This window comes from Orcinus orca, chromosome 6 (assembly GCF_937001465.1).
Source record: "Orcinus orca chromosome 6, mOrcOrc1.1, whole genome shotgun sequence".
In the NCBI taxonomy this organism is placed as follows: Eukaryota; Metazoa; Chordata; class Mammalia; order Artiodactyla; family Delphinidae; genus Orcinus; species Orcinus orca.
This window is the reverse complement of record NC_064564.1, coordinates 21134049-21278227: the sequence shown is the minus strand read 5'-3', so window position 1 is coordinate 21278227 and position 144179 is coordinate 21134049. Positions and strand designations below refer to the sequence as shown.

General features: G+C 51.3%; 1 protein-coding gene across 2 annotated transcripts; it reads right to left on the bottom strand.

Moving 5' to 3' along the window:
- Positions 1 to 40980: 40980 nt before the first annotated feature.
- GFRA2 (GDNF family receptor alpha 2) lies at positions 40981 to 139366 on the bottom strand. Of its 2 annotated transcripts, none has more exons than XM_004270619.3 (9): positions 138223 to 139366; positions 132845 to 133159; positions 126920 to 127003; positions 96801 to 97155; positions 56416 to 56525; positions 55570 to 55710; positions 53516 to 53688; positions 43268 to 43321; positions 40981 to 42360 (listed from the first exon to the last, which is right to left on the bottom strand). In XM_004270619.3, the coding sequence occupies exons 1-9, from the start codon at positions 138260 to 138262 to the stop codon at positions 42238 to 42240; spliced, it is 1395 nt and encodes a 464-aa protein (XP_004270667.1). In that variant the 5' UTR covers positions 138263 to 139366; the 3' UTR covers positions 40981 to 42237. The 2 variants fall into 2 exon arrangements, with proteins under 2 accessions (XP_004270667.1, XP_049567523.1); XM_049711566.1 differs by lacking the exon at positions 138223 to 139366 and adding an exon at positions 136867 to 137017.
- Positions 139367 to 144179: the final 4813 nt, after the last annotated feature.

Below are 144179 nucleotides of genomic sequence, written 5' to 3'. Positions count from 1 at the left end.
TCCATGGGGTCCTACAATCAAACCAACCATTCCAGAGCTCACACCCTCTCACCCTCTCACCCTGTTATGGGTTGAATAGCAGCCCCTCAAAATTCATATGTTGAAGTTCTAACCCCTAGTATCTCAGAATGTGACCTTATTGGGGAATAAGGTTTTCCCCTATATAGTTAAGATGAAGTCATACTGGAGTAGGGTGAACCCCTAATCCGATATTACTGGTGTCCTTTAAAAAGGCAAAATTTCGGACACAGGGTGACTGCCATGTGTAAGTCGGAGTTATGCTGCCACAAGCTGAGAAAAAACCTGCAGCTAGGAGAGAACAGAAGCCTGGAACGGATCCCTCCCCAGAGCCTTCAGAGGGAGCAACACCTCGCTCTCAGACTCCCAGCCTCCAAAACTGCAAAACTAATTTCTGTTGTGTAAGCCACTCAGTCTGTGATACTTGGTTATGGCAGCGTGAAGAAACTGATGCACAGGTCATGTCCACTGCCACCATTACCATCCTGTCCCAAGGGGCGCTAAACTCAAATCAGTGGGGAACATGAGGGAACCTACACTTTCTCTCTCGGCTCAGGGACTGAAAACTAAGCAAGCTCCCAGCCCCCTCTTCTCTTCCCATCTGCCAGGAGGAGTGGAGAAAACAGCCCGCATTTCAGCTTCAAGATTCCTGAAGACAGATGCAGAGGTGGCCATGGCATCAGGTAGACAGCACGGCTCAGGTAGACATCATGGCTCAGGTAGACAGCTTCCTCGAGGTCTCTAGCCCTGACTGGTTCTAAAAACCCACTACAGCCTCCCTGCCCATGGCTATCCAGCCTCTGCTTAAGGACAGATAGTTGTGGGAAGTTTAGTACCTCTTTAAGTCAAGGGTTCCATTAAAAGAACTTTGGTCAATGCACAGTTCTGCCTACTGTGAAATAAGTGAAATCCAACTCTTTCTGCCTATAACTTCCACCCCTTAGCCACATCTCTGGGGCCATGTGGAAAAGAAAAGGAAAAATCCAATCCCACATCGTCCTGGCAACTCTTCCAGTACTTGAGAACTTTGACCACGTGCCTCCTCATACTCTTAGCAAAACATCTCTCTCTGCTCATCTCCTTCCTGCAAGAGAGGTAGCTGTGCGTTCACACATCATGTGAGTTCATGTGTCTTGATCACTGCTTCTTCTAGTTTGGGGCTTAGAGTTGGGTTTGTCAGGTCACATGACCCTCCCCCATCTCTTTTTCCAGCCATGATGCACCTCTGATGAGAGGCTACTACAAGCTGGGTGCTGGGCCAGGGGCTGTGAGTACCAAGAGAATTAAGACATGGTGTCATTCAGACTGCAAGCTCTTGGCAAGCAGGGTGACCCCAACCATCAGTACAAAAAGAACACTTCACTCAAACAGGCAATAAATGAAAGTTAAAGAGAGAAGAAAATAAGGTACCCTCCAACTGATGTCAGACTCCAGAAAGCTCAGTTAAGCATAAGATTATTGTCCACAGAAGAGGAAGGAAAAGGAAATCTGAACTGGCCTGAAACCCCTGACCTCATCTGAAGACTCCTTTATTTTTAATCCAATACCCAGGATCCCTTCTTGGGGTGTAAATTCCCTGAAAAGCCAAATCTTTCCCGGACATGAAACTGTTGGCTGTCCTTTTGAGGGCTGAGAGCAAAGAGCTCCAAAATTTATGCACTACATTAAGCGAGATGTCTGGTATCCAACTAGGTTAAATTGCTTTCTACATTTAAATTGCCTGCTAGCTGGTTAGATGTGGGAGCCACAGCTGTGAAATGGATAGTTCCAGCCAGTAAATAGAAAGGCATAAATCCTAATGGATTAATCTGTTATAATTAGACAATTCTGTAATGACTTTGACATGGAGACCAACCCTTCGGAGAAAGAAGAGAGAGGGGAGGGGTGAACCTCAGGTGTGCAGGCCATAAGGCAAGAGAAGAGCAAGAAGAGGAAAGGTAAGAGCAGAGGAAGGTTGCAAAGCCACAAGCCAGGAACACCTGAGTAAGAGTTGAGATGGGCAGACAGAAGGTGTGAGTAAAGTATTCTTCTCCACAAAAGAAATTCACACTAAAACCAGAAGTTTAAATTATAATAAGAAAGGAAATATAGTTGACTCTTAACTTCACAGCTCCACTTACACGCCAATATTTTTTTCAATAAATATACAGTCAGCCCCCAGTCCCGCATCCATTGGTGGTTCCGGATTCAACCAACCGCAGATCAAATAGCAGTATGTTGACAATCCGATGTTGGTTGAATCTGCAGATACGGAGGGCCAACTATGGAGTATCCCTGGGGTTTGCTGTCCGTGGAGGGTCCCGCAACAAATCTTCCCTGGATACCTAGGGACGACTGTAAAGAGCAGTGAACTTCTCCTTCCTCCCTCCTACCTGCCCCTCCCCTTTACCTACAAAAGTTCTTTCCTTCTGCTTCTCAGAGGGGCAACCCCTTTCAAGAAACTTCCTTTTGTCCTGATAAGAATGATGAGAACTCTCGGGGCGCTGACCTGGAGCTCTTCTTTTGGTTCTTGCTGTCCTCCTCCAACTCTTCCTTCTTACCAAGACCAGGAAACCATAAAGAGAATAAACACCCAGCAGTGAGAGGCTCCTAACCACCATCTCCAAGTGACCTGGGGTAAGGATGACGAGTTGAGATCCACGGTGAGGCAGGCTGTAGGATGGAGCTGGAAGTGGAATAAGGGTGCATCTTTCAAGTCCTGGGAAATACCTCTTAGCCCTACAGCAGGATAATGAGGATGTCCAAAGCATAAAAGATTGGTTATTCAAACCTAATCTAAGTCAAAGTCTTATCAGTCTGGAGTTCCAGGACAGTTTTGAATGCCTGGAGGCTCCCTGAGACCACCCTCTGTCTCAGGACCATCTCCAGGACCAGAATGATCTTCCTACCCACCTTATTGTGCCTCCATTCCAATACAAGCCCTTGGCTCCAGCAAGACTGACCCCTTTACACAAAGAAAGAGAAAATAGGGAGCTGAAAGATGTTACTGATAAAGAATGGGAACCAGAGGCAATCTAGGCTCAAAGTTCCAGGCTGTCCAGATAGATTTGCTTAAGCAACACATACACTCTCACACACGTGCTGAGAGCTACAACTCTGGCTTTACCTGGAGCCTGAAAGACAGAGAAACTAAAATAGTCCAAAAGTTTAGATGACAGGCAGTTTTCTGGGAATAAGCTGGGCTCTTGATTTAGTGAATTACTAGGGGCACCAAAAGCCAGGGAATCATAATTGGACACCACATTGGGCAGTGAGACCCTGCATTTTGCCAGCTTCAAGGTATGTAGCCTCACACCCACGATAATGTCCTCCTACATCAAAGCAGATCAAGTATCACCTAACCACCCATCTTCCCAGAGCTATGCGAAACTATAAATCCAGACTTAGATAAATAATCAGAAGTGAAGAGTGGAAATAAGACAGGAACAGCAAGAAAAGATCTAGAAATAGAGGCGATGACAGCTATCAGTATCATGTGTGAGCAGCCCTGGGCCTCTGAGCAGTATACCTCACTAAAGGGACCCCATATGGGGCCCCCAGTAGGGTATTGTGTCAGAGGTGAGTGTGGACGGCACCAAGCTGCATCCAGCCTCTCTCTCCTCTCTTACACCTCTGTGCCCTGCTCCCATCTTCCCTGGGTGCCAGGAGGGCCACCCTAATTCTGTACAAGCAAAGCAATATTCTATTGAAAGAAAACTTGAATAGGGATGACAGATCAGTGAATGGGAAAGCTGAATGTTGTAAAGAATATTCAGTTCTTCACATATTAATTTATAAACTTAGTGCAACTCCAACCAAAATTCCAAGGGAATTTATTCCTTTAAGCTTAACTAAGCGATTCCAATGGTCATCTGGAAAAATAAACATGTGATAATTGCCCAAGAATATTAGAAAAAGAGGAACTTGCAGCGGCAGGGATTAAAACTGACCCAAACTACAGGGATCAAATGGCATGGAACTGATAAAAGGATCAACACATCATTCACAGAAAATTCAAGTGTGTAAATAAATACACACACATATATGAAGTTATTTTAAAAGCAGATGTCATCACTAATATGTTGGAAAACGTTAGCATTAACATTTGGTTAATTAATTAGTTAATTTTTGAAAAATAATTTTTGTCAAAATTAATTCTGGGGAACCTCCCTGGTGGTCCAGTGGTTAAAGACTCTGTGCTCCCAATGCAAGGGGCCTCGGTTCAATCCCTGGTCAGGGAACTAGATCCCAAATGGCCACAACTAAGACCTGGGGTAGCCAACTAAATAAATGAATATTAAAAAAAAAAAATTAATTCCGGATGGATGAATTTTATAACTCATAAATCATAATGAACTCACAAATAAATAGAAAATATAAGTGAAAATTTAATTTATCTTAGGGTAGAAAAGACTGTCTAATCATAAATAGAAGAACTGAGAAAATGTCCTATGTGCAAAATTAAAGCTTGTGCATGTCAAAATCCCTGTTATAAACAAACAGGCAAATGACACATTGGAATAAAATAAGGATATAATTAAGCAATCCTGTCTACGTTATCTAGAGTGCTCATATTTAAAAATAAAAACACATCAGTTAAAAATAGGCAAAGAGGACTTCCCTGGTGGCGCAGTGGTTGAGAGTCCGCCTGCCGATGCAGGGGTCACGGGTTCATGCCCCGGTCCGGGAAGATACCACATACCGCAGAGAGACTGGGCCCGTGAGCCATGGCCGCTGGGCCTGCGCTTCCGGAGCCTGTGCTCCCCAACGGGAGAGGCCACAACAGTGAGAGGCCCGCGTATCGCAAAAAAAAAAAAAGGCAAAGAATATAGACTTCTCCATAAAAATATAAATGGCCATTAAATGTTTTTAATAATAATATCTAGTACCATAATACGATCATTCTCAATCACTGCTGATAGTAGTATAAATTGATTAAAACAAAAAATAAAACAAAACACACACACAAATGTTCTGGAAAGTAATTTCACTGTATGTAACAGGAATCTTCTAGGAATGTGTCCTAAATAATCAGAGATACAGGCAAAGACTTATGAACAATGTTTTTATTGTAGTATTATTTATAAGAACCATAAATTGGAAATAACTCTCATGCCCACTAATTAGACACTGGTTAGAAAGGCTATAGTGTGTCCACAAAGTAGATTATTACAGCCATTTAAGATCAATGGCATAGGAAAAGTCTCAAAATATAATCTTAAATTTTTAAAAGTCAGAACACAGACTGGTTAAAGTAATAAGTAAGGAATTCTGTTCTTTTTAAATGTATTTATGCATAGAAAAAAAGACAAAGGAATTCTTTAAAATGTTAATAGTGATCATCTGAGTGGCAGGATTGGAGTTATTTTAATTTTTGTCTTTATATCATTCTATATTTTTCAAACGTTCTATATGGAACATATTTCATCTTTATAATTAGAAATTTAAAGCAATCAAGCTTATTTGTTAAAGATTAGTCCCCCAGGGTTCCAGAAAGAGCAAAAGGCGAGAGGTCAGAAAACGCTTCTGAAATCACCCTGATGCTTCCTTCCCCGGCACTAAACGGAGTAACCAGGCTTTACCTGGGGCTGACAGCAGGACTGGATAGGGAGGGTGGGAGGGAGGGAGACACAAGAGGGAAGAGATATGGGAACATACGTATATGTATAACTGATTCACTTTGTTATAAAGCAGAAACTAACACACCATTGTAAAGCAATTATACTCCAATAAAGATGAATAAAAAAAAAAAAAGAATGGCCAGGCTGTCGCTCACTCACCTAATGGGAGCCCCCTGCCGATCCCCTCTTGCCCTAAATAAGTCAGACCTGCATGCCAAGCCTCACTGGCTGCACTTATCCATGTAAATTAGCTGGATTTGATGTTCATAATTGCTCTCCTCGACTGCCACATGCATGTGTGCACACACGTACACATACACACACACACACATACACACACACACCTGCTCCCTCCTCTGATGTGGTCGGCACCCACTGAGCTGTCACCATCCCTAACTTGCCCAATTCAAGCCTTCAGCCAGGCCCCCTCTCAGGCTCCCACACACACCCGACACACACCCCATCACTGCATTACTGAGTTACTGCTCATCCCCATGCCTGTCTGCTTATCCATATCCTACCTTGAGTGTAAGGATCTTTGCAGTTCCCAGCCAAAACCATGTGAGGGCCTGCTCTGTGTCAGCATTGTGCACCAGGGACAGAAACGGATAGGGCAAGAGTCACTGCCCACAAGGAGCTTGGCATCCGGTGTAGCAGACACACCAATAACGAGATCATTTGAACACAATGAGGGGAGTGCTATGAAGAAGAGAGATGCTGGTTGTTAAATGATCATAGAGGACTTCCTGGAAGAGGTGGCACCTGAGCTGTGTCTAAAAGGCTGTGTAGGAATCAGTCAGACAGAGATAGTGGGAGAGAGTCTAGCAGAGTAAGTGAAAGCCCAGAGGTGTGAAGCCATTGAAGCAACAGGAAACCCCAAGCTGAAAGTTCAGCATTCAAGGAACAGGAAGAGGGAGGAAATGAAGGAAGGAGAGAAATGAGATGGGAATGTCAAGCAAAGACCGAGTCATAAAAATCATCGTGTGCTTTGCGCAAGAGCTCCATATGGCCCAGGACTACCACACAGCTGTCTCCCCCTTTCCCGCCCCCACTGGTCTGCCCAAGAGCAGTTCTTGGGCCTGCAAGCAGCTAAGCAGTAGGCACCCACCCAGCCCAGTTGGCTCAAGGAGAACAAGTCTGGGGTCTGGCAGGATTACCTGGTTGACCCCTCTGTCTGCAGCCCTGACTTGTGACTTCCAAGGACCTCCCTTGCTTCTGGATTACTGACACCTGTTCTGGGTTCCCCAGCAAACTCTGGGGGGACGCTAGTGGTGGCCCTCTACTTGATCCAGGCCATTCCTTTTCTGAACCCTCTCCAACCACGCTTTCGTCCCCACCCTCCTCCGAAACTGTTCTCGTCAATGTCACCAGTGAGCCAGGACTGGAAATCTTAACTCAGCTCTCATGTCCCAGGGAGCCCCACCCTGGCTACCCTACCTACTCCTGTCCACACCTCCAATCCCCCTTACCTCACTGTATTTCTTTTTTCTATACCACTTATCTTCTTATATACTACATTATTTACTTATTAAACATTTATTAATTAGGAGATTGGGATTAACATATACTCACTACTATATATAAAATAGACGATTAACAAGGACCTACTGTATAGCACGGGGATCTCTACTCAATACTCTGTAATAACCTATATGGGAAAAGAATCTAAAAAGAGGTTATATATATATATAACTGATTCACTTTGCTGTACACCTGAAAGTAACACAACATTGTAAATCAACTATACTCCAATAAATTTTTTAAAAAAACATGTATTGATGATTGGCATCTCCTCTCACCCCAACACACACACACACACACACACACACACACACACACAAAGCTGCATAAGGCATTGGTCTGCATTGTGCCTCAAGCACCTGGATCCACATGGAGTTGTCCTGGCTTATGGCAGAACTAATGTAGTATTTGTGGAAGGAATGAGCCACCCCTGCACACTGCTCTTGGAATGATGTGCAGAATCTGGCCCTCCCACGCTGCTGCTCTGGCAGGGATACTCTCTGTCCCCACATCCCTCCTTGTGGGACAGATGCCCCATGAGACAGCCCCTCGTGTCAGCCATTCAGTTTGACAGCTTCCCCATTCTGGAAGGTGCTCTCACACCATTGCTTTATGGACCATCCCTTACGTTCAAGGCTCTAGGTGAGCATAGAGCACGTTTCAGGGAGCTCTCCTCCTCCCCACAGGCCCTAATGGTGCTGGGCATGGAGTAGACACCCAATAAGTATTTCAAGAAGAAAGAGAAAATGTCATTTAAAGTGAATTTAGATGGCAGCTCCTGCAATAACTTTAAAAGGGCTAATGAAGTTATATCATGTTCACCTCCAAGGAGAACCCAGCGGGCTTCAACAAATTTCCTCTTCGACTAGCAAGCAGGTTATAGGTGGAAAGTAATGGTAATAAACTGCCTGCAGTTCATTTTGGGTTTTGGGTGCGGGGTTTTTGGGGGTTTTTTTTGAGGTATGCGGGCCTCTCACTGTTGTGGCCTCTCCCACTGCGGAGCACAGGCTCCGGACGCACAGGCTCAGCGGCCATGGCTCACAGGCCCAGCCGCTCCACGGCACGTGGAATCCCTCCGGACCGAGACACAAACCCGTGTCCCCTGCATCGGCAGGCGGACTCCCAACCACTGAGCCACCAGGGAAGCCCCCAGTTGACGTTTTTTAAGTGTCTTTCTCATAAGTCATCAATAACTAATTTCACAATCGCTGCATCATGTGACAGTCATAAAACATTGCCGGCGCTTTTCCCAGCAAATTTTAGTAGTGAGCCAATAATTGAATCCAAATCATCTATTAAGTTAATTCTTTAGTAGACAATATTTTACACTTGAAGTCATTTTTCACAAGTTCTCCAGAATGAAGTAATTATGAAATTAGCGATGACTTTTTCCCCCTCCTGAACAAGTAAAAATAAAATCACTGGATTCAGCCTGGAGGGCGTCAAGCTGTTATGAATTCTTTTCTTTCATGTGTTGCCTATTCCTAGTTAGAACTCGCTCTGTGTCCTCAGAACTCAGCAGGCAGATGACTGGACATGGCTTTTGGATAGCGAGCTTCTTAGGTGGAGCTATCCTAGGACCACCTCACATGTGTAATCACATGACACCCTCTTCAGCCAGACTCTGGCTTTTCAGAAGACTCTGTTCTTTCTGTCTTTTAAGACTGGTACAGAGTGTACTTGGGGAATCCAGCCAACTGACACCTCCCTCTTCTGAGGCCCAAGCTTCCACCCACAGGGATAGGCACCTGTAGCCAGTTTGTGGCAGTGACCCTGCCCTGCCCCTTTTCTCTGTCCCATCTCTGACCACACAGATGAGAGCACAGTGGACACCTGACCCAGGCTGAGGCCATCAAAGTCCTTCTCTCAAGAATTTGAACTTGGGTCAAAGAAGCACCAGCCAGACTCTGTTGGCCCCTTAAATTAAGGACATGAAATTTGCATGACTTTGCATGAACAGGATAGTTGTTTCACAACTCCCAAATGTTCATGGATCTGGAGGGACTGGAGGGGAAAAAAGAGCAAGAGGGAGAAACAGAGTGAAGAGAACACTCGGCATGAGGTCCCCGAGCAGGGGGACAAGAAGGGGAGCAGGATACCCACACCGCCAAGCCCCACCTCCAATCCTGGTTCAAGTTCTGGGCCCTCTGGGAACCAGGCCACAGCTTTGGCCCCTGGGTTCCACGAAAACACCAAAAGACCCAAAGGTTGAAAATAACTCTTGACTAGAGCTCTTCTTGAGGACTTAAGTGAAAGTGGGGCTGCACCCAACAGGACCAGCAAAAATTTCTAAAAATGCTTTCAACGAATTCTCTTCTCAAGGTCCCCAATCAGGACAGCCACTCCAATGTCTCTACCCCTTGCTTTTCTGTCCTCTACCAAATGCTTCCAGATGGCCACTGCAGACACCACACCACTTCTCCCCTCACCACCAAACACTCATGTGCAAATGAAGTGACTCATTCATTAACCCCTCATACATGGAGTGAGTGCCACTTGGAGCCAATGGCAATGGCAAGACAGGCTTCTACTCACAGACAAGACACGTTATTATGGTCTCAGAAGACTTACCATTTAACACTTTTTGCCCCTGTCAAATCTGTGACCAAGTCCCCACTTTTTGCAGAACTGAGTTTCTATTATAATCAACCAAAAGGACCTTGCCCCAGAGAAAATTCCTAACGCCTGCCCATGGCTCAGCCTTTGTTAGACATGCAGGAAACAGTGTGAAATTTGGGGCCAGGCAGACCTGGGTGTGCGTGTCAGCTTCTTCAAAAAAAAAAAACGAAGAGGCTTACACTTCTCCATTCAGTGTGTTGTTGCTGTAGCTTTGGGATAAGCAGGCTTTCCAGAGTCAGGGAAAGTCCCTTCCACTCTAGTTTTCTGCGAAATTTATTGTACTGATGATTATTGTTACAAATGCGTGCTGAACTTCATCTTTTTTATTAGTATTACCCTTGTAAAAAAGGTATTAAACTTTAACAAATGCTTTTCTGGGTCTCTCGAGCTAATCATATGATTTTTTTTTTCTCCTTTGGTCCATTAAGGTGGTGAATTGCTAGACCTTCTGCTGTTAAACCACCCCTGCACTTTTCACATAAACCCAACATGACTGCAGAGATTGTTTTTAATACACTACTGGATTCAGTTAGGTAATGTTTTTGTATTGTTTTCATCTATTTTTACAAGCGTTATATGCCTATTTTGTTTTTCTCCTTCCTTTGTCTAGCTTAAGAATAACAATTAAACTACCTTCATTAAATGAATCGGACGGCTTTCTTCTTCCTTTGTCTACCTCCTGGAACAGCTTCTATTAATACAAAACAGGGATTATTTTCTCCATAAATACTTTGCGGTGCTCAACTGTAAAGCTGTACGGGCCCAGGGCTTTAAGGGCAGGGGGCAGGGCAGGGGCGGGAGGTTGGCTATAATTTTAATTTCTTTACCCATGACTGGTCTGTTCGAGTTTTCTTTTTATTCTTGGCCAATTTTGGCATTTCTCATTTTCCCAGAAAGCTATCCAATTCATCCAATTTTTCAAATTTATTAGTGTGTTGGAATATTTGTTCAGAATATTATTTTATTATTTTTTTAAAATATGTAGTGTCTGTCATTTTACTCTCTCTTTCGGTTTCCTTTTATTACATCTCTTTTTTCTCCTCAGTCTTGCCAGAGGTTTGCCTATTTTATTAATCTGTTCAAAAGACCTACAGTCGGGCTTCCCTGGTGGCGCAGTGGTTGGGAGTCCGCCTGCCGATGCAGGGGACGCGGGTTCGTGCCCCGGTCCGGGAAGATCCCACATGCCACGGAGCGACTGGGCCCGTGAGCCATGGCTGCTGGGCCTGCGCGTCCGGATCCTGTGCTCCACAACGGGAGAGGCCACAACAGTGAGAGGCCCGCGTACCGCAAAAAAAAAAAAAAAAAAAAAAAGACCTACAGTCAGTTTTGCTAAACTTCTGTGATTTTTAATTGTAATTTGCTGTTCACTTATTTCTGCCTTTCTATCTATAATTTCCTTCTTTATCTTTAGGTTTACTTCGTCATTACTTTTGCAGCCTCTTGAGATAAGAGCTTAGCTCATTTGTTTCCTGACTTTTCTGTCTTCTAATAAATAGATTTATGGCTATACATTTTGTCCTAAGTGCTGCTTTATCTGTGTCCTACAAATTTTGCCATGTGGTTTATTCATTCATTTAGTTCTAAATATTTTTTTTAATTAATTTATTTATTTTTGGCTGCATTAGGTCTTCGTTGCTGCGCACGGGGCTCTCTCTAGTTGCAGCGAGCAGGGGCCACTCCTCACCGCGGCGCACGGGCTTCTCATCGTGGTGGCCCCTCCTGTTGCGGAGCATGGGCTCTGAGTGCACAGGCTTCAGTATTTGTGGCACGCGGACTTAGCTGCTCCGCGGCATGTGGGATCTTCCCGGACCAGGGATCGAACCCATGTCCCCTGCATTGGCAGGCGGATTCTTAACCACTGCGCCACCAGGGAAGTCCCAGTTCTAAATATTTTGCATTGCCTATATAATTCTTTCTTTAATCCAAAAACTTTTCATTAGTGCCATTCTTTTCGTTTCCAGACGTACAAGTTTTGGGGGTTTTGTTGTTGTTGTTCTTTACTGATTTCACATTCCATCGTATTACAGTCAGAGAACATTATCTGAATGACATCAATCCTTTGGAATTTATTGAGGCTGCTTTTGTTCCCTGATTTATGGTCATTTTTATGAATGCTCTACATACAATCAAAAGAGTTTATATTTTCTGTTTGTTAGGTATAAAGTTATATATGTGTATGTAACTATACACAGACATTTAAGCATATTTTAAAAGTTATTCAAGTCTTCTGTATACTTAATAAATCTTGTCTGCTTGCTCTATCAAGTTATAAAAGAAATACGTTTGATTTCTCTATTTCTCCCTGCATAGCTATAGCTATTTTTATATATGTGCGTGTATAAGTACACACGTGTATATTTGATGGTATACTGTTAGATGTGTATATATTTTTCATGATTGTTATAATTTTGTGATCTTTTATTCCTCATACTGGAATGTTCCTCTTCTTTTTTTCCTTATAAATTTTCTTTTGTTCCTATTTGCTTCCTATATCTTCTTCTACTGCTTTATTTCCACCCTCTTGTTGTATCTCCTGTGAAAAGCATATTCCTAATTCTTGTGTTTTTAATCCACTTCAAGGGTCTCTATATTTTGAATTATGAGTTTAATCCACTCATATCATTGTAAACTGACGTTATATTAAAAATTATGTTTGCTATTTTATTTCACATTTTCCATTTGCCATACTCTTTCTTCCTCCTTTCCTCCTTCCCACTGGATAGATAAATTTTCCTCTGCTGGTTTAAAAGCTTTACATTCTATTCTTCTGGTTCTGACACTAATTTCCTCTAGTTATTCAGGCCAAAAATGTCGACGTCATCCTTGAGTCCCCTCTTTCCTTCACCAACCATCAGAATAACCTTTTGGTTCTATCTTCAGAGTACACCCAGAACCTTACCACCTCCACTGTGACACCACCCTGTTCCAAGCCACCAGCATCTCTCAGCTGAATCAATGCCATCTCTTCCAACTGTTCTCCAGTCTTCCATCTTAGCTTCTAGAATCTATTCTCAATGCAGATTCAGACTGATCAGTTTTAAATGTAAGAGCACATCACTCCCCTCCTCAAACCTTCCAAAGTCTCCTCTATCACACAGAGTAAAAGCTAAGGCTTTGAAATGCCCTGCAGGCCCACCCCCCCCCTTCTACCAGTCTCCCCTTGGCTCACTTCCATCCAGATATACCAGTTACCTTGTTGTTCTTCATACACACCAGGCCTGCTTCTACCCCAGGGCCTTTGCACTGGCTGTTCCCTCCTCATAAAACACCCTTCTCTACCTACCCACATAGCTAACTCCCTCACCTCCTTCAGGGCTTGGCCTGGGTGTCTTCTCCGCAAGGAGACCTGCTCTGCCCATCTTATTTAAGTTGTAACCCTCCCTACCCTGGTGCTCCCAATCTCATTTACACTGCCCCATTTTTTGCATAGCACTTACAAACTTCTATCAGACCATTTTATTTGTTTGTTTACTATGTGCACTGAGTATTGTCTGTCTTCCCTCGCTCCATGAGAATAAGAATATTTGTTGCTGTGGCAACAAATAAGAAAATTTGCTGCTTAGATCTCTGCTGCCAGAAGTGTAACTGACCCATAGTAACAGCTCTGCCCTGTGGGATCCACCCCCACATTCGTGTTGAGGCCACACTTCCCAGGGCTGCTCCCAGCCAGTTGCCAAGCACAGCAGGTACTAAGGCAGGCCCCACCCACCAAAAGGCAAGACTCCTTGTGTGGCCGACTTGGGTTCGAGCGCTCCCCACTAGCCGGGCCAAACCATTCCCTGAACTGTGCTTCAGTCTGAAGCCCTTCCTCCCCTAAACCTCCTTCCTTCCCCCTCTCCCTCTGCAGGGGTCAGGTCTGCATCCCAGTGTAAAGGCTCCCCCAGCCTTTCCTTGCTTCTTTGCCAGTAAAACTAATCTCATTGTAGCATCTTCTCAGTGGACCTGGACTCATTTGTCTGTTTGTCTACTGATGTGTCCCAAGGTAGGACACATTGTTGTAGGTGTTCAGTCAGTATCTCTGGGATGAATGTCTAGTGTGGGCCAAGTGCAAGCCAGTGTGTTCATCTTACAGGCTGCCCAGGATCCCACTCCAACACTCCCTCAACTGGGGTTTGCAGTAGGGAGGGTGAAGCTCTGTCCTCCCAGCCTGGTTCCTCTGACCTGTCAACTAGCTAAACGCTGACCAGACTGATGTGTTCCCCGGGTCCCACTGAACAAGCATCACCATGACTTGTAGAGTGGCTTTGAATATTGCAAAGTCCCTTTGCAACAAACAGATTGTCCTATAATCCTTACCCCAACCCTGTGAAGTAAATCATTATCTGTTTTAAATTTAGTTAAAACAAACACAGAGGGGTTCATTGAGTTGCCCAAGATCACAGCACAGGGTCAGGCTTCAAATGAGACGCTGGTGTCCTGGGCCCATGCTCTTCCCACCGTATCACAGGTGACACTGAAGTAAGGCCCCACCCAGGGAAGAGGAAAAGTCAGTGACTTCTGGAGAAGTCTGATCGAGGACTAGATAGGCTTAGGCTGAGAGACAGGGCAGGCCTGGGGAAGCAGCCTCGGGGATGGGCCCAGGGCTGAGCAATTGTGGGGTGGGAGCTGCTGGTGTTCCCTGAGGTCATGTGACATGAAGGTTCCACATGGGAAACTGTTCCACGTGGAAAGCAGTTTCCACATGGGAAACTGCTTCCGTGGATTCAAGGGGTGTGGAGAAGATTTAGCAAAATTAGAGTATAAATCAAAAAGAGAAAGAGACGGAATGCAGATTTCCAATCAAGCCTGGGAAGATAAGACTGGACATTGGACAGAGGTTTCTAGAATCGAAAGTCTCCAGAAGCCCTCCCCTCACCCCCAAGTGGACGGAGGTGAGCTCTCTCCCGATCCCATAAACCCGGGAGTGACTTTGACGCCTACCATAACGTTTTTACACTTGAGAACAGCGAAGCAGAGCTGCTCAGCCAGCTCTGGGTGCTTTACTGCTGGGGGTGAGGAGCAGGGGAGACAGGAGGGAGGGGCAGCATGATGAGGTCCCCCTGAGGCATGCAGCACCTGTGCCCAGCCAGCCTGCTGCAGCACCATAGTGGGGCAAGAGTGGGTTACAGGTAGATAAGACATTGATCCCTGAAGCCCTCGGCCAGCGGCTGGCCTCTGGCTGCAAGTAGCCTCCCCCATTTATTCTAGAGTGTTCTCACCATCTGTGCCTGCCATAATGCTGGAAGGCAGGGCAGGAGGGAGGGGAAAATGTGAGGAAGCTGTGGGACTCTGGTCCTTCCTCACCTACCACCAGAGGCCACTGCACCCTCCATTCATTCATTCATCCATCCATCCATTCACTCATTCACCTAAAATGTATTAGGCACCTACCATGTACCAGGCACATTCCAGCATGTCAGCTACAAACTCTTCTGCCAGGGGAAGGGCACCCTCTGCCACTAAGAAGCTGTCTAATTGTGGGCCTCGGATCTCCATCCATAAACTAGGGGGACTGAACAGAAGCTGGTCAAGGGACCCGTTAACTCTGACGTGCTCAATTGCGATGGAGAGATGTTATGGAGTATCAGCCCTCTTCTCCATCCCATGGTCGCTCTCCTCTCCACCTTCCTTCAAGCCACTGGGCCTTTCCCTGATCATTGCCCCAGGGAAAGGACAAACAAATCGCCCTGGAGCCTCTTCCTGCCCCTCTAGAATCAGAAGCTTGCCTCCTTAAGGCACTGAGAGAACTCTGGGGTTTACCTAAATGACTGAGGGGTAAGGATATTCCCACATCCACCCTACCCCCGTGCCCCGGGCCGAGGGGGGAGAAGAAGGACACACCTGAAAGGGCCAGACGGTGGGAATAGGACTGCGCCGGCAGCAACCTCATGGATGGTGGCTAAGGACAGACAGGAGTGGTGACAGCCCAGTGTCACCCACATGGGCATTGGTGTCAAGGACCAGATGGGCTGCCCCTCTCTGACCCCATACCCATAATATTTCAGGAGCCTGGGACCCCTCACTTGAGCAAGGGCTACGAAAGTCCCACGCAAATGGGGGGCTAGGGGAGGGAGAGGTTGGCTGAGCACTTAAGTCCTTCCAGCCTCAGAATTTGGGGTCGTGGGTGGGATGGGGCCCTACAGGGTCTGCTAGAAAAAAGCTGGGGGAGTGGAACATGCCAGAGGATCTCCTGCGGTCAGGCTCACCAGCCAGCCAGCTCCCCAGAGAGTTCTCTCCCAGGCAAGAGCAGCCTGGCTGCATTTTCACCCAGGTTCTAGGCACAAGTCCCCCCACCCCCGCGACAGTATTCCTCATGTTAGATCCCTCCCCACTCCCACCAGGACTCATTCATCCCAACTGAGCCGTGTGTCTTGGCAGCCCCAGTGCCAACCTGCTGTCTCCACGAGCAAGAGCCACGCCTTGCCAATAGCCTGCCAAGCAGCCGGCGCAGGCTTCCCATGGGTGCCATGACCTTAGCCACCCACCTCGTCCCACTGATGAGAGTCTGAGCCTTGCTTTCTAGATCTGCCCCTCGGCCCTGCCCAGGCTGCTCCTCCCATCGTCACCTCTTCTGCCCCTCACCGCCCCGGCCCTAATTTCACCCAAAGCGCATCGGGCAACCCATGATCCTGTCCAGGAAGCCCAGCCAAGCCCCCCAGGGGCTGCCCCGCCTCTCTCCGGACCTTATTGTGTAGCTCTAACTATCTAACAAGGGCAGTGTAATTACATTCCCCCCCCCAACCCCTTCCAAGCTGCCTGCCTAGCAGCTACCAGGGAATTATGCGCTACTTAAGGGGAAAGCGTCGCTAATAGAAAACAGTAGATGAACAAGAGCTGTTGCGGGCACCTCACTTCCTTTCCTTAATTTACAACAAACCTCTGTTTATTGAGCCAGTAACATATTTGAACATTGACTCATAAGAGGCCCTTCTTGCAGACACTGTATACGTGGCAAATAATTCCCGGGGACACTTAAGCCGCAGGCCAGACTGCACGCAGCTGCGGGTGTGCCCGGCCCAGAGGATCCGCCCTGGAGCAGGGACTCCACTCCCCACCCACAGGCCACTCCGGAAGGCCCGCTGTTTTCCCGCTGGTGTAGGGAAGCAGGAGCAGAGGATGCACCTGCCGTTTCTGTGGGACCATCTCCTTGCTAATGTTTCTGTGCCTGCTCTCTCCTTCCTTCCTCTACCAACTCCATGAAGAAAGCCAGGCAGATGCTATCATGTCCATTTTACAGACGGGAAAACAGAGGCCCAGAAAGCAGAAAGTGAGAGTGGCTCCAGTTCACATAGGTTTCCGTTCATCATCTGTTCCACGCCCGCAGGAGGACAGCCTTAGCTCCCTTCTCCTGACAGGACAGGGAGAAAAGAAGGGGACAGCTGTGCCCCTCGCACTCCCTGCAGCTGGCAGGAGATGTAGCAGGGTGTCCGTGGCTGGTCTCGAGAGAGACAACTGGCCATTAACAGTGAAGATGCAGAGACAAAAGGCATCTGATTGGTGTTAGAGTGAGTTATGACAGATAGGATTAGAAACCAGCTTCTCTTCACTGCTTTTGGTCTTCAAAACCCTTGAAAAACAGATGGTAATTAAACCTCATTACAAGGGTAAAAGGACACCCTCCTCCCCAGCCCCACCCCCTCTACACACACACACACACACACGCGCGCGCGCGCGCACACACACACAGAGCTCTCCAGAGGAGAAACTAAAGGCTCCCAAGGTTGTCCCATGTTCAGGGATATGACTATGGGGCCCAGGCTAGCCCAAGGAGCGGCCTTGCTCACAGGTGCCTCCCAAAGTCAGCCCCAGTCACCCCCAAGCCACGGCATCCCAGGGAGGCAACAGGATGAAGCAGAAAGAGTGTGGAACCAGAGTTCAAAGTCACTTGCTAACTTCATGACCTGCGTGAATTGTTTAAACTCTCTGAGCTTCAGTTTCAACTCTAGAATGGAAAGCTTAGCAATCATACAGGTTTTTTTGAGGATTAGGTGACATATTAGACATTTGGCCCAGTGCTGGGCATACAGTAGGTGCTTAATAACTGTTCAACTGCGTCTCCTTCCTCATCACTCTCCCTTCCTTTGCTAGCTCGTTATCTCCAGATAGTTCCCCACCCCAAAGTCGAGCTCCCCAGAAACAGACCCTGATGTTTGCAGCCAGGATTCACATGGGAGTGACTTCCTAAGGAAGTGCTCCCCGGAAGAAGCTATAAAGGAGAGGGAGCATGGATGGGGCTTCAGGCCAAGTCCCAGGAAGGTAACCTCAGCAGATGCCTCCGGGCTCGGTTACACATCCGAGTTATCCTGATGGGGAGACCAGGAGCCAGAACGTACACTCCTGTATCCCAGGTCACAGATAGAACCAAGGCGGGGGGGACAGTTCCCAGGCAGCTTCCGGACCCCAGGGTATCCTCCTCAGGGGCAAGTGTTGAAAGTAAAGCTCACTGGAGCCAGGAAGAGATTCCCAGAAGGGTTCCCAGGAGGGGATCCGAAGGGATGTGGGCAGAGGGAGCCCCAGCTCCTATTCGGTTCCAACCTGCCGGATGGCTCGAGACCTGTGTCACAGAGCATATCAGGATGAGCAAGCCTGACCCTCAGCATTCAGAGAGCACCTTGTCAAGTGTTGGTAAAACGCCCACACAGACACTCTAATCCTCTCCCAGCAGCACTTCCGTGAAATAGGGCAGATAGCATTGTCTTCTTTTACAAAGCAAGTGGGGTCCAGAGATGCATGATGAATCAGCCCTGGTCACAAAGCTAATTAGTAGCAATCTAAATCCAGGCTTCTGCCCTCCCAGTGCGGGCCTCCTTCCAAAAATAGTATTCAAACACACGCACGCATACACACCATATGTTGATTGTCTATATGAGATTTTGGCCGCTTTTCAGAAGCAAGGTGCAGGTTGAAGATTTGGAGAAAAAAAGGACAGTAGTCGAGGGCCAGAGGGAAGGGTCCTTCCCTGCAGGACACACAATTCTTGAGTTAGGTTAACAAGCTCCTTTGTGTGGGGTGGAAGTAATCCTGGAGAGAATGAATCCATTGGTTTGCTCTCCTCCCAACTTCAGGACACTGTGGGAAGATGAGCTTGGTGAGAAAGGAGAGAATGGGTAGCCTTCCTGGACGCTATGGACTGTGTACAAAACCTGTGGCATTCATCGCTTTATTAATGGTCTTTTTTATTACTGAAGTATAGTCGATTTACAATGTTGTGGTAGTTTCTGGTGTACAGCAAAGTGATTCAGTTTTATACCATATATTCAGTTATATATATATATGTGTGTGTGTGTGTGTGTGTGTGTGTGTATTTATTTTTCCAGATTTTTTCCATTATAGGTTATTACAAAATATTGGCTATAGTTCCCTGTGCTATACATTAGGTCCATGTTTATCTATTTTATACATAGTAGTGTGTCTCTGTCAATCCCAAACTTCTAATTCATCCCTCCCCCGCTTTCCCCTTTGGTAGCCTTAAGTTTGTTTTCTATGTCTGTGAGTCTATGTCTGTTTTGTAAATCAGTTCATTTGTATCATTTTTTTAGACTCCACATATAAGTGATATCATATATTTGTCTTTCTCTGTCTGACTTACTCCACTTATAATAATCTCTAGGTCCATCCACGTTGCTGTAAATGGCATCACTTCATTCTTTTTTACGGTAACAATTTTTTCCTCCACTTGACCATCAGCTCCTCAAAGGTAGCGCGCCTGCTCCTTCCTGGCTGTGTCCCCCTGGCACATAGAGGCACTCAGTCACCATGCCTGGAAAGAATCAATGAACACGTGGCATTTGGGAGGAGGGCTCTGGCGGGGGTGGGGTGTGGTGCTCAGAAAACAGGGGGCTTATGTCAACAAGTGTGAGAGGTCAAGACGGTGTCAAAGAGAGAGAGGAGACCCTAAGAGGTTAGGAGAGGGACTCCAAGGAAAGTAGGAATGTTCCAAAGGCATCCTTCCTTGGCTGCCACGAGATCCTCCCTGTGAGCATTTCCCTCCAAACAGCTTTCACACGTGCCAGTCCATTTATGATCTCAGAACCCTCTGTGCCCCAGTAAATATGAGAACTTTCCCAACAGCTCCTACCTCTGTGGAGGCTCTCCAGACATCCCCCCCTGACCCACCAGAGCTCATAAAGCTGAAGGAAGGGAAGGGAAGAAGGGATGGACGTGGTGATCCCCCTCCAAGGCGGGGCCCCTGGAGAGCAACTGCCCAGCTCGTCAGCCTGGATCCCCTCCCTCTAGTGCTTTGGCTTCAGTATCTGGGAGAACAGGCCAAGAGAGAGTGACAGGGTGGCAGGAAATGGGGCCTGAACTCCTGCTCCAATTTAAAGAAAAGAGAGGAGGAAAGAAGTCTGCTTCCAGATGGGGTTGTTTATTCTCCCTCTGAGCTGGGGGAGCAGAGCCTCAGGGAGAACAGACCCGTGGAGGGGGTGCTGGGACGGGTCTCCCTGCAAGCATTCCGCTGTCAGCCTGGGATGCTGGACCTTCCTCTTAGCCTCGCGGGCACCCATCTTTGCTCCGGCGATGCAAACTAAACCGCCTGGCTCCACCATGGTAGCAAGTCCAGCAAAAGCTGCTCTGTCCTCTAGGGCAAGGGGCCGAGAGATGCTGCCTCTCAAACGGGGCTTCCCTTCACCCCAAATTCCCTGCAAAGAGGTGCCAGCGCAGGGCGGGTGCCGGGCAGGAATGTCAGTTCCAGCTGGGAAGCGCTCTGGAGATGACCCGGAGCAGCCCGCCTCCCCCGGCCCCATTTCACTGGGGAGGAAACAGAGGCCAGCAGAGGGGCACCCCCCTTCGCACAGTCACTTTCCCTCCTACGTGCAGCCAAGGGGGTGCGAGGGTCACAGGCGGATCCAGGCAGAGCGGGGTGTTGGGGACACGGGGGTGGGGATGCAGTGCTCCTGCCAGCACCTCTTACCCAGTACCTATCACAGGCCCCATCTAATCTCTGGCACACAAGTCTTTGTTGTTAACGTGGCAAAGACCTCAAGTTTTTCCAAGATGTGCTTTCCTTAGTGCTTGGGGACTACAGGGAGAAACGGTAAGGAGACAGACCTTTTCCTCCTGATGCCAAAAAATCCAAGCTGGAAAACAACGGCCAGGAGAGGGTGGGATAAAGGGCCAGGCTTCGGAGGGCCATGGCTGTCCTTGTGGATGGCTGGCCACTGCCACTCAAAGCCCAGCTCTCAACATCTTGCCCCCATGGCTGTGGGACCACAGAGAGCCCAGCTGGAAGGCTACTCAGCCTGAGCCCTCCTGGGTCCTCCCAGCAGCATCTTCAGCAGGCTGAGGGATTTAAGGAGCCCACGCTGCACACAGGTTCTCCACAAACATCTCCCTAACTTCCAGATAGCATCTCAGAGCCTCAGAACTGTCACCTGAGGACTAAGACCACGGTCCCGATTCCCCAGACTCTGTACCGCCTGCATGGTCATTATTTGGGTTCCTCCTTTCTGCTCCCCCATGAAGGTTAGCGGTAAACCCCTCAGAAGAAAAGGGCCTGTGTGCCTAGACCCAGAGTCAGCAAGGAGGTGAGGCAGTCAAGGTGGCCTGCCTATGAGACACACAGCCCATGGGACAGGGAGGAGAGCTCCAGGAGAGGAAAGGGAGATGGCCGGGGGCCAAGAAATATCCCCAAGGCCACCTCTCAGGACTACGGTCTCCCTCTGCATTATCTCCTCTACCAAAGTGGAGGGAGTGGTTCCTGGAGGGAGAGAAAGGACCAGAGGGATATTTTTTAAGCATCTTCTGTCCGTTTTTCTTGAACAAGGTTTAGGGGATGGGTGAGGGACATCTCTGGGTGAGTAGATAGGTATATCCATCAGAGCTCTCAGAATTCCCTGGGGCACTGGGAAGGGTGGGGTGTAGTTTGAAAATGTATATTCAAGGGCATAATAATTTCATATTTTAAAACAAAATTAAATGCCTGTCATTTTCATAATGCAAACTGTGGAAAAGAAAATCCAACAACATGCTTTTGATTGCTAGATCCGGGCATCAAATTGTGCCATGATTCTCCGCAGGATGGGAGGACCAGCCCTGTGGTGGAGCAGAGCAAGATCCCCAGGGGAAGGAGCGAGATTTTCATGCTCATCAGATTTGGACGTGGGTTTTCAAGTTTGAGAATGGTGGCACTGCATCAGGACCTTCACGGGGACAGTTTCGTCTGATTGGCTCCTTGTGGCCAAGGATGAGATTCAGCACTTTCCCAAACCTCCCGCTCGAAGGAAAACCCAGGGCTAATGGGGAACCACACATTCCCGGTGCCCACCACAGACAGGGGCCTGGGATCTGAATTAATTTTAACAAGTAATCCATAGGATTCTTAAATCAAGCTGGATTAAAGATGTTAACAAAAAAAAAAGAAAATTGAAATTGTATCAAGCATCTTTTCCGACCATAACGCTATGAGACTAGATATCAATTATGGGACAAAACTGTAAAAAATACAAACACATAGAGGCTAAACAATACACTACTAAACAACTAAGATATCAAAGAGGAAATCAAAAAATACCTAGAAACAAATGACAATGAAAACCCAACAACCCAAAACCAATGGAATGCAGCAAAAGGAGTTCTGAGAGGTAAGTTTCTAGCAATACAATCCTACCTCAGGAAACAAGAAAAATCTCAAATAAACAACCGAAACTTACTCCTAAACCAATTAGAGAAACAAGAACCAAAAACCCCGCAGTTAGCAGAAGGAAAGAAATCATAAAGATTAGATCAAAAATAAATGAAAAAGAAATGAAGGAAACAATAACAAAGATCAATAAAGCTAAAAGTTGGTTCTTTGAGAAGACAAACAAAATCGATAAACCATTAGCCAGACTCATCAGGATAAAAATGGAGAAGACTCAAATCAACAGAATTAGAAATGAAAAAGGAGATGTGACGACTGACATGGCAGAAATACAAAAGATCATGAGAGACTTCTACAAGCAACTATATGCCAATAAAATGGACAACCTGGAAGAAATGGACAAATTCTTAGAAAAGTACAACCTTCCAAGACTGAACCAGGAAGAAAAAGAAAACATGAACAGACCAATTACAAGCACTGAAATTGAAACTGTGATTAAAAATCTTCCAACAAAAAAAAAAAAAAAAAATCTTCCAACAAAAAAAAGTCCAGGACCAGATGGCTTTCACAGGACAATTCTATTAAACATTTAGAGAAATGCTAACACCTATCATTCTCAAACTCTTCCAAAATATAGGAGAGGGAGGAACACTCCCAAACTCATTCTATGAGGCCACCATCACCTTGATACCAAAACCAGACAAAGATGTCACAAAGAAAGAAAACTACAATCCAATATCACTGATGAACATAGATGCAAAAATCCTCAACAGAATTCTAGCAAACAGAATCCAACAACACATTAAAAGGATCATACACCATGGTCAAGTGGGGTTTATCCCAGGAATGCAAGGATTCTTCAATATACGCAAATCAATCTATGTGATACACCATATTAACAAATTGAAGGATAAAAACCATATGATCATCTCAATAGATGCAGAAAAAGCTTTTGACAAAATTCAACACCCATTTATGATAAAAACTCTCAAGAAAGTGGGCATAGAGGGAAACTACCTCAACATAATAAAAGCCATATATGACAAACCCACAGCCAACATCATTCTCAATGGTGAAAAACTGAAAGCATTTCCTCTAAAATCAGGAACAAGACAAGGGTGCCCACTCTCACCACTATTATTCAACCTAGTTTTGGAAGTTTTAGCCATGGCAATGAGAGAAGAAAAAGAAATAAAAGGAATTCAAATTGGAAAAGAAGAAGTAAAACTGTCACTGTTTGTAGATGACATGATATTATACATAGAGAACAATAAAGATGCCACCAGAAAACTACCAGAGCTAATCAATGAATTTGGTAAAGTAGCAGGATACAAAATTAATGCACAGAAATCTCTTACAATCCTATACACTAACAATGAAAACTCAGAAAGAGAAATTAAGGAAACACTCCCATTTACCACTGCAACAAAAAGAAAAAAATACCTAGGAATAAACCTACCTAAGGAGACAAAAGACCTGTATGCAAAAACTATGACACTGATGAAAGAAATCAAAGACGATACAAACAGATGGAAAGATATATCATGTTCTTGGTTTGGAAGAGTCAACACTGTGAAAATGACTATACTACCCAAAGCAATCTACAGATTCAGTGCAATCCCTAGCAAATTACCAATGGCATATTTCACAGAACTAGGACAAAAATTTTTACAATTTGTATGGAAACCATACAAAAGACCCCGAATAGCAAAAGCAATCTTGAGAAAGAAAAATGGAGCTAGAGGAATCAGTCTCCCTGACTTCAGACTATACTACAAAGTGACAGTAATCAACACAATATGGTACTGGCACAAAAACAGAAATATAGATCAATGGAACAGGATAGAAAGCCCAGAGATAAACCCACACACATAAGGTCACCTTATCTTTGACAAAGCAGGCAAAAATACACAATGGAGAAATACAGCCTCTTCAATAAGTGGTGCAGGGAAAACTGGACAGCTGTAAAAGAATGAAGTTAGAACACTTCCTAACACCCTACACAAAAATAAACTCAAAATGGATCAAAGACCTAAATGTAAGGCTAGACACTATAAAACTCTTAGAGGAAAACATAGGCAGAACACTCTATGACATAAATCACAGAAAGATCCTTTTCGACCCACCTCCTACAGTAATGGAAATAAAATCAAAAATGAACAAATGGGACCTAATGAAACTTAAAAGCTTTTGCACAGCAAAGGAAACCCTAAACAAGACGAAAAAGAACACTCAGAATGGGAGAAAATATTCGTAAACGAAGCAACTGGTAAAGGATTAATCTCCAAAATTTACAAGCAGCTCATGCAGCTCAATATCAAAAAAACAAACAACCCAATCCAAAAGTGGGCAGAAGACATACATAGACATTTCCCCAATGTAGACATACAGATTGCCAACAAACACGTGAAAAGATGCTCAACACCACTAATCATTAGAGAAATGCAAATCAAAACCACAGTAGGGTATCACCTCACACCGGTCAGAATGGCCATCATCAAAAAATCTACAAACAATAAATGCTGGAGAGGGTGTGGAGAAAAGGGAACCCTCCTGCACTGTTGGTGGGAATGTAAATTGACACAGCCACTATGGAGAACAGTATGGAGGTTCCTTAAAATACTAAAAATAGAACTACCATATGACCCAGCAATCCCACTACTGGGCATATACCCTGAGAAAACCATAATTCAAAAAGAGTCATGTACCAAGATGTTCATTGCAGTACTATTTACATTAGCCAGGACATGGAAGCAACCTAAATATCCATTGACTGATGAATGGATAAAGAAGATGTGGCACATATATACAATGGAATATTACTCAGCCATAAAAAGGGACGAAATTGAGTTATTTGTAATGAGGTGGATGGACCTAGAGTCTTTCATACAGAGTAAAGTAAGTCAGAAAGAGAAAAACAAATACCGTATGCTAATGCACAATTACAGAATCTAAAAAAAATGGTGCTGATGAACCTAGTGGCAGGGCAGGAATAAAGACGCAGACGTAGAGAACAGACTTGAGGACGCAGTGGGGGAAGGGGAAGCCAAGATGAAGTGAGAGCCTAGAATGGACATATATATATACACTATCAAATGTAAAATGGATGGCTAGTGGGAAGCTGCTGCATAGCACAGGGAGGTCAGCTCGATGCTTTATGACCACCTAGACGGATGGGATAGGGAAGGTTGGAGGGAGGCTCAAGAGGGAGGGGATATGGGAATATATGTATACATATAGCTGATTCACTTTGTTGTACAGCAGAAACTAACACAACATTGTCAAGTAATTATATTCCAATAAAGATATAAAAAAAAAAATCTCTGCTCCACTTGGAGATTTTTCCAATGCATGGAGTGAAGTACAGAGCCATATCTGTCTTTTCCCCAAAATGGCTATTCTGTTGTCCCAATATCCTTTAACTAAACTTCACCTCTACCATATTGATTTGAGATGTCACCTGTATCATTTACTAATTTCTTATGTATGTTCTGAGCTATCTTGGGACTGTCCTGTTTCATTGGTCTGTATATCTCTTCCAGTGCCACATGGTTTTCATTACTGAAGCTGTGGAGTATTTTCAAATTCTCTGGTAGGGCTAGTCTCTTATTGTTCTTTTTTTTTTTTTAAGTTATTTCTCAGGTTTTTTTGTTTATTTATTTTTCTATATAAACTTTAGAACACCTTGTCTAGTTTCAGGGGGAAAGAAAAATTTGCTGGTATATTATTGGGATTGTATTAAACATATAAATGAACCTAGGAACTATTGACCTTTTCATGATATCGAATGTTCACGTCCAAGAGCATGGCAGGGGCTGGGGTGAGGAGAGAGAATGAGTTCCAGCTGCAGGGTCTTGAGGCAGGTGTGTGACGGGTAATAAGTGTGGTGAGGGTCAAGTCTGAATTTACCGTGTTCCCCCAGCCATTCCTGCTGTGATAGTTTTGGAGCCAAAGTTCACCCCCATTGTTCCTAGTTCACTCCTATTACCTGAGATTTTATGAGAGGACATAAGAGGTACTGAAGAACTTTAGCAGGACACGATAAACATGTGATCTAATTTCAATCATCTCCTGAATATCCAATTTAGGATTTCTCAAGTGTCACTGTGGGGAGGAAAAACACAGGAAGACAAGTTACAAGATGAGTGGGTGCTTCCTACCTACTAAGACTGGGGAGTGGGCTTTACAAGGAGGGATAGGTTTCCAGACACCCCAGAGCATGCAGCTGTGTTCAACAGCTTGCAACTGCTTAATACAGGGGCTGGGGTCCTATGGCTCTGACACCAAAGGGCACGTGCAATATGGGTTTTAAGTTTTCAAGTTTAGAGAGAAGAGCCTTCATGGATAGTAGAGCAGGGCCTCAGCAAGACATTGAGATCCATGAAATTGCCCCTTGTCTTTCAGGTAGGCCCTTCCCTCCATCCATCTGAGCCTTCCTGCAGACATATGAACCTCCCGCTGGTGTTGGGCAGGTCATATTCCAGCCACACCAAACAACGCAAGGTGCTCAGAGGCAGCAATGGATCTCACCTCTCTGTGCCTCTGCACACGCTGTTTTTCCTCCTGGGTTACCCTTTTCCCCTTGGCTGCCTAGCATCTCTTGTCCATTCTTCCAGACTCAGCTCAAGCAACCCGCCACCTCCATGAGGCCACCCTGACCCTTTCCTGTACACCAACAGTCATTAATGCTCTGCCACCCTCCTGGGAGTGCTGTGTGCTCTATACATCCTCTACTTGCCACGTCCAGTGGTATGCTTCCAAGAAGTCCTCCCCATTAGACCCTGAGCTTCTCCAGGGTGAGGACTTCCTTCACATTTCAGCGCTGGACACATAGAAAACATACAATATCTGTTTGTGAAAATGGACAAGCTAACAAAGCAATCAGCAGGAGGCCCCGGGTTCAAATCCCAAGCCTCCACCACCACCACCTACCACAACTAAGTGACCTTGGGCAAGGTATTAAACCTCTGTTAACCTCAGTTTCCATGCCTGTAAAATGGAGCAAATAATAACACCTTCTCATAGGGTTGTTATTAGGATTAAGGAAGAAAACCCACGTAAAATGCCTGAAAGGAACATAACTAAAACTAGCCACTCTCATTGCCGTTAATGAGATTTTAGTAAACGAGGTTTGAAGCTTGAGTTTAGTATGAAACAAGAGGATCCAGGGCCGGGCTCGGGGTCGCATTTCCTGTAGGAGAGCTCTTTCCACCTCTTCCAATAAATGTTCCTGCTGCAGCTGAGGCCAGAGTCGGCGTGCCGGGCCCCGCCAACGCAGATGGACTCAGAGTTTCCCGGGTTGAGTGTCCCTTGGAGCGGCTGCCACAGTGACAGAGAGCTCCTGAGCTCACCACAAAGGCTGGGTTGGCGTCCCGGTGACACGCGGGACCCAGCAGGGCAGAAGCACAATTATAGCTCCATGGGCCTTCCGGAGCATTCAACAGAAATGCTTGCTGAACAGCAAATCCCAACTTTACATGCAGTCCCATTGGAAAACCGCTGACAAAGGCCTGGTTATGTAACTGAGATGGCAAATAATTAGCACAAATGCTCCCCAGCAGAAGCAGAAGAAACACCCTCTAAGGCCCGAGTCATTCTCCAGAAGGAGACTGCAGAGAAAGTGGCTTGCCTGGCCCAAGTATTCGGAAAGGACTTTCCTCCCGAAAACAGACTTAATTGAAAACCTTTGGAGGACACCCTGCCGAACCGAAGGCCTGGGGATCTACCCGGGGTGGGTGGGGGAGAAGGTGTGGGGAGAGGACAGGGGACACGAGTTTATGGGCACCAGGCACCCGCACACAGAAAGGGGATGCCCGTGCTGCTGGCCGGCCCATCGGGCAGGTCCTCCTTGGGCTCCCCGTGGTCAGCACACAGCTGGCTCTGGATAAATGGGGTAGAATGAATACATTTTTCCTGCATCTCAGGCTCCAGGCCCTCAGGGATTCCCAGAGGACTAGGGGAAGATGTGGGTCATCAGGGCGGAGGGGAGGGTGGCAGGCAGACCGCCTCCCCCTACAAGGTCCCACCTGCCTCCTTGACTTAGTCACCACCCCTGGCTTCCTTTGTCTGAATCCAGGAGATGTGTTTCTTCCAGCTAAGGGTTAACCCCCAGCTCTCAGCCATGTGGAGTGAGTTCCCGCACAGATTATAAATCGGTGAGGACTTCATAAAAAGCTGCTGAATAAATAGGCTATGCTTTAAAGGCCCTCAAATGTGAATTTAATTTTATACCGCAATTCGCATTTGGAAATTTGCTAAATGCCAATCCGTGCATGTGTACAGGTGGCTGCCCTGAGTGGATGCGTGTGTAGACATGATACAGCCTCAGGGCAAACTTCAGAGGCTTAACCGTGCACACGAGCCCCCATCCCCACCCTACCGCATTATTCATGCTGTCTTTGGCAATGCTTTCTGAGCGTTTGACTTTGAACCCAGCCCGGAGACGAATCAAGGCCTTCAGAGTTACCCCCGGTCTGCTCCTGATGCCATCAGCCCATGTAAGCCACGGGCAAAGGAGGCCTCACTAAAAGGCCAGGCCCCCTCAGCTTCCACAGGCTGGATTGGTTGGGATTCAGGCTCTGACCTTCTTCAGAGCAAACTTCAGGGACAGTGCCAACTGCTCGACACAGCCTCTGGCGCATTTCCACCAGGCACAGTGCAAAGAACAGTGACCCAGGCTCCCAGGCTACAGTTCCTATCCCAGCCCGGACGCTCATGGGCTGAGAGATCCCCACCCCATCATTTAACCTCTCTGGCCATCAAGCTTCTCTCAGAGAATCCAGATGAAAACAACTGCCAGCCTACTTCACAGTCCTGAGACGATGAAACAAGATCACGGCTGTGAAACAGCACTTTGGAAACACAAAGCTACATGCCTGCACCTCGGGTAACTACTGCAGCTTCAAGACAGCGCCCCGAAGCCCCGTGCTCAGAGGGCCCATAACCCCAGGCCAGGCTCAGTCTGTCCCCAACAAGGGTCTCTGCTTATGGTCAGGTGGAGCAACATGGTGACGGGGAAGGTGTCCTTGCCTGATGTCAGAAGCCCAGGGTGCCAGCCAGCCTGGCCACCCAGCACTTGCCTAGACCCCAATTTCTCGCACTGTACAATGAAAGTCAGACCATCTGACCTCAAAGGCCCCTCCCAGATCTCTGTGCTAAAGACACATGGAACCAGACCAGTATTTGCCTGGACACTTTTTCTAATGGTGTCAGAAGTTCATTTGGGGATGTGCAGAGCCAATGAGCCCAGTCCCGAGCCAGGTGGTCAAGATGACCCAAGAGGAGCATCAGGCAAGGCACCTGGCTCCAGGGGCTAAAAGTCAAGTTAGAACACAGGACACATGGGGCACATCATTCACAGTACCGGAGACTTCTCTGCACTCATAAAAATTTGCTGAGCGCTTCCATCGGGCCAAGTACTCTGTTACACACTTTACTTGTGTGGTTTTGTTGCATCTTCCACAACCCCACGATGGAAATTCTATGACCTCCATTTTTATGAATCAGACAACAGAAGGTTAGATGCAAAGCAACTTGCCCAAGTTCACACAGCTGTTAAGGGACAGAGCCAGAAAATGCACATCCTGCTTCTCTCCAAAGTCTATGGTCCTGAGCACAAGGCACTTGCCGGCTGGGCTTGGCAAAGAAGGCTTTGTGGAAGAGGAATGTCGTTGTTTATTTGTTCATTGATTTATACCCCTCACCCTATGTAACTCCAAAAAGCTTTAAAGTTGTGTTTGTAATAAAGGTGTGCAATAATTGTAAAAGATCAAACCCCAGAGAGTAGAAAGAGAAGATGATTGTATCTGACATTTGAACTAAAATGTTCTATTTAATCATGTGTTCATTCATTCATCTCTCCATTCTATGAGCATTTATTGAGTATCTTGTAAAGTCCAGATCCGGATCCTGTGCAGGGCGTACTGAGCTGAAGGACACACTCTCTGACCTCAAGGAACTTAAAGGTGATGAGTGTGTGTGTGTGTGTGTGTGTGTGTGTTGAGAGAAAGGAAATGAGACAGTCAGCCTGATAATGTTCTGTAGAAGGAAAGCACGAACACCAGGAACACTGAAGTCAGCCTCTTTCCCAGACTTGGGGAGTCAGAGAAGTTTTCCTAGAAGGATGTGTAAGAAAGGTTGGCTAGTCCAAGTATTTCAGATATTAGAGCTCCTAAGCACACAATTTAGTTGAGTTTTCTGGCAACCAAAGCAGAAAGGGGAACTACGATCCGTTCCACAGTAGTCTAACATCAAGGGAGCCTTTATTTCCCTGTACTCAAGTCTAAGGTCACATGTATCCATATTTCAGGGACATGGCCTATAATGGGCAGTGTCTTCCAGAATGGGTCTGCAGACAGTGCAAACCTTCATCAAGTGGCCGTGACTTACAGCAATCTCCCAAGAGAGCCTAGAGTAGGATGCTGGAATGTCACCCAGTGCACAGAGTTAAACAGGGAATCAAACTAATGCAGTGCCCCTATGTGGCTTTCCAGTTCCCAAACTTGGTGCTGCAATTGAGCAGAAGAATGTAGGAGTAGGCAGTGAGAAAACCAGGAAAGGAGAAGGGAACCTATTTTTTAAGAGCCTGCTACATACCAGCCCCTGCACTAGGCATTTCGTCCAACACCTCCAACTCTTCAAAGTGGCTTCCCAAGGTCACAACGCTGGAGCTTACTGTCAAAGACCTGGAAATTGAGCTGGCCCGGGTTGAGACAGCCCATCTTCTCAAGTTGGCCACCCACAGCTCTTACCCACTCTGCTCATTCTAGATTGCCTGACACCTGGTCCAAACCACTCACCTGATGGAAGAGGAAACTGGGGCTGACAGATGCAAGTGACCTAGACCAGGAGGAGGACCGCTTGCCTGACTCCCTTACACATTTTCCTCCCAGCCTGGCTCATCCTGGCAGATCAGCTAGGCTAGAGCCCCCACTAACTGCTACTTCTCAGTGGTGAGGAACTTTTTAGGACCCCTCTGCCCTTTGCCTGCCCTCCATCTCAAAGGCATGGCCACTTCTTACAGCTCTGAGGGCCAGACACAGAATTCTCCAAAGAAAGAACACATCCAGGACTCTATCCAAAGGAATGCAGTGTCCCAAAATCCCATCCATCTTTTATTAGGAGACAATATGGACCCAGCGCAAGGAAGCCAAGAAAAGTGAAAGGGGACATCCTTCCACCAGCCTGCTCTGTGGACGCTTCTCTCTTCCCATGCACACTTCCTCTGATTTCTCTCTGAGTTCATGTGCAAATAGCTAATGACATTTTTAAAAGGCAAATGAGGGACTTAGCTAAATTCCTCACTAGTTGCAAATTATCACGGGAAGAATACCTTCATGGGGCCCATGGAGGGAAATGGCCCTGGGCGGGAAGGCAGGCAGACAGACAGCAGGACCCACCGGCTGAGTGGGCTTCCTCCCAGCCACTGCTAGGACAAATCGTGGTCCCCGTGGTCACCTGAGACCACAGGAAGTTGCGTGGATGGAGGGCCAGGCCAAAGAGGCAGCGTTCATACAGTCGGGTCATTTCTCTGTCCACTTCCTGTGATTTGCTAGTCAGTCAGCTTCCCACGAAGGAACTCAGCGTTTGGTTCAGAGAACTGTGTAAGAGGAAAAAATTCCACCCACCCTCTGTGTTCTGCCAACAAGCAACTTCTACATGTGCGCATATACATATATACCCACTTGTGTACACATATCCCAGGGGCCCTCACTGCAGAACGAGAGCATCAGAAGGAGAAAACATGTGTGACCCCGCAGTCATGAAACCGACAGAGCTGATCCACTGAGCTCCACTAAGCATCCTTTTAAGTACAAGATCGTCAGCAAATTTAGAAAACTTAAGACCCAGGGCTGGCCATTCCTGGTCCCTCCCTTTTCCTTTGTCTTCAAAAGTCAGCATCTTAACACATATATATGGAATCTAAAAAAAAAAAAAAAAAAAAAAAAATTGTTCTGAAGAACCTAGGGGCAGGACAGGAATAAAGACACAGACATAGAGAATGGACTTGAGGACACGGGGAGGGGGAAGGGTTAGCTGGGACGAAGTGAGAGAGTGGCATGGACATATATACACTACCAAACATAAAACAGATAGCTAGTGGGAAGCAGCCGCATAGCACAGGGAGATCAGCTCAGTGCTTTGTGCCCACCTAGAGGGGTGGAATGGGGGGATGGGAGGGAGATGCAAGAGGGAAGAGATATGGGGATATATGTTTATGTATAGCTGATTCACTTTGTTATAAAGCAGAAACTAACACACCCTTATAAAGCAATTATACTCCAATAAAGATGTTAAAAAAAAGTTAGCATCTTTGTGACCCCTGACCAGAGGGACTTGGAGGAACTTTGGCCTGTGACCCCAGCCCTGGCCACTGACCAATGTTCCTCACTCTCTATCACCATTGGCCAGGAGGATGATTATCCCATAGAGGCCCTCACCCAAATGGACTTTTCATGAAGTTGTGTTTGTCCACCAGAGCACATTGGAATCTTCCCATTTTATGGTTCTCCTGAGATTGTATGTTTCCTCCCCATTTCGAGAGGCAGCTGTTGGTCTCAGCTATAATGGCTTGGTGATTTTCAACAAGCTCCCTGTCCCTTGGCTAATGGCCTTTCTCAATCACATACCTGAACAAGCAAGACTGGGTTTCCCCTTTCCTTATCAGTAGTTCCCACTTAGTAAATAAACCCCCACCCCCACCCCACTCCCCTTTCCTCCCTCTCTAACCAGCCTCCTCCTTAACGCTTCCACTCTCAGGCACATGCCCTGGGCTGATTTTTCCTTACTAACTTCCTAGTTTATTTACCAAGACACCGGCCGCAGTGCAGAGCAAGCATGCACTCTTGGTGCAAATTCAGAAAGAGTCTTGTAGAAGCCTGGCTTTTCTGCACTGGAATGTCATTTTTTTTTTTCCCCTAGGAGGTTGAGGCTGGGGAAACCAGGACATGAGGTTATTTAAAGGGACAGGATGCAGAAATCCAGATGACAGTCGGCTTCATTATGAGATAAGCTTCCCGCAGAGGAACTCAGCTGAACTTGTTTAAACAGATGTCCGAGTCTCTCTCCGCTACCAAGAAGCTCTCCCCACAGGGTTCCCTTCAACATCCTCCTCAATTCCGACCAGGCTGAGATCCACGGTGCTTTGATGGCTGAACCAAAATTCTCTTTATTCTACCCAACAGAACAGAGTTTGCCGAGCAAATTAATTCTTTTAAATGAGATTTCAGGGTATGTATGTAACCACCTAAGAGAAGAAACCAAAGGAGGATCGGACTAGGAAATAGAGTCTGGATTTCTAGCCTCAGCCTTGCTGCTGAGGACACACTGTGTGGCCTGGGATACTAGGTAGTCTCTGGACTTGCTTCAGCAAGGGAAAAGTTGTCCCAGGCTAGCACTCTCTGGGCTTCTGCTTCAATATACTAATTCCAGATTTCTGTTCCTCATTTTTTCTCGGTGTTCCACCTGCACACTCTCCTGGGACCCACTGAAATTCCATATCTACTTTCTTTCAGTCAATCAACAAACACTTGCTGAAGTTCCTCTCTGCCAGGCACTGTAGTAGGTGCTAAGGACATGGTGCTAAAAACACAAAAGATGAAGATCCTGCCCTCTTGGAGTTTACATTGTAGTAGGAGGAAGTAGATAATAAATACCCAACACACACTCTGCACACACATGAACATATATGTGTATGTATGGTATAGTGGATCTGAAGGTGATAAGTGTGATAAACTTTGGGAAAGTAAGTGTTCAAGATGAGAAGTCCTGAAGTAGGGGGCAAGGAAGCGTGCCTTGGACAAGGACGATCTCTTTAATTAGCTGACATCTGAGCAGGGAACCTGAAGGAAGGAAGGGAGGGAGGGAGGTGGAACAGCCACTACAAAGACGCTAAGGTGGGAGCCAGCCTGGTGTGTTCATAGAACAGCAGGAGGCCAAGGTGGCTGGAGCAGAGTAGGGGCAGGAGGCAACAGTTGGAGAGGATGTGGGAAAGGCAGCCAGACCAGATCCCGGGGACCTCCCAGGCCATTTCAAGGCCTACTTTAGATATTAGACTATATTTGTTAAGCAAGATTCTATAGTTTCGATTTTTTATTCATTTAGATGAGTCTACCTTAACTCCCCAGTTAATTCAAATGAGAGGAACTTGGCCCCCGGTTGTAGAGGGATGCAAGAAAATGCACAGTGAAATCTGAAGAGGCTGAAACTAGGGGGGAAATGGCAATACTTGAACAAACCACGGGAGCAGAGGAGGCTGCCTAACATACTGATGTCAACCTCATAGTTTCTGCTCTCAACTCCACTCCCTGTGGAAGGGAGAGTACCCTACAAAGGGGCTGGACCAGACAATGCGGAGATGCAGACGCAATGATGGCGACAGGGAGGCCAGTTCAGGGACTTTGGGTGGATGGTCCCCCGAGATGCTGCCCAGCTGGATTCAGCCTCTGAGAGGAAGAGCAGCCTGACCTGAAGCAGAAGACTTGGAGGGAGAAAGCCTCACTTCTCCAGGGCCTGCAAATGCTGAACAAAAATGCCTGCACCAGAAGGTGACGAGGGAGAAAGCCAGCCAGGCAGAAGAAGGCTCAAAAGGAAGAGGATGAAAGACAGATTTCCTGGAAGAGAATGATTCCAAGTGTGCGCCAAGCTGAATTCCTAACAGGACACAGCCATGGGGAGTCAGCGAACCTTGGGGCACAGCCAGGGCCATACCCGGAGCCCACACCTGTGGTCTCAGAGCCCACCTGCCAAAGGTGGAGGCTCTGGAGTCGCTTCAACAGCAAGGGAAGGTGTCTGAGGCCACAGCCCCGGCTTGACAAAGAGGATGAGTGGGTGGGGGTGGGGATGGCAAATTCTCTGGGAGAACAGCCCCCAGGGATAGAAGTCAGAGGTCCTGCAGTTGATGAACAGAACCTGAGAGGGTCCCCGGGAGCACCCATCTCCCACCGGAATCAGTCACATGATCAGTTTCAGTTACAGTTATTCAGATGGAGGTGGCAACCCCAGTTCTCCCACTGTCCTGAGCGTATCAAATTTTATGCTGAGGATGCGGATTCCTGAGGCCACATGGAGATGCCCAGGACGGGGCCAGGCTGAGCTGTCCCCCTGATGCGTGGGGAAGAAAGTCCCACCCTGCTCTCTGAGTGGGGTCCCTTTCCCCCGGCAGACTCGGGGCGGGTGATGGGGTGGAGTGGAGGAAGTCCCGCCAGCCGACGCCCAAAGAGGAATGCGGCCCCCAGCGCTAGCTCAGCCCCACCTCCACTCGCGGCAGGGAGGGACCCAGCAATCGTAGCTGTTCCCCAGATGGCCCAGGATTTTTCTAGGCCCGTCCTTCCACAGCTGCCCTGGGCTGGACAGAGAGATGCCTGGGTTTGGGTGAGTTTGAGGGGCTAGCGAGGGGTCATCGCCATCCCCTGGGATGACAGCATCTCTGGACCATTTCCAATCATCAATAAAGTCAAGTCTCCTCCATTTTGGAGAGAAGGTGATTTCAGCAGCCCCCCAGGTAGCAATGCTATAACTGTACTTCTGGGAGGCAGGCCTTTTCTTCCTTCATGTCACTGTGGCCTCACACTCACCCAGCTTTCTAACACAGTGAGAATTAAGAGTGATTTCATGTTACTGGGGCCCCTGAAAGAAAAGGCATTTCATCTTCCACTGAGGATAAAAGTGAAGGATGGACTGGGCCAGTGGTGTTATCCCACAAGGATTTGTTTGGCCAACCAGGCCGGCCTCTCGTTTTGAAATGGAGAAGAGTGAGAGCCGCGGCCTGTATTTTAAATCGTCGAGTTCCCGCGTGTGGGTGGGCGGGGGAGGGGAGGATTCCCGCGTGTGGGTGGGCGGGGGAGGGGAGGAGAGAGGTCAGTCCACCAGGCTCAGGAAAAATCAAGGGGGAGGTTTTCCTGGAAGCCTCTCTTCTGGCTGCAAGGGCTTCGGCACCCTGAATCATGCGCACAGTGGTAACTATGCAAACTCCTCCTACGGGGACGTTAGATGAGAATTAGTCACTTCTGCCTGCCTGGTCCCAGTGGAGGAGGCTCTGTGACCTCTGACTGCCCAGCAGGACCCAGGTCAAAGTGGTGACTAGAGAGCACCCTACCCAGGGAGGGAGGCCAGGGCCAGCTCACTGGGTGCTCCATGTGGCCGATGGGTATGAACTTTCCAGGAAACACTGTTGTCTGAAAAGAGGAAATGGGGCAAAGCATGAGGGGCACTACTGTCCGCCATAACCAGAATGAGACCCAAGGCAGCAGTCTGCAGTTCTGCATAAGATGATTGGTGAAAAATTGAAGCAGCCAAGCAGGGTGGTGGTGTTTATTGAAAGAGAGATGAATTCCGCCTCCTTCCAAGTTATTCTGTGCCAGGCTGGTGAGTTCAGAAATAGCCGGCAGTCATAGAATCACAGAGTCCTACTGTGGACGGGAACCTTGGAGAGCAGCGTCTCTGACCCTTCCCTTTGTAGACGAGGAAAGTGGGGGCCGGTCAGGTTAAGTGACTTGCCGACAGCCACGCGGGGGCTCTCAGAGCCCCACTGCCCTGCTGGACCTTCTCTGCATTCACGTGTGAACTTCTCCCCTCACACCCCTGGAGCGGCAGCTTCCCTTGCCCTGGACCACAGGTCCTTCTGATGCCTTCCTGCAGACCAGGGAATGGCACCCCCTCCTTAGGGCTCAGGTGGCTACACGGATGGATGAGTTGAGAGCAGCTGAATTGCAACCTCACATGCCCTCCCGGCCTGATGTCCCTGTACAGAGGACAACTTCAAAATCACCCGTGCAGCCTTCGTGCTCCAGACCACACCTATGTTTGTATGGCCCACAGGCTACCTGGATTCTCCCTCACAGCCCCTGCCCAATGTGGGGCTTCTCCTCCCAGCGTCCCCTTCCACCAGCTCATCTGCCTTTACCTCCCTGTCGCGATGGCAACCTGCCCTCTCTCTTCCTCCGACCTGTGGATGATTTCAGCCCCACCACCCATCATCACTTCCTGCCACAAAAGCCCTATGGTCAGAGAGCCTGGGATTGAGAGCTTGGTCTCAGAGATCATCTAGAACAGGGGGGTCAACTCCAGCCTGGGCCTGTTTTTGTAAATCCAGTTTTATTGGAACACAGCCAGGTCCCATCACTTACGTATTGCCTCTGTTTTCGAGCTACAGTGGCCGAGTTGGTAGTGGCAACCAAGACGCCATGGCCCACGAAGCCTATCGTATTTATTACCTGGCCCTTGAAAAACAATGTTTGCCAATCCCCAATCTAGAGCAACATTTCTGAAGCTCAGGGAAGTTCAGTGACTTAGCTAGAGTCACTAGCTGATGGGTGGCCAAGCCAGAGTTTGAGCCCAGGTCCCCTGACAGCCTCTCCAGGTACACCCCAGACTTCAGGAGGAGAGAATATGGACTTGAATATGTCCTCAGACTCCCGCCTCATTGCCAGCCCTTTTTTCTATAGGGAAGTCACAGGGGAGGCAGTTCTGCTCACAAAGCATCAAGATGACTCAGAACTCATTCCCAAAAGCTTGGGTTGCGGACCTGGGGCTCCCTCCCTGCAGGGAGTTCCTCAAAACCCCTGGGGGTGAAGCTGCTCTGGTCTTGCCTTGGGCCCCACCAGGGATGCCACGCCAGCCTGCCTGCCCCAGCTCCCACGGCCAGTCGATGCGTCCTGGGCTCAGTTTTGAGCTGGCGCACCCACAGCAAAGGCACACCTTCTGCCTCCCCGAGTGGAGAGGGCGTGGCCACTCAGACAGCGGACTCCAGGGAGCGTGACATTTGGATGTTCTGTAGCCACTGTCCTCAGTGACTTGCAGATCAAATCAACTCTGCTTTACATACGGGAGGAAGTTCCCTTTTTTCCCTCACCTCCCCCCGCCGCCCTCTCAACTCCACTTGGCCATGCTTCCAAGAGCAGAGTCCAGGGGCCTGATCATGTCTTGTTTCTGCCACAGGGAATCCGTGAAAACATCTCAGGACACAGAGAGGAGGAGGAAGGAGGGAGAAGCTCCAAGGGCAGACCCCAGCACCGCTCCTCCCGCTGCCAGGAGGAGGAACCCTGGCCGGCCAGGCAGGAGCTAAGAATCTACAGAGGCCCAGCATCATGTGGCCGCTGGGCGAAGGGAGGGGCGTAGCTGAGTGCCAGGCACTTGGCAGGATATCCCGTTTAATCCCAACACCGTTCTCATGAGGCAGGGCTGCCGGCCCCTTTTCACAGATGAGAAGCTGAGGCTCACATTGGACATGGTCACCTAGCTGGTGATCAGCAGATTTGGAATTCAACCCCAGGTCTGCCTCACCCCCAAATGTACCCTCTTTCCCGCCCTGGAGCTACCACAGCCGGGCCCAGCTGGGGCCTGGGGATGAAATCCTTGGAAGGACTCATGAGAGCAGCGTTGGGCAGTCCTGGGAAACCCGTGTTGCCAAACAGGGCCTGGGGTGCAGGGAACTGAGATAACAACTCTGTGTCTGATCTCAGAACAAGGCAGGGAACCAGCCGTGCGGCCCACACACCAGGGCCACCCAGGGCCAGGGAGCGGCCCGCTGGATGCCAAGTCCTCTGAGCCCCTGAACCAGCCTCTTTGGATCCCCCACTGCCGCTGTGGGTCTCTTCTAGGCCTTTAGCCCAGTCGAGTGGTCCCAGCTTCATTGAGAGGAGGGTGGCAGGGCAAGAGCCAGGCAGGAAGCTGATGTCTGGGTTCTGGGCAGAACCACAATTGCCCCAGGCTGGAAGCTTCCCCAGGGAGGGCAGAAGTATCCTCATAGGGTTTCAGTCTTGACAATATACTAGAGCTTAGAAAACAGGATAAGACAGCCTTGCAGACAGATGCATGTCCCAGATCAGCAGTCCCCATGGGGCTGGTGGCATAAAGAAAAAGCTCATTTTACAGACTGCTGACTCTGCATAAAGGCACAGTGGGCCTATACTCCATGTGGACGACTCTCCCCGAAAGAACGCGAAAGTAATTTCAGATCTCCGGTGGCCCCTACCAATCTTGTCTCAATTCCTTTCCTGCTTCTCTTCACTTATCTGTACCCCCAGCCTAACTTCAAAGTGTAGGCTCAAATGCCTTAATGTTACTAAGATTCATTCAAGCCATTAAACTAATTAGCATTAAGATAGTGAAACTTTATTCTTCCCAGTTTTATTTACATATTTTGAGAGGATCATGGAGAACAGGAATCATCTCAACCAAAGGAATGAATATTTAATGGTAAAATTTCAGCTATGTGATACCTGGGTGGGGAGAAGTTTTAAGGCAGAGTAAAGCTGCCCAGCCTCTATTCCTCCTTCATAATGGCACCTCCATTTCATTTGGGGAAATTCTCTCCCCCATGATGCAAGCCAAGGGCTTACCTCCCATTAGGGATGCCAGACGTGACATACAGCCTCCTCTCCCACCCAAGTGGGGCAGGAGGTAGGCACAAGGCCCCAGCTGAGCCAGCTGGATGACAATGGTTGGTTGTCGCTCATCACAGAGACAGTGGCACGTTGACCCTGTAGATTGTTCCTTCTGTCCCTTCAAATGTCCTTTGGTTCCTGCCCGAGCCTCCCTTGGTCCTCCCATCTCCCACTGACTCTATGAGCCAACTTCTCCCAAAGCCTTCTAAGTGAATCAGTCGTTGCTGTTTGCAAAGAACATGGATTGCCAGCTGAATGCCACAGCTGCTCTACCTTGCTCTACCCACGTAAGGCCAGCGGTGGCTGGGGAAGAGGGCAGGCTGGCTCACTGTCCCTCCATCAGAGGCTGGAACATAGCACACCAACCTGATCACCACCAGGGACCAATGTTCCTAGTGCGTGTGCAGCCAGGAACAAGAGCCCCTGGGGGGACCCAGGATTGGGAGAGAGAAGCATCTCGTCTCCCAGGGGTGACAGGATGGGATCACGTGCAGCCCTGAAGGTCATGCTGACACAAGGAACATCCCTTCTCCTGGCAGTCTTCCCTCCTCCCTGCTGCTGTGCGCATACTCACACATGCCCTGAACACACACGAGCCCACACCCACCAGCACGCATGCGCGCGCACACACACACACACACACACACACACACACACACACTCGGCCAGCAGGCATTCCCCTAGTATTCTCTGAAGGAGAGTCTCTCCAAGAGAATATGGCAGGCCCAATGTCTGGGCAGAGCCTGGGTGGCAAACGGAGAAAAAGAGAAAAAGGATGGACTACAACTGTCTTCCTTCTCTGCTGGGACCCAAGAGGCCAGGTCTCTGCCTTCACAATCACATACCTTAAAAAAAAAACAGGAGTCCCAGCAGGAAGATACCACCCACCCTACATAAGACGAACTGTGCCGCCTCACAGGGCCACCCAGGCAGCCTTCTAACAAAAACTTCTGCAAGATGTGATGTCAGGTTGTCTCCACCCCGCCATCCCCACGGCTACTTTCATTCTCTTCCAGTTTGGGACCAACGGGGATCGGTGCTGATTGGGAAGGGAGGGAGGCGATGACAGGTGAACAGCCCGCAGGCTCAGCACAGCTGGGACCTCAGCCCCACCGTCTCCTAACAGAGTTCTATCAGCCACACCGAGGACACACGACAGACACACGTGTGCACACGCGGACACACATGCTCTCCCAAGGCCCACCAGGAGCCCCCGGGGAAGCAGCCACGAGGTTGGCACTGGGCCAAGAACAAAATAGGGACAAAGGCACACCCAGAGTGAGGCAGAAGGGCAGACTGCTTCCTAGTACGTTTATTGGAGCCTCTGCTAAGCGTGATATAGATCAGAAACCCTCTTCCGCTGCCCAGTCAACCCGACTGGGGCGGGGACACAGGGAGCCAACCTCCTTCGTTTCCCATCATAGACAACATTATTAAAAAAAATAAACTTTACAGTAATACATTTTCGATCATCTGTTAGGGTATTATTTCATTAGTTTTGTTCCTTAAAAAAAAGGAAAGGAGGGGGAACCACACGATATATGTATACGGATGTGTATATACATATATGTCGAGAAAGGAGCCGTGTAATGTACATACAGTGTGCATACGTCTCGGAAATGAGGAAAGAGAAGAGCGAGGCAGAGAGAAAAGAGTTGGAGAGAGCCACAGAGACCAGAGTGTGGTGCAGGTAGACGGGCCCCGGTGGTCTTCTCTGCCCCTCTCAGCGCCAGCCCCTCCCTCCCAAGGGAGAACCACCAAATGGACCCAAGAGAAACCAAGGGAGTGGACAAAAAATCATTTCTCTTTGATTTCAAAACTCCTGCCACCAAGCAGGAAGAATCAGCCTTGAGGTGGTATCCAAGTTTTGCTCCCAACCCCCAACGGGATATCCCAGGCAGGCTGGGCTCCCAAGCCCCCTGGAACTGCCCCGCCTCCCACCCTGTGCTTCAGTGGAGGTCAAGGGGGCTCAGCACCGCAACCCTCCACAGGTCAGATCCAGCCCTCAGAGAAGGGAGGCGAGATAACCTCCATCCTTGAAGCCAGCTGGAGGTGCTGAAGGTACCCAGCTGGACCCCAAGGCGGGCAGCCTCGCTGCTCTGCTGCCTGACGTCCCCCGCCAGCCCCCGGCAGGTCCCCAGAATGGGGAGCTTGAGGAGAGCGGCAGCCATCCTGCCCCAGCCCATGTCCCTTAGGCGGTGGGGATGTCATCCTGGTCTCTCATGTCAGCAGGGTCCAGAGAGGAAAACACCAGAAGAAAGTGAAGGGCATCTCTAGACCCTTGTGCCCTCCTCAGCACTGGGCTTCCCCTGCCAGGGGACCTCTGGGCCAGCTCTTAGGCTGCCCGCCTGCTTGTCTGTTTGGTTTAGAAAAACTTCTCCAGAGAAGAAACCTGGGAGGAGACAGGTTCAGAGACAAGGTGGGAAAAGACTTTTTTTTTTTTTTTTTTTTTGCAAGGTGTGTGTGTGTCTGTGTGTGTTTCCATTTTGTCAGGCGGGTGTGCTCGTCCGTGTAGCTTTCGGAAACCTCCCAGAGTCTACAAGGCCAGCTTCAGCATCAGGAAGGAGACAGCGGTCAAGGCAGCCGATGGTCTGGCTCTGCGGGGGCCTGAGTTAGGTTTGACCACCCTTTTACTCCCTGGGATGATACTGGTCGTGAGCTGTGGCCAGGCAGAAGCGGGAACAGAAGCAGACAGAAGGACAAACGAGTCAGTAGGGCTGGGATCAGGCAAAAAAAAAAAAAAAAGAATAAAAGACTCTGGAAGTGGAGCACTAAGGCCCCTGCCCTCCTGGTCACCCAGGGGACCCTCTTCGCAGAGCCAGGCTTCCATGGAGCTGGGCTATGCCTCAGCTGACTACTCGGGGAACAAGCAGCAGCCCCCAGGGCAACGGGCTGCTCTCCCTGCCTGGCTAATGCAGACCAGCGAGGATGGGGATGGTATAAAGATCTAAAGGAAGAAAGTCCCAGGGTCCACAGGACCTGCTTCTGGAGAGGGGAAGGGAGGGGAGGGGAGGGGTGAAGAGAGAAGCTACGTTCTCCGGGTTCCTAAGTTTGCTGGAATCCCTCCTCCACAGAGCCTCCACTGCACACCCCTGTCTGAACTCTCCCTCCTTCTGCAGACTCTTTCACTAATTTTACTTCTCCTCTAAGTTATATATACGCTATACATATACATAGTCACAGATCTACTCCTGTGCTGGGGCTCCTTCACGGAAGGGCCCACGTCCTGTGCCATCATTCCACCTCCTCAATGTCACAGAACCAGCACAGAGCAGGCTGCTGGGAACACCTGTCTTAAAGAGTCAGGAAGGCTTGCCAGGACCTCTGCTCAGAGCGGCCTCCTGCGCCTCACCCAAGAGACAAGTAAGGGCCCTGGCTGCAACATCTATACCCACCCACCCTCACCCCCAACAGAGTGAGCACCTACCAAGGTCCAGGTGGGCCAGAAGCTCAGCCAGCCCAGTCCATGCAATGGAATCTGGGAGCTTCAAGTCCAAGGCACTCCTGGAAAACAACCCACTCTGGCCCAGCCCCCGGCACCCACCCCCACTCAGGCCCTCACTCACCTCTGTGAAGCACATGCTTAACTCTTTGGAGTTATTGGCCTTCAGTCCCTGCTCCTGTGGGAGAGAAGGCGCTAGTAAGGATGGATCACTGGGGCTGGGTCTCTGGCCGGGCTTTGTCCCATGACTCAGATGAGACGACACATTCCATGGCCCTGCTGCCCACCCCTGACATCACAGTGTACACGTAAAGAGCACTGGCAGCACAGAGACCTTTGCCCTTCTCTGACACTCTGAGTGATCAGGGCTCTTGAAGAAGGGAGTTCTAACTCTGCTCTCCCACTTACAGCCTAATAAAGTAATAAGCCACTCCCGGGTCTGTCTACCATACTCAGAGTTCCTCTGGATGAAGCAGGGACCATGTTTTCTTTCCTTGTATAACAGCAGCTCAATAAATGTTATACTCAGTTACTGTTTGTTAACCACCATTCATTAACATATCTGTGAATGAATGAATGAATGAATGAATGCCACAGATCAGAACTAGCATCCCAGTGCCAGCTCCAGAAAAATCATGAGTCCTCATTGGGCTCATGGGGAAGAGAGCTGTGATTGATTAGTGATGTCTGCCACTGGGGCAGGTTAGGCGGACACCTGGCCATGGTGCCAGGTGTTGGCTGTTCCATCCTAAACAGTTGTGTGGCACCTGGGAGCTCTGTGGTCCAGGTGAGGAATGAGGAAGGAAAGCTGGCTTGGTGATGACTCCAGGGCTTTCCACCCCTGGCACACCACCTGGATGAGGACCAGAGGGTAGGTGTGATAAGCAGCCCTTTGCTGTCTCCATCATAATAGTGATCCCTGGGAACCAGCTGGGAGATGTGATGCTTCTAAACTGGCCTCAAATGGCTCTGGCCACCAGAAGCAACTGGGAAGCCCAAGAAATTATGCCTAAACCACTGCTCTTGGCCAGAGATATGAAGGATGCCTTGAACATCACAGGCAATCTACCACACAGGGCATCTGGTCAGCTAAACAAGGCCCCAGCTGTCACACAAAGGCCCCAGCCAAGAGCAGAGTCACCACCGAAGGTAGAAATGTGATCATGGGGACAATGAGTGCAGTCGAGACAGAATCAGGGACTCAACCAAGGAGGATCCTGTATAAGACCTCAGCACCAGTGACTCTGGGTGCCAAGATCTAGCCCGGCCAAGCCACCAACCTGCATCCCTGCAGAAGGGCGTGTGCTCGGAGGCCCTTGCGGACCCAAGGACTGGATTCCACTGCCCAGGACCAAGTGCAGCTCCAGATAGGGCTGTGGGAGGTCACTGCCTGAGGGAGCCTGCCCACCCCACCTCAGAGGCTGTGCTGTCACCATTAGCTTACACCTGACTGCCCCCCACCATCCTCACTCGGTCACCTCCCTGAGCAACTTCCAGCCCCAGCTAGGTCCCCACCTATGACATCCTGTAGCCTGTCAGGGTCTGTGCCACGCAGCCCAGCACCTATATTTCCTGGCAGCCTTTCCAGCTCTAACTGTTGCAGGTACAGCAGCCGTGTCTCCGCCCCCTCCAGGGTCTTCTCCCTGGCGCCCCCTCCCACAGTGCTCACTAAACAGGAGCCTGTGTGGAATCACAGGCAGACAGCTGGGGATCCCGGTCCTCCCCCCTATCTCAACCAAGAAGCTCTATTTTGACTTGTTTTATATGTTGAAGTTATATACAGAATTATTTTTAAAAATAGTCTGTGGTGGGCTTCCCTGGTGGCACAGTGGTTGAGAGTCCACCTGCCAATGCACGGGACACGGGTTCGTGCCCCAGTCCGGGAGGATCCCACGTGCCGCGGAGCGGCTGGGCCCGTGAGCCACAACTATTGAGCCTGCGCGTCCGGAGCCTGTGGTCCGCAACGGGAGAGGCCACAGCAGTGAGAGGCCCGTGTACCGCGAAAGAAAAAAAAAAATAGTCTGTGGCTTAAAAATAAATAAGGTTTGAGAAAATAGCTAAACTAGATGACCTCTTGGCCTGACCTTCTGTGACAGGATGCCAGCTCTCAGGGAACCCCGGGTCCTGGACACAGACCTGGACACAGCTTAGCCTGGTCAACCACACAGAGAGGAGCCGTGGGGGGAGGAGGTGGGATCTGAACGCTTAGCTCTGGAGCTGCCTGGGACTTGATAGCCTCCTCTGAAGAGGGAAGACACAGGAGGGGGCGTTGGCAAATATTAGATAGGAAGCAAGAGGAAGAGGAGAAGGAGGAAAGGGATAGGAGTAAGAGGAAATGAGAGGAGGGATGAAGTAGAGAAAAAGGGAAAGACAGCACCCAAGGAGACAGGAGCACCAGGTAGGGAAGAGGGGGAAGGAGGGAGCATCGGGGGAGGAGAAGAAACAGGAGAGGACCCCTTCATCCCGTCCTCTGACCCATATTACTGCGAGAGAGGGATGCCACCTCCCAGGACCGGGGCCAAAGGAATCCGACCCACTGTGTGGTCTCTGACAGGCCACAGGGACCTGGTTTGGGTAAAAGGACTGGGCTCTATGAATATCAGGACAGGACCCCTCCCCATGCCCCTTCAGTGACCCACCTTGGATCCATCATCCACAGCACTTGCCCAAGCCCTTCTGAACCAATGGCATTTCCATCTGGCAGGCTCCAGGGCTGACCTGCCACACACTGAACACGTGCTGAGTGGCCAGTGACACACTGGGCTTCCTCTCACTGTCCTCAAGTACTTCCTTCAAGTGCTACAACACCCAGCTTCCAAATTTTTGTCCTCAGAGACCCATCCCAGCCTTTCCTTTTTAGACTGCGGGGTCCTAAGCCTTGGTGCCCATCCCCGTGGAACAGCCCCTTGATCCAAGGAAGGACCCCAGAGGCCAGAGGCCAGGGCTCCAGTCTTGGTTCAGCCACTGACCCCAGGCAAATCCCTTCATCTACCGGCACCTCGGTTTCCTCATCTATAAAATAGCGATAGTCAAGCGAACCTCACTGATGGCACCGTGAGATACATGAGACCGTGCGTATGGTGCAGTAAAGCTCTGGACAAGTATAAACGCCCCTTAATCCCCAAGCGTGATGCAGAGCGAAGCAGCGTTTGCATCCAGTAAACTCCCAGGACTGGGGCTGCAGGGTGAGACCCAGGTCAGCTGGTAGCCTGGGGCTATCCTAGCTCTACCCTGACAGCTCAGCAAGCAAAGCCAGGGAGAAGTCTGGGCCCCCGTGGACCCCTCCACCTGACTTCCAGAAAACACAGAACAGACAGCGAAGGGGTGAAGGCTGCAGTAATCTCCCCCGACAGCAAGCCCAAGACCTCTCCCCCAGTCCTGGGCACACAGAACAGTGTGGGTGTTTGCCAGTCAGCCAACCTTTTCTGAAAGTGGCAGATGGGGGAAGTGCAGAGAGAAAGAGGTTCCACTACCTAATGCCCAAGCCTCAGGCTCAAATTCACCGTCTCCTTCACCATTAACTCCCCCCCACTACCATTCCCCTGCAGGGGTTTCCAAAGATGAGTCACAGCCCTGCTCACACCCAGATGAGAGAAATAAACACCCACAAGGTCACCTCTGCCCCAGTTCAGCAAATGGGAGGGGAAAGAGGCTCTATCTTCCCCAAGCCCCCCACGGTGCAGCTGTCCTCTGAGGTCACACCCCTCCCCAAGACCACCCTTGATGCGTATCTCACCTGATTATCTTGGTGGCAGGAAGGGAGGATGGCAGCAAAGACAAGGTTCATCCTTCTAGAAATTTCTCTCAGAGGGGCCCTTTGCTCAGGAAGTTAGAAGGAAATTATCGTCTTCCTCCTCTTCCTTGCCACCTCTGTCCACACTCCCGAAACTGGGTCTGGCATGTCCAGGTGCCAGGGACCAAGTCCAGTGTTGTCTCTATGGGAAAACCCCTGGCCGGGGCTGGCAGGCCCTCTCCTGTGTCCCCTGCTTCTGTCCCCGGCCCCATCCCCAAATCTCAGTGCCCTTGGGGACCTCCGTCCTGCACACGCCCACCCCCAGTAACACACCTCGCCCTCCTCCACTCCCCACCATCCACTAGTACAACCCCTCTTTTCTTACCTCTGATGACCATTGACTATCACTGACTATTGCAAAAATCTCCTAACAGGTCCCCCAGTCACTCTCCCTCGACAACAAGTCTCCACCTGCTGTCAGATTAATTTCCCAAATCACACTTGTCATCAGACATCCCTGTTCAGAAGCCTTCAGCGGCCTCTCCACACTCACCAGTTCAACCTGAAAATTAGGTTTGACTCCCCACCCGCTCCTTCCCATATCAGAAACCTGCGTTCTCCCAAACGCATGGCCTGTGTTCCTCTAGGTCAGGGGGAGGCAAACATTTTCTGCAAAGGGCCAGAGAGTAACAATTTTAGGCTCTGCCAGCCATAGCGTCAGTCCCAACTTAACTCTGCCTGCAGCACATGGACAATACATAACAATAGGGTATGGCCCGTGTTCCAGTAACACTTAATTTATTCAGGTGTGGCCCGTGTTCCAATAAAACTTAATTTATTCAAACAGTCAGCAGGCCAGATTCAGCCGGCAGGACCCGCCCCCCTCCTCAGCTGCCCTGTACTGTCCTGACTCCCGTCTCTGCTCCCTCCTCGCCCACCCCTCCCGGTTCCACATCTCTGCATCTCTGTGTCCTCAATTCTCCCTGTTCCTCCAGGCCCAGCGGCAGGGTACACCTGGTCCATGAGTCCTGTGCTTCCACTGCCAACCCAAAGCCGCCTCCCCGCTCTGCGTCCATAACGCCTTAGCCAGCCCCCTGGCGCACCCATCACCTCCTGCCCCGTAATTCTCTGAGCGTGTACCCTGTCCCTCCTGCTGGTATGAGGACCAAGGTACCAGCCTCATATGCTGGTCAGCCTCAGTGCCTGGAACAGGGTGACGTGCGGTAAGAATTTACGTTGAATAAATGAGGGAATGCATTGACGGACAAATAAATGAATGAGTACAAGGGAGAGCCAGAGGGAGGGAAGAAAAGAAGGAACGCATCAGCCTCTCAAAGCTTTGAAACGAGCCGAATCTGTAAATCAGAAACGTATGCCTAATAGGCATACGGATACACTGAGCAGCCTCTGGGTCCCGTGCTCTGACAGCCACCGGCCTGCGTGCTGAGTAAGAGACCCGTCCAGGGAACAGGCAGGGGGCTGAGGAGACGGACGTGGCTGCTGGCTGCTGAGCCTGTGGCCGGCATGTGGTGAGGAGGGTTCATGGCAAGCCCTCCAAACTCATTTTTAATTCCCCCAGATGTGATGGGCACTAGCAAGGGTGAGAGCAGAAACTGGCTGGTGGAGACAAGGAAAGCAAAGGAGATTGCGTTAATAGGGCCCCGCAGCCCTGCAGAAGGTGATATGACAGGGTCCTGCAAACTGGCCCAGAGCCACCCGCCGGGAACACCAAGGACACTGGAAACAAACCAAGTCCAGGGAAAGTGGGAACCCACGGCCAGTCTGCCCTGCCCATGCTGCACTGCCCCGGTCCAGGTCCCATCTTATGACAAAAGAGCCTTCTATCCAATCCTCCTGCATCTTCACCTTCTTTACCTACTTCTTTACCTTCATACCTCACAGCACACAGAGGGCATCAATGAGAGAGGGGAAGCTAAATAGAGTTGCTTGCGAGCAACACAGCAGACGGTTTTCTAGAACAGAGAGCAGGAAGTTCCCATCAATCCAATGATCGGGAACTCTGGGCTCTTTCTCTTGACCCGTGTGGAGCGCCCACTCGATGCCAGGCACTAAGCACTCGGTTATAAGGGCTACCAAGGGGGTGATGCGGCCCCTGCCCTCCAGGGACGCTTGTCTGGTGCGGGGAGCAGAACACGTCGTGATGGGGGCTGAAGGGAGGCAAAGCGGGAGCCCTAAGCAAAGAGAAGGCAGAGTCGAGTCAGGAGACCACCCAAGAGGTGACATCCAAGTAGGACTCAAAGGCAGAGGGCTGGAAGAGAAGGGAAGGAGCCGCCCTTCGCTCAGAGGAACCGCCGAGCACAAGGGCCAGCATGTTGCTCAGCCTGGCCGTTGGGCCTACACCAGGGGTGCCTGATGGGCTTCAGAAACAAAGGACCCTGGAGGAGGGTGCAAGGTTGGTGGCCTCCTGTAGATTCCTCACTTTAAGGACCACTGGGCAGGAGGGAGGGAATCCACACAGGGCTGTGTGTGTGTGTGTGTAGCAGGGACAGAGGGAGCCACTGTTCTGCAGATTCTCCCACAGTTTCTCCAAGTTCCAGAGAGCCCCAGGCTGGCAGGGCCGCCCGGAGAGGGAACCACAGCCAGGAACGGAAGCATATGAGAGCCAGGCTCCAGAGAGCGTCAAGGACCACAGACACGGGGCCCACTCGGGGCCTGCCCAGCTGCCGGCTCCTCTCTGGTACCTAAGATACCCACAGTTCTGCTCAGCAGCCCCTCGGTGGAGACAACAGTCCCTCCAATGCCAGACCCCGCCCCACTGTGGGAAAGTCCTTTGGGGGAGCGGATTTGGAGGAAGAGTCAGCACAGCGCAGCCAAAAGAAAACTGTCCGGGAGCCGGGGGCCGGGGGTGCTGTGAACAAGCCACTGTCCACACTGGCCTCCCATCCTTTGGGATCTGGGAAGGAGCTCTCAGAGAGCCCACTGACGCTAACATCCAATCCCTCATGTGAGGTCCCCACCTGGCTACCATCTCTGGGTCAGTGAAGGAGGTTCCTAAGGCTTCCCCCAGGGTCCACCTGTGGATAAGAAGGAGGACAGAGGTAAGTGATCTTGCCGCTCTCTCCAGGGGTGTCTGGGGTGTGCGGGCTTCCTCTCCCTCCCTCCCTCCTTCCCTCGCTCAGCTCCCTGTCTCTGCCCTCACTCGGAGACTCCCTTCTGTGGCCATGGGTTGCTGTCATTCCCAAGGGCCCCACAAGGGCCACCACAGAGCCCTTCCAAGCTAGCAGAGCTGAGGGAGGGGGCACGGGCTGGGGAGGGACAGACCACCCACACCAGCCTCCAGCCAAGCTGAGGGCAGGGACGTGGGCTTATTCCCTCTGCACGCCCAGCACCTGGCACAGAGTAGTAGGTGCTCATTTAAAAGACCACAATTAGGGCTTCCCTGGTGGCGCAGTGGTTGAGAGTCTGCCTGCCGATGCAGGGGACACGGGTTTGTGCCCCAGTCTGGGAAGATCCCACATGCCGCGGAGCGGCTGAGCCCGTGAGCCATGGCCGCTGAGCATGCGCGTCCGGAGCCTGTGCTCCGCAGCGGGAGAGACCACAACAGTGAGAGGCGTGCGTATCACATAAAAAAGAAAAAAAAACACAAAATAAAAGACCGCAATTAGGACTTCTCTGGTGGCGCAGTGGTTAAGAATCCGCCTGCCAATACGGGGGACACGGGTTCGAGCCCTGGTCCGGGAAGACCCCGCATGCCACAGAACAACTAAGCCTGTGCGCCACAACTACGGAAGCCCACGCGTGCTCTGCAACAAGAGAAGCCACCGCAATGAGAAGCCCGCGCACCGCAAGGAAGAGTAGCCCCCGCTTGCCGCAACTAGAGAAAGCCCGCGCACAGCAACAAAGACCCAACGCTGCCAAAAATAAAATTAAAATAAAGAAATTTTAAAAAATGAAAGAATTTTAAATTTATAAAATGAAAGAATAAAAAAAATAAAAGATCGCAATTAAAACAGAATCAGAGGCCCTTTCCTTTCAGTTTCTGTGAGAAAGAACAGGGGTATGAGGGTGATTGTGGGTCGGTCCCTCTGAGGGTCTGCTTCTCTTCCATTCCTCCTGGGAGGTCCGCCCCTGCTGTCCCACCCAGAGTGACTTAGTCAACACATCCGAGTGGACGGACCCTGGGGCCAGGCCTGGGGGAGCCCCCTGCCAGACAGCCCTCCAGGATTCAAAACACCTATCATGTGTGTAAGGTTCCTCACATACGTCATCTCTCATACAGATCGTGTGTTAACCCCACTGGAATCAAACCAAGTGTAAGAGAAGCCCCCAGATGGTGAGTCTGCAGAAAACCAGGCTGGGGATGAAAGAAACCAGGCGATGGTTTAGCAAACCACTGGAGGGAAACAGCGGGGGGGGGGGAAGGGAGTCAGAGGCATCAGGCACTGAGGGGGCTGCGGTGGGCATGAGACCAGGGCTTTGAACTTCTCCACGCCCACAGTGACTCTGTGGGAGTATTAGGAAGGGTCCACAGCCCTTGATGAGTGGGCATCTCCCCGGTGAGCCAGCCCCAAGGGGCTGGGGAGGAAGGTTGGCAGTGCCCAGAGAGACCACGCCAGAGCCTGGTCACCTGACAGGTGGCACAGCCCTGACCTGCCGAGCTGCCCGCCACTCTAGCATGAAATTGAACTGGCAACCATCTGTGGAGTGGCCCCCGAGCCCTGCCAGCAGCCGCTGAAGCGTGTTGAGTGTAATTAGAAGCCACCCAGGGGTGACATGGGCACCTCAGCCCAAATCAGGAGGGGCGGCCTAATGGAGGGGAGCAGGGCATGGAGGAGCCCACGCTGGGCCTGACCTGAAGGCACTTGGAGGTCAGCTGTTACAGCCCACCGGGAAGGGAAGGGGGAGTGGGCTTCCCAACCAGGACGGGCACCAGTAAGGGGTGCCCGGGGCAACCTGGATACCTCTGCCAGGCCCCATCCCTGCTCGGGTCTCATGCCAGCACTCTGAAAGCCCACTGCTCTTCATCTCTGGCTGTATTGAGGTTATATTGACCATCAAAAATTGTATCTATATGCGAATTCTCTGGTGGTCCCGTGGTTAGGACTCTGCGCTTCCACTGCAGTTGCCCGGTTCGATCCCTAGTTGGGGAATTAAGATCCCTCAAGCCGAGCGGCATGGCCAGAAAAAAAGTATATTTTTAAGGTGTACAATCTAATATATATAAATATTGTAAAAAACTCACCACGAGTCAATCAACACATCCATCGCTTCACACTTCTACCATCTTCTTTTTTTTGCTTTTTTTTTTTTTTTTTGCACTGAGAACACTTAAGGTCTATACAAATTTCAAGTACACAGTACAACACTGTCAACTACAGTCACATCACTGTAACCAGTTCTCCAGGACTTACTCATCTTGCAAGACTGAAACTTCGTAGTGAGTGCTCACTGGTGATCCCACGAGCCCGCCCCACTCAGACTGGCATCTTCATTGCCACACGCAGCCGGGCCTGTTCCCCCAGTCCCCAAACCTATGCTCACGTTGTGCTCTCACTGGCTGGACTCCAGACCCCACCTCTCCTTAGCAATTCCAGCCCCAATTCCTGCCTGAAACATCCCCTTATCCCCACCACCACACCCTCACTGTTTCCTCCCTCCTCTGTTTTCCCTGATATTCTGCACAAGGTCTTCTTTTAAACTCTTTGTTCTATAGTATGAGTGTGTATATGAGTATATATGAGTGTGTGTGAGAGTGTGTGTGAGAGAGAGTGTGTATGAGTGTGTGGGGGGGGCACGTTCTGATTAGAACCAACATCCTAAGCAAAGAATCTACTGTAGCAAATGGTGTGACAGCATGAGGATAGCTCAGCAGAGAGAAAGGCTGAGTGGGGAGCCCTGTGGTGTGTCTCCACAATGCCACCCACGTGGTCTCCTCTTGTGGCACTGACTGCAGCCCACGTCTGGTGCTTGTTGAACTGTCTGACCCTCGACAAGACCACAAGGACCACAAAACACAGGACTGCATCAGCCTCATTCACCAGTGTCTCCCTAGCATCTCACATAAGACGTCGAACACAATGCAAGCATGACACACATTGGATGGATGCATGCATAGATGCATGCATGGACGGATGGACAAACAAATGAAAATCACAGGTTTTGGAATCAGACGTAGGTTTGAAATCTTATTCCACCACTAACCAGCTGTGTGACCTTGGGTGTGTCGCCTAACACCCCTGGGCTAGTTTCCTGCGTGTACAACAAGAATCCCAACAGGTCATGGTGTGAGAATCAATGAAATAGGTAGAGTCTACTAGCGCAGTACCCAGTAATTAGTACCCAGTAACTAGGTAGAGTCTACTAGCACAGTACCCAGTAATTAGTAGATGGTTAATAAATGGTAACCATTCCATTTCTCCGGCACCCCCGTGGTATCTATCCTGTGACAGAACAGGTGTCTGATACTTGCAAGGTGATAGTTAGTGAATTAATCATGGAGAACTAGCCCCCATCAGCTCTTCCTGCCTCTTGGGTCCTGATCCAAAGGGAGGAACTTGCGCGCCCCGTCCCTGGTCCCCAGGCTGTAATTTCCCACCTCGCCTCTGGAGTCAGGTGCTTCTCTAAGCCCTCAGACTGCCCTGGCTCCGTTTCCCCAGCGGCAGAGCTGCATCCCCTCACCTGGACAGATGTGCAGGTAGTGATGACGCTGGTCCCCAGGCTGGTGCTATCACTGAGGTCATCTGGCAAAGAAGGCGTTTTCTCTACCCGAGGGGCCTGCGTGGCCTGGAATGAGGGGTTTTTAGGGGACAGGTTCACATCTGTGCCATTGCCAAAGGCCTGGATGGCGTTCCCTGTGGGGAAAGAGAGCAGGAGACACAGAGAAATCAGGGGCCCCTCCATCACTCTGCCCCTTGCCATCCCAAACTTGACCTTCCCTGTGATAGCCCAGAGCTGGGGGCAGGGTGGAACTCGTCCAAACGAACTTGGCTGAAGCTCCCTTTCAGATAGCTACCAAGGTCTCATATTGAGAGAAGAAAAGAGCAGGAAGGAAGTTGAAAAAGAGAAACCGGAATAAAGGAAATGTACCAGATGCGGAATGAAGAGGAAAACAGGAGAAGAAGTGGGGTGTGGGGAGCCGGGAGGCGAGGGGCAGGCTGTGCCCAGGGCGCAAGCCCACCTTCTCTGCGGCATTCAGTATTGCGGACCACCACGCTCACGTGGCCCCCGACGTAGTCCCCCTCCCCAGGTGGCCTCATCCGCCCCCCACTCAGTCAGTTACACTAACCCACTCAGGACCAACTAATGGGACCTCTTGGACAAAACTGCGTCCCCAGGCCAAGAGCCTGCATGGAGCTCCACCTCCAAGTCCCAGGTGCACTTCAAGTTCATCATGTCACCCCTGAACTAAGCACCACTCCCTCCACCGCAACATTGCCTCCCGCTGCGTTTCCAGTCCTGACGGTGACAGCTTTCTCCACCCAAGTCTCCCAAGTCAGAAACCTGGGTTACTCAGGACACTTCCCTAACCACCCGCTTGCCATCAACCAAGGCCACCTCCCCACTCCACCCCCCGCCACTGCTCTGGATCAGTGGGTGCTGTCCTCCCCCGAGAGCACCTACAACAACCTCTAGCGGACTCTGTGTTGGGTCACCTGTGCGAACCACATCCCTACCCCCACCCCCTCCACACCAGAACCAGAGAGTGAGCCTTCCGAAATCAGATCTGACCATGGTACCACCTGCCGACACCCCTTCAGCGAGCTTCACGCCACCTCCGCCACCTGCAGGACCCTAAGATCCACACGCCTTCAGATCTGCAAGGGCCCTCACCAGGAGGACTCTCTCCACCTGTCCAGGTGACCCTGGGCATCCTTATGCAGTGCGGCAAGGCTAAGTGGTCTGCAGTTCCTGAAACCCACCTCTGCCCAGAGCGGACGAGCAGGCCCTCCCTGCCCCTTCAGCTGACCGGTGGCCAGTGATCCCCAAGTGGGTCTGAGATGCCTTCAGGGCACCCCTCCTCCAGGCTGACTTGGGCAGCCCCACCCTGGGCTTCTGCAGACCCCTCTGCAGACCTCCACGCTAGCACGGTTCCTCCCCCACCGTACTGTGATGGCTGTGACCCCCTGACAGTGCACCTCCTTCAGAGGGTGAGCTGCTCAATGACAAACACTGTGACTTCCATCTCTAAGCCCCCCCGTGCTGTCAGAAAGGCAGGATGGACAGATGGACGGAAGGAAGAAAAGAAGGCAGGAAAGAGGGAGGAGATCTCCAGGTGGGTGTGGATAGCGAGGGTGTCAGACTAGAAAGACCAGGCAGGCAGAGCTTGTGGCTGACCTTTCCTTCTCTCTAGCCTTCGGATTAGGAGTTTGATGACACTCCAATTCCAAGGGGAAATCGATCCTTAAAGGGAAAAGTGACAGATGCTAAGACCTCACCCCAGGGCTGTGCCTGAAGGAACCTGGCTGAGACTGTCAGGATCACAGACCAGAAACCTTCGGCCTTGACTTGACATAGGTGGAAGGCCTCCAGTGGCCTCCAGACAGCTCCAGGGTGAATCTCCGAGAGCACAAAACCCATGGTCTCCGCAGGCAACCCCCCTGCTGGAGAAGCCCTGCAGGTGTCACTGGCCACCGCAAGGGGAAGGAGGGAATGGCCAGGCAGAGCTCCAGGGCCCCCTGGGATAGGCGGGGTGGGGGGTGGCTGCTGGCTGCGGAGGACGTGGCAGGACTCACGGAGGCACGGGTTCTCGGTGAAGTCCCTCAGGAACTTCTCACACTCCTCCTCCATGTTTCCGCTCCCACGACAACTGCACCAGGGGGACACCACGATGCCAGTGGGGCTGGAGTCCACGTAGTTGGGTGTTATATCGAACCCTAGGCAGGGAGAAAGGGAGGCAAAGGAGAGAGGAACAGTAAGGCTTCCCCCAGGGCCCCCAGACCCCAGGCCCATCAGAGAAGAGGCTTCGGACACCACCCTCCCTCCCATCCACCTGCCCCTCAACACACATATATCCCAGCTCACATTCCAAACCACGGGGGTCAGCAGGGGGGCATGGCATAAAGGACAGACCAGGGCGGCAGAGGGGATACCCAGGAGCCCCCCGACCCCGCACCCGAGAGCACGGGCCCTCGCTTTCTCTTTCACCAACAAGCAGAGCATGTGTCCTCCAGTCAGGGAGGCTAAGGCTCTCTCTTGGGTTTGGATCCCAGTGCCAATGTTGGCCAGCAGGGTGAACCTGCACAAGTTACTTAGCTTCCCCAAGCCTCAGTTTTCCCATCTGTAAAATGGAGCCCCACCCCCTGCCGAGTAAGGGCTGCCGTGAGACTTAAACAAGACCGTCCCTGTAAACTGCTTAGCACAGCGTCTGAATGTTGCACAATGAATGTTACCCTTTCTTCTTATTTGGGAAGCTCCTAAGGCCCCAGGGGCCTCCTCCCCCATGATAAACCTCTGGCTCCCATCACAGCAGAGAGGGGCCAGCTCAGGCTGTCCACCCGCCGGCCCTGAGCTGGGCCTCGGTCCCTAACTGAGCCTGGGGCAGCCAGGAGCCACCGAGAGCCCGGGTGGGGGCAGCTTACCGATCATGCCCGCGTAGGAGCCCAGACACGCCTGGTAATTGTCGGTGGGGCAGCCGGTGAGCGTCCGGTAGGAGGCACGACAGTTGGCGTGGAAGTCCGCCAGCCGGGACCTGGGGTCAAGAGAAGACCCATGGGACAGCAAGTTAGTCTGGCGGCCCTCCCGCTTCCCCGGCGGCAGAGCGGCTCCTCCACAGCCTCCCAGGGTGGGAAGAAGCCAGGAAGACAGAGAGGAGGAAGACGGAGGGAAAGAGCTTGGAGGGCTTTAGGCTAGGAGCTCCTTGAGGACAGGACTTCCTGGAGACCCAGGCACCCAGGTTAGACAAGGCCTGCTCTGAATGGGTCTCTCCGTTGGAGGAACACAGAGGGAACACGGGTGGGTTTGCTGAGAATGCCTGGGACCCAGGCAGGAAGGCCAGGCCCTGCTTCCTGCTCAACCCACTCCTGGTGACCTTTCCCAAGTCCTCCAACACAGCACTACTGCCACTCACAGAATGGGTACAATCATCCCTGCCCAGCCACTTCATAGAATCCGTCTGGGGGTCAAAGGGCACAGCCCCCAGGGAGGTTAAAGAAAGAGTCCCCCTAGGATGAGACATCCCCTGGGCATTCCTGACCCATCTCTTCTGCATCAATCAGAGCAAAGCCTCCCCTGCCGTCCCTCCACCAGCTTCCCCATCCTGCAAGGCAGAATCAGCCTTTTCTTCCCCTGGTGATGTAACCTGTCATCACCCGTTCCTCTCTGTCAGTGCAGATAAAGCTGCTTTGGAACCACCTGCACACAGCTCTGTGCTCCGCACTCGACCATGAGCTGCCTGAAGGCCGCTGCTGTCTGACCCGGTCTGTCTCCAGCCCCCAGTACCTGGATGCAAGGTCACAGAGAGCCCAGGGCACCCAAGTCCAACCTGCATAGCAATTCCCGTTCCTTCTTCTTCCTGCCCTAGCACCCTGGCCCCAGGCTGTTACCATCCATCAGCCCAGGCCACCGCCCACCTCCCCACCCACCGGGGCTTCCTATAGGCGAGTGCCCTTTGCCACAAGGTCCTCGCCATCATATCCCGAGTGTCTTACAGCAGCTGCATGCAGCAAGTACCAAGGTCTTGTTCACTGGTGTTTTCCCAGTGATGGGCACAAAGTAGGACCTCAACAATACGGGCTCGGTGAGAACTACTACAGTAGCCACAGGAAGGACCAGAACCCAGGCCATCTGCCTCCCTGTCCAAGCTCTGTCCATACCGTGAGGTACCTCACAAAGCCATCCCAAAGGTCACCCCGCATTCAGCTCCCCTGCTTCTCCACTGGAACTCTGTCCATATCAGGAAGGAGCAGATAGAGAAAAAGACAAGAAGTTGAGAGAGACCAGGACAGCCTAAGAGGAACGCTCTCAACACAGAGGCGGCTCCTTGGGTCCCACCTGGTTTCCCTGGAGGCCCCACAGTCCCGGGAGAGGGGGTTTAGGAGAACGAGGAAGCTCTCCAGAGTGATTTGACCCCAAAGAGACCTTGAGTGTCCCTGGATCCCTGCAGCCCGCAGAGGCAGCGAGGTGCTGGAGATGGAAGGTGAGCTCCCAGCTGAGAGCTGGGGGCGAGGTCTCACTTCAGCTCCGCCCCATCTTGCTGCGAGACCTCAGATGAGTCCTTGCTTCTTGGGGACTCATTTGCCTTATTTATGCAATGAATAAAAGTATTTTCACAGTCAGGGAAGATGAAAAAGTTCTGGAGACGGATGGTGGTAATGGCTGTGCAACAATGGGAGTGCACTTAACACCACTGAGCTGTACGTTTAAATATGGTGGAAACGGTCAATTTTATGTTGTGTGTAATTGACCACGATAAAAACGTGACTTAAGAGGAGGTCCTTTCACATCCACCTTTTATCACGTAATCCTCACAGAAACTTTGCCAAGATCTGCCAAGCAGCTGTTATCACCATCCTCCTTCACAGAGGAGGAAGTTGAGCCTAAGAGAAGCTGAATAACTTGCCCAAGACCCCAGAGCTTCCGAGCAGCGGAGCCAAGACTCCAGCCCAGAACCCCAACAATAAGGGCCACCCCTTCCGGCAGGTCCTCCACCCACATCCTGCTCCTCTATAAAAGTATCTCGTCTTCCATAGGAAAAGAGAAGGAAAGCTGCAGTGTCTCCGCCCTCCTTCCTGCCCGTAAATCATACCCTCTATTGCCTCACCACACAGTCCCCAAAACAGGGAAAAGCAGCATTTCCAACCAAGCCCCCAGCCCCTGCAGAATGACACTTGGGGGCTTCCCTGGTGGCGCAGTGGTTGAGAGTCCGCCTGCCAATGCAGGAGACGTGGGTTCGTGCCCCGGTCCGGGAAGATCCCACATGCCGCGGAGCGGCTGGGTACGTGAGCCATGGCCGCTGAGCCTGCGCGTACGGAGCCTGTGCTCTGCAACGGGAGAGGCCACAGCAGTGAGAGGCCCACGTACCACAAAAAAAAAAAAAAAAAAAAAAGGCAAGAATGACATTTGGTCTTGAATGGCCAGACCGGAGTCTGTCCTGCTCCATGAACTAGCAAATGAATGAAGGTCAATGAGAGATGGTCTCTGCCCACACCCCGGACCTCCAGAGACCTGTCAGGGGGCCAGGAGGGGACACAGACTTAATAGGTAAAGGAGATTGGGAGGCCAACAGACCAAAAATCTCTCAGCAGCTATCGTGGGTTGAATTGTGTCACCCAAAGAGCTAGGTCCTCATCCTTGGTACCCGTGAACGTGACCTTACTCAGAAATAAGTTCTTTGCAGATGTAACCAAGATGAGGTCACGGTGGATGTGGGTGGGCCCCCAACCCAGTGTCTGGTGTCCTTATAAGAAGAAGAGAAGAGACACAGACCCAGAGTGAGAATGCATGTGAAGATCAAGGAAGCATTTGGAGCGAGGCGCCTACAGGTCCAGAAATGCCAGAGATTGCCGGCAACACCAGAAGCTAAGAGGAAGGCATGGAACGGGTTCTCCCTTCAAGCCTTCACAGGGAGCACAGACCTGCCAACACCTTGATTTTGGACTTCTGGCCTCCAGAATTGTGAAAAAATCAGTGCCACCCAGCTGTGGCACTCTGCTACAGCAGCTAGGGAAATGAATACAGCACCTTCGACGATTTCACTGTTTTGGCCAAATGTCTGCCTCCAGAAGGAGCCAAGGGGCTGTGGTCAGGCCCTGCAGGGAGGAGGACCACAGGGGTCAGCGTGAAGCCACATCCAAGCTCCTGCAGGGTGTGGGGCTGCAAGATTACAAGCAGAGCTGCTAGGTACCATCTCCTCCCCACCAAAGAGACGTTCTAATAGGATCTCTCAGCCAAAATACAGAGGTCCATTCTAATGTCATTTGATCACACAGAGAGCCCAAGCCCCTCCTACCAGCTCCCCAATGCTCACTGTCAGTCCAGCCCGTGAAGCCCTTTCTGCCCCTCCAGCCACATGGACTTCGTCCACCTCTGTATTCCAGCTACACATATAGTCTGGACCAGTCAATTTCATACTTAATTGCATACAGACTTACTGATATTGCCCTGTTCGCTCTCTCCAACTGGAACACACATTCCCAAAGTGGCAGACTCTACTGATTTCTTCACCCATATCCTCCAAACCCCTTTGGGCAAGTGGTAGATATCCATTCATCTTTTCTCCAAATACGTATTGAGGCCCTGCCATGTGACTGACAGACTAAGGATGGGAATGGCATGCATGTCAGTGCAATGTCAGGAAGGTAATTCCAGCTGATGGGGTCAGGGCTCCACAGAGGTCAATGCCAGCTCACCATCCCGGAGGAGCATGCCACCTGCTGCAGCAGACCTGAGAGCCCAGCTCCATCCTCCCAGAAGCTCACCCCCCTTCTGCAAGGCTGGTTCTCCAATCACTGACATTAAGAACCTCAAGGATCTTGCTGTCCTCACCATCCATGAGGCTTCTTAAAATATCACTGGGTCCCAGGCTGGAGATGGAGGGAACGTGTGAAAATGGGAGTATGATACCCTCAGAGAGAGACAAGGTCATCCAGAGAGAACGGGTGGGTAAAGGAAGTAAGCCAGGACACGGAAAGTGAAAGAGTTCCAACACCAGGTGCAGTGGGCCAGTGAGACCCCTCAGTGAGGAGGGGAGGGCAGATCCAGCTGCTGGGAGAGAAGGGAGCAGCTGTCACACAACCACATTCAGTCTACCGCTCGCCTGCTGTGTGACCTTGGGCAGGCCTGGTGTATCTCTGTGCTCAGTGTCCCCAGTTATCAAATGGGGTGGGCTGTGCCTGCCTATCTCCCTCACGGGATACATGGGAGAGCTGGGGCACAGAGAGGAGACACTGTCCTTATCTTTCTTCTCTACCCAGATGTCTCATCCCCAGCACCGTGCCTGCCACAGACAAAGGGGGAGTAGCTTTTCCTGTGTCTGATGTAGAAGAAAAATACCTGTTCACCCCTCTGAGGCGGGTCTGGACCCCACACAAGGCAATGTGAGCCTATTGGGGAGAGACAGCTCCCCCTCTCTCCCCGCCAGGCTCCAGAGTCACCCTGCTGGACCCAGGTGAACAATGGCCTCCCTGCCCCACGTCACTCTCCATGCCACGCTGAGGACACAGGAGGAGCAGCACAGGCCTCTTTGCCAGACCTTGGGTGACCCATGGGGAAAGGCCACCTCGCTCCTGGGAGGCCACAGCCTACTTCCTTTACAGCAGCCCTGTGGCTCTCTTCAGAGCACAGGGAGGGGAGGGAGAGGAGCTAAGGGGAAGGGTGGAGGGAAGGGAAGCGGCCAGGCCTTCTGTTGCTCCATTTCTCTGTCCTCAGCATCCAGGAAGCCTTGGCAAGCCAGAGTGACAAATGGGGCCGTTTAGGAGGACGCCGTGTCCAAGCCTCCAGGAGGCCTTTGATTTCTCAAGTTCCCTCTGTCCCTTAAGTCACACCAAAGCCCATAGCAGCCGGCTCCCTCCACCGGCATGCGAGACCAGCGGGGCCAACTTCCTTCAAGCCCATGACACTCTCAACTCCAACCATGAGTGAATCAGTCCAGTCCTGGTAGGTACAGTCTCCAAGGCAAGTGTTATCCTTTTCATAATGTGCAGTGAGGCAGCTGGGGATCTCGGGCCAGATGCCACTCGTCCCTGCTGATGCCATGAGGTCCCCAGTCTCTTGGACTCTGTTCTCACTTCCAGGAACAGCCTTTTCCTAGACCAGCCTCATCACTTCTCAGATTTCTGCCTTGAAGAGCCCCCATAGGAGTGATGGCATAAAAGAAAGCATGAGAGACAGACAGACAGACAAAGAGAAAAAACAGAGAGCCAGCAAGAGAGCCAACAATGAACACGAGTCAAGTCCATCTCAGCAAGATGGAGTAAAGACTGCCAAATGAGCTCAGGACAGCAGGTGGGTCTGTCCAAAACACACAAACCCTCTTTGGGCTTGTCTCCTCAGCAGCTGTAGCCTATTCAATCACAGGAAAGTGGCAAGAGAGGCAGAGAGAGACATCTGACCCCCAGTTTTATTAAACAGTCACCAGATTAAATACAGGATGTCCATTTAATTTGAATTTCAGATAAACAATGAATATTTTTTTTTAGTATAAGTACATCCCATGCAGTACCTGGGATATACTTACACCAAACAGTTTGTCAATGTTTGTCTGGAATTCAAGTTTAACTGGGTAGCCTGTATTTTTATTAGATCTGGCAACCCTATTTGATGGGCAGGTGTGTTCCTGAAAGGAAAAAAGAGGCAAAGCTGGAAGTGCCAAGGTCAACCCACATAAGCAGAATCATCCAGAACTGGGGGGCGGGGGTGGTGGTGATGGGAGAGGGTGGACTTCCTATAGCTCAGTGGTTCCTAAAGTGTGGTCCGCAGACCCCCAGCATCAGTGTAAAACTGGGAACTTCTTAGAAATGCAAATTTTCCAGATCCCACCCCAGATAGAACAGATCTTAAATCTAGGGGCAGAGCCCAGCAATCTTCATTTTAACCAGCCCTCCAGGTGATTCTGGTGCAGGCAAAAGTTGGGGGATGAAGCAAATCTGCACAGGCTTCAGAGCTGGGATTGTGGGAACCCTCCAGACTCCACTCCCTGGTCTCAGCTTTAAATATACCTACGATATAGCCCAGCCCATGGAAGAAAGTAGTGCTTCAGGCTGTAGCCCAAGAAGGTTCACAGTTACAAGACTATGCATGTTTGTACACACACGCACACACACACACACACACGCACACGCACACACACACACACACACACACATTCCTATCCCCATACAAACACAGTTACACTTGGGTACACACCTCTCACTTCTTTTCTTTGGCCTTAGCCAAGAAAGTACAGGTACCTGTTATCAACAAATCCCTCCCTTGGTGCAGACTGTAAACACCTTCCCAAGCACAAAGACTCTTCTCAAATCTGTCTGGCCTAGAATAATACTACAGTAAATTGCTCCCCCGAAGCCCAAAACGTTCCAATGCTGGCCAATACGTGGCTTTAGGGTCTGAAGCTCTTGGCCAAGTTCCCATTTATCAGATTATACCTGTTACGCTGCTGCCACAGAAACCCATGGGTTTCTACTGGTTTAGAATCGGAGGAGGAGTAAAGGAAGCTAATATTTACTGAGGATACACCATGTGCCAGTCGTGGTTATCGCATTTAACTTTCTGAACAATCCCACAAAGTAGACATATTTCACAGCGAGGACACGGCAGCTCCAAGAGGTAGGTCGCACAGTCACACACCCTACAGCCAGCAAAGCAGGGCCAGGCACCTGCCAGTGAGGACAGGGTCTTTCTCTGGCTCTGCTGCCATGACCCGCCCCCACTAACAATGCTTCCAGACGGCTGCCACCAGCACTGCTGCATGCTGATGAACAAGGCACTTGAATATCTTATGGAGGAGAAAAAGGGTTCCCAAGAAATGCAAATTACTCATGGTGGTCTTCAGAGACAATTTGGGGGAACACAGAGGAAATGGCTTTCATAGACCCAAGAGCCTCTGGAATGGCTTTCCGAGGTCCCCTCCGGTGGTGCAGGGCACGGTTAAGTAGGCTCAATGTTACGTGACACTGAGAAAGGGGAAAATGGATTTCCCCCACGTGCCTGTTTTCTGACGCCTCCAGGGCTCACTGTGGACAGCCTGAGCCCCCCATCCTTTCCTGCCTGCTCCCGAGGACTACCGCCACTTGTCTCATGAAATCAAGAATCCACTTGGCTTCCTTCCCTCCTGTTTATTCTTTAAGTGTACATGGATACTTATTCTTTCTGCCTAGAAGAGCAGCTCCCCTTAGGGGGTGGGTTGCGGACTTCCTCCTCCGGCCAGGTAGTTCTTACAGGCTGTCAACCGTGGCACTCCACTGTCCGGGGCCACAGGTGGACACGTGACCCAGGCTTGGCCCACCACACAGCTCTCTTCCTGGCCACACTGACTAGTCTAGGTATAAGGAAGTAACACAAGCCAGGCCAAGCAGAGCCCTGCCCAGAGACTTTCCTAATGGAGCAAAGAAGAACATTCTTTTCTTTCTGGTTATAAGACACTATGGATGTGAGCCCAGATCAACTGGGACCATAGATCTAGCCTCTTGGTCACAGTAAGGATAAGCATGCAGCTAACCTGCAGAGAGAAACAGAAACTAGAGACAAGGAGAGACAGAGGGAGACCTATTTGTGTGAGTCCTGGAATACACTCCTGCCCTTTCTAGATTTTACTGGAAGCCAACAGATTCCTTTTTAATTTTTCTTAAGGTAGTTGGGTCTCTGTCACTTAAAACAGAAAAATTCTGGGGAATTCCCTGGCGGTTCAGTGGTTAGAACTCCGCACTTCCAATGCAGGGGGCCCAGGTTCTATCCCTGATCAGGGAACTAAGATCCTGCAAGCCACGCAGCACGGCCAAAAAGGAAAAAGAAAAAAAGAAAAATTCTTCACTCCTGCTTAGCTTTGCTCTCTGATTTTATCTGATCTTCTTTGTCCAAGTTCAAAGCAAATAAAAAAGGCACACACTGAAAGGGACACACACCAAAAACCAAACCCACAAAGGGTCTATCTAATCCAAGTGAAAGAGGCAGGATCACAGGAACACTTCAGTGGGAGTAACTTGGAAAACAGACGACGGTACAATTCATGAAGGAAGACAGACCTGACCTTGGATTCTTCCTAGAGAGGAATGGTTCAGATGGGTAAGCCACAGAAAGCCACATCGCTATTGAAAATGACAAGGACGTAGAGGATACTAACATGTGAAAATTTAAACATGAAATCATGTTAAGGGATAAAATGCAGGAGACAATATACTTTATGCACCCTGGTTACGAACAGGGGAACATGGTGAGTGTGTGAACTGACACGATCCAGAATTAAATTTCAAAAGATGCTAATAGAATACACTGTTTATTATGTGCTCTTTTAATAAAGCTGCTTTAAGATGGTAATTATTTCCTTACATTTAATGGAACGAGGCCCCAGGAATCCTGCGTTTTTATAAACAACGATTTCTCGAAGCCTTTGGCTAGAGAAAATGTTATTGGTTCCAGAAGCATCAGCAAATGGGACTGACCCTAGATCCCAAAAGAAAGAGGCTGAGAGAGCAAAGCTACCCATCTCAGAGCACTGGCCCCTTACTCCAGGGCAGCTCCGAGTCCTAGGAGCTTGCCGGTGAGAGAACTTGATGCCACACTGGCAAATGCAGGTCAGAACCCTTCTGGACCTGACCAAGAGCTCAGGGCAGGCTACTGTAAGGAGAAATGTTTGCTCCCTTTCCCCAGGAGGTCCTGAACTCTGAGAGAACCCCACCCCTCTACAGAAGGAGGCCCACCCGTGAGGTCCACTTTCTGACATCTTGTCATCCTGGTTGGGTCTGAAAGTTGGCTCAGTTCTGTGGCCTGGACAAGGTCATTAAACCTCTCCAGGTTTCCTCATCTGCAAAACAGAGGTTATAATAGTACTTACCTCCTCGTACAGTGGGGACGAGGATTGTATGAGCAAATGGTTGATGCTGCCCCCTCAACACCTGCTACACTGTTATCGAGATTAGGGGACTGCTGAGCATGGGACACTGTGTAGAAGGCATGAGCTCTCCCTTCAGGCCAAAGGAGTATAATATCGGTGATCTATTAACAAGCATCTCCTGCGTTTACCCCGAGTCACACAAAGTACTTCCACTAACACCACCACACTTTACCCTGACAACAATTCTCTGAAGTTAGCATGATTACCCCTGTTTTACAGGTAAGGAAATAGAGGCATAGAGAGGTTAATTAACTCACTTAATATCACAGCAGCAAGGCACAAGACTTAGCTTCAAATCTTAGCTCCAAAGCCAGTGGGTCTTCCCCGCCACCACACTGCCCCCACCCTTACCCAGCCCTCTTTTTTCTCAACCCACTGCTCCCTCCCCTTCTCCCAGCATGTGACAGCTGCAAAAGGAGAAAGGCTTATTCCTCTTCTAGTGTCATCTGTGGGAATCAGTGAGGTGCTACTTTCCTCCTTGGCGCCCCCTTTTCCATCCAGTCTGGAGCTAACCCAGCATCCCCTCTCTCCTCCCGGTGAGCCATGAGGGCATCCAGAAGTAATGACCTGGAGATGACTGTGGTTGGAGCCATGGGACCCCAGGTGACCAGAAGCAATCAATTAGACCCAGGCCACCATCAAAAGACTGGCATGCCAACCAGAGTGGCCAACAGAAGCCTGCTTTAGGAGAGGATTGGGAGGGTCTGGATGGGACAGAAGCCAACCCAAGCCCACATGGACCTCCCACCCAGGTCCCAGAGATGGGAGCCAAGGCCACATCCTTCTTCTAGACATCACCATTGGATATAGCCCTTCGTGTTCTCTGAAAACACAGGCAGATGGGCAGATGCCCTTTTCCCCAATTTCCCCCCAATCCCTTCACCTAAGTTCCAAACCTATTATTACCTGGTAAGAGGAGAAAAGAATTAAACGTATGCATCATTTGATTTTAATTGAAGGACTGTTCTATTTCATTGAACTGCTAAGTAAGCTGAACAGGAGATTGTGTTTACATAAGCAAACCCAGAGTCACTATAGACTTGCTGTCACATTAAGTCAATACTTATGAAGGCTCTCTATTTAATTATTCAGTGAGGATTGACTTATTATTGTGTTAAGAGTGTAGTTAGCCTTGAGCTAGGTAGCCATCCAGCTGAAAGATTTCTTTCAACTTTCTCCAAATGCTGATATGGTTCCTGCTGGTGGTATGAGGTTAGTTTCTTCTCTCTCTCCCTCCCCACTGCCACCCTCCCTCCTGCTCCAGAGCAAAAAGCTCCAGGTCCACCTCCTTTAAGTCCAGGGTAGCAGGTGATCCTGTGGTGGCCAGGGAGCAGGCAAGATCCCCATGGCCAGTGGTCGGCGTCTCACGTGATCTTCCTAACCCCAGGGATTAGTCCTAAGATTCTGACACTTGAAGTCTCATGAGCTAAGTTCAAGCACTTTCAACCTTTATTCTTCCCATTCCAGAAGCTGAAGACCTCCCACTCAAAGACCCAGATCACTCCCCCCCTTTGCAATTCCCCTCTCTCCCACCTCCACAGAGTGTTTCTCAACCTTCACAATCCATCCAAACCCTATGATTCCACGGCATGTTGTTACAGAGATTCAGATAGGCTCTGACATCAAATCATATTTCGTAAAACATAACATACAGAGGAACAACCAGCCTAAACTACAGACCAGCACGAGGGGCACAGTGACTAAAAGCAAAACCCCAGGCCTCAAACAACCTGGGTTCGAGCCCCAGTTCTGCAAATCACAAAGGGGACAAGCTTGGGCAAGTTACCCCACTGTGAGAATCCTCAACCAGAAAAAAGGTCTAGTCATTTCTGGGAAGTGTCACCGAGATTCCCGTACAGCACCTAGAACTGTGCCCAGCATGCTGACCTCAGCTTTTTGAGGGACTTATTCTGACTCTGGTGAGTATGGCCCCCCTAATGCCCCCAAAGGAGGACTTCCTGGGTTTCAGGAGCCCGTCATTTGCCACCCTGACCCTCACCCATAATCGGGACCGTGATGACCTCTCCGTCTCATTTCTCCCCCTCCTCCTTCTCTCTCTCGCCCAAACCCTCGTAGCAACAGCAAATGGCACGAGTTCCCCAACCGTGATGCTCCCTCCACAGAGTCTTACCCCACAGGCTCCTCCCGCCAGGATTGCCTTCCCCCAACCACACGCTCCTTATCTCCTCTTCCAGTTCACCCTTCCAAACCCAGTTCAGGAGGTGTCGGCGCTTCCAGAAAACTTTCTGAGAATGATGCCTTGCCCCAACTCTGAACGTGTTTCACAAACACCAGTTATTATGTTTTCCCCACCAATCATAGCATAATTTATATTTTTTGTATCTGTTTCTCCCATTAAAGTACCAATTCTTTCAGAACAGAAATGACTTTATTCATGTTTGAATCCTCAGTGCCCAGAGTAGTGCCTGACACTGAATACAGAGCCTTTTGGATGGAAGGGGGAAGGGAGGGAGGGAAGAAAGAATGGATGGATGGATGGATGGATGAATGGATGGATGGATGAATGAATGAATGGATGGATAAGTGGATGGATGGATGAGTGGATGGATGGATGAATGAATGGATGGATGGATAAGTGGATGGATGGATGAGTGGATGGATGAGTGGATGGATGGATGGATGGATGGATGGATGGATGGATGGATGGATGAATGGATGGATGGATGAGTGGATGGATGAGTGGATGGATGGATGGATGGATGGATGGATGGATGGATGAATGAATGGATGGATGGATGAGTGGATGGATGAGTGGATGGATGGATGGGGACTATATCTGGAGGCACAGAAGATTTTCCGCTAAGCAGGAAAAGAGTCAAGAACTCTCCAAGCACCTCCCCTTGAAAAATAAAATTACAAGCAGATTTCCAGGTGGCAGCAGGGCAAAATGCATCAGGGTCACATTAACTTTGGCACTAAGATAGGTCAGCCCCCCAAAATGCCCTTGGGTGGGTCTGTCTCCCTCCACTCCTCAGACACTGCCTGGTGGTTGTTAGGAACTTGGAAAAGTATCTTTGCTATCTCTGATACCAGCCATTTGCTAAAGGAGGCCCCAGTGGCCTGCAAGAATTAACACACTTGCTTAAGCACCACTCTTAACATGAACAAGTGCCTTGGGGACCCACAGAGGAAAATCCAATGGGGCCCTGTGGAGAAAGGCTGGGTAAACTGTCCATTCTCAAACAAGCAGAAGGGCAAAAGGAATCAGTGTCAGGGTGGAGTATTTGGATCAAAACACCCGCTGCTTATAAGCCGTAAACCCTGGAAACATCACGGTAACTCTTAGTGCCTAAATGGCTCTGACACCTACACAGAAGAGTGTGGAAGTGAAACCACATATGCAAAAGTAAACAGTGAAATCACATATGCAAAAGTACCTCCGAAAGATAGAATTCACTCTGTACATGTTTATTCTTTTTCTCCCTAGGAATGATGAAAAGAGAATAAATGCAGGGGGCCAGAGCAAGGACAGGAGGCTGGTGTGGCAGAGAGGGAGAGAAGCCTGCATACCGCAGCCTGGCCCAGCAGGACGCAGGAAGGACCAGGAGTCCGGGTCTGCTCTCACAGAGGACTGGGAGAACACACACTCCCTCGGGGCCACAGAGGCTGCAGGGGACCTTGGGCCCTCAGCCTGGCCCCCCGGCGTCCTTCATCCAGGCCTTCTAGAGCCCACTGCATAGATAAATATTTTTCCATTCAGGCAAATATCTGGGCAGCTATGCCACCACTAGGAGTATTTCTCATTATATAGACTAATGAGAATGCTGTGCTTCCTGGGAGCTATTTATCAAGGCAATATCCATTATAAATGACATTTTTCCTCAACTAACAAAGGATATGAGGCTGGGGAAGCTGGTTAAAAGGAAATGTTTAGCTGATTCCAGAAACCATTCAGAAATTAATGACCCACCCCCTTGCTGGCCGGTGCTCCCCTCTGTGCTCTGCCTTCCACTTGGACCCCTGCCCCTGGCCCCCACCGGAGCCAGCAGGTTGGGGAAGGGGAGTGACGCTGGCTCCAAGGAATATCCTGACTTAGGAGGAGAGCCGAGTCTTAAGCAGCAGCATCACTGAAGCATATAAGACCAGATTATTTGTGGTCCCAACTTGCTGATGCAAGATGAAAAATACAGCAAACTACAGCTGCTGAACTCAGCTTTTTTCCTTTTTCTTCTTTCTCCTTCGCTGAGGTTAGTGTTTTACGAAAAAGTCTTTAAAAATAAAATCTATAAACTGAGGGACCCCAACCTGTTAGCTTAAGGTCAAGCACACAGAACACAGCATCCAGAGAGGAAAGAACTGAATCCGGGCCGTCCGTCTCACCTGCAAGCAGGATGCTCACTCACACGTGTCCCCACAGGCACGCCCATGCGAAGGCCCTGCCACCCTGACGGACGCAGCACACGCAAGCCACACACACCTCCAGGCAGGAAGTCCGCATCCTTCCCAATCACAGGCCCGTCCCCTAAGCCCTGATTCTAGGGCAGGTCCTTCCTGCTTCTACCCTCCAATTCCACAACAGGTGACAACTCCAGGATGACATCAGAGGGCTGGGAGCCATGCCCCTCCCGTGTGGGTGGTACTTGCACCAACGCTGATTACAGGGAGCTGCGGTCCTGCAATGGGTCCAGTGCCTCCCGTGAGGAGTGGGCTGGATGGAAATCAGAGGGGACACGGCAAACCACTCAGGGAGAGTAAGTGGTCTCAAGGTCCCAATGGATTTGTCACCAGCTCTCTGAAAACTTCTACTGTAAATCAATGAAACGTCAGAAACTTGGAGCTTATGAGATTTGAACCGGAGTTTGGCTTCATCCAAGAAGACAAAGTGTGAAGGAAGACTGTTCCATGTGGCAGAAAAAAGATGGTGACTTCTACGTGAAGACGTAACACCAGGCAAGGAGTGAGAAGAATCTTAAGTGCTCATCAAGTGTTTGAATGCATTTATCTCAGAATAAGCAGTTCCTCACTGCTTCTACTGAATCTCTCACGCATACCCTAAAGGGCTCTGCTAAGGCCGAGATTCAAGAGATAGGAGACAGGGCTTCCCTGGTGGTGCAGTGGTTGGGAGTCCGCCTGCCGATGCAGGGGACACGGGTTCGTGCCCCGGTCCGGGAAGATCCCACATGCCTCGGAGCGGCTGGGCCCGTGAGCCATGGCCGCTGAGCCTGCGCATCCGGAGCCTGGGCTCCGCAACGGGAGAGGCCACAACAGTGAGAGGCCCGCGTACCGAAAAAAGAAAAAACAAAAAGATAGGAGACAGAACACAGGAGTACAAGGTACAAAGGGAAGAAAAGCCTGTAAGTGGAAATCGAGACACAGGGAGGAGCAGACCCAGGAAGAGAGGAAAAGCCATCATGGCAACAGTGCAACAGAGAGGGAAGTGGACCCCGCAATGGGAAAGGATGAATGAGTAGGTTCTTGAGGCAGAAACAAGAGTAGCATTTGTTCTGGATGCAATGAATAGAAGCCTTTCCAGGACACCTGGGCAGCCCTGGGCAAAAAGATTCCCCTGAGGGGCTTGCTATAGACTGAATGTTTGGTCTCCACAAAATGTATATATTGAAACACAATCCCCAATATGATGGTTTTAGGAGGTGGGGCCTTTGGGAGGTGATTAGGTCATGATGGAAGAGCCCTCGTGAATAGGATTAGTGCCCTTATAAAAGAGATCCAGAGAGCTTGCCCCTTCCACTTTTGTTGTTATACCCCCTAGTATATGGTATTTCTGATAGCAGCTCAAATGGGCTAAGACAGGGTTCACCACCAAGCCCTCATTCTCTCCAATGAGTACAAGGGGCAGGGCTCCCCAGGAGAATTCTGAAGTGAAGGTAGGTTCCCCCCAACTGCTCACTCTGTCCTCTTCCCAGTCAGCTGGAAAGTGGGTTGGCCATAACACCATTGGACATCCAGCACTTCCTGTAAAACACACTCCAGTTCCTGCATCCTGCTCCTGTGGTAGGCATCTGGGGTCAAGGTAGGAGGCAACATCTCCGTGTGTCAGCCAAGGTGGATCCCCACGGCAGCTGGCAGACGGCAGGGGTGACTCGACAGGTATGGCCCCAGTGCAGGGAGTCAAACAGGGCAGGAGAAATGAATGCTGATGGGCACAGTGGGTAGAAAGCTGCAAACCACAGACCTACCAGGACACAACAGGGGCCATGTGCCATTAGGGTCTGCTCAAAGAAAGCCACCAGAGGACACCCCAAGAGGCACAGAGCCTGAAGACAGCAGTCAATCAGGCTGATGATGTCTGAGCCCAGGCCCCGGGGAGCGGTCCTCCAGCTTCCGGCACAGGAAGGTAATGTGTCCCAGCAAGACAGCCTGACAGTGTCCCCCCATAGATGGTCTTCCATGGGGGCCTGGCATTTTGCGGTGGTCCTTCTCGTTGCCCCTTGGCCTACTAGACGTGTACTGGATGTCCTTACAGGCAACGTGAATTTCATCTGGGTATTGCTGGTGGTGATGTTGGTGTTCAAAGGAAAGAGTAGAACCTACCATTGCACTGAAATGGGGTACAGTGGGTTTTAATATATGGAAATGAATGTGGCAAGAGGAAAGTAGACCAGTTGTATAGCTGATAGGAAGGCCATCCCTTGAATACCCAGCTGCACTCCTCTGCAGTAGTAGGTCTGCAAATAGTAGGTAGATAGACAGGCTGTTGGAAGGCCTTAAGCAGAACCCTTCCAAACCAGGAGGCAAACTGGGAATGGCAATTAGAGATCAGGTGGCTGGTGATCTGCAGGGAAAGGACCTGTAACGGGTGATGACTGACATTTTAATTAAGGTATCCAGGACCCCAAGACAATGGTAAGTCCATGTGCATAGAACTGAACAGAAATGAAAAAAAAAAATAACTATGTTCCAGTGGACATTCAGAAGTTGGCAGAGGACGCCCCTGACCCACCCTCTAGGCTCAGATCCAAGTAGCACACATAATGGCATCACACGGAATGTCATTCCTGGCGGAAGTCTCTGCGGGACACACCCAATGTGTTGACCAGGCTACAATGGCCCACTGCAAAGGAGCCACAGCCCAGGTACAATCTCTGGACACCAGCCTTCCAGGCTAGGACTTTCTCCCACTCACCCTCATACAGCTGACCTTCTCAAAACCCATCACTTTTGACCCCTCCTGCCCTAAAAGGAAGCAGAGGGAGGCAGCAACAGCCATGAGAGCATACAGGATGCCACCCAAGCTTCCACATTCAGAGCAGAGCCAGCCAGCTCGGAGAAGTTGGGGAGTCAATGATTAATATCAGTTAGTTCATCCCAAAGGAGGTTTCTGAGTTTCTCCCAAAACTGAGACCTCAGAGCTGAGTCACTCCAATCCAGCTCCTGACAAAGAACAAGACCTGCAGCCTCGCTCCCACCACCAGGAAACAGGCTGCTGCCACCAGCAACGACACACTCAAGAGGCCGAGAGGCTCCAAGGCAGGCGTCCAGGTAGAAACCTTCATGGAATTCCGATGCCCAGCCCGGGGACAGCCATGAGGATGCTGAGCCAGCCCAGACACTCAGGATCTGAAATCCGCACCATGGAAACCTGGTTTTTTTAATGCAGTTTATGTTTCCTGTATTTTTATGCAGTTTATGTTTGCTATAATTATTTCTATTTCAGTCCTGTCTTTGCAATTACTGAGACCTACCAAACTAATAATAATAATAGCTAACAATTTTGAGCATTTGCTGTGTGTCCGCTAAGCACCTCTAAAAGCATTAACGTGTTTAATCCTCACAAAATCCCCCACCAGACAGAGAAGGAAACCGAGGCTTGGAGAAATGACTGTGGCATGCCTGGGAAGTGCTGTGGCTGGGACTTGAACACTGGCCTGTCTGGGGTGCAAGCCCAAGGCTGCCAGTCCTCTCAGAGCAGCAGAGGGGCCTGGGCCACTGCTCCCATGTGGGAGGGACATCGCCCTCTGGGGTTGGGTACAATGGTGGCAGCAGAATGTAAGAAAGAGGCCCCAAGGTACGGCCACAGCCACCAGCGCAGAGCCAGTGTTGCCTGACCTTAAACACGCTCTGCCATTTTTTCCTTCCCCCTCAAGAGTCACTGGGCTTTGTTGCCACGAGGAAGGCTCGCCCCTTACAGGCCTACAGCACACCTGCTTTTCTTTTTTTTTTTTTTAATTTTTATTTCTGGCTGCATTGGGTCCTCGTTGCTGCGTGCGGGCTTTCTCTAGTTGCGGCGAGTGGGGGCTACTCTTCATTGCGGTGCGTGGGCTTCTCATTGCGGTGGCTTCTCTTGTTGTGGAGCACGGGTTCTAGTCACGTGGGCTCAGTAGTTGCGGCGCCTGGGCTCAGTAGTTGTGGCTTACAGGCTCTAGAGCGCAGGCTCAGTAGTCGTGGTGCACGGGCTTAGTTGCTCTGCGGCATGTGGGATCTTCCCGGACCAGGGATCGAACCCGTGTCCCCTGCATTGGCAGGCGGATTCTTAACCACTGCACCACCAGGGAAGTCCGACACCTGCTTTTCTTGATCTCTGCCCTCAAAATCGTGTCTTTCCCCAGCTCTTCTCTCTGCCTAGGAAACCATAGAACCCCTCACTCACGCCAGAACAGACCCCAGCCCATCCTCTCCCAACCAAGTGCCCTGGAACCCACCATCTTACGCCCTCTCCCCTTCCTCAGAAAGCCCCCTCCCCTTAGCATTTTCCCACCTTTCCAAGCAGCACCTGCCCATTTGAGGTCCCTCCCACCCGCCTCTCATGGGAAATCAACTGTCATGAACTTTGCCAGGGCCCACCAGCCTTGGGGGTCACAGTCTTTCTCTAGCTAGGGACGCCCCTGGAGAAGTGTGGGAGACCCTGCCTCGGTGTGTTCATGTCCCATGGCCCCCACGGCAAGTCACCACAAATCGAGGGGCTTAAAATAAGAGAAATGAATCCTCTCTCAGTTCTGGAAGCTAGAAGCCTGAGATCAAGGTGTCAGCAGGGGCGTGCTCGCTCTGAAGGCAGCAGGAACGAAGCCTTCCTCGCCTCTTCCCACTGCTGGTGGCTCCAGGCAACCCTCAGCGATTTTTGGCCCGAAGCTGCGTCGCTCCAGTCTCTCTGCCTCCGTCTTCCTCCCTAGATGTCTAGGCCTGCTCTCTCCTTATGAGGATACCAGTCATCGCATCTAGGGCCCACTCTAATCCAGCATGGCCTCATCTTAACTAATTACATCTGCCAAGACCCTATTCAAATAAGGCCACATGCTGGGGTTCCAGGTGGACCTTCTGGAATTTGGGAAGGGAGGCTATTTAACCCACTTGCACTCGTCAATCCCCTTCCCCTTAGAGCCGGCACTTGACCTTGCCGCCCCCGACCCCAGCTTGGTTCAGATGCAGGCTGAGACCCTCTGTGTCTGGCCTGAGCAGCCACTCCTCCAGGACCAGGCTTTTGCTCTCCAGGGTCTCAATCTCTGCACGGGAGACAGGCAGGGCCTCCCCTGCCCATGCTGGGGGCCTCCTCTGGGTAGGTCCTGGGAGAGAGGATTGGGGCCACTCCAGCACAGTCCCTAGGACCTGCACCGGCAGCCATGACGCCCTGGGGGAGCGATTCCCACTGTGCTCTCCCCCTGGCAAGGACAGCTGTGGGGCCTGGGCCTCACTTCCTCTGGTTCCCAGACTCCAAGCCTGCGTCCCCCAGGGCCAGGCATGCCCCAGCGTGGGAGAGGGAGAGGCCGTGCGGGGTGCTGCATTCAGCAGCCAGACCCGTGCAGGGGCGCTACCCACCCTTGTCTGGCCACAAGCATCAGCCTCCACGCTGGGCCGAACCCCGTCTTCAAGGCTCAGGCCCACCCCTGCATTCCATTCCCACCACAGTGGTCTCTCTGCACTGGCCTCCCACTTCCAGCGACTGTGTGGATTCACGGCAAATACTTTGATTGTTTTCCAAAGGATAAACAGACAGGGGTCATTTTAATAGTAAAAACACGCCAGCTGGATATTAAAGCAAAAGTGTTTAGATGCTCCACGCAAGCCAATGGCAGATGAATCTGGGCCACTCTCCGGCCCAGGCACACTCCTTCCACCATCAGGAGAATTCTAGAGAACACGGAGAAGCAGAAGACACCAGCAAATAAGCTCCTCCTCACAGGTGAACCTAAAACGTGGATTTGTTTGTCAGGCCGCACATCCAGGACCTTCTCTGCAGGCCCCCGTACCAAGCCGGCTCCAGGCATGGGCCCCAGCAGCGGACCTGGCGCCCGGGTGCCTGCAGGTGTCAGTTCTCAACTTTCACAGTGAAGAAAATCACCCAGGGAGCTTTGGAAATTGGATTCCTAGGGCCCCAAACCCAGGAAGCTGCCTCAATAGGTTTTAGGGAGGACCTGGGAATCAGCATTTTAATAAGGGCCGCCATTGATGGAGATGGGGGCCCACGGGCCACATCTGGAGACACTGCAGAATAACTGTGAAAACACAGCCTCTGGAGCCAGCCCTGCTTCAGGTTCCATCCTACAAGCTGTACAGTCTTGGGCAAGTCACTTAAAATCTGTGGCCCTCAGTGCTCTTATCTGAGCATAGAGAAATAATAGGAGGCTTGTATAGAGCACTTGAGGTTGAGCGTGACAATTCCTCATAGTGACAGGTACCTAACACACAGGCACGCCATCAGTGCCACCTGCCTTAGAAGGCCACAGCCTTCCGGGCAAGCCTGGTCTCCCTAGGGAATGGCATTCCCAGCATCAGCTACAAGGGGAAGGGAAAGGTCCCCTCCAGCAGCCTTGCCCTCGGGGATCTGGACAACAAGGAGTCAGGCCTGTGCCCAGGGAAGCAGATGCCAAATGGTGCCTACCACGCGGGCAGCCCAAGACCAGAGTACGATGGGGATGGGGGTGGGTAGCCACAGTCAGAAAAACAGATAACCTGGGCTCCGGGTACCCTCCATGCCTACCTCCCTTTGGCTCCCTTTATTTAAGTGTCATTAACAGCTGATCCCGGCTGTGTGTGAGGTTTTAGGAAGCGGAGAGGCATCTCCACTGGAGCCTGAGTGTTAAAGGGGAGCAGGGCCGCCCCGACCCCGTCACACTCGGGAAGTGGCAGTGGTCATCCCTGAGAGAGCCCCAAGGGAAGGGGCCCCAGGAGAGGACAGTGGAGCCCAGGAGATGTCCCCCTTTTCCTGTGGAGAGCCTGGGTTTCGTTATTATTAAAGCAGATGGCAATTTCTTTAGAGCAGTAGCACCTACAGTGTAGAGACACTTTGAGGGAACGTGCTGATAAAATCCACGGACCACCCCTAGAACATCCCTCTCCCATAGGGACACACACTTTCATTCACTCAAGCACCCTCCTCTGAGTACACACTCATCCCCCAAAGAACACACACGCTTGCATCAGCCTTCCTCCCACTGCCGTCACCAAAGGGCATCCTCTGGGTGGAATCACCAGAGAATGACTCTCTCCTCTTTGCTCTTCCAGCCACCAGAATTAGGAGGACCCTGATCTGCCTGGCCCCCGTGTTTCTGAGCCTGGGAAGCCCAAATGCCACACGGCACAGCCCGCGGGCCTATGGACCGGCTCTCAGACCTGGAAAGCCTAGAATTAGAGATGCAGCACCCAGGATGCCCTGGAGAACTGATCCGACATCTGCACCCCAACCAGAGAATCCAAGGAGGGGGTGGGCCATTGGGCAGAACTCCCCACATCCTCCCTTGCCAGGAAGAGGGGAGACTGTAAAGCGTTTCTCTGGTTCTCGGTGTTTGGGGTGAAGAGGGACCTTCGAGACCAGTGACCCCAACCACCTCACTCCAGAAGTGAGGAAGCTGCTGTCCAGAGGCCCCTGTTTCAGCTCCTACCTGCACGGCAGAGAGGCAAGAGTCTGGCCTTGCACAGGCATCGAAGTGGAACGCCCTTCCTCCAACAGCTCCACTGGTCAAGCTGCGCTTCCCTCGGTATTTCTGTCCCCGCACCTCCTAAGGCCACACACACACTGCCTGCATCTTCTCATGCAAACTTATGAATCATAAGACAAAGACACTTTTGACCTCACTGGGTGGCAGGAAGTTTATTGATGCCCTGAGCCCACGGTTCTCCTCTGTCACATACTCCCTCCTCTCCTGCCCAAATCCCAGAAATAAGGCAAGCCACCGTTGATGAAGCATAGAAGTTGGGATATCATTTCCTTCACTCCCTTTGCTTTCAGATAAAGGAGCCAAGGCTGAGAGGGTACAGAGCACCTCTGAGGTTTCCCAGACAGATGGGGCCAGTTTGGGGGCAGGACCCAGGAATTCTGGCACAGGTGCGTTCCCTTCCATCAAGCTGCTGACACCACCCCAGCTCCCACGTCCCTCGTATCTGAAAAGAGGCCCTCACGAATATAAATTGGTTCAGCTACTATGGAAAACAGTATGGAGGTTTCCTAAAAAGCTAAAAATAGAGTTGCCGTATGATCCAGCAATCCCACTCCTGGGCATAAACCTGGAGAAAACTCTAATTTGAAAAGATACATGCACCCCAGGGTTCATTGCTGCACTGTTTACAACAGCCAGGACATAGAGGCAAACTAAGTGTCCATCGACAGATGAATGGATAAAGAAGATATGGTGTATACACACAATGGAATATTACTCAGCCATAAAAAAGAATGAAATAATGCCATTTGCAGCAACATGGATGGACCTAGAGACTATCATACTAAGTGAAGTAAGTCAGAAAGAGAAAGACAAATATCATACGATATCGCCTATATGTAGAATCTAAAATATGACACAGATGAACCCATTTACAAAATAGAAACAGACTCACAGACATAGAAAACAAACTTACGATTACCAAAGGGGAAAAGAGGGGAGGGATAAATGAGGAGTTTGGGAGTAACATATACACACTACTATATCTAAAATAGATAACCAAGAAGGACCTACTGTATGCAGAGGGAACTATAGTCAATATCCTGTGATAAACCATAATGGAAAAGAATATGAAATAGAATATGTGTATACATATTCTGTGTACACCAGAAACTAACACAGCCTTGTAAATCAACTATATTTCAATTAATTTTTTTTTTTAATTTCTGGAAAGAGGCCCTCACCGTGCACTCTCTCGACCTGGTCCACACAGCACCCTAACTGGAGACTTACTGTCTCCACCGCTGACTCAGGTGCTTGCAGTGAGACACAGAGCAGAGGCAACAGCTCCAGGATGAGAGGATATCCCCTGCTGGTGTGACAACCCTCGCCCCTCCAAGATCCAAACCTCCCTCAACCGAATCCCCAGGCCCGCCGTCAGTGATAAAAAAGGTAGAATTGTGCCGTTACCCAAGGTCATCAGGGAAAACTACAGATGATGAAGATTCCGTGATATTCTTTGCAGAAAAAACAGAGTTCGCCTCTCCTTATCCATCTACGTAGCCAACTCTGATTCCAAAAGGCCTTAATATGCTCTCATGTCCCTTTTCCAAAGTCATCTTAAAATATATATTTTTAATCTGAAAAGTCCACCATAATAGCACTTTTGTAGGTCACTCCTCAGGCAGCCCGCCAAGAACAAGGAAGCCGCCTGCATGGGGAGTATGGAGTTTGTACACTAAAATAGATATTTTACTCCTAAGAAAATCCTTCATCTCTTTGCTTAAAGTCTAATGGTGCCTAGTGCATAGATAATCTGAACACACAGGTAATCTGCTTTTCTGTTCCAGAGAAAACCAGTGAAAGAAAACGGATGACAGAGGGAAACTCCCAGGGGCAGACAGAACCTTCAGCGAGAAGTGACAGCAGACACAGTGAAGGAAACAGAAATACTAGAAAAGCAAAACACAATTACTCAAGATTCACGGTGTCTGAGGCTAATTAGTGTAGGGTCCAACAGTTCTCTGTAAGTCAGTAACACCTGAAGGCATCGCGTACGCCATCTGTGCGAATTAACCAGTAGTTAAGGAGAGCACTGTGTCAATAAGAAAAGGTTAAGTTACCTCCTACAATCTCTGTTTAAGGCAAGAAAGAGCATTCAAGAATCCAACAAGTGGGAAGATCCCACATGCCGCGGAGCGGCTGGGCCCGTGAGCCATGGCCGCTGAGCCTGCGCGTCCGGAGCCTGTGGTCCACAACGGGAGAGGCCGCAACAGGGAGAGGCCCGCGTACCACAAAAAATAAAAAAAAAAAAAGAATTCAACAAGTATTTCTTGCACCCTCCACTGTGCCAGCCCTAGGCTAGGTGCAGGGGCACGTGGACAGGCCACGTGGCAGCTGCATGCAGGATAACTTGGTGGAGAAGACACCGAAGAAGGAGAATTGAAATGATAAAAGGTGCTTTCCCTTCCTCCCCCGACACCCATGTGTCCCTTCTAGAAGGAGAACAGGATTTTGAGGCCGGGAGGCCTGAGCGTGCCTGCCGCTAAGAAGAGGCCTTATCTTCAGAAGCCCAGTGAAAGCAAGCCAGGAGCGGGAGGTGCCAGGGCTTGGTGATGGAGAGGGCAGAGAAGCCCAGTGGGGCAGGAGAGAAAACCATTCCCCAAGCTAGAGGAAACCTGGGCCCCCTGCTCTAGGGCCCACATGAGGGACCCCGGGAGCTGCTGAACAGGGAGTCCCCATGGCCTTGAGGGAAGTGCCCGGTCGGCGGGCTCCCTCTGGGCACGTCTGGGGTCAGTGGAGATTACAACTGTGGGGTCTCGGGGCTGCCCAGCAGATGCTGAAGGCCCCAGCCCCACTGTAAAGCTGGCAGGGGGAGCAATGCCACAGGCGGGCAAGCAGCCTCCTCACCGCTGCAGGTTCCCATGCCCTGAGCCTGGATCCCGCATGCCACAGACAAGGGAAGCTCCATTAATGGTATTGCATTTCCTGCCGGCCAGGCTGGGGCAGGGAGAACCTGGAGCCAATTTAGAAAAATCAGGAAATGTGACCTGACCCCAGAGTGTGTTGTAGAGTGAAATCCACACGTTACAACTGCAATGCATCCTAAGAAGACCTCTGACGGGGGTCGGGACAAGCGGTGTAGGAGCACAGGGAACAGAAAACATAACCTCCAGGAAGACAGAGAAGCTTCAAAGAGATGGTGACCTCAAAGGGTCTCCTAAGATGAACGGGAACTTTCCATTTCATTAGGAGGACGGCCCAGGCAGGGGAGCTGGTCCCTGCAGGACCCCAGAGGCAGGAAGAGCAGAGGGAAGTTACCCGTCCAGGGAGGCTGGGGCACAGGCGCCTGGAAGGAGGGCCAGGAGAGGAGGCTGCAGGCGGGGGTCCGAGGCAGGCGGTCTCAGATCCCAGATTCTTCTGGAACCAGAGGCGGGAGGACCCTGGGGTTTGAGTGCTTTGAAAAGTTCATTCTGAGGACTTATCTGATGGCTGCTCACTGCCGAGCTATTTGCTTGCAAAATCCATTTCCAAATGGCCTGCTCATCTGTGAGAAGCTACAGGGACTATATATCAGGAGTAGCCATCCTCCCGATGGTCCGCAGCTGTCTCTCAGCTTCCTTAGGCTGCAGCCCCTCCTATTCCACCAGACCCAGCCTGCAGGCCCGCACACCCACACCTCGAATCACCAGGCACCTACCCTGAGCCTAGCCCCAGGCCTGCCCGCAGCCCGAGATCAGGCAGGGGAGGGTCACTTCTCGTTAGAATGAGCAGACCACAACCCCTGCATTTATGCACGGCCCCTGGTCAGAACCAAGGGAAGACGCCCACAGGCCCACCACCGCAGCGCCCCCGCCCCAGCATCCCACACCTGAGGATGTGCCCTTTCAATCCTAGGAGAGAGGAGACAAAGGGAGAGAAAGCCCTGGCCCCTCCCCCATTTCAACCACCACCTGGCAGGTTCTCCCGGGCCCAGCAGGACTCACAGCTGCTGAGTTGGGGGGACCCACTGAAAACCCTGCTCTGGTTAAAATACATCTATCTGCAGCATTCAGAAAATAGCTATCTACAGTATTGCTTTCAGCTATAATGGAAAACTGATGGCTTTTATCTCCCCAACTTTATGACTATTGATGGGATAGAGGCTGAGGTTTGATGACCATTTAATAGCCGACCCTGTGCAGTTAGGAGAGCATCAGAAAGCAATGAAAGCGCTGAGATGATTGTCTGGCAGAGAATTCTCCGCTGAGGTCCAGGAAGCAAAACAACCACCCTCCCCAGGCTCCGACAGGAGAAGAAAATCAGTCATCATCAGTTCTGTTTCTCCCCCCTCCTTTTTGCCATTGACCTCTGAGAGGTTGATCCAGGGGGGAAGGGAGGGCAGTGGGGGACAGGAGCAATGCAGGTGTGAGCCCTTATGGAGAAAGGGAGGGTGGGAGAGGGGCTCTGGACTGCGGACTCCCAAGATGGGCACCCCACGCCCCGCCCCTTCCAGCCCAGCCTTCACTGCGCCATGGACAAACCAAATGGGATTCTCGCGGAACAACAGGGGCTCAGGACTGTCTAACGAGCTTCCTGCAAAGAGCTGGAAGGAAAAGGAAGGAAGCGGAGGTCCGGTCTAGCCCGTGATCCAAGTGGTCTTAGACCTCCTGTCCACGGCCAGCCAGCCAAAAGCCACCTCCAGGGCTCTGCACGGACTCAAGCATCAAGCCTTCCCTGACAGTCCGTCCCTTTCCCCTGTGTGGGGACCTACCCGTCGCTGCCCGCCTCCCTTTCCACGGTACAGGCCAGGACCCTGTGCTGCGGAACATCACAGTTTTAAACATGGTGGGGAGGGGTGTAGGGGAGGGGGATTCTTTGCAGCGTTCCAAGTACCGTCACGGCGCTTCTCTCATTTTCTGTTCTACGACAGCCCCATGAGGTGGACAGGACAGATTTGATTCTGTTCTTTTTTTTTTTTTTGCAGTACGCGGGCCTCTCACTGTTGTGGCCTCTCCCGTTGCGGAGCACAGGCTCCGGACGCACAGGCTCAGCGGCCATGGCTCACGGGCCCAGCCGCTCCGCGGCATGTGGGATCTTCCCGGACCGGGGCACGAACCCGTGTCCCCTGCATCGGCAGGCGGACTCTCAACCACTGCGCCACCAGGGAAGCCCCTGTCTGTTCTTTAAATAAGGAAACTCAGAGATGTTTCAAGTCCTGAGTCTGGGACCCCAGTGTCTGACCCCCTGTCCAGTTAGCCCTCCACTATGCCAAGCCTCCTCTCAGGACAGGACACTGCCCAGGGAGGCCAGACCTGACCTCTTGCCTGAGTCCTGCCACTCCCTAGCTGTGTGACTGTGGGCAAATAACTCCACCTCTCTGGGCCTCAGCTTCTTCATCTCTAAAATGAAATTTTGTGGGGATGAGCTTCAAGCCTGCCTCTAGCTCTGTTTTGAGGTAGAATCATGGATCCCCCAGGCTCCACCCAGAAACATTTTCAGATACAACGCTGTCCTGTTCTGCCCACAGCTGCCACCTCCTCAGACAGCACACTTTCCTCCCATCATGAATCAGCCTGAGGCACACTACAGACAGAGCAACCAAGGCCCCCCCTCACCGCTGCCAGCGCCCCCTGTTACACATCCTCGAACTAGGGGCCCTCCAAGCCACGCCTCCTTCAAGCAGTGCAGGAGGCAGGGTGCTCAGGCCAGTGGGCGGGGATCTCCAGGGCCCTCTCCTCCCCATCTAGGACCAGTGCAGGTGTTCTGGTTGGTTCTCTCTGAGGCCCCCTTACCAGCTCAACCTCCTTAAAGACACAGGCCCTAATGAAAGCAACTAGAATACAATTGAGCCTGCAAAAGGAGAAACAGGCAGAAGAGGTAGCCAAGAGGTGGCCAAAGTGCCTCCTCCCGCCTGGGCGTCTGTGGATGAGTTCCCAGCAGGGGAAAGGAGGAGGCGGGGGTTCCCCAGACCTGTGCACCTGCCCAGCTTTCTTCCCACCCTGTGCATCTTCCGGGAGGTAAGAGCCCACCTCTGCTCCAAGCACAGCTCTCCACCTCCTTCCGAGAGCAGCAGGGAGAGCCGGCAGCCTAATGACCTCCGCTGCTGCAGCCTCCATCTTCGGAACTCACTGGTTACCACCTGGTAGCTACTAATTTTTGATTTCTTAGGGATTTCCAATCATCTTTGCTGTAACTAGGGGAGGATTAACAAGTTGCAGGCAATGATCCTTGCTAGGTTTACTTAAAACTCCCCCAGAGACACAAACACTTAGGAACCGAACGGAGAAAATACGTCACCACCCCAGGTCCACCTTCCTTCCAGGCTTGGCCCACCAACCCTCTCCAACGTGGCCCGCAGCCCTGCTCTTGACATTACCAACCAGCTTATCCTTTTATGATGCCGACACACGTACAGATTCCTAAAACGTTCCACTTTGGGCATCATCCTTCCTTGTCTTTGGATGGCTGCTAAAGAGGCCTCTGCTTTTTCCGTTCTCAAATTCACTGCTTGGTACAGTCCTCACCCTGCACACCGCCCTGAGAAGTCAGAGGAAACAGACTATCCTCTCCTGAGTGGTCCCTCAGTGGAGAGCCACCCAAACCCACAAATGGCAACTACCCAGAAACACGCCCACCCACTGTGGAGATCCCACTTCAGTCCAGTCCCCCGTCCTCCCCTTCACCTCGAGGAAGGCCCAAGTCAGGGATCCCAGAGCTCCCTTGTTGCCTAAGTACTCCCTTCCCTCTGAGGGCCCAGAATATCTGTCCCCTACCACGTGGCAGGCTCAGATCCAAACATGAGTTTCTTACATGACAGAGTGGATGTACACGTGTAACCATAGCAAGCTCTGCGTGTCACCCACGGGGGAAACGAGACCACCACCAAAACCAGTAAACCTGCGTGTGCGGAGACGTTAAGATTGAAACATTCATATATTTAGAGGAAAAAGAGCTAACAAAACAGCATGTACTGCATGACATCATTGTTGTTAAAAATACGTGTATGCATATTTTAAAAGCCTGGAAGTCTACATTCTCCTAAACGTTCACTTATTTCAGGGTCATTTCAGGGTGTTAGGGCCGCGGATGATCTCTACTTTCTCGAGGTGACCTTCCTGTCTCGGCAGAATTACGTTTTATAGCGAGCACATACAGCTTTTGTCATCAGCAAAAGCAGGAAAGTGAACTTCATTTTGAAAATCAGGAGAAAAAGAAAGAAAGGGGAAGGAGAGGAGGGGAGGGGGGCAGAGGGAGCCTCCTGGTACCCATAATCCACTCCCTTCACGTGACCCCAAGAGACAGGAGGGTCACGTTACAGCAGCTCAGAAGGGACCTGCAAAGTCCCAAACCTGACACTCATCTGAGGGCTGGCAAGAGGCCTCCAGCCTCTGCTCCATACCTCTTAGGATGGGGAACTCCCTACCTAACAAGGTGACTCGTTCCAGTTGGCAACAAGATCACAGAGTTAGTTACAGGCCGAGGTAGTACTGGGACTGCGGCAGTATTAGGATGTAGTATGACTCCTAATCCGGGACTCTTTTCACATGCCTCTATTTCTTCCACTTATTGAGCAACAAGTTTGGAGGACCCAGAGTCTGCTGGAATTGGGGACCAACAGGTGGGAGGCTGGGACAGGTCGTCCCTATCTGCCCAGTGTCTCCCCAGGGCATCTCAAAGCTCCAATCTCTCTCCCTCTCTCTCTCACACACACACACACACACATATACACACACAAACACACACATATACATACACATACACACACAAACACACATACACACACATAAACACACACATACACATAAATACACACAAACACACATACACACACATAAACACACACATACACACTCCTCCCACCACTGGCACCTGTGCTGCGAGCAGAACATCCCTCTCTCCTGGGAGTAGCCGTGCCCAGCCCTGCTTCCCCCTCCTGCCCCCTTCTGGAAGCCTCCTTCCCTCCCCAGCTGCGGGACCCCAACTCCACACCGCCTTCCGTGGCTCTTCTGGCCACACCGCTCCCCTTTTCTGAATGGCTGCAGCACACAGCATAATCCTTACAACACTTAATTAAGCAGGGCCTCCTCTTCATGTTAAATGTTTCCACAGGTGTGAGCCTCGTCTCCCCAAATACGCTTACAAGCTCTCTGAAGGAACTCATGTTTACCGTGCACCTGTGTGCCCGGCCCTAGGCTCTCTGCTTTTCCTGCTCTATTTCACTTAACCCCATAATCTCAATCTCAAGCTCCGGCCTCTCTCCCAAACTCCCACATACACAATTCCACTTGCCTGTTCCAAAGGCTTCCCAACAAACAAGTTCGAAACCCAAACATCTCCCCTCTATGCCCAGACCCCCTTCCCCCTTGCCTCAGGTAACGGCTTCGCCAGCCGGCCGGCCACCAAGCCAGAGACTGCAGTGTCCGCCTGGACTCCTCCCCCCTCCCTCACTGTCCGTGTTCAGCAAGTCCCTGGGAACCGACCTCTGAAGGTCTCAGACCCAGCCCCTCCCCACCCACCCTCTGCCTCAGCCTCCTGATCTCAGGCCCCATCACAGTGGGTCCCCAGCAGGCCCCCCGGTCTCCAGCCGCTCCTTCCTCTGATCCATTGTACACACAGTGGCCAAAGGGATCTTTCTAAAGCACTAACTCTACTGTGTCACTCTCTTGCCTAAGAACTCCATGGCTCCCATTGTCTTCTGGAGAAAATCAGACTCCTTGGCAAAATGCACAAAGGTTTTAGGAGCTGATTCACCCTTGCCTGGCCCCCCCTTTCAAGACACACATTCCCCCTGCGAGGACCAGAAGGGCTGCCTGCTAGAACAGGCCTGCCTACTCCTCCTTCAAGCTCGGCTCAGATACCTCCTCCAAGCCGCCTTGCCCGACAGCCCCTGCCAGCCTCGGGGGCCAGCCCTCCCCCTCCCAGCCGGCACAGCCTGGGGGCTGCTTGGGCAGGCCGGCAGTTTATCTCAGCATCCGGGCTGATGAGCACCTGGAAATGGAGCTCCATGGAAGTCCTGGGGAATGGGTGACCAAGCTTCCATGTGGGCGTAACCATCCTGATTTTGACAAGGAGCACAGAGGCTGCGTGACGTTAAAGAACCAGGCTGAGGTCTCACAACTGCCTACGCAAGGATCTGAAGCCGGGGCTGCGACTCAAGCCCCTCTGAAGAACATTTCTGGGGAACCTTTTCTTGAGCACGTCGCAGTGCTCAGAGACCACCCCCAGCCCACCAAAGGCTGAGTGATGGAGAACTCGCGCACTCAGGAGGACTCCTGTTGGACCAGCGCAATGCACCTTGGGCCAGGCAGGGTATGAGCAGCTCTCCCCAGATTTCCCTCTCGCTCCATTTGAGGATCTTACTGTTCCTTGGTGCTTAATTCAACGTCCTGGTTCTACTCTAGGTGGGAGGGCGCCCATGGTGCTCCACTGTGCTTACCCACCTCAGAGACCCTGGGATAACAGAGGCATGTGCAGGTCTCCGAGCATTGCAAGAGAGCCCCCAAAAGGGCCCTGAGGAGGACAGCTGGGCCCAGAATACCAGGCTAATGCTACTTAAGAAGAAGCAGGGCAGCATTCCTCACCTCTGTGGGTACCGCCCCGGGAGGTCAAAGACCACGTCCTGGCTGGCTACAGGAGAGGTCACATCCCACATCCAGCACGGAGAGGAGGTCCAGTGCAGGGAGCCTGGGGGCACCTCTCAGGCACTGCTCAGCCTGTTCTAGGAATCTCCTCAACGAAGAAGGCTGAAAAAGGAAGGCTCCTCCTGGCAGCCCCAGAGCCTTCTGCTCTGAGAGGGCGGGCCAGCTAGGTTGCTCAGAAGAGCCCAGAGCTTAGAGAAAGGTCTCTTCCCACATTGTAAAGAGTCTCTCGGCCATGGCTGGAGAAACTGAGTCTGCAGTGTCCATATCGTGGTCCCTGAGAGCCCAGGGAGGACATGGGAGGAGGGGATGCTGAGGTCCTAATCCCACTGCAGTGTATGCACTAGCATCCAAGACCATCAGGCACGTGTGGCCCACGCTACGGGCTGTCCCAAGGCTGCACGGCCTCAGGATCCAGACTGACCCTGGCCGAGGGTGTGCTCCCAGGACCTGCAGAGTGCCATGACAGAGCCCCTGGGTTGCCCATGCTGGCAGGACCCCCAGCCCACACTTCCCAAGGCCAAGCCAGTGTTGAGTTTTCCTCAGCTATCTCTCCACTGAAGGGACAGATGAGCAACTTCCCCACACTGGATGGGCTCCTTTCCCTGAGGATATTTCCCAGGAAGCTCTGACCAGCCAACTTACAAACATTTCTTTAGCTCTGATCAGGTTTCTTTTTTTTTCTTTTTTTTTTTTTTTTCGGCCATGCCACGTCTGGGATCTTAGTTCCCCGACCAGGGGTTGAACCCAGGCCCTCGGCAGTGAAAGCACAGAGTCCTAACCGCTGGCCCGCCAGGGAATTCCCTCTGGTCAGGTTTCTGTAATCACCACTTCATCCAAACTGCTTTTGAAGAGGTCACCAACGCCTTCCACTTTCCCAAATCCAACAGTTACCTGGTGTCTTTACCTTTCCAGACCTCTCAACAGCGTCAGGCACAGCTGTCCACGCCTTCTTTTTCAAAAATCTTCTTTGACTCTTGGGGCACCATAACAACACCACCAAACCCTTACCGGGCATTTACAGGGGAGCCAGGCGCATTCTCAGGGCCTCCTCTCATGCTGGCCTCTCCCTAGGAGAACCTACATATTCCCCTGGCCTTAACCACCATAAGTATGTTAATAACCCCCAGAATTTATAACTCCAGTCAAGCTCCAGATGGGAATGTCTCAAAGGCATCTCAGAATTAATGTGCCTAGAATGGAACTCCTGATTTATCTCCCCCTCCAAGCCTTCATCATCTCAGAAAGTGGCACCATTGCCTACCAAGTGGCTCAAGCCAGAAGTCTGTGAGCTCTCCTCGAGTTCCTCTGTCTCCCTCACTGCCACATCAAGGTACATCATGTCCATCTCCAAACTATCTCAAATGTACCCACTTATCTCACTCCACACGGCCAACCCCCTGGCCTGGGCTGCCGTCATCTCTGATCTAGTATACTGAAATAACCTCCTCCCTGGTCTCTCCGAGGTCATTCTTGCCTCCTCCCTTAATTCTCCACCCCATAGCCAGAGTCATCTTTTTATGTCACAACTTCGATAATGTCACTAGCTGACTTCTAAGTATACTCAGAAGAAATCCAAACTCCTTGCCCCGGGCTACACGGTCCCGTGTGACCTGGCTCTGCCTGCATGTCTCTCCCGAGTCCCCTCTGCTCCAGCCACACCAGCCCCGTCAATGCCAACGCCAATGCCGAGCTCCTCTCCTCCCCCCAACTCTTGCGCATGCTACTGCCTCTGAGTGAGATGTTCTTTATTCTACCTGGCTTACTTCTGGCTCCTCGTTCTTCAGGTCTCAGTTTAAATGTCATCTCCTCAGATACGCTTTTCCTGACTGCTCTGCCCAAAGAGGTCCTCCCTCCTTCCCCCGTTATATTCTCTTTCTACATCCTGCTCGTGTCAAAGATGTTAACCATATACTTGTCTGTTTGCTTGACTATTGTCTATCTCCCCCATCAGACTATAAGATCCAAGGGGGCAAGGACCATTTCTACTGTTTCTCCAGTAAGTATCCATATCCAGTGTCTAGCACAGTGTCTGGTACACAATAAGTATCCGTTAAATAAATTAATCAACATTATACATATTATGTGGCAGTACATATACATATTATATACATATAAGAATATTAAAAACAGAGACCTAGTTGGGAAGATAAAGTATCAAAGGAAAGCCACAGGATTAGTGCCACAGGAAGGATGCAGATGAGTTCTAGAAAGCATCATTGGAAGGAGAGGCTAAGAAAGGGCTCAGGGAGATGAGAACCAAACAGGCTTTGAATGAAGTGCAAGTCTAGGTGCTACAAACTGAATGTGTCCCCCCACTCCAAATGGATAGGTTGAAACCCCATCCCCCAATGCAATGGTATTTGGAGGTGGAGTCTTTGAGAAGTAATTAGGTCATGAGGGTAGAGCCCCCGTGATGGGATTCGTGCCCTCATGAAAAGAGGAAGGAACACCCAATCCCTCTTGGCACGCATACAACAAGGAAGCCACGTGAGGAAATTACTCCAAAGAGGGCCCTCGCTGAGAACCCAACCATGCTGGCACCCTGATCTTGGACTACCAGCCTCCAGAATTGTGAGAATAACATGTTTGTTGGTTAAGCCCTCTGGTCTATGGTATTTTGTCAAAGCAGCTCCAGGGGACACAGACGGTAGCAAAGAGAAAGCCCAGGTCACTGAATGGAAGCAGAAATAATCAAGAAGCCTGGTGAACGAAGTAACATCTGGGTAGCTGAGAGCACGCCCCACCCTGTGTGAGCAAAAACACACCCAACCCTGACCAACTTGTACTCTGATTCTCTCTGCATAAGCAGCATCCCCACGATCAGTCATTCCTCCTTCCAATCAGCCAGGGATGGAGCGGGTTCTCACACAGAACTCCACCAATGGGAGCCTTAGCTAGGCAAGGGTGCACCTCATCTCTCTGGGGTGTGAGCTTTATGGAGCCCAGGTGCCCAGAGAGCAGCCTGGGTGGTAAAAGGTAAAGGCACTCTACCCAGCCATGCTGACCTCCCTGTAGCAGCCAGAGCAGAAAGCCGTATAAACCCTATCTTGCAAACTACCTATCTAGGTTGCAGCTTCTCTCTGTGTTTATTCTCCCAGAGCTTTTAGTAATGTTCAACATTCCAGCCTTGTGTCAATTTGCCACAGGAAATTCCAAGAGGAAAAATCTAGGCACCCTTGGCACAGAGTTCAAGGGTAAACAGGGCCTCTACTGAGGCTAGTAGCAGAAGCCAACATGGGATCATCAAGGGGAAGATGGGTCTCAGGGTCTCTGGCAGGGCCAAGGATCCCATGTCCCTCCCCACAGAGTCTCCGCCCACTGCAACCTGGTTAAGTCTTCTTCGGGAGGATGTGACTTCTTTACCCCATGGCACTCCTGGGCACAGCTCTGCTCTGAAGACAGATAGGGCTGCTGGGTTCTGAGCTCTGTTCGAGGCCAGACGGGCCCCTGAACAAAGTTCATCTGTCTGTGCCTCATCTCCCCCAAGAAACAGCTGCTCTCTGAGCCACCAGAGTGACCCAGGGAAGGCCTGGTAGGGAGCAGAGCCGAATTGGGATTTCCAGAGAACTTGAATGGAAATGCTATCATCTGGTTCATTGTGTGGTTCCATTCCCATTGCAGAGGCAATCACCACAGTGTCCAGTCACTGGACTGTGAGTCCCCTGAGGGCAACGGCCTCTGCCTTCTTCATTAACTCTCTAATCTCAACACGAGGCCTGGCCCAGAGTGGACAATCAACAAACAGTGGTCAAATGAATAAAGGAATGGCCCCAAGACCCCCATTCCTCCTGCTACTGGTGAACCACTGGTCCCAGGAATGACTAGCTGGGTTCTAGCAGGGCACCCATTCTGCCCCTTCCATGCCAGTGGCAGACATCACTAATCAATCACAGCTCTCTTTGCTATTGAGCCAGGAGGCAGATTCACAATCCTTCAGACAGCCAGTCCAAGTTGGCCATCTAGAGATGGCAGAGATTCTTAAGTTTGGGGAGGTCAAAGAATCCTTCAAGAATCTAATGAAAGCAACAAGTTTCTCTTTAGAATATACACGCAAAACTTTACATGTGATTTCGAGATATTCAAGATCCTCTCCTTTAAAAGAAGTAAAGGCATGGAAGCCCCAAGCCTGTACTCAAATAATCATTTGCTGCCCTTCAGAGAAAATCTGCTGAAAACATCAGCCAGCAGATTCTAGAGCCCAAAAGAAGCTGAGGGACAGCCCCCAGGAGCCAAGAATCAAACCCAGACCTGTCCACCCACACTGCCTACAGACACCAGACACGTACCAAGCTAGGCAAGGGTGGGGAGGGGGCTTGCTGAAGGGATGCCTCCCTGCTCCCTGCAGTTGAGAAGGGAGACACCAACCCCTCTGCCTTCCCAGCAATCCTCTCCGACAAGGACAGTGTCCACGGCACAAAGGAGCCCAGGCAGCCAGGGTAGTCCCAGGCTGGAATCTATTTATGCACATCCTCGGCACCCAAAGGTTAACATACAGCCCGAAATATGGCATAGGGCCAGCACCGAGTTATTTATATCCTCTTGGCCGACCAAGAGGAACAGGGCATTTTAGTGGGCCTCTCCAAATGAGGCCTGGAGGGACACAGTTTACAATACAACACAATCATCACACACACACACACACACACACACACACAATCTGGACCATCCTTGCAATGAGTGTAAGCTTAGAAAGTATAAACCAAAAGATTACGTTTAAAAAAGAAGTAGGTCATGGCTCACTGGGGGGCTGGGGTGCGAGAAATTAGCCAAATTCCATGGAACAATTCCAAGAGATTCTCCAGGCTTTCCAGACTCCATATCAGACAGCTTTTAAAGGAAAAGCTTCTCCTGGTCCTAAATCCACAGCCCTAAAGGCCTGTGGGATGTGAACCAGACAAAGGCAGAAGGCAGGGCATGGGCTCCCGGAGTGCAACTTCAAGAAGAATCGGACCCACGGCTTGAGCAGGAAGCTTCCACTCTCAGAGGCTCCCTGCCTTGGTCACTGACCCCAAACTGATCCTGGTCCAAAGAGCAGGAAGAGAGTTCGGAAATGCTCCCAATACCCACAAGTCCCCCCAAAAAATACCCTTCAAACCCCTCTGCAAACCCCTCTGCTTTGTGCTTAGTAACGTTCGTAAGACAGCACAGCAGTCTGTTAAATATCACACGGGGCTGTACAAGGCCTGCCGCTAGGTGCGCCGCACAGCACGTCAATGGGCTTGCTTTAATGGAGTGCCATGGGGCGGGGGTCTGGCAGAGCTGTCCCCCAAGGAGTCCTGGGCCAAGATTCATTCGGGGAGAAGCCTGGGCATAGCCGGGCCAACTCCCCAAGCTGAAGGGCAAGGGGGGCCAGGCAGGCCCAGTGAGGTGCAAACTGGACACTATAGCCCTGGAGGGTGGAGCGTGTTCTAGGAGATGCCTGCAGACAAGGCCTCATTCCCAAAGAGTCAGCCCAGAGAGGCTCTCCTGTGACCCCCATCAAGGCCAGCTCCATCCACTAAAGTAGCCAGGACAGGAAGACTTGGGGGGTCCCCCGTTCCTGCTCCAAACACCATAGCACTGGGTCATCCCATTTTCACAGACAAGATTTCCACCTATGGTGGCCACCCTGGTAGGCAGAAACCTGGAGGAAACCAAGGCCAGGAGGGAAAGGAGAGTACCCCTTCCTGGGCGTAGTGGAGAACTGCCTGTTCTCCAGAGGCCCCCTCCCCAGCCACCCATCACCTCCCGGGCTCCTCCATGGACCAGAAAGACAGGGTCCAGGCGTCAGTAAGTCAAGCCCGCAAGAGCATGGAAGGAAGTCGGCTCCTCTCCATCAAAGCTGCCCTTCCACATCATCTACCCTGACGAGGGATCTCTGGTCATTTCCTCTTGTAGCAAGGGCTCACCTCTCTAGGAATATGACCTCAAGTGGAGGCGCAGGGGAAGAAGGCAGATGGGAAAGCTGCTTGTGATAGACTCAGATCCAAAGACCGGGAAGGGGTCCTTGGAAAATGGGGAGCATCCTTGTTTGATCAGTGAAGAAGCAGCCCGGGCACGCAGAATGAAATGGTCCATCCAGGATCACGCGGAAGACCAGGGGCAGGGTGAACACAGAAGGCAGCTCTTGCAGCTGCGGGGTTACCATGGCAAACACCTCCACCCACCTCCCACTCTGCATCACAGACAGAGCTTCCCAAGGACACTTGGCCACACTGTAACAAGCCCCCAGGTCCTGCCAGACTCACCCTACACTCGGGTTCTGCCCTCACCCCTCGTCTTCCCACTTGCAGGACCATACTTTAAATCTGCATGGGGATGGGAGCTGGGTGGGATGGGAGTTGGGGGAGATGCATTAGAGGAACGCCCTGGTTCTAGACCAGGAGCTCAGCCAGCCACATCCAGGATCACCTGGAACTTCCTACGTGAGACCCAACTCAATAATCCAGACACAGCACTGTCCTTGAGTCCCATGGTTGCTGTTATTTTTTTTTTAAGATTTTTTTTTTTGGTGTGGACCAATTTTAAAGACTTTATTGAATTTGTTACAATATTGCTTCTGTTTTATATTTTGGTTTTTTTGGCCGCGAGGCATGTGGGATCTTAGCTCCCCAACCAGGGATCGAACCCGTACCCCCTGCATTAGAAGGTGAAGTCTTAACCACTTGACTGCCAGGGAAGTCCCACTGTTGTTTAAATTTATATCAGGGTGCATGGCACTCACAGGCTTGGCTCGGTGCCTCTCAGCAAACTGTCAGCCCTTAGGTCCTGGGACGCCTCATTCTTGACGCTCCCAATACTTAGTTTTGTTTAAACACCTCTGGTTCTACCACGTGAAGCTTCTGCCCCAGCTCTCCTGTTCCTAACTCCCCCCATCTCCAAACAAACAAAAACCCCTCTGGCTCTTTGAACAGACACAGATGTTCTACAGGCCACCAAAACCACCCTGCTCCACGCTCTCCAATCTCCTTAGGAGCTGCACATGTTGTCCTCCCTTAAAACACCACTAATAAAGGGTGTTCACAAGGCTGCTCTGCTCAGGACCCCTGCAGAGACGTCCACCTGAGGTTTTGATGCTGGGCAGTGGTGCACCTGGCCTTGGTCCTGACACCCTGGCTTGTGGTCACTGAGCCTGGACTCAGGCTGGCCCTCCAGCCCCTACAGTCCCTCATCCATCCTGTCACCCCACATACACCGTTTGTTGTGCAGCCTGACCAGGTCAGTTTAGCATTTAGGACAAGGAGAAATGCATTTCCATCCAAGAATTAATAGGCTCCTTCCGTCACGTTTGGGGAGTGACATGGCCCATCCCGTCTTGGCTTTCTCTCAGCTCTCGGGAAGCTGAGCCCCAGCCCGACAGACTCCTGACTTCCTTTTGTGGGCCCTCAGTTTCTAATATTTTTTTGCCTTTTTCTTTTGGCTGCGTTGGGACTTCACTGCTGCATTCGGGCTTTCTCTAGTTGCGGTGAGTGGGGGCCACTCTTCGTTGCGGTGCACGGGCTTCTCATTGCAGTGGCTTATCTTTGTCGTGGAGCACGGGCTCTAGGCAAGCAGGCTTCAATAGTTGCAGCTTGCGGGCTCAGTAGTTGCGGCACGTGGGCTCAGTAGTTGTGGCACGCGGGCTCTAGAGCTCAGGCTCAGTAGTTGTGGCGCACGGGATTAGCTGCTCCACGGCATGTGGGATCTTCCCGGACTAGGACTCGAACCCGTGTCCCTGGCAGATGGATTCTTAACCACGGCGCCACCAGGGAAGTCCCTCGGTTTCTACTTTTAACCATCCTCTTGTAGTGTGCATATTTTATTTGAAATCACTCCCATTGTTTTTGTAAGCAATAAGGTATGTTTCTTTAAGTAAGCAAAAGAGAAGAGCCCACTTTCTTCAGGCTTTCCCAGTCCTGCGGGGATCAGCCCTTCTCCGAACTCCAGCTCATTTTCCAAACCAAGGTAGTGCCTCCTCTTCAGCCACAGAGGCCCTGAGCTCCCCTCCCTCTGCAGCCCCATCCTCCAATCCCCGCCACAACCCCCAACCCCATTTCTCCACTCCAACCTCTTTACTGAGCTCCAGGCCCACAGGTCCAAATGCCCCAGACATTGCAACGGGGGTGGCAATGGTCCCCCCCGCACCACCATCTCAGATGCTGCACACCCCCAGTGCTGAATGATCCATCGCCCCAGAATTATTCACCCGGTAAACATGGTGGCCACCATTCATGTATCCATTCAAGTAATGTTCATGGAGCGCTCGCCATGCGTCAGGCTCTATGTGCAGGACCAGGTGCGGAGTAAACAAAACAGAAATGCCTCTCCCTCCAGGGAACTTTCAACCAGTCCCCAGTCCTGTCAAGTCTACTTACCAATCATCTCTGAACTGATACACTTCTCCCCATGCCCACAGCCACTATCTTAGTCCAGGCCAGTGTGCTACACTGGGAGGAAAGCACTGGAGATCGGATCCAGCTCTCAAATGCATGAGCTGTGTGACCTTGGGCAAGTTACTTTCTACGACCCTGATGATTTGACAGATAAAGACAATAACAGTACCTACCTCATAGCCTTGTTGCAAGGATTAATGAGATAAACCATATAATAGACCAGTGTCTGGGGTCCAGTAAGCAATCCCTGTCTCCCTAGCAGCCTCACCTCTGGCCTTCCCACCCCGTGGCCCACACTCCACGTGCACCCACCACCTGCAGGTGCCCAAAATCACAGGCTCTCTCCTACCCTCCAGCCTTTGCATATTCTTTCCCCACATACAAATAACACAACAAATAATTCTGTGCAAAAGATGTTTCCCGCATCCATACATCCATCTAACAGCTGCCCACCAACAACATGTGGCCCCATTACATGTTCCTTTTATTTGCATGCCAGACTCATTCCCTGGCTTTCTCCTTCTCATGTTCCGAGGTTCAGCTCAAGGCCCCGTCCTCTGGAGCCCCAGGTTGAGGCAGATGCCCTTCTCCTGTGCACCCTCCTCTGGGAGCCCACAGCCCTCAGCCCACTGCATTGGGATCCCTGCTCCCCCTGTCTATCTCCCTTCTGGGTGCTCCTTGGAGAGCATCGTGTTCACCTCTGCATGCCTGAGCCTTAGAACCATGCACTGGATGCAAGAGAGGTTCAATAAATGGTTAATAACAAACGAGAAAAATGGAAGAATCACAGAGGCAAATTTCAACTCACTGTAACAAAACAAACCTTCCAAATAATTAGACACTTATTAAGCAATTACTTTATGCCAAACTCTGCACTAAGCTTTAACACATATGTCTTCTAATCCTCACAATAATGCTGTGCCTTGGGTATTTTTATTTCCATTTCATGGGTGAAGGGATGGACACTCAGGACATTTAAAAAGCCTGCTCAAAATCACACAGCTAGTAAGTGGAAAAGTCAGGATTCAAACCCAGGACCATCAGAGTCCCCATGCTCCACCCAGCACTAGACGAGCTCAGCTGTCAGTGTGGAAGGAGCTGCCTCTGGGATGTGCAAGAGCCCTTCCATGACGGCCACAGGACCTCACCAGGATAATGGGTGGGCTTCCTTTAGAAGTGGACCTAAAGTCACTGAAGGTCCCTTCTTACTCCAGGCTCTAGGGTCTATGATGTTAAATTAGGAGCTCCTAGGGTGGTTCATCTTGGTTTCCCCCATGGTGCTTAGCCTGAAGCACGGCACACAGCAGGCGAATGATAAACCTGTGCTGAATAAATGAATGGACAGATGAATGAACGGATGAATAGATGGATGGGTGAATGGATGGATGGATGGATGGATGGATGGATGGATGGATGGATGGATGGATGGATGAATGGATGAATGGATGGATGGATGGATGGATGGATGGATGGATGGATGGATGGATGGATGAAGGAAGGAAGGGAAGGACGAATGAATGAATGAATGACAATTTGTTTTGCACATGTCCGAGTCACCCTCTCTTCTGGGCTCAAGATCCTAACCCAGCGAACTCGGGAATGTCGAGCAGGCAGAGCACCCCAGCCGACTCCCCTCAGAGCTGCAGCGGCCCCTACCTGCAGAGGTGGTCTGTCCGGCACAGGCTGCGGAGGTCCAGGCAGTTGGGCTTCTCCTTGTCCTCGTAGGAGCAGCTGGGCAGGATGGTCTGGCGGCGGCGCTCAGCGCACGCCTGGTCCTGGCAGGAGCAGAAGAGCATGCGGTAGGTATACTCGCTGGGCACGCGGTCAAAGAACTGGCGCAGGGCCTTGTGGCACTTGCGGCGGTTGCAGCGCTCAGTGGGCGAGATCTCGCGGTTGCAGATGGAGATGTAGGAGGAGCGCAGCTTCTTGCAGTTGTCATTCAGGTTGCAGGCTTTGGCGGCATCCAGGCAGTGGTTGCTCTTGGCGCTGACTGCCGGGTCTGCCCCTGTCCCTGGAGGGAAGGAAGGAGGCAGTCAGCCAATGCTGGGGACACCCCCCAGGGTCACTGTGCTCTTGGACTCGGCTTGCTCATCTGTGAGATGGGGATCACTTAGCAGCCCTCCCGCCTAAGGCTGTGATGAAGATCAAGTGAGTTAATATGCGGGTCCACTGAGCAAGCTGTACGTACGGTGCGCTTTTAGGATGACAACTATTAAACCAAAGTCTTATTTAAAACTTATTTCAAAAACAGTATGAAGATTCCTTTAAAAAGCTAAAAATAGAGCTACCAAATGATCCAGCTATCCCACTCCTGGGCATATAACCAGAGAAGACGAAAACTCCAATTTGAAAAGATACATGCACCCTAATGTTCATAGCAGTGCTATTTACAATAGCCAAGACATGGAAACAACCTAAGTGTCCATAAACAGATGAATGGATAAAGAAGATGTGGTGTATATAAACAATGGAATACTACTCAGCCATAAAAAAGAATGAAATAATGCCATTTGCAGCAACATGGATGGACCTACAGATTATCATACTAAGTGATGAAAGTCAGAGGAAGACAAATATTATATGATATCATTTATATGTGGAATCTAAAAAATAATACAAATGAATCTGTACACAAAACAGAAACAGACACAGAAGACAAACAAGACCAGAGAGAAAAGGGGAGGGGGAGGGATAAATTAGGGGTATGGGATTAACAGACACAAACTACTATACATAAAATAGATAAGCAACAAGGATTTACTATATAGCACAGGGAACTATATTCAGTATCTTGTAATAACCTATAATGGAAAATAATCTGAAAATATATACATATGTATATAACTGAATCACTTTGCTGTACACCTGAAACTAACACAATATTGTGAATCAACTATACTTTGATTTAAGAAAAAAATTATCACAAGACCAAAAAGCAAGCAACTAGGCGTTTGTGGCCCTGTTCACAAAAGTGGGAAATGGGGAAACAAAGGGACTGGCTCAAGAGTACACAACTGGATGGCCATTGATGCAAGATGGGTCCCCGGGTCCCTGGGCACCCAAGGTCGCACATGTGAGCAGGGCTTCCGGTCAGGGAGCACTGCTGGCCCTTAGGAAGTTCCCACTATGGGATCTTCAGCAGCCAGGGTACCAACAGCACCACAGCCACCATCCTCACCCCCACCACTGTGACCACTGAAACTGTCCCCACACATTTCAAAAGGCCCCATGGGGTGGGACTGCTACTGCAGACACTTAGTGCAACCGGGACCACTGAAAGCAAGCGCTGGGCTGGGAGCCCTGCAGTGTGAGGAGGAGGCTGAAGGCCAGCCTCAGGCTCCAGCAGGGCTGAGCCCTTAATCAAGCAAAGCGCAGATGAGCTGGAGGCTGGGACCTTGGCATCAGAGCCGTGGCTTTGAGCTTCATGCCACTGCCTGTGGAGCAAAACACCTCGGTGATCCCGGGAACTGTCGGGTTCCTTCTGTGGTGTCTGCCCCAACCCCCAAGTCTCAGCTGTTCTGAGGGGAACACATGGCACAGGGACCCCCCCAGCCACCAGCCTACTCCCACCTGCAGAGCACCTCTTGTCCATCCTGATGACAGAGTAGGGAGGCAGGAATTCAGTCTGCACAGACCCCTCACCTGCCACCCCATGACATTCTGGTGAGAGCTGGGTGGGAGATCTTCTAGCACACTGGCAGCAAACCAGAGCAGGAGCCCAGATCTGGCCAGCACCGTGGTGTACCAGGGAGAGCCACCGGCTTAGGTCCTAGGATGGATGCGCCATGGTCTCTCATTCATTCCTCATCCACCCAACAAATGCTTTTCAGTATCTCTTGAGCACTACCCTATCCACGTGAGGCCCTGCCCCACAGAGGGTGGGAAAGACTAGGGTGTGGCCACGTCTACCCTCCCATGGCACTTCCAGCACAGGTCCCAGTGTTCCGATCACCTGGTCATTAATGATCTATCAAGTCCCGCCTCTGCACAGCCCTCTCCCTGCCAGGTGCTGGGCTGGACCCGTACATGTAAGAGGAGCCCCTTCTCAAAGACCTCACAAATCTAGCTAGGAAACGAAGAGGCAGAGCAGCGGAATGATTAAGACTGGGCATCCTAAAGCTGAGGCATCTGCATCGATTACTCATCCTGCTGCTTATCAGCTGTGTGGCCTTGGGCAAGTGGCTGGACCTTCCTTCGCCTCAGTCTCCCCGTCTGGAAAATAGTACCTACTTCATAGCGCTGCTGTGAGCATGAATGAGCTCATTTTTCTCTCTCTCTCCCTCGTCTACTAGATCATCCCCATCTGCTATTACATTGCCCATCTTTAAGGGAAAAAAAGAACTTCTCGTGACCACACGCCCACTGCTAAGCTACCACCCTATCTTTCTGCTCCTCTTTAAAGCAAAACCCCTCAAACGAGTCATCTATATCAGTAGTCACTTTCTCCCCTCCCGTTCTCTCCTGGACCCACGGCAGCCTGGCATTTGCCTCCTTCCTTGGCAGTGATCAGAGGCCCTGGGGGTTCCTCCTCCCCTGCCCATCGGCACACTGGACACAACTGGTGGCTCCCTCAGCCCCCCTTTTCTCACAGCCTTCCTGCTGCCTCCCTTTGCTCTCCCTCCAGGCCTGCTTCACTGGTTCCATCTTCTCCACCAGGGCTCAGCCCCCTTTCCTCTATATGCACCCACTCCCCAGGGCCTCCACTCATGCATGGCCTTACACACCATCAATACGCTGTCGACTCCCAAATTTATATCCCCAGCCAGGTGAGGGACCTGCACTCTGAACCCCAGACTCATATGTCCAGCTGCCTGCCCATCAACTCCACCTGAAAGGCTATCACCCACATCTCAAACCACACCCCACGTTCCCCCAAGGCTGCCCCCCACCCCGGGTCTTCCTCATCCCTCTGAAAACAACTCCAGCCTTCCAGTAGCTCAGGCCAAAATTCTTGGTCCTCCCTTGACTGCTCTCTTATCCACAGCAGAAAGATCTGGGAGAACATACCCAGAATCCAGCCACTCTCACCACCACCACCGTCCCCACCTCGGTCCAAACCATTGTCACTGTGTACTGGTAAAGGTCTCCTTCCCAGTCTCCCTGCTCTGTCCTTCTGCCTCCCACCCCACAGCAATCTTCTCTCATCACAGCTGGAGTGAACCTTCTAGAACCTAAGGCAGAGATAATGCTCCTGGGCCCCAAAGCTTCCAGTGGCTTCCCCATCTCATTCAGAGGCCTTGGCAGGGTCCACAAGGCTCTATATGTGTGCTGTCCAATATGGCAGCCATTACCTCATGTGGCCATCGAACTTGAAATGGAGCTAGCCCGAAAAGAAATGTGCACACCAGATTTTGAAATCTTAATGAGAAAAAATAATAATGTAAAGCATTTCATTTCAAACAATGTTTTACCTGATTACATGTTGAAGTGATAATATTTTGGATATATTGTGTTAAACAAAAGTATTTATTAATTTAACTTGCTTCTTTTTAACTTTTTTAATGCACCTATCAGAAATTTTAGAATTGGTGGGAGGGATAAATTGAGAGACTGGTATTTACCTATACACACTACTATATATAAAATAGATAACTAATAAGGACCTACTGTGTAGCACAGGGAACTCTGCTCAGTAGTCTCTAATGACTGATATGGGACAAGAATCTAAAAAAGAGTATGAGATTAGTTCAAGATGGAGGAGTAGAAGGACGTGCACTCACTCCCTCTTGCGAGAGCACCGGAATCACAACTAACTGCTGAACAATCATCGACAGGAAGACACTGGAACTCACCAGAAAAGATACCCCACATCCAAAGACAAAGGAGAAGTCACAATGAGATGGTAGGAGGGGCGCAATCACAATAAAATCAAATCCCATAACTGCTGGGTGGGTGACTCACAAACTGGAGAACACTTATACCACAGAAGTCCACCCACTGGAGTGAAGGTTCTGAGTCCCATGTTAGGCTTCCCAACCTGGGGGTCCGGCAATGGGAGGAGGAATTCCTAGAAAATCAGACTTTGAAGGCTAGCAGGATTTGATTGTAGGACTCTGACAGGACTGGGGTAAACAGAGACTCCACTCTTGGAGGGCACAAACAAAGTAGTGTGTGCACTGGGACCCAGGGGAAGGAGCAGTGACCCCATAGGAGACTGAACCAGACCTACCTGCTAGTGTTGGAGGGTCTCCTGCAGAGGCAGGCGGTGGCTGTGTTTCACCGTGAGGACAAGGACACTGGCAGCAGAAAGTCTCGGAAGTACTCCTTGGCAGGAGCTCTCCCAGAGTCCGCCATTAGCCCCACCAAAGAGCCTGGGTAGGCTCCAGTGTTGGGTTGCCTCAGGCCAAACAACCAACAGGGAGGGAACCCAGCCCCAACCATCAGCAGACAAGCAGATTAAAGTTTTACTGAGCTCTGCCCACCAGAGCAACACCTAGCTCTACCCACCACCAGTCCCTCGCATCAGGAAACTTGCACAAGCCTCTTAGATAGCCTTATCCACCAGAGGAAAGACAGCAGAAGCAAGAAGAACTACAATCCTGCAGCCTGTGGAACAAAAATCACATTTACAGAAAGATAGACAAGATGAAAAGGCAGAGGACTATGTACCTCTGGCCAAGGAACAAGATGAAGGAACAAGATAAAGGAACAAGATAAAAGGAGGAACAAGATAAAACCCCAGAAAAACAACTAAATGAAGCAGAGATAGGCAACCTTCCAGAAAAAGAATTCAGAATAATGGTAGTGAAGATGATCCAGGACCTCAGAAAAAGAATGGAGGCAAAGATGGAGAAGATGCAAGAAATGTTTAACAAAGATCTAGAAGAATTAAAGAACAAACAAACAGAGATGAACAATACAATAACTGAAATGAAAAATACACTAGAAGGAATCAACAACAGAATAACTGAGGCAGAAGAATGGATAAGTGACCTGGAAGACAGAATGGTGGAATTCATTGCCACAGAACAGAATAAAGAAAAAAGAATGAAAAGAAATGAAGACAGCCTAAGAGACCTCTGGGACAACATTAAATGCAAGAACATTTGCATTATATGGGTCCCAGAAGGAGAAGAGAGAGAGAAAGGACCTGAGAAAATATTATAAGAGATTATAGTCGAAAACTTCCCTAACATGGGAAAGGAAATAGCCACCCAAGTCCAGGAAGCACAGAGAGTCCCATACAGGATAAACCCAAGGAGAAACACGCTGAGACACATGGTAATCAAATTGACAAAACTTAAAGACAAAGAAAAATTATTGAAAGCAACAAGGGAAAAATGACAAATAACACACAAGGGAACTCCCATAAGGTTAACAGCTGATTTCTCAGTAGACACTCTACAAGCCAGAAGGGAGTGGCATGATATATTTAAAGTGATGAAAGGGTAGAACCTACAATCAAGATTACTCTATCCGGCAAGGATCTCATTCAGATTCGATGGAGAAATCAGAAGCTTTACAGATGAGCAAAAGCTAAGAGAATTCGGCACCACCAAACCAGCTCTTCAACAAATGCTAAAGGAACTTCTCTAAGTGGGAAACACAAGAGAAGAAAAGGACTTACAAAAACAAACCCAAAGCAATTCAGAAAATGGTAATAGGAACATACGTATCGATAATTACCTTAAACATTAATGGATTAAATGCTCCAACCAAAAGACACAGGCTCGCTGAATGGATACAAAAACAAGACCCATATATATGCTGTCTACAAGAGACCCACTTCAGACCTAGGGACACATACAGACTGAAAGTGAAGCGATGGAAAAAGATATTCCATGCAAATGGAAATCAAAAGAAAGCTGGAGTAGCAATACTCATATCAGATAAAATAGAGAATAAAGAATGTTAAATGTTTAAAATAAAGAATGTTACAAGAGACAAGGAAGGACACTACATAATGGTCAAGGGATCAATCCAAGAAGAAGATATAACAATTATAAGTATATATGAACCCACATAGGAGTACCTCGATACATAAGGCAACAGCTAACAGCTATAAAAGAGGAAATCAACAGTAACACAATAATAGTGGGGGACTTTAACACCTCACTTACACCAATGGACAGATCACCCAAACAGAAAATTAATAAGGAAACACAAGCTTTAAATGACACTATAGACCAGATAGATTTAATTGATATTCATAAGACATTCCATCCAAAAACAGCAGATTACACTTTCTTCTCAAGTGCACACGGAACATTCTCCAGGGTAGATCACATCTTGGGTCACAAATCAAGCCTCAGTAAATTTAAGAAAGTTGAGATCAAATCAAGCATCTTTTCTGACCACAATGCTATGAGATTAGAAAACAATTACAGGGGGAAAAAACGTAAAAAACACAAACACATGGAGGCTAAACAATACGTTACTAAATAACCAAAAGATCACTGAAGAAATCAAAGAGGAAATCAAAAAATATCTTGAGACTAATTACAACAAAAACACAATGATCCAAAACCTATGGGATGCAGCAAAAGCAGTTCTAAGAGGGACGTTTATAGCAATACAAGTCTACCTCAAGAAACAAGAAAAATCTCAAATAAACAATCAAACCTTATACCTAAAGGAACTAGAGAAAGAAGAAAAACAAAACCCAAAGTTGGTACACGGAAAGAAATTATAAAGATCAGAGCAGAAGTAAATGAAATAGAAACAAAGAAAACAATAGCAAAGATCAATAAAACTAAAAACTGGTTCTTTGAGAAGATAAACAAAATTGATAAACCACTAGCCAAACTCATCAAGAAAAAGAGGGAGAGGACTCAAATCAATAAAATTAGAAAAGAAAAAGAAGTTACAGCAGACACCACAGAAATACAAAGCATCCTAAGGGACTACTACAAGCAACTCTATGCCAATGAAATGGACAACCTGGAAGAAATGGAAGAATTCTTAGAAAGGTATAACCTTACAAGACTGAACCAGGAAGAAATAGAAAATATGAACAGACCAATCACAAGTACTGAAATTGAAACTGTGATTAAAGATCCTCCAACAAACAAAAGTCCAGGACCAGATGGTTTCACAGGTGAATTCTATCAAACATTTAGAGAAGAGCTAACACCCATCCTTCGCAAACTCTTCCAAAAAATTGCAGAGGAAGGAACACTCCCAAACTCATTCTATGAGGCCACCATCACCCTGATACCAAAACCAGACAAAGACACTACAAAAAAAGAAAATTACAGACCAATATCACTGATGAATATAGATGCAAAAATCCTCAACAAAATACTACAAACAGAATCTAACAACACATTAAAAGGATCATACACCGTGATCAAGTGGGATTTATCCCAGGGATGCAAGGATTCTTCAATATAGGCAAATCAATCAACGTGATACACCATATTAACAAACTGAAGAATAAAAACCATATGAGCATCTCAATAGATGCAGAAAAAGCTTTTGACAAAATTCAACACCCATTTATGATAAAAACTCTCCAGAAAGTGGGCATAGAGGGAACCTACCTCAACATAATAAAGGCCATATATGACAAACCCACAGTAAACATCATTCTCAACAGTGAAAAACTGAAAGCATTTCCTCTAAGATCAGGAACAAGACAAGGATGTCCACTCTCACCACTATTATTCAACATAGTTTTGGAAGTCCTAGCCACAGCAATCAGAGAAGAAAAAGAAATTAAAGGAATCCAAATCCGAAAAGAAGTAAAGCTGTCACTGTTTGCAGATGACATGATACTATACACAGAGAATCCTAAAGATGCCACCAGAAAACTACTAGGGCTAATCAGTGAATTTGGTAAAGTTGCAGGATACAAAATTAATGCACAAAAATCTCTTGCATTCCTATACACTAATGATGAAAAATCTGAAAGAGAAATTAAGGAAACACTCCCATTTACCATTGCAACAAAAATACCTAGGAATAAACCTACCCAGGGAGACAAAAGATGTGTATGCAGAAAACTATAAGACACTGTTGAAAGAAATTAAAGATGATACAAACAGATGGAGAGAGATACCATGTTCTTGGATTGGAAGAATCAATATTGTGAAAATGACTATACTACCCAAAGCCATCTACAGATTCAATGCAATCCCTATCAAATTACCAATGGCATTCTTTACAGAACTAGAACAAAAAATCTTAAAATTTGTATGGAGACAGAAAGACCCTGAATAGCCAAAGCAGTCTTGAGGGAAAAAAACGGAGCTGGAGGAATCAGACTTCCTGACTTCACACACTATACTACAAAGCTACAGTAAACACGACAATATGGTACTGGCACAAAAACAGAAAAATAGATCAATGGAACAGGATAGAAAGCCCAGAGATAAACCCACGCACCTATGGTCAACTAATCTATGACAAAGGAGGCAAGGATATACAATGGAGAAAAGACAGTCTCTTCAATAAGTGGTGCTGGGAAAACTGGACAGCTACATGTAAAAGAATGAAATTAGAACATGCCCTAACACCATACACAAAAATAAACTCAAAATGGATTAGAGACCTAACTGTAAGACCGGACACTATAAAACTCTTAGAGGAAAACATATGAAGAACACTCTTTGACATAAATTACAGCAAGATATTTTTTGATCCACCTCCTAGAGTAATGGAAATAAAAACAAAAATAAACAAATGGGACCTAATGAAACTTAAAAGTTTTTGCAAAACAAAGGAAACTACAAAGAAGACAAATAGACAACCCTCAGAATGGGGGAAAATATTTGTAAATGAATCAATGGATAAAGGATTAATCTCCAAAATATATAAACAGTTCATGTAGCTCAATATTAAAAAAATAAACAACCCAATTCAAAAATGGGCAGAAGACCTAAATAGACATTTCTCCAAAGAAGACATACAGGTGGCCAAGAAGCACATGAAAAGCTGCTCAACATCACTAATTATTAGAGAAATGCAAATCAAAACTACAATGAGGTATCACCTCACACTAGTGAGAATGGGCATCATTAGAAAATCTACAAACAACAAATGCTGGAGAGGGAGTGGAGAAAAGGGAACCCTCTTGCACTGTTGGTGGGAATGTAAATTGATACAGCCACTATGGAGAACAGTATGGAGGTTCCTTAAAAAACTAAAAATAGAACTACCGTATGACCCAGCAATCCCACTACTGGGTATATACCCAGAGAAAAACCATAATTCAAAAAGACACATGCACCCCATTGTTCATTGCAGCACTATTTACAATAGCCAGGTCATGGAAGCAACCTAAATGCCCATCGACAGATGAATGGATAAAGAAGATGCGATATATATATATACAATGGAATATTACTCAGCCATAAAAAGGAAGAAAATTGGGTCATTTGTAGAGATGTGGATGAATCTAGAGACTGTCATACAGAGTGAAGTAATTCAGAAAGAGGAAAAACAAATATCATATATTAACGCATATATGTGGAACCTAGAAAAATGGTACAGATGAACCGGTTTGCAGGGCAGAAATAGAGACACAGATGTAGAGAAAAAAACGTATGGACACCAAGGGGGAAAATTGGCGGGGGAGCGGGGGTGGTGTGATGAGTTGGGAGATTGGGATTGACATACAGACACTAATATGTATAAAATGGATAACTAATAAGAACCTGCTGTATAAAACAATAAGATTCTAAAATTCAAAAAAAATAAAATAAAAAAGAGTAGATTCATGTATATGTATAACTGATTCACTTTGCAGTACACCTGAAACTAACACAACACTGTAAATCAACTCTAATAAAAATTTTAAAAAAGGAAAGAAATTTTAGAATTGCATATATGTGACTCATAACATACCTCCATTAGCCAGCACTGTCATATACGACCTCACTTCCTACTCATTCCCCCTATTCACTTACTCCCTTCCAGCCACACTGGCCTCCTTACTCTTCCTGGAGCATGCCAATCATGACCCGACCTCTGGGCCTTCGCACTTGCTGATTTCTGCCTGGAAAGCTCTCCCCCACCCCCATGACCACACAGCTCCTTTCCTCAACTTCTTTCAGGTCTCTGTTCAATGTTACCTTATCTGTGAGTCCTTCATGACCACCCTACACATAATAACAAGTCACTCCCTTCACCCCCTACTCTGATCTCTTTTTCCCAGATTACACATCACCATCTGCCATCGTATACACTTATTTAGTCATTTGTATTTTTCTACCAAATGTAAGCTCCATGAAAGCAGGGGGTTTTTCAGTTGTACTCACTGCTGATTCCATAGGTGCCAGTGTCTGGTACCTAGTGAATGCTGTGTCCGTATTTGATGAGTGAAAAAATAAATGTATTTAGTACAGTATCTAGTTCATAATAAGTGTTCAAAAAATGTTGGCTAGTATTATTAAGGAAGCCAAAAATGACACAGGACCAGCAACATCAGTCAGTACAAGACCACGTGCAGTCAAGCATCAATGCGGGGTCCAGCCCGGAAGTGTTCAGAAGTGAAACTAGGAGGGCAATCATCGAAGACTGAACCATCACCCCAATATCCTACCCAGACAACAACAGCCCTATGAAGGCAGAAAGAGAAAAGTTCCCTACCTTCTTGTAAAAATTAAAGGGGAATTAGGGCAGAAAGGGAATCAAGGTTCGTTTTCCTACCCATTCAATTAACAAATCTTTGAGGGTCCACCGTGTGCCAGGCACTTCCCCAGACACGTGGCTGGGGTCAAGGCTGAGGTGATGCTGATGTGCTGGGGAGGTCAGGGCACTGCCTATAGGAGCCAAGGGGAAAGCATCCCGCCCAGACCAGGGGGTCCCAGAAGCAGCAACCGCTCTCCTGCAACCTACATGATGAGGGAGAGGAAGCAAAGAGAGTGGAAAGGGGGTCCCAGGCAGAGAGAAAAACAGCAAGGTCAGAGGCTGGAAGGAGCCCACAGCAATCCAGGGTGCCTGGAGATGCAGCCTGGAAGAGGGACCACCAGAGACAATGCTGGGGAGCCATGCAAGAGCTTTCAGCCATGGGGCAGGGTGGGGGCGAGTCTCTGAGCAGCTGTCAAGCCACTCTGCCCGGGCCAGGCGAGGACGCAAGGACACCTGTCTACACGAAGGCTATTCTGGGCACCACTTCCATGGGAGGGCTCTCCTGGACCAGCCAGGGTGTTCTTTCCCATTCAGTGCACCTGTCAGGACGCTGGCTGGTGGAAGCGAACAGTCAAGCAGCCTGGGGCTGAGGTGGAGGAGAGCAAGGACATGAGGGGCCCCAGAGAGGAGCAGGGTGACAACCGCCAATGAACAGCAGCTAATTCAGGCCCACGGCGGCTCTCAGGTTCCCAGGTGCGCCTTCCCGCTCCCCTCAGTATGTTCCCGAGCTAACGTGGTGTAATTACAGCCTCAGCGGCTTCCATTTGGAACTTGAATAGTGAAAGCTTTTGCTAAGGGGGTGGGAAATGTAAACCCCTGGGCCAAAACTTGGTAAATTTCCTACGAAATACGCACACACGCGCGCACGCACGCACGCACGCACACACAAAGGGTGGCGAAAGTAACAGCAGTTGCCTAGTTACCAGGAAGATGCCCCTTCTGATCCTCCCGGAGTGGGTAGAGAGGCCAGTGGGCCGATGATGGGGCCCCGCTCCACCTGGAGAAAGGCCCAGGGCTGGCCTGCTCTGGCTCCCCCAGTAAGTGAGGAAGCCCGTGCTGGGGCAGGCAGACCTGGGACAGCCTCTTCCCAGCCCATCCACTGCCTCTGCATCTGCACTAAGGCGCCTCTCCCTCGGGTCCAGAAGCCTTTGTTATCCTTTTCAAGAGACCCCACTGGGGAGGAAGAAGGATGTGCTGGACTGCAAACACGAGCCCAGTGTGGGCCGCAGCCCCTGAACTAAAATATCCAAACAGCAGGGAGGGAGGTCCCTGCTAGCCCACCACCACCCTGCCCCATCCCTACACAGACCACACAGGACCTTTGAGGGATTCAGGAGCAAGGAATTCCTCCCAGGCCTGGGCCAGCCCGCTCTCCAGGCCTGCTGAGAAGAGCGCAGATGGGCCAAGGAGTAAATGGGAACAGCTGCTCAAAGGAGAGGGCGGTGGGATTTAACCGTGCTTGGCACTTCCCAAAACCTCCGTGGACTCATCCTCCCAGCTCCAGCCCCTGGGGACAGCTGTAGAGGGACTGCCTCACCCCAGCCAAGCTTCACCCACCTCCCTCCTTCCCTCCTGGGGTGCCGCCCAAGCCAATGACCATCTGTCTTTAAATCTTCAAAATGATATCCTTGAATATTTTCTTTTATAGAGCTAGGTTTACCAAACCGCAGTCACCCGGGTACCAGCTATATCGTTTTGGCCATGTTACCAGTACCACCTGTGCCGATATTTAATTAATTTTTTCTTTAAATCCCTTAATTCTTATATTAAATGAAATGTTTAAATTTCTTCAACAGACTCACTTTTTAAATTTTTCAATACCTACCTAGATTTGTCCTGGATGATAACATCCATGTTAGCTCTGAATTTTTCCAAGACGTGTTAAAATGCACTACTATTCAAATATCTATTCCTATGCCCATTTCCCATTCTGGCAATGGTGTACATGCCCTTGAAGGGAAGTAACTGATTTAGACATGAAGTTCTTAAACTTTGGTGCATTTGTGACTCGCTCGAACTGCCTGTTACCCACAGATGCTCAGTCCCACCCAGACCCTCCCAGTCGAGAGCTCTGTGGCTGGCACCCAGGAATCTGGATTTCACAAGCTCCCCATGATTCTGAGGGTGCCTTCCAAAGATGGAGAACCAGAGGCTCAGAGGAGAAGCAGAGGTGCCCCTGGCCTGGTCTCCCAACACACACACACCCCATCCAGCCCACAGTCAATCGACCAACCCATCCTCAGCAGAAGGGAGTTGATGGGCCTCTGCTGTCACCAGAGCAGGTCCCCTGGGGGCTTCACTACCCCACCGCCCGCCCCGAACTGAAAGGCCCATCAAGGTAGACCTTCCAACCACAGAGCAGGCCTTTCCCTGGAGGAGCAAAAATAAGATGCTTACCTTTCCACAAAACTTCCAAAGCAATAGGACTTGAATTTTTCATCTCTTCCTTCTGGCCTTCCAGGAAACTGCCACGCTTGTCGCTTGTCCCTAATCCTGCTTCTGGCCATGTCCACCCTCAAGCTGACCCTGGGCCCCTAGGCCATGCTCTGCAGCTTGGTCACTAAAGTGGAAGTCAGAAACCTGGGCCCTAATTCTGTCTCTATCTCTCCCAAGTGTGTGAAACCCCCAACAAAGACTGACCCTCTCTGGGTCTCATTTCCTCACCTGAAAAATGACAATTTTTTTTAATAAATTTATTTATTTTATTTATTTATTTTTGGCTACGTTGGGTCTTCGTTGCTGTGCACGGGCTTTCTCTAGTTGTGGCGAGCGGAGGCTACTCTTCATTGTGGTGCACGGGCTTCTCATTGCAGTGGCTTGTCTTGTTGCAGAGCACGGGCTCTAGGCACGCGGGCTTCAGTAGTTGTGGCACGTGGGCTCAGTAGTTGTGGCATGCGGGCTCTAGAGCACAGGCTCAGTAGTTGTGGCACACGGGCTTAGTTGCTCCACGGCACGTGGGATCTTCCTGGACCAGGGCTCGAACCCGTGTCCCCTGCATTGGCAGGCGGATTCTTAACCACTGCGCCACCAGGGAAGCCCAAAATGACAGGTTTTGAACTATATGGCTTTCTAGGAAGTTCTGTGACTCTCCTGTCTACTCCCATCCCCCCACACGCCACTGCAGGACTCTGCGAGCTGGAGGGAATAAGGGAGCTCCCCTGTCCCACCCTGCAAACTCAACAGCGCGTGTGCACACCTCAACATGCACACACACACCAGGGCTCACAAGGCACAGCTCCACATCCTGGTAGGTCAAACAGCTGTCAGCCAACGGCTGTTTTCACGTGCTGACCACATGCCCCAGAAATCCAGCCGTGAGCTGAAAAGACGGAGTCCCTGCTCTCCAGAGGCCTTTACTCTATTGAGAGGAAGACTGGTAATAAACACACAAACAGATAAATAAGGCAATGTAAAGCGCTATGAAGAAAATCAAATAAGCAGAATTCAGAAGAGAACGCGGAATGAGGGAGGCCTGTCCTAGGAGGTGACATCCAAGCTGAGAAAGAATGAAGGGCAGAAGTGAACCACGCAAATAAAAACATCCAAGGTAAGGGAATCCCAAGCAAAAGGAAGAGCAGGTACAGAGGTCCTGAGACAGGCATGAGCTCGGTGTGCTTATAGGCAAAAGGAAGGGAAAGTGGCTGGAGTTTCCGAAACGAAATGAGAGGAAGAGGAAGCCAGAGGGACAGTCAGCAGAGATCATGTGGGACCTTGCAGAACAGGGTAAGAACTTCAGATTTTATTCTAAGATGCAAAGCATTTAGAGGGTTTTAAGGATGGGAGTCACCCGACCTCATGTACTTTGGCTGACAGATGGAAGACCGAGTTCCCATGAAGGGGAGGGGGCTAAAAAGGAGACCAGTTACAGGCTGTTGCCGTAGCAGGCTTGGGGAGAATGGTGACTGCAGAGATGTCAAAAAACGAGCGTATTCTGCATATAATTTAGAGATAAAGCCAACAGGATGGGCTGGATACTGAAAGGGAAGAAGGAGAGAAATCACGGAAAACGCCTAGGTTTTTGGCCTGATCACCCAGCGGATGGTGGAATAATTCGGTGAAACAGGAAAAACTTAGAGAGAAGAAGGAGGGGCAGAACAGAATGTTTTCAACTGAAGTTTGAGATGCCTGTGAGATGTCCACATGGACATGTTGAAAGGCAAGAGGATAAATGAGTCTGGAGTTCAGAAAAGAGGTCTGAGCTAGTGATAAAACTGAGCATGACTGACATTGGAGGCTATTTAAAGCCACATAACTACATGAGGTAGCTGAGGTTGAGGATGACAATGAAGAAGAGGAAGCGGGTCAGGACAGAGCTCCAGGTGCCATCATTTAGTGGAGATTGGGGAGGAGCGGACCATGACCTGATGGACAATCTGGAGATGCTGGTGTCATGGAAACCAAGACAAGAGTTTCAAAAAGGAGGACAGTCAACTGAGTCCAGATAATTAGGGGCACAAGGGTGAGCAGAGAGGCACTCAACAATGAGATGTAGACTAAACAAACTCTAAACAGGGCTGGATGAAAGGCGGGAAGGGTGAGGAGGAAGAGGGAGGGGCAAGGAGAAGAGATTCCACGTGGGGGCCCCCCGTCTTCCCTGCTGGGTTGCAGCCACCCTGACCATTACCTCCATGCTTCTTGCCCTATGGGGCCACCCATGACCAGCTCTCCCTCAAGATTCATTAACTTTTACAACAGTCAATTACTGAGCACCCACTACATGTGGAACACTGCTGGAGAAATGAACAAAACTGACAAAACTCCTCTCTTCCTAGAGTTTACATTCCGGTGTGAACTTGAGATTATAATCAAGGTAACAAACAGAAACTTTCCCTTTGGCCTGAGGCTTACCCTGCAGGCCTCACGAGCATCCCTGCCCATCCTGCTTGGGGCTGCGCTGGTGATTAAGAGCAGGGACTCCCAGCCATGTCTGGGGAGTTAGAGGACCCGGCTGGGGCACTGACTAGCAGAGCAAGCGTGCACAGGTAACACAACCTCTTTCAGCCTCATTTTACTCATCTGCAAAATGAAGATACAACACCCACCCTGCCTACACACAGGACTGCACTAAAGATTCCACGGGATAATGTGGACACAAATGCCACAAGCGGTTTCCAGCCTATGGCACATGTGCAATAAATGTTTGTTTAAGAATGTGGTCCCTGCTGTTGGTGGGAATGTAAATTGGTGCAGCCACTGTGGAAAATAGTATGGAGGTTTCTCAAAAAATTAAAAATAGAACTACCATATGATCCAGCAATTCCACTCCTGGGTATACATCCAAAAAAAAAGTAAAAACGCTAATTCGAAAAGATATATGTACCGATGTTCATAGCAGCATTGTTTATAATTGCCAAGATATGGAAACAACCTAAGTGACCATCAACATATGAGTGGCTAAAGAAGACGTGGTGTGTGTGTGTGTGTGTGTGTGTGTGTGTGTGTGTGTATATACATATATATATATATATATACACACATACATACAATGGAATACTACTCAGCCATAAAAAAGAATGAAGTTTTGCCATTTGCAGTAACATGGATGGACTTGGAGGACATTAAGCCAAGTAAAATAAGTCAGACAGAGAAAGACAAACACTGTATAATATCACTTATATGTGGAATCTTAAAAATACAGCAAACTACAAATATAACAAATAAGAAGCAGACTCAGAGATATAGAGAACAAACTAGTGGTTATGGGGGGGAGGGGCAATACAAGGATAGGGGAGTGAGAGGTACAAACTGTTGTGTATAAGATAGGCTCAAGGGCTTCCCTAGTGGCGCAGTGGTTGAGAGTCCACCTGCCGATGCAGGGGACACAGGTTCGTGCCCCGGTCCGGGAAGATCCCACATGCCGCGGAGCGGCTGGGCCTGTGAGCCATGGCCGTTGAGCCTGCGCATCCGGAGCCTGTGCTCCGCAACGGGAGAGGCCACAACAGTGAGAGGCCCACGTACCGCAAAAAAAAAAAAAAAAGATAGGCTCAAGAATGTATTGTACAACATGGGGAATATAGCCAATATTATATAATAACTGTAAATGGAAAGTAACCTTTAAAATTTGTACAAAAATATTTTTTTAAAAGAATGTGTTCCCTGGCTAGAAAAACCCTCCCCTCCATCTCTCCGTTTTCACACGCCCTGCTAGAACTGGCCTGTCCCATGTGCCTGTCACTCCAGCCACACGCATCACATACCAAGAGCCAAAAGGGTTCCCAGTCTCCCTGTCGGTGAGCAAGAGAAGGGCTTCAGAGATCCCTCTGCTTACCCAAGAAGCCTAAGAGAGCAGGACCTCAAAGATCTTTCTCACTTCTGGGCCCCCGCACCATCAGGAGCTGTGGCTGGTGTCCGGGAGCCCCACGCCATCCAGCATGAAGTGAAAGCTCAACTTCCCCGAGAGATGACCGACCAAGCCCAAAATGCCCTCCTGCCAGGGCTCTGCTGTCACTCAAGGCCCATGGGCCCAGTGGGAGCCCAGCCCTTACCCCACTGCTCTGGTGCCCGCCCTCCTCAAACCGGCCCCAGCAGTCTTAGTCCAGGCTCCCTAACGTCCTCAACTTTCTGTCAGAACTTTCCCCTCACCTCCACCCCACATAGCACACGGCCACCCCAGCGCTCTCCGGAGCCCCTGCATTTTTGGAAGCAGGCCAACCCACCAAAAGTCAATTTGATGAATGGCAAATTCACTGCAAATCAATTCAAAAAAAATCAGTTGCTGGGCTTCCCTGGTGGCGCAGTGGTTGAGAGTCCGCCTGCCGATGCAGGGGACACGGGTTCGTGCCCCGGTCTGGGAAGATCCCACATGCCGCGGAGCAGCTGGGCCCATGAGCCATGGCCGCTGAGCCTGCGCGTCCGGAGCCTGTGCTCCGCAACGGGAGAGGCCACAGCAGTGAGAGGCCCGCGTACCGAAAAAAAAAAAAAAAAAAAAAAAAATCAATTGCTTTTGAATATCATTTTATATTTTGACAAATTTTAAGCACTGTCAGAATTTTCTCCAATTCCGCAAAAGGCATATGCGTCTTGATTTTGTGTTTCTAGCAATTAAAAATTAAAACTTCATTCAGTATTTCACGTTTGAAGCGACTCTGTTAGCCACTTTTGAAGGCTCTCTGTCCTTTTAAATACAGTCTTGGCGTGATTTTTTTTTTTTTATATTTAAGATTTTTACCATTCTCATACCAATTCCCACAATGGCTTATCAGCTTTAATTCTCAATTTATAACAATTAAAAACCAAAATTGAGGCATTTCATATTGATGTGGTTCACCTTAATCCTTCGTCAGCCTTTTTTTTGTGTGTGATGAATAAAGGTAAGACTGGAAGCACCAATCGTAAGCTAATTTTTTTTACTGATTATGAAATATACTTTATTGCTCTAAGAAGTCTACATCAACTCCTGATGCTTAAATTCCAGAAAACTGCATATATCTTAAAACACAGCAGTGGAGACCATTTGCAAGAATCTTCAGAAGCCATGAAAACCATATTCAAATGTGAATTTCTAAAAGTTTTACAAATGATGAAAGGAATCAAGTTTTTGCAGATTCATAAATCCGGTAAAATCAGAGATTTGGTCATTTAGCACACTGATTTGGGAAGAAGTGACCATTGGGCAGCTCCGGGCCCAGAGGTGGTGGGAGTCCTGCTTCCTCCGCAGGGTCATTTCCGGGCCATTTCTCCTCCTGTGGGACTCCTGACACCAGTCCACCCCCTACTCCTCCTTGGCACTGTCATCTACGGACCCCATCGTTCCCCGCTGCCCTCTCTCAAGAATGATCTCCCATCGAGCTCACTGTCCTCCCTTCCTCCTCTTCCCAAGCATCCCGCCCAGGGGCTCCCCTTCCACACTCGTCTCCCTGCCTGCGGAGCTCCCCTCCCCCCTCCCCGCCACTTGGTTCCCCTTTCCTCACTGGCCCTGGTCTCAGCCCCCTTTGCTAGCGCTTCCTCTCTGTGTGAAGAGGCCCAGTCTCCCTCTCTGTCTATACTCTCCCTAGGTGACCTCATGGTTCCACGGCTGTACATACCATCTATATGCTAACGATTCTCAACCTATATATCAACCCTGACCTCTCCCAGGGCTCCAGACTTACATCCGACTGCCTACCTGGCATTTCCAGGTGGAGGTCTAACTAGCATCTCAACACCCACGTGGTTGAAAGAGAACACTGGAGCTCAGCTCCCACCCCCAACCTGCTCCTTCCCTCATCTTCTGCATCCTAGTAAACAGTGGCACCATTGTGTTCAAGCCTAAATTAGCAGAGTCATCCTTAACTCCAGCCCCACAACAGATCCCAGCTCCTCGCGTCCTCTCCTCTCCTGCCGTTGTAGGACATGGACCACTGTCACAGTTCTTAGCCACTCTCCCAGCCCCTGATCCGCTCCCCCACAGCACAAGAGCAATCTTTTCCAAAGCATAAATCACACAGTGCTACTCTAGTATCTAAAATCCTCAAAGGTTTCTCATTACTCTTAAAAAGAAATGCAAACTCCTTAAGTCGCCTGCAGCATCTCAGGGATCTGGCCCCTGCCTTCCTCTGTGGCCACCTCCCAAATCACCTCCACCTCATCACTGTCCCAGCCTGTGGCCTTCCCTAAGCCCCGCCCTCCACCACCCGCATCCCCACCTAAGGGCCTTTCCCCAGCTGTTCCCTCTGCCATTCCCAGGCCTTCCCAGGGCTGGATACTCTCCAGGAGTCATCCTTTGGCATTTCCAATGCAGAGTAGCCACCAGGCACCTCTGCCCATCATGCTATTTTAATCCTTGCTTAGCATTCATCACTATCTTACTTTTTATTTTTGACTAGTTGTTGGCTTGTTTGGTTTTTCTGTCTTAGGCTAATCGAACGTAAGCTCCACTAGAGCAACAAGACTCCTCTGTCTTGTCCACTGAGGTACCCTCAGCACCTAGATCAGGGGATGGCATGCAAGGGATGCCTCGTGAATCTGAGGGATGGACTCACACACACGCCGTTTCTTCAGAGAGAGGACCTAAGCGTCCAGAGTCCAATGACATAACCTCCAGGCTGCAGGAGGCCAAGAAACACACACATAAGGTTCAGTCTGCTAATTTTTGTTGCTCAGGAGAAGGATGGCCTTCCATCCCTCAGGATTCACCCCGACCACTGTTCCCAGGGCTTCCCGAAGAGGTCAGAAAGAGGCCGAGGGCAGCGCTTGTTCCCCAAGGGAAGGGCCACACACACCCCACTTTCCCACTCAGGCCTCTCCATCCCTGCCTCCTTCCCCTCCTTCCCTCTCCACATGCAGAAGGAGGCCACTGCCAAAACCCATAAACACACATCACCCGACACACACAGACACACACACACACACACACATCCATCACCCCACACACACATACATCACCCCACACACACATATAACACTCCACACACACACCCCACACACATACACACACCACACACACACACACCACACATCACCCCCCACACACATATAACACTCCACACACACACACCACACACATACACACACACACACACACCACACACACACCACACATACATCACCCCACACACACATATAACACTCCACACACACACACCACACACACATACACACACCACACACACACACACCACACACACACACACCACACATCACCCCACACACACATATAACACTCCACACACACACCACACACACACACACCACACACACATATAACACTCCACACACACACACCACACACATACACACACCACACACACACATAACACTCCACACACACATACCACACACATACACACACCACACACACACATCACCCCACACACACATATAACTCTCCACACACACACACCACACACATACATCACCCCACACACACATATAACACTCCACACACACACACCACACACATTCACACACACACACCACACACACACACACACACCACACACATACATCACCCCACACACACATATAACACTCCACACACACACACCACACACATACACACACCACACACACACACACCACACACACACACACCACACATCACCCCACACACACATATAACACTCCACACACACACACCACACACATACACATACCACACACACACATCACCCCACACACACATATAACACTCCACACACACACCACACACATACACACACCACACACACACACACCACACACACATATAACACTCCACACACACACACACACCACACACATACACACACCACACACACACACACATAACACTCCACACACACATACCACACACATACACACACCACACACACACATCACCCCACACACACATATAACTCTCCACACACACACACCACACACATACATCACCCCACACACACATATAACACTCCACACACACACACCACACACATTCACACACACACCACACACACACACACACCACACACATACATCACCCCACACACACATATAACACTCCATACACACACCACACACATACACACACCACACACACCACACACACATATAACACTCCACACACACACACACCACACACATACACACACCACACACACACACACACATAACACTCCACACACACATACCACACACATACACACACCACACACACACATCACCCCACACACACATATAACTCTCCACACACACACACCACACACATACATCACCCCACACACACATATAACACTCCACACACACACACCACACACATTCACACACACACACCACACACACACACACACACCACACACATACATCACCCCACACACACATATAACACTCCACACACACACACCACACACATACACACACCACACACACACACACCACACACACACACACACCACACATCACCCCACACACACATATAACACTCCACACACACACACCACACACATACACATACCACACACACACATCACCCCACACACACATATAACACTCCACACACACACCACACACATACACACACCACACACACACATCACCCCCCACACACATATAACACACACACACCACACACACACACACACCACACACACATACATACCACCCATGTGCGTACCACACACACTTATACTCCCCACCTACACACTACACACACATACACACTTGACCCCATTCAGATCTGTTCCTTTCTCTACACACTCATGGGCTTAAAAGAACACATTGACAGAAAGAGAAAAATAAATACCGTATGCTAACACATATATATGGAATCTAAAAAAAAAAAGAGGTTTTGAAGAACCTAGGGGCAGGACAGGAATAAAGACGCAGACGTAGAGAATGGACTTCAGGACACGGGGAGGGGGAAGGGTAAGCTGGGATGAAGTGAGAGAGCGGCATGGACATATATACACTACCAAACGTATAATAGATAGCTAGTGGGAAGCAGCCGCATAGCACAGGGAGATCAGCTCAGTGCTTTGTGACCACCTAGAGGGGTGGAATAGGGAGGGTGGGAGGGAGACGCAAGAGGGAGGGGATATGGGGATATATGTATACGTATAGCTGATTCACTTTGTTATACAGCAGAAACCAGCACACCATTGTAAAGCAATTATACTCCAATAAAGATGTTAAAAAAAAAAAAAGAACATGTTGACAGATCGGTTGGGAGGAGCATTCCCAGAACAGTTACTCAAATCCTACCTTCCACCCAGATAAGTAAGGTGAGCATGGCTCAGGGTAAGCCCGAGGAGCATGCCTGGGGCAGGGCCGGGGTTGGGTGGGGCCGGGGTGGGGCAGGCGGACCAGAACCCTGCAGAGCCACCTCAGGAGCCATGAAAGAGCTGGCAGACCCAGCCCAGAACTGCCCACACACACACAGACCCCTGCTGCTGGCAGAGCCTGTCTATCCGCCCAAGGGGAAGCAAGTAGGTGCCCTTAGAAGATGCTATTTTTTTCCTCTTTGTTTTTCTTTTTTTTTTTTTTTACGTCTTTATTGGAGTATAATTGCTTTACAATGGTGTGTTAGTTTCTGCTTTATAACAAAGTGAATCAATTATACGTATACATACGTTCCCATATCTCTTTCCACACAAGAGGGAAGATGCTATTTGAAGGGAATCAGAAATACCTTTCCCCCCCAAGACCTCACCCCAACCGTGGCACCTGAACTTCTACCATTAAAAAGCCTCTCTTTGGGGTTAAATTTTGTTCTCTCCGGGTTGTTGTTTTTTTTAATCGCAATTTCTTCCTTGGACATGAAGACAACCAAACATGAAGCCACCGACACCCTGCTCACGCCTTCTGCGAGCAAATCCTTCTCCTGGCTGGGGGAGCCTGGGGACGGGGGCACGGAGAAGAGGAAATGAAGGGGAAGAGGGGAAGCGCTTGGCGCCCCTGATGGAGTAACTGGCATCCTCCTGTGGGTCCCAACTGCTGACCAGCGCGGCCAGGGTCACGGGTCACCTGGCCTGCCCTCCCCACCTCTCCCTGTTCCCATAGTCCCTCCTCCTGCCCCACACCCTCTCCTGGGCCATCAGACAGTTCCTCCCTGAAAGGGGGGGATGTAAGAGGTGACAGAGCTGCAGCTAAGGCCCAATTTTCATTGACACTCAGAGTCTCTGACAGCTGTTAGAAGAAGAATGTGATTTTGAAATTTAAATAACATGCTTCTGCATTCAGCTCAAGGAGACAACCTGAGGATAAGCAGTTTATCGCCCGAGCCACCATGCAGGTGGCAGGGAGACAGGCTGCCTGCTTCCTCCTCTCCTCCCATGCCCTCTGTCCCCAAAGCCCCACCGCCTCCTCACAGGGGCCGCCTCAGAGTGGGGTCTCTGAGAGGCACCAGCCGACCTGCTGGACCTTGCTTGCCATCTTCTGCTCAGCAACCCCAGGGAAGGAGGGGCTGGGGGCACAAAGGCTCGGCAGCCCCTCAGCGGAGCCAGGGAAGGGAGGGGGGCTCCCTGGGCATCCAGCGGAGTTAGGCCAAGCCCGACCCTCTCCCGGCCCCTACATGGCCACTCAGGCAACCTTCACAGGGGACTGAGTCTTGAGCCCGGGGCTAAGTTCCTCCCTGACCCAAGGGCAGCTCAGCCCCTCTCCACAGACCCAGCCCCAGAGCCAGGCTGTCACACTGAGCTCTGTCCCGGAGACTTCCTGGGCAGGAGTCCCAAGGGAGGAGACCCCAGAGACGCCAACCTCCCATCTGCCACAAGGTCTCTAGTCACTGTCATCTGAGCCCACCAGGCCCAGAAGGTATGCGGTTCCTGCTGAGCCTGGCCCGGCCTCCGAGCCATGATGCTATGATGCTGCCGGGAATGTCATTCCCAGATCCCAGTCTCTCCTCTTCCGAGACTCTGCTGATTTTCCCCAGGCACCGCCTATTGCTGTCTCCCTTGAGCTCTCACGGTTACTCTACCACCATTGACAAACCACCCAGTGGGCGTCTAAGTGGTGTCCGCCTGCCCCACAAGCCAGTAAGGACACGGTCTGGTGCCTCTCAAAGCAGCATCTTACGTAGCGTCTGCACCACACGGAGATCCGGCCCCAGCCCTACCTCTTCCACGAACCCTCGTGAGCTTTCCTTTCCTTCTCTAAACCTCAGGGCCACCTGACAGGCAGCACACACGGGATGCCTCAGACTTGCCTGGACCTCTTAGCCACCCTCCCTTGTGCAGCGCTAACAGCTCACACTAAACCACTAGCTCCCCCAGCCCCTGACAGCATCACCTGTGGCCACCACCTAGGGTGCTCCTGGGCTCCGGCGCCCTGTGGGGAGCCGTGCACACGTCATCACCCATCCTTACAGGGCTCCATTTTACAGATGAGAAAAATGAGGTTCAGAGTCAAATGACCCACCCTGTGGTCAACCAGCTGGTAGGGCAGGACCAGGATTCAAACTAGGACCAGCAGGCCTCCAAGTCCACAACCGCCCTCTAGTCCAGGATCCTCCATGGATGGGGTCAGGAGCACAGCACAGCACTAGACACCCAGGGGAACACAGAGAGAGGCGTGGGTGCAGTGACACAGAGACCAACGCCCACAATCAGAGGGTGAGTGCTGTAATAAGAGCCAAGTGCAAGGGCACAGAGTGGGAGGGTGGTATCCCTCAGGGGCCATCTGCAAGGCTTCTTGGCAGGGGTAGGGTTCCCTCCTCTCCTGAGCCCCCAAAAAGGGGACCACTGGAGCCTCCAACTAGAACATCCCCGGGCCTCTCCTGGCTCCATCCAAGCAAGATGACCCACCCCAGAGGCTTGCGGCCAGCTGAGGCTGTCGCCACCCATCGCTTCTTCCTCCAACCCACAAAAGGCCCGAGCCCAGGCCTCTCGCCAGCCTCCCTGTGTCCCCACCCAGTCACAATGCAGCTAAGGCCACAGAGGCTCAGCAGTAGCCCCAGGGACCTACTGTCCCCTGCAAATCGCCCCGTCACCTCCCACTGCAGCCCCCACCCAGCACTAGCATGGGTGGAAGGCAGCCTCACGTCACCAAAAGCCATGCAACCATCTCCCGGATGCAGGCTCCAGGCCGGCCCTAGCCCAGCCGGCCAATGGCCTTTGGAGAAATCACTCCACTGTCAGTTCTAAGAAGCTACGTGTTTTAGTGCAACGTGCCAGGCACCGGACCAGGCACCTACCTGCACGTTCTCATTTAGTCCTCACAAAACCCGGGCAGGTAGGTTTTGCTATCAGTCCCGTGTTGTGTAAGAAGAAACCCGGGCTCAGAGGTGAGGCCCCTGCCTGAGGTACGCACTGAGCAGGGATAGAAGCAGGACTGAATCCCGGTCTAGTCCATCCCTTCCCTTGGGGCCTCAGTTTCCCTTTTTGTCAGGTAAGGGGTGAGCTTAGATGATCTCCAAGTCCCCCTCCAGCTATAGAAAAGACAAGACATGTTTGCATAAAATACGCTCCACACCCATGTATCTCCAATGCCTGCGTCGGATGCCCAGGGCCCCGGGGGCCCCCAGCCTCACCAGAAATGCAGAGGCCGCACTCGCTGACAGCCCGGCCCACACCACCTGCCTGTCGCTTCTCCCAGTCCCTGAGGCACAGCCCAGCGGCGACGGAAACCACTCTCTGGCCCTCCCAGGCCTTTCATCCTCACTCTGATGGTCTCACCCCACGTGGATGGAGCAGTTCCCTTCCCTCACTGCCCGCATCACCCCTCACAACCTCTCTCTGCCTGAACCATCTCTTCTTTCCCTAAGAAGCCTTTCTCTCCTCTCTCCACTTTGTTCCATCCTCTCCTGCCTCCCAGATGGGACCAGCTGGGATTCAGTATTCACGGGGTCCCAGGCGCTCGGGGAGGGAGGGACTCCACCCAAGGGACCCCTCTAGAGAAGCGTCCTCAGCAGAGGGGATGGCTGTCACTTTGCCTACATCCATCCTCATGGTCTCCTCTGTATCAACCAGACCAGTAGCCATCCCCTTCTCACTTTACAAATGTAGGCACTATAGCTCAAAAAGGCCCGACAAGGCCTCCAGAAGCACTCCGTTTCCTGTTTCCAAGGGCAGTTTAAATTGCTAGAAACAGGACAAACCTCATTAACAAACTTCATTTCTTCTCCGTGAAATCTCCCTTCCCATCTATAACGCTAGGGCAGGACATCTGGATCCCTCCAACAGCCCTGTCCCCACTGTTCAGGCCAGAGTCAGACTGCTCCCCTCCCGGCCTTGGACTTGGGCTTAACTGGACACCAGGAATCCCAGACCCAGTCACTGATCCCAGCGCCTGTCTCTGAACTGAGCAGACAAGAGGGGAGGACTTGCCCTTCCCCCAGGGCCTCAGCATCAGAGAGTGTTGGGGGAGTCCCAGCAGCTTTCTTTGCCAACAGAATCCCAGCTGGGCTTTCGAAGAAGCCCAACAGAGAGAGCAGGCCAGCAGGAAAGAAGAAAACACATTCCAGGAGGCCCCGAATTCTCAGACGGTAGCAACTCGGCCCCAAAGATACAAGAGCACCCTTCTCCAAGTCCCTGGGCCCCGACTGGGGGAAGTGTGACCTAGAGGAGCCCCCATGGCCCACACCGCAGCCTCTCCACACAGAGATGGCGGTGGGGGCGGGGGGCATCATGGAGCATCAGTGCAGGATCTGGGGTCCCCCAGACCAGGCTTTCCCAGGCAGCGAGCCGCAGGTGGGCGGGTGATACATGCGCCCAGATATTGACCCCTCAGCCCGCAGGGCAGCCAGGCAAGGGCCTGTGACCACCAGAGCTCCAAGCTGCTCTGCTCTTCCTAGATACCAAACAACACTGCCGTTGTCTGTGCGCCTCGATGGGGAAAAGGCGGCTCTAAGCTCACCTCCTCCTTCTTCAGAAAAGAAATGTAAGGTCCGGAGCAGGGAAGTGACCTGCCCAAGACCACCAGCTCATCTGTGGCAGAGAATGAGCTGGAATCAGGGTCCCGGCTCCCCATCCAGCCTTCTTTCAGCTGCGTGCTCCCCACCATGGCTCACTTGGTTTCTTGTGGCTGGGCCAGGGCCTCCCCACCCAGCTATGGACCAGAGTTTCCCCAGATAGAGCCGCCCGTGCAGCAACTCGAGGGCTGCTCTGGGTGGAGCGGGGTCAGCAGGGGCAATGAGGGGGAGCCTTGCCCTCACTGTGGGGAGTGGTCCCCAGAGCCCAGGGATCTACAGTCATGTGGGGCCCAGTTCCATCTGAGCAGCAGGTAAAGAATGCTGATTCAGTGAGCTGCAGACCAGTAATCTCCTCATTTGTCTTGTCAACATCCTTGTCCCACAGAGTCTCAAGTCCATTACGGAAAGATTTTCTGCCGGGAAGATACTTAGTGTCAGTCCAGGAAGCAGCAGGGGCCTGAGCTCGGGTGCTGACCTCTGACCTTCAACCTTCAGGGGGCAAAAGCCAAAGCCATTTCTTCACTGGAGGTAAACCCAGTGGCTCCTGCCCAGGCAGTAGCACCTGAGCCCACGGTAGGGTGGGAAACGGGTATGTCGGGCCACTGGAATTTCCCCATCACAGCATCCACGCGCAAACCATCTCCTCAATCTGCTGGAGCCCCCTAGCACTGTCTCAAAAGGAGTAGCCCAAAACTAACCAGGAAATGTGAGAATCAGAATTTCTGTGCTAGGAGGGGCCTCAGTCAGTCCATCACCCAGTTCAGCCCTGTGGGATGGGCAAGGCTTGTCACTGCACCATCACAGCGCCACAGGCAGAGGCAGGATGGGAACCTCGGCCATCACCCCACTGCGGGGTATGATGATGAGAGCCCAGGGCAGGCCACTCAATGCACAGACCATCTTCGAAGTCACCATACCATCCACCATTAACCCTGCCCACCACCAGGGCCCAAGGGTATGTCCAGATGGTCACCCTTTGGCCAGTGCCTCCCTTCTCATGGGGCCCAGGATTTCTCCCACCAGTACATGTGTATCATCCTATCTCAATCCCTTAGAGCATGCTTTCTCAATGGGAGAGGAGGGTATCACCCCCAAGGGAGCAAAAACGGGCTCCTGGGTAGGCAGAAAAAAGGTAGATATAACAATGGTCTGTGGCCCTCCAAAACTCAACCCTACCTGACAAAACTTTAATACTTGGCATTTACTATGGACTAAATTGTGTCCCCTCCCCAAACTCATATGCTGAAGCCCTAAATCCCCAATGTGACTGTATTTGAAGATAGGGCTTTTAGGAGGTAATTAAGGTTAAATGAGGTCATAAGGGTGGGGCCATAATCCAGTAGGACTAGTGTCCTTATAAGAAGAGGAAGAGACCTTTCTCTCTCTCTCTCTCTCTCTCTCTCTCTCTCCACCCCCCTCTCTCTTCTCTCTCTTCTCTCTATCTCCCCACTCCAATCCCCCACCCATTCCCACCCCTACCCTGTGAGGATACAGTGAGAAGGCTGATGTCTGCAAACCAGGAAGAGAGCCCTCACCAGAAACCAAACCTGCCAGACCTTGATCTTGGACTTCCAGCCTCCAGAACCGTGAGATAATAGACTTCTGTCATTTAAGCCATCCAGTCTATGGTCTTTTGTTATGGCAGCCCAAGCAGACTAAGACAGTATTTCTCTAGGTAGAGAGAATTAACTTTTCTCCTTAGAGGGGCAACAATGAAAACAAGAAAAAGTTTGAGAAACGTTGTCCTAGAGAGTTCTTCTTAGGGTCTCACTGGAGAATCTTTCATTTCACAGTCTAGAGTAGTTCTTCTCAACTGGCAGCAGCTGTGCCCCCAGGGGACATTTGGCAGTGTCTGGAGACACACTGGGTTGTCACATCTTGGGGGACTGCTACTAGTGTCCAGTAGGTAGAGGCCAGGGATGCTGCTAAACAGCTTACAGTGCACAGGACGGCTCCTGCCACGGAGAGAATTACCCAGGTCAATGTCGATAATGTTGCTGTTGAGAAACCCTGGCTTAGAGCAAAAGAAACTTCGGAAGGTTTTACATATTGCCACAAAGTGCCTGGAAGCCTGAGGCCTGGGGCCCGCGAACAAGCCCACCCTGGCCCCCTTTAAGCAGCACTGGTGACTCCAGGAAGCTCATCCCAGCCCCAAGAGTTCCCCAAACTGGAAGGTCCTCCCTAGTGCCCGAGCAGGGGCAGGCTGCCCTGGGTCACCTGGATCACCCAAAGGCCAGAGGGAACAAGGCCAAGAAGAAAGAACCAAAAAGCTCACTGGGCTCCTATACACAGACCACAGCAAGCAAAGCTAGAGCTCAAATGGGTCTTCTCACTCCCCAGGCAGGCCAAGGCAGGAGTGGCCAGAGAGCAGAGGCTCTCCTCAGCGGGATTCAAGAAGCAGAGCCCCCAGGGGAGAGGGGAATTTCAGAGCAGAATGGACGATGATGATAGGAACGCCGACAACCACGGCTAATGGCTCCCACGCACTCGGCAGCATGCTGAGCCCTGGACAGCCATTGGTTCACTCTGACCTCATGACCATCCAACGAGGTAGGTACTCTCCCCTCTGCACCAGAGAGGAAACTGAGGCATAGAGAGGTCGAGTAACTTGCCCAGAGTAGAACAGCTGGAAAGGACCCAGCCAGGCAGGACAGGTGACGAAATGGGAGAGCAATACCACGTTTCAGATTCAAGATCTCCTGCACGGCAAGCTCATTCTAGGCAATTCCCTAAATGCTTTATGCCACACACAACCTTGTGGGTGGGTGTTATGGTTCCCTCTTTACAGATGAAGACCCCAGGCTCAGAGGCGCTCAGGGACCTGCTGGCAAGCCGACACCTGAGCCAAGCCCCGAGGCCTGATCCACCACCCACGGGGACCAGAGCAGGTCTGGCGAGGCCCCAGCATGAGCCCACTCACCTGAGAAGATTGAAGCAAGCCTGAAGATGTCCGAGAGGCGGGCGGTCACTGGCTCGTAGGGTGAGGCTTCATAAAACTCCTCACCTAGAAGAGAGAACCGTGTCAGGCCCAGGCTCACATCCTGCCCAAAGTGCTGCACAGGGCAGGTTAGGAATGAAATGCTGCACATTTCACATGAGCAAGGTACTTCTCTCCAACCAGAGCAGGTCAGAACTGCCTAATACATCTCCCTCGTGACCTCTCTGCATGTCCCGGCCTCTTCTAAGGACTTCCGAATGCTTCTGGAAAGAAGGCACAGGGGAGCTGGAACCCTGTGGAAGGCCAGGTACAAATCCCAGGATCTGAAGCCAAAGGACCCTCCACAGTCATTGAGTACAACTTCCTCATTTCACAGGGGAGGGCTCTGAGGTGGCCCAGAGAGGCGAAGCAACCTGCCTGAGATCACACAGCTACTCATGGCAGAGCTTGAGCTGGACTCCAGCCTCACACCAGCATTCTCTCCCATCACACCAGGCTGGCTCTGCCCAGACTTAAGGGGACAGGATTTCCCCTTTGCTTCCCACCATGCCACCAGGAGAATCTGACTGGCTGAAGGTCTGCTGGGTGGAGGCCTGACTGCGGCTCCTGTCTTGACTGACTCCCGACCCGTCTTCCCCTCCACCTGCTGCTTCTCAGCCCTCTCCTCCAGGCTCCGGGGTGCACCAGAGGCTCGGGGAACAGACAAGCAAGCGAGTGACAGGAGATAAATGACACAAGGCTGCCCTGCAGACCCACCACCACCTCAGCGGGACTCCAGCCTCCTCTGCCAATGCCTCGGCAGCAAAGGAAATATCCTCTTGAGACATGACGGCGAGGAGAAATCAATGGATAATCACTCAGACTGTGTGTGTGTGTGTGTGTGTGTGTTGAGCGGGCGGGGGAGACAGATGATGACCACAGCCTCACACACTGATTTCCCATCCACCCGGGGCCCAGTGTCATGGGCAAGTACCCCCGCCTAAAGAGCAGCACGTGGGGCAGCACCCCTGGGGGCCACCTGCAGGAAGGAGCCGGCCCCCAGAAGAGGAGCCTTGGAATCTGCTTGCAAGGGGCTCGTTCAGCCAGGCCCCCAAAGTCACCCACAGGCTAGCCCTCAAGGCTTAACCAGCCCTCCGCTGGTCCACGGACCAGGCACCTGTCTGCTATACCAGGCAGACCCCCCAGAGAAGGGTACAGACCCCCCAGAGGACGTGGAGGAAGAGCACGCCCCCTGGAGAAGCAGCCCCGCCCTTCACTGTACCTCACAGGAGCACCTTGGGCCCTGCCACACCCAGCACACAGGGCACCTTACGCACAGGGGGTGCCCACTGGTACCGGCCAACGGATCTAATCCAAAGGTTACCCTTTCCTTCAGGCCTGTCTCCAATCCCACCTACCCCCGGGGCATGCAGGGTCCTGGCAGGCCTGCATGATCTCAGCATCCTCCACTCTACCCACCGGCACTGGAGAAACTCCCTGTGGTGGGGTTACCAGCCATGCTCTCTGCTGCAGCCAAACAGCACAAGCGTTTAGGAAGCACTTTTGCAATAAAGATGATGTTGTATTGTGCTGCCTTCGTGCCAGCACTATTAGAAGCGCTTCAGATGTACTAACTCATTTAATCCTCTTAATTTCTCTAGGGGATAGGCACTATTATTCTCCCTATTTTACTGATAAGGAACTGGGGCACAGAGACACTGAGGTACTTGCTCGAGGTCACACAGCTAGTAAGTGGCAGAGCCTGGTTTCAAACCCAGGAAGTTGGCTCCAGAGTCCAAGTTCTTAACCATTATGAATACTGTCTCCAAAAATAAAAAGTGTTATTGAAACCAAATTGTTCTTAAACAAGTACTACTGTTGCTTAACTTTTCACAGAGCAACCTTCTGTGGGCTGGACTGCTCCCCCAGAGCAGGGTCTGTCTGTCCCTATCGCATCTGGCATAGCACCGTGCCTGGGTATGGTTAGTACGATTGACTAGGAGGCGACAGGGGATGGATCTCTGGGGGAAAAGAGCCTCTTCCATGACCGCGTGGGAGGGGCCCGTCCTATTTAACTCAACTTCCATCTCCTGCTCCTGCAGCGGAATTCACCAGCAGGAAACCCGAGACCTGCCTGGCAGCCAGACTGAAGCCAAATGCAGGATGCCAGATTCCGGGGCCACGACCTGGGAGAGGACACGTAGGAGAGGCCTCGGCGCTTCACGTTGGCAGGACCAGGATGACCCTGAACTTCAGCATCGCCTTTGGAGAAGGCAAGAAGCCTGGTCCCCTGGGCAGCCAACAGTGACAGCCCCACCGTGTAAATACTGGTGGTTACGGGGGTGGTGATGGCAGAGGGGAAGACGGGCCCAAGGCCACAGCTCTCCCGCAGGGCAGTGGAAAGGGGTCCAGATAAGGAGTCGGGGGCCTGGTCCCACCAGCTGCTTGCTGTGTGCCCTGGGAAGCCCCTGACTCGCCTCCCTGCATCTCAGCTTCCCCGCCAGAATGATCCCGAGGCCCTTTGCGGTTGGGACTGTCTAGGAGCCTGGCGGAGGCCACAATCCTGCCACCGCCGGCTCTGCCCACACGCTGAGAGCCTCAGTCTGCACCGCGAGCTCAGCCTCAGGTAGAGGCAGAAGGTGGAGCCGAGTCTCCGGGGAATCGCAGCAGGAGAAGGCAGAATCTAAGTGCAAACCCACATGGGTCTCTCCTCTCCGTGATCCCCCACCCCGGCCCAAGCCAAGTTATTAAGAGTCTTAAGGAATAGGGAGGGTGTGCCTGCAGCCTCCCCAGGAGCCCACTCACCCCACACCAGGAATAGCCCCCTCTCAGGAAGATCCTGTCCCTCAGAGGAACACCACCTGCTGTTAAAAAGCCTCTGGGTTCCTCCGGTCAGCCCTGGATGGAAACCACCTCTAGCCCCAAGACCCAGGGGGAGGGGACTGTGCAATCTGCAAGGGGTGGGGGCCAGGGCTCTGAGGAAGGAGAAAAGCAGGGCTCTGCCTTTCTAGAGTGGGACCAGGGGAAGGGTCCCCCAGCCAGTACACGCCAGCACAGGGACCACGGCTTCCCCAGTGCTTTCACCCTCTGAAGCACACAGTAGATGCTTAACAGATATTTGTTGAGTAAATGAACCAACAAGCCATCTCAAGCCTTGGAACGGGGAGAGTTTACAGTCAGGCCCTCCTGGGTTGAAAGGGCCTTGAAGACACAGCAGGAGGCAGCATAAAATGCACATTATGCTTCTTGTTATCATCAAACTGCCTCATCGAGCAAGGTCCCCGGAGCCCTGATGCGGTGCCCACGGAGCCGGTCCGATGGCAAGGTTCTCAGGCGGCCCGCCCAACTCTCTAGCCGGCAGCTCTTCCATCCCTTTCCTGTCCATCCTGCACCCACAGCAAGCCCACCCACCTTCTGCCCAATCCCCCTCGGGCTGAAACCGAAGGCTGTCGGAAAGAAAGCAAAAACCTAAACAACCCAGCAGGCTGAATCCGGGCCTTTAATGTTCTGGGCACGGAGTCAGCTGGTGTGGCGGGCAGGGACACGGCTCCTTGTCTCACGGAGAACAGAGTGCCCGTCTCTGTGGCCGGCTCCCTCTCTTTGCTAACTTCTAGTTCTAGGACTCCAGCATTGCTAGCAACGGAAGAAGTGACCACCCGATTCATGAGGAATTACTTTGTTACTAATGGTGGTAACACTATTAATAATTCCATGCCCGCTTATTCCTATTTTCAGGGCACATTGGAACCCTCGGGGCCACCGCTCAGGAAACTCTCGATATCCAGGCCCCACCCCTGGGCCCAGTTTCCTCCTCCCCCTCCAACAGCTGGAGGCGCTGCTGCCCCTCAGATCCTAGGCTGACGCCTCCCCGCCCCCAAGGGCACAGATCCACAGAGCACCCCTCTCTCTTCTTCCCCTCAGCCTCTCCATCACCACTATCCTACCTTAGAATTTAAACTGCTCGACTCTCTCGCATCTTTAAAAAAAAAAGTCATCCTTTGTTCTTCTCCCATCTTCACACCAAAATTCAAGAAGTTGGCCACAGTCATCACTCCCCTCTCCCCGGCTCCCAGGCACCCCCTAAGCAGGCTTTTGCTCCCAGCAGCCACCTAAGGCGCTCACCCCAAGGGCATCAGGGACCCTTTCCGAAAACCCCTCTCCTGCTGGGCCTAAAGTCTTAGAGGCTGGTGACCCTCCTTCCTCTGAGAGTGAGTCCCTCCCGAGGTATCCTACTGTCCCTCTTACCTCACCCCCAGAGCCTCCTTAGTCATCCTTGCAGCCCATCTTTAAATGGCAGTGGTCCTGGGGGCTCTGTCCCTGACCTCCTCCCAATGTGACTGCACCCACTCCCTCGGCCCCAGTACCACCTGCAGTCTGCTGGTGACTTCTAAATCCCTATGTCCAGTCGCTCTTCCTCACGTGACCCCCAGCCCTGCGTGCCCAGCTGTCTGTAGGGCGGGGCCGATGAGAGGCACATACCCCAGAACAAATTCACATCTCCCAGCCCTCCCCCCACTCAATACCTTCACTGTGACCAGCCACATCACGCACCCAGCTGCCCAAGACCGAAAACTGGGGGCCCCCCTGACTCCTCTGACCCTTCCCCAAGACCTGTTGCTTCTGCCTCCTGGACAGCTCTTAGATCCTTCTTTCCTGCCACTGTCCTCATTCAGCCGCCATCATTCCTGGCCTGTATCACAGCAGTGGCCTCCGAACAGTCTCTCCAATCTACTCTCTTCATTGGAACCACATGAACTTTGTCCTGAAGCACATATCCATCGTGTAAAACCTTCCAGGGGTGCTGCCCACCAGATCCGTACCCCTCCCATCTCTCCTCCCCCATCCCCACTTGCACCCGCCTCTACCACACTGAGTTACCTGAAGGTCTGTAAGCGAGTTCCACTAACCTGAGTTACCCGCAGGCCTTTGCCCAAGCTCTCCCTCCACCTCCCATACTCTCCCCATACACCTTCACCAGGTAACTGCAGCTCGTTCTTGAATCTCAGCTTGGAGGCTGCCTCTTCCAGGAAGGCACTTTAGATTTTGTAAGAAGGGGTTTGATGCCCCTGCTCAGTGATGCCGTAGCACCCAGTGCTTTCCACTCACATCACCAAATAACAGATAACTGTCACCAAATAACTTCTCTGCATCCCCCCCGACCATGAGCTCCATGAAGGCAGAGGCTGCCTCAGCTGTTCTCAACTGTTGCCACAATGCCTAGCAGCTGGTAAACTCTCAATAAACAGTTGCTGCATTAATAAGTGAATGCCTGACCCCGGTGGCCAGCAAATCCTCCACACCCCAGTCTGGAGGGGGAGGAAATGGGGAAGGTGGCTGTCCGGGGAAAGGCTTACAGGTTCTGCCTTGGGCCTTGGAGGCGGGCCTGCCCAGGGCTGTGGGACCTGCTGCCTTCACGCCGCTCAGAGCTCTGTTGAAGGTGCCTAGGCCAGGCCCGGGGTCAGGAAGCCACCTGAAGGGCAGGCCTCCTGGGAGCAGGAAGGCAGGAGGGGGGCAGCAGGGAGCGGCAAGGGCTGGGTTGCTCTCGTGCAGACCTCACAGCTCCCCTTCACGCCGCCTACCCCTTCTCACTCCTCTGTCCCCACTTGTCCATCCACCTGGGTACCCTTGCCTCACCTTCTCTCGTCACCACTGCACACGGCCGTCCAACCAGCCCCGGTTCACTTCCCCTCCCACCACCCCACCGTCTCTCCTCCCCACCTCCTCCTTCGTCTGTCTCTCCAACAACAGCTGCCCTCCTAGGCTGGGCAGCTACCTGCTCTGGGTTCTAGGTTCCCTGGAAGGTGGAGAGAGAGAGAGAGCTGTGGCCACTCTGCCCCGTTACCAGGCCCTCCCGCTGAACCTGGGCCCCAGGAGGCCCTCCCATCACCCCATCCCCAGCGTGCCTCCCATCGCGGGGGGCGGACTTACCCTCGGTCAGCCCCAGGTGGATGCTCCAGTAGATCTGCAAGCACTGCAGCTCCTTCTTCATGCCCCGCTTGCAGCGGCAGTCGTACAGCGGGCTCTCCTGCAGCACCTCCAGGGCCGCCTGGCACTCCTTGTTGGCCAGCATGGTGTTGCGGTCCCGGCCGGCCAGGCACTGGCGCAGCGTGCGGTAGCGGGAGCTGCAGTTGGATTCGGCCGCGCACAGCTCATTGGCCCGGACACAGTCCACTGGGGGGCGCCAGCCGTGAAGCTCGGGGCCCTGCGGGGAGGAAGGGCTGGCCAAAGAGCGGAGGGTCTCGTCTGGGTGGTGGGGAGGGAAGACAAGCACGAATGAGGGCCGCAGTCTCCGACCCCAGAGGCAGGCCTGGGGGCTTGGGCCCTTCTGGGAAAGTCACACCCATTCTACTCGGCACAGCAAGGCCGACTCAAGGCTGCCTTCCCCAACAGACAGCAGGTCGGAGGAAGGGCTGCTAAAGGGTCCCAAGAGTCCACCAGCTCTCCTCAGACCCAAAGGAGAAAAGCTGCCCTCTGCCCTGGTCCTACCAGACTCTCTTCTGGTTCCACTCCGTAGCCCTGGGCCCAGGAGCACAGGAAAGCCAGAGGCCCCAGCAAGACCACAGACAGTCTAAGATGCCAGGAAGCCAGAGAAGGATGCCACAGCCTCAGCAGAGAGCTGGCGGCTGCAGGGCCTCCTGGGGTGGGCCGAGGGGGCATCTCACTTTCAGAGCACCCAGACCTCCTCCCAGCAACCTCAGGTCCAGCCAGAGGTCCATCCACCACAGCCTCTTAGAGGCCGGAGTCAGCCCCTGCATTCTACCCTGGGGAAACTGAGGCCCAAAGAAGGGAGATGACAACTCAAGGTCACACGCAGGCCGAAAATGCCCCCTCTAACCCCCCAGTCTACCCATTCTGAGTCCCCAGACTTCCCGAGGAGACAGGGAGAGACAAGCATGACCCCATGGTCTGAGCCCAGAAGGAGGCGCTCCTCCAGGGGGGCTCAGCCCTCCACACCCTCCTGTCCCACAGTGCAGCCAGAGACAGAAAACGTACCCTACGGACAAGTTCCACCCCAGGCCCCGCCAAAGAAAATGCTGCAGACCCAGCAACTCCATCCCACCACACCTCCCACCCCCACACACCTCCCTCTCTCCCTCTCTCCATCGGGCTGTCTCTCTCCCTTTCTCTCCCCTATTTCTTTTTCTCTTTCTTTCCTCTCCTCCCCACCCTCCCCGAAACCCTCTCCCCTCTGTCTCCCCTTTTTTTTCTTCTTTCCAGAATGGCCTCGCACACAGCCCCTCGCCTCCCCAACGATGAACAAGCAGGAATCAGCCCACCCTCCTCACCCACGGCCTCAAGTGTCCAAACCCACGGTCCTCGGAAGGGAAGAGGTCAAGTCAGGAGATTCGGAGGGGAAGGGAAGGGCAGGGAAAGAAAGGGCCGCTTGGTCCTTTCAAAAGCAAGCTCCCAGAACGGCTTCCTCTGGACACAGACCTCCTCCCGGTCTCCGGGTCCTCTCCAAGCCCCTCACTCAGATCCTGCCCCACAGAAAACCATACCATGGCCCAAAGCCAACACTGGCTTTTCCGAGACTCAAGGAGTGATCTGGGGGGGTTTTCTCCACTCCATCCTGCCCCAAAACATAAAAAGATCCTAGGGAGAAATCCCCCACCCCCACCCCCTGTCCCCAATCCCACAGAATCCCCTCCATCTCTACCCAGAACCGCCACTTCTCACTCCTTTCCCCAAGGAGGCCCGGCTCGAGGGGCAGCTACCACAGGGAGACAGCGACACCTAGAGGCAGAGTGCTGCACCGCGAGCCTGTCACTCCCGACTGAGTGCCGAGGGGAAAGGAATCAAGGAATGGGCTCCTGGAGGGCCAGGCCTACCCCACTAGGAGAGCAAGGGGTGGGCCTGGGTTGGAGAAGCCCTCAGGGTCCAGAGCAAAAGACTTCCCTTCTCCTCCTGACCACACCTCTGCCTCAGGACAGGAGCAGCTGAAGGCTGTGGCCAGGCTGGGACAAGACCATTGAAGAAACCAGCATGGAATGTGGTCATGGACAGTGGGGCATCTGCCCAGATGTGGGTGGAGACGTGTCCTCCACCCGGCCCAGGAAGCAGCTTTACTGCCCGGCTTCAGCAAAGTCCTGGGTCTCTGAGCAGGACTCGGCTGTATCTGGGCCACCCAGGAGCAGCTGTGTTGACCCAGCCTCACTGGTACCTGCTGCCCCACCTAGCCAGCCAGGTAGCCAGCCTGCTGGAGCCTCAAGACCGGCCCAGCCCTGGGCCTTCCACTGACTCCACTCACCCCAGCATCCCAGCAGGCATCTCCCCTCCCCCGTTGGCATCACCTGAGGCTGCACTGTCAGAGGTAAAATGAGAAAGGGGCATCCTACCCAGGCTTAAAGGTCAGGACCTTAGCCTAGGGAACTGGGGCAATAAGGAGCCTTCCTCCCTGCCCTACAGGTGAGGTCTAGAGCCCCAAGGGACGATCCTTATAGAATCCTGGGCTTCCCTCATCCTGCCAGCTCCCAGGCAGGGAAATGCTCTGTAGGAGGGCCAGTGCAACTTCCGACCAAACTCCCTGACTCTTCTAGTCGGAGTCATGACCCCCAGAACCAACCCAGCCAGAGAAAGACGTCATGGCAACTCGGTGCCTTTGGCCAAGAATTCTAGGAGAGTAAAGGTTGGAAGGTATCCTGGTGATGTTTCCAAATTCTAGATCAGGAGAAAACTCAGATCCCTCAAGGAAAGCAAAGACATGTAGAAGAGCTTTTAAAGACACAGAAGGACTGAGAGGCCACACAGAACTACAGCCACCCTCGTGCATCAAATGCCCCGCAAGAGCTAGAATGCCAGGGAGAGGTGGGCCCTCGGACCAGCCCTGATCCCCACCCGCAGCTCATTTTCTCCCTGAGCTTGTCAACACTGGAGGTCAGGCAGGCTGGGCCAGAAAGGCCTCTCCAGCCGCAGACCTCACTAGAACCTTGGGAGGGGCGCACCGAAGGCCCCTGCTCCTAGGAACATGCTTCACTCTGCCCCCCACTGAAAATGCCCCCCACCTCTCAAGCTCCAGAAAAGCCTCTCCCCTAAGTGGAATTTCCAACAAACTCCCAACTATGGGTTCCTTGCCAGGAAAGGGCCCTGGTGCTGAAATGTCCTTAGCACCAACCTATCCCTTGTTCTCGACTGGCCTAACCCAGAGCCTTTCAATGCCCTGTGGTCACTCAGTTAACCTCACACCCCAGCTTCGGAAAGGGGCTTCTCATGGGAAGGGAACTGAAAGGCTGTGACCAAAGAGGATGCCGACAGCACCCTGCTCTTTTCCTGCTCTCAACTCCCCGCACACTAGGGTCACAGACACCTGGGAGGACACCTCTGAACGGGCCCCCTACACATGCACAGGAGAACAGTCTCTCCTCAGGCTCCTCAGCTGGGACAAGCCTGCCTTTAGCCTGGGGGGCTGGGCCTGGAGGTGACTGCCGGGCTGGCACTGCTCTCCTCCACCGGGGGACGGAGACCCGGAAGACCTGCCGGCCCAGGGTGTGCGCAGCTCAGGAGCAAGCAATCTGGCTGCTTTTCCTGAAATACAATTTTCTTTTCTTCTTGGCCCTGCTCATTCTTGGCCCCAAAAAGCTGCGTTTTTTAACCAGCAGTAGGAGAAAAGGTCAGGTTTCGTAACAGCCCCTTCAGAGAGAGAGGATTGCCGGGAAAGGCCGCAGGAGCACAGTAGGCCAGGAGCACCGACCCAGCCTCCTCCCTCAGCCCCTCCCACCCCGAGAAAGCTGCCCGGAGAAAAGCCACCTCTGGCTCGGGAGGCTGGACGGTGAAGGCCACACCCTAGAGCTCAGCCTGGCCCCCTGGGGAACTCATGCCTGTGGGAGGGGGAAGAGGAGGGAACTGGCAAAGGGCCCAGGCCCCAACCAACATCGATGGGACTGGAAGCCCCCGTCCTAGTCAGGATACTTCTTAGACACCCCCCAGCAAGTGTTTCCGGAATCTGCACCTACCTCCCCAGGCCTTCCCCTCTCCCCTCCTCCAGGAGGGAAAGGGTGCCCTCGTGACCCATCTGGGCAACCTGGCTCACCGCTGGCTACACAGCAGCCCAGGGTGGCAGGAGCAGTACTCACAATGAAGCAGATGTGTGCTCCTTCAGAGAGTGCGGGCGCGCGCACACACACACACACACACACACACACATACCATTAGCCTGCTCCCTCTCTGGAGCACCTACTGGGGCAGCAGCCTTGCCTGGGACTCCTGGTTAGCACACAGCCTTGCAAACACCCACTTTTCTTCACCTCCACCCCCAAGAATGCTCCCTCTATACCCCTGTTTCCCAAGCAGCTGAGATTTTGTGTAGCATAAAAAGGGGATGAGGGGTTGGTAATTCGGGGTGCAAAAGACACTGCCGGGGTTCAGGGGCACCAGGCAGCTCCTGCTCGCTGCCCTTGGGGGAGTGGGCTTACAGAATGAGCAGTGGTCTTTGTTCAGTCCAGGATTCTCCCCTCACCCCTCTCCTTCTTCACCCAAGGAAGCAAACTTTGGCCTCCCTCCCATCTCTTCCCACCAGCTATGGGGTCCCCTGCCCCAGAGGTGGCAAAGGGAACACACTGAACAGCGGCTAGAAACACTCCACTCCCGCCCACCCACCTGGCTCGGGTCTGGGCGGGAGGGAGGGCAAACGGTGGGGAGAAACTTGAAAAGTGTTCCAGGGAGTGGAGCCGCTAGGAAGGGGTTCGGAGAGTGGGAAGCGGGGTGCATTTTCCAGAGGTTGATTGGCAGGTGGGGGGTGGCTGCCAGGGCTGCCCCCACAGATGTCCAACCGGGAGCTCCTGGAGAAACCCATGTCCTCTACCACGATCGACTCAGGGAACCGCCGGGAAAGGTGGGACTGGCATGATTTTCCTTTCCACGACACTGAGCCTCTCCCCTCCCTTCTCTCTTCCAGATCAAGAGTTGGATTTTATTTTTTTTCCTTAAGTTGCCGCAATTTGAACCCATTATTTTGAGGGAAATGAGCGCTATCACTGCGTGTGAGTGAGCGAGTGTGTGTCTGCGTGCGTGTGCGCGGGGATCCTCTGGGTGTTATAAGTCTCCTTGCCAATCCCCCGCGTAACCAGCCAGCCGCGGCTCCCGTCCCTCCGCCCGCATCCTCGCCGCCAGCTCCCGTCCCTCCGCCCGCATCCTCGCCGCCGGCCCTGCTCGGTTCCCCTACGCCGCGCGCTCTCCCCGCCGGTCCGTCCCCCGCCAGCGCCCCGCTCGCCCCCCGCGTTCCCGGCTGCTCGCCAGCGCTCTAACGCACTGCCCGCGTAGCCCCCGAGGCTCCGGCGGACACGCTGCCCTCGCCACCCGCAGATACTCACCTAAAAAGAAGAACAGGCAGAAGGCGTTTGCCAAGATCATGTTAAATAAATCCCACAGTTTTGTTTTGTTTTGTTTTTAGTCTTTCTCCCTTGGATTAAAAAATAACAATATTAATAATAATAATAGCCAAGCAGTGATAATCGGCCCCAAATCCAATGCGGAGATCCCAGCTAGTCCACCCGATGAAGATCCTGAGTCCTGCGATTCTCGCCTCTGGCTGGAGGAGGTAGTGGAACGGAGGGCGGTGGGCGGCCTCTCGACGCCCCCCTTGCCCACTAAAATCAAATATACACGTATTCGGATGTATGTCTGCTTTCCAAGCCGACAGCCGGTCCTCAAGTCTGCCCTCCCCTCAGCTCATCCGGGAAGGCGCGAGTCCCCACGGGTCCGATTCCCCTGCGCTTCCCGGGAGGGGACTGGGGAGGTGGGGGAGAAGCGATCTGAGAGCGAAGGGCTGGAAGGAAGCGGCGAGGGTGGGGGTCAGAATAAAGCGCAAATAAGAAAGAAATCCACCGACGGGTGTAAGCGCCTAGGAACAAACCAGCGGGAGCTTCGAGGACCAGAGACCGGAGTCGCTTCTTTCTCACAAGACGACGGAAAGATTTAAAAAAATCTTCTCCCGCTAACCCTTGCTCGTGTCACTTTTTTCTAATATAATTCCAGTGACCGTGTGTCTCTGCGTGCGTGTGTCTTTCTCTCTCCTCTCCCTCCCTCTCCTCTCCCCAGCTCTCGCTCTTTGCTCCCGCTCTCTCCGGCTCTCCCTCGCTCTCCTCTCCCTCCCCCTTCTCCCTCTCCCTGCTCCTCCCTCCGCCCGCCCCCTTCCCCCTTCTCGGCTCCTTCGCCGGGGCTGTCGCACCCAAGCCCCTCTCCTCCGCCCGGGGCTCGGCGCTCGGGCTCCCAGGCGCTGGCGGCGCGAGGCGCGGGCGCGCAGCGGAGCAGCGACACTCTGCAGCGGCGGCGGCGGCGACAAGGCGGTGGCGGTGGCGCCGAGGAACGTGGGCCGAGAGGAGAGCTCCGCCGCTGTCTCCCTCTGGTCTGCCGCCCGCCCTTCCCCGGATTGACCTGCAGCCTTGCCGGAAACTGACCGGCTCCCCCGGCAAAGGCTCGGGCTCCAGCCCAAACCCACCAAAGCCTCCGCACCCTCCTCCTCCCCCGCCGCGCGCCAATTCCCCCACTGCCCCCGCCCCCGCGCCCCGGCCTCCGGCTCACTGAGGCCTGGGGAGGCTCAGCGGAGGCCCAAGGGCGTGGAGTGCCGGGCGCCCGAGCCATCCCGGGGCCGTGGGGGGAAGGGCGCTAGAAAAAACACCCTGCTTGGTGGCTAGGGTCTGGGCAGGGGGCTGCACTATCCGCGGGCGGATGCGTCCTTCGGCCAGCGAGCCGAGGCAGAGCGTCTTCCCGAAGGTGCTAGGGAGAAGAAGGATCCCCTCCGGAGCCAGCCCCCAGCGTCCCCGCGCAGCCTGCCTGCCCCGGTCGAGCCCCGCGTACGCATACACGTGTGCTCTCCGCGCGGAGCTCGAGAACTTTCCCCGCACGCCCGCGGCGCGCTCGCCCCCTATACGCCCCAGCGTCGCAGCCCTTCGAGACTGCCCTTCCCCACTTGTCTCCCTCCTCCGGTGCGGGAAGAAGTCTGCCGAGCCGTGACGGCCTGACCCCCTCATCGGAGGCCGGCGAACCTGCCCGAACTGCGCTGGAGGGATCGGGGAAGGGGACTCGCACCCCACCCCGGCGGGAGCGCCCCGGGACCGACCCGGGCCAGGTCTCCGCGCCAGGCTCGGCGGCCGGCGCTAGGCTGCGAGCTGGGCTCCGGGGGGCTCTCCCGAGGCAGCAGGCAGCTACCCGCTTCCTAGGCTCTGGGTGGGGTCCCCTCCCCCTTCCGGGAAGGGGGCGATTGATCCATCTGTCAACGGGCCGGGCTCACCAGCGTGCGTTAGTCACGGCATTTACAGTAAACGCTCAGAAGCACCAAAAAGGAAGCGTCTGGCTGGGATAGGGCTGAAGGAGAGGTGAGACTGCTGACACGTTCCGACAAAAGGGGGCGATACGGTGGGCTGTGGACACGCGCGGGCACACCCACGCACCCCGGGTACCCCAGTTTCACTTTGCCATCTGACACGTCCTCAGCTGCGTTAGAGCTGCCCAGCATCCCTCGGCTCCCGCGCACACATTCAGCTCTGCGCGCGCACCCGAAGTGCCGGGGCGTGGTACACACAGTGCCTCGTAAAGTTTACGCGCTACCCAAAACCGGATCTGGGCTGGATCGAAGGAGTAGGTGTTAGTGCATTTTAAGATGCGTTTTTAAATGAACAAAACTCTGGAAAAGAGTAAATGCTAGAAATGGACCTGGGCGCGAAGGGAGGGGTCACTTACAAAACCTGCAGCCTAGCCTTCGCTAGTGGAAAAGCTAGAGGGAGCAACTTCCATCTTGCGGATTCAGGCGGGAACGCGGCTTCTCCAGCCTTGGAAGCGCAGAGCTGAGGGTCTCCTCCGAACGCCTCACATCTGCCCCATCCTGGGCATCAGCCCTCGCTCCATCCTGTCACCCTGCCATTGAGTGGTGCCCGCTTGGAGGCGTGGCCCTAGACAGTGAGTGGAGAACCTGGGGCAGGAAGGCTTGGGGATTGGAGCTGGGGAAAGTCCCCTCGGGGCTGCCCTCCCTGCCATTCCAACGGGCCTCTTCAGTTCTAGGAAAGGACTTCACATTTTCATTCCAAAAGCTGGGAGACTTTAGGAACCGGCTTCAGAAAAGTTTAGGTTAAGGGTTGAAAACCTGATAGGAATTATACTCTTGGATCAGAGGCTGGAGGCTGGGAGACTGGTATGAATAAATTTTCCCCCTCTCCTCTCCTACTTCCTGGGCCTTCTGGCTGCCCAAATGCCCTCCACCACTCCCACATTTCCGTATCCCACCTCGGATTTTCCCTCTCCCAAGGCCCTACTCCAGGCTCCAAAATTGGTGCTAGGCACATCTCTCTACCTCCCCCACCTCAAAAACAATTTCTATAACTTTCTTTTAATCCTGGCTGGGCATAAGAAGGAAAATTCTCTGAAGCATGTATGGGAGCTTTGCTGAGAAAGCAGTGATGAACACCCAGGGGTGGTGCCCACTGATTTCCCACGGTGGCAGTGGGGGAATCTAGTAGCAGGAGGTGAGTGGCTGAGATCCTTCAGGGACTCCAGATCACAGAGTCGTCACAAGGACAATGGACAACACCAGCCAGGCCAACATTCACCTTGTTGTGTCCATGAGGCCCTCTGACCTTGGGCCCTTTCTTCCCTCCTGTCTATACAAGCATCTCCCACTACACCTCAGTCTCTGCTGACCCACCTTCCACCTGAACTGCCCTTAGACATGGCAGAGTCCAAGTGTCACCCCATGATTTCCCAAGAATCTCCCATATGCACACACCCCTGCCCCATGCCAGGATCTACAGAGGAAACACAGATGGACATGTGCTAGCCATAGACAATTTAATCTCTCTGAACCTCAGTTATCTCATCTATAAAACGGGGATTTTTTTTAAAAAAACCCAACCTTGTCCAGATGAGATACTGTACACAGAGCAGCTAGTCAAATGCCTGACTCTTAGAAAGTTGCTCGTAAAATGTCACCCCTTTCCTCCAGGATCCAGAAGAATTCGGAACGTATGACAAGGCATAAACACCAAAGTGGCAAATGAACACCAGAGATAAAAGGCTATGGGGCTTCAAGGGAAATAGAGACAGCTTTGTAGAGGGTCAAGAGACAGACTCCCAGGAGGTGCAAACAGCTGCCCTTAGGTTCACGGATACACGTTCACACACCCTTTCTCAGACTTTAAGGGCCCATCCCAGCTGAGCTCATGGGTAGATGAGCCCACCCAAGATGGCCCGTCCGCCATCACAGATCCGGGAGTTATAATGTGCAGGGAGAGGGAGAAAGGACACTCGGGCCGTTAGTTTCTTCCCCTTCCCTCTTCTCTCTAGGTCTAGTCGTCTGGTGGAGTGGATTCTCTGGAGGGGAAGAACAGTAGGGAAGCAGAAGGACTAGTGGAAGGGGGGAGGGTTGCAGGCCTACCCGAGGATGCACGCATGCACACACACACTCTCATTAGCCACACGGCTCAACAGACCAGACTTGTGCTACTCCCAGCAGAATCTCATCCCCTCTTTTCCTTCTGTGGAGCAAAGAACGCTGAGGATTCCCTTGCCCCAGAGAGAAAAATCCAACCAGGAATAAAAAGAAGGAGGTGCAACTAAGATGTGTCAGAAACCATGGAGCTGGCAAGCGGAGGTGCCCTCAGCCATGGCACAGCAGCTGACCCAGGGCCTCCCACATGCCATCAACCAGCACAAACTTACTGGATCCCGCACCACAGTGCCAAGGGCTGTGGGGAATACGGTCCTGAGCAGGACTGCCCCTGCCACAGAAGCGTGCACAGGTAGAGTTAGATCGGGGACCCATGAAAAGAGCGAACAGCCCAAAGGCACACTGGGGCCAAGTGAGAGGAAGGAGAGGTTAGTACCCGTGGGCTTCAGGAGGACTCACAGGGGGACGTAGGACTCGAGATGGACCTGGAAGGATGGTAGAGTCTGGGAGAGCACAGAGGAGGGCACTCTGGGGAGGGGACAGCATAGGTCAAGCACAGTGGCAGGAAAGGTTTGAGGAACAGTCCAAGCGTTGGGAGGAACGAAGGGCACACGTGGGGAGGGGCCTGACAGAGAAGATCTGGAGGGTCCGATCGGGAGGTACGGTGGAGGACAAGCATAGAAGGCTTAGCCCTTGTTCCCCTAGGAGCCACTGAAGGTGTTCGAGCAAGCCAGTGGCATGAGAACAGTGTTTTAGAAGATTGATCTGACAGCTCCATGAAGGATGGAGACAAGAGATGGGTTAGGAAGCGATTTTAACAGCCTCAGCCTGAAATAATGAGGGTCCAAAACAGGAAGTAGTGGTGGGCCTGAACACGAGGAGAGGGTTGTCAGAGGCTCTATAGAGATGAATCGGCAAGATGTGATAGTTTCAACACAGGGGACAAGGAAGAGGGGAATTACCTTCTACTCACACAGTGACCAGCCAGGGGACAGTCCTGACTTCTCAGACTTTGTCATTGGAAAAAATAATCAAGGTAGCCAACTTTATGGCAAGATACATGTGGATATTCCTTTAATTTTTATAATAACTCTATGGGGTAGTTACTATTAATAGCCCCAATTTACAAATGAGAAAACTGAGGCAAAAAAAAAAAAAGGTGACATAACTTGCCTAAGGTCATGTTTTAAGTGGCAGAACCAGGATTTGATCCAAGCCCCCACCCTGCTAACCTCTATGCCCTGAATAAATAATCAAAGTAACAGCTCTCCAGGCTATAAATTTTCATGTCCCAATTCAGAACATCTTAGATACCCCCTTTCTCCCTGCCCTGTCCGGCAACAGAGTAAAGAAATCATGAGAATTGAAATTTCTTTTTTATCTTTCCTGTGGCCTCGTCTGGCCTAATCCTTGGAGTTCAAATCTAAAGCCTAGAAAGGATCCTGTCTTACCATGGCACGTGCCACAGTGTCCAACTCAGTGCCCTGGGCCTGAGTCATGATCATCCATGAGCTTTCCCAGGCCCGTTCCAGCCCTGTCCCCCCTCCTAATGGCAGGCTGACCCACTCACCAACCTTCCCTCCCCACAGGGGCCACTCCAGATCCCTGAGGCCCAGCCTGGCCAGAGTGAACTAGTCTGGGAATGGAGAGCAGCAAGGATTTAACTAAGGCTTCTGATTCCCAAAGAGTGAACAGGGCTGCTGGGGCGGGGTGGGTGGGACCAGGCTAGGAGGAAAGCAATGCATACCGCAGTCAGGGGCATCGATTTCTCTAATTGATTTCGGTCTGTGCTCCCGGGTTTCATCATTCTCTTTAGAGGTAGGCACCAGCAAGAGGTGGGAATCTGGCTTTACTTAGCCTCTCCCCAGGGCCTCAGAGACCTCTCTGCAG

Coding starts and splice junctions, on each gene's coding strand:
- GFRA2 (XM_004270619.3), bottom strand. CDS start 138,262: ATGATCTTGGCAAACGCCTTCTGCCTGTTCTTCTTTTTAG. Junction 133,160..138,222: donor CTGCCTGTTCTTCTTTTTAG/GTGAGTATCTGC, acceptor CCCACCACCCAG/ACGAGACCCTCCGCTCTTTG. Junction 53,689..55,569: donor CACCGAGAACCCGTGCCTCC/GTGAGTCCTGCC, acceptor CTTTCCCCACAG/GGAACGCCATCCAGGCCTTT.